General features: G+C 42.3%; 4 protein-coding genes across 5 annotated transcripts; 2 read left to right on the top strand and 2 right to left on the bottom strand.

Moving 5' to 3' along the window:
• Positions 1-1062: 1062 nt before the first annotated feature.
• On the bottom strand, positions 1063-13621 carry LOC134047282 (glycerol-3-phosphate dehydrogenase 1-like protein). The gene is made up of 8 exons (XM_062498328.1): positions 13581-13621; positions 9732-9904; positions 7701-7777; positions 6394-6532; positions 4616-4728; positions 2816-3049; positions 2559-2665; positions 1063-1159 (listed from the first exon to the last, which is right to left on the bottom strand). Exons 1-8 carry the CDS (start codon positions 13619-13621, stop codon positions 1063-1065), a joined length of 981 nt encoding a protein of 326 aa, XP_062354312.1.
• Positions 13622-25296: 11675 nt separating this feature from the next.
• Positions 25297-63561, top strand: OSBPL11 (oxysterol binding protein like 11). The gene is made up of 13 exons (XM_062498073.1): positions 25297-25577; positions 39979-40047; positions 41135-41310; positions 42105-42184; positions 42933-43115; positions 46628-46829; positions 50590-50735; positions 52714-52854; positions 54825-55323; positions 56687-56873; positions 59373-59555; positions 60157-60310; positions 61691-63561. The coding sequence occupies exons 1-13, from the start codon at positions 25426-25428 to the stop codon at positions 61766-61768; spliced, it is 2250 nt and encodes a 749-aa protein (XP_062354057.1). The 5' UTR covers positions 25297-25425; the 3' UTR covers positions 61769-63561.
• A 3359-nt stretch (positions 63562-66920) lies between these two features.
• Positions 66921-84372, bottom strand: LOC134047097 (TGF-beta receptor type-2-like). Its single transcript, XM_062498023.1, has 7 exons — positions 84183-84372; positions 78103-78253; positions 76094-76296; positions 72304-73091; positions 72050-72191; positions 70769-70896; positions 66921-67133 (listed from the first exon to the last, which is right to left on the bottom strand). The coding sequence occupies exons 1-7, from the start codon at positions 84370-84372 to the stop codon at positions 66921-66923; spliced, it is 1815 nt and encodes a 604-aa protein (XP_062354007.1).
• A 21474-nt stretch (positions 84373-105846) lies between these two features.
• SNX4 (sorting nexin 4) lies at positions 105847-138427 on the top strand. 2 transcript variants are annotated; one of them, XM_062498170.1, is made up of 14 exons: positions 105847-106005; positions 106995-107110; positions 115501-115639; positions 115717-115866; positions 116926-116973; positions 121003-121058; positions 125551-125623; positions 126967-127028; positions 128496-128561; positions 132428-132517; positions 133752-133851; positions 134635-134780; positions 136144-136258; positions 136624-138427. In XM_062498170.1, the coding sequence occupies exons 1-14, from the start codon at positions 105883-105885 to the stop codon at positions 136669-136671; spliced, it is 1332 nt and encodes a 443-aa protein (XP_062354154.1). In that variant the 5' UTR covers positions 105847-105882; the 3' UTR covers positions 136672-138427. The 2 variants fall into 2 exon arrangements, with proteins under 2 accessions (XP_062354154.1, XP_062354153.1); XM_062498169.1 differs by having other exon boundaries at positions 105933-106011.
• The last annotated feature ends 3980 nt before the right edge of the window (positions 138428-142407 follow it).

Here is a 142407-nt window from a genome sequence, read left to right as displayed (position 1 = left end):
GCACTGGTGTCAGACCAGTGGAGTTTCCCAGTGCAGCTGAAAAGCAGCCTGGTGTGAAGTGCCAGTTTACAGGAGTTCTGTGCGTCTACAGCAGTCGTTTCCACACAAGTATAAAACATCAAGTATCACAGAGGGTTTGTCACTGTTCTGGTTGCCCCCTCAAAATAGCAAGTGCACAAGCTGCAAGCTGAGCCCTGGGTACATCTCCCTGTCAACCTCCACTTCTCCCCTATTAGCTGGTACCAATTAATGATGAGGACTTGCTGAGTAAATGTGATGCTAACAAAATAGTCTTTGGTAATTCTGGATTCCCCCCCCCCCCGATATTTTAAAAGAATAGAGTAAATTTAATCACGGTCAGATTACTACTGAGGATTCCTAGTGTCCCAGATTTGAAACAAGCAATACAGCCATGCCAAACTCCTTCTCCTTTCCCCCATCCCTTAAACTGTTTTATTTATACATCTGAATGTATGAAGAACATTAATGTGTGTCTGAGCATAGTATCTATTTTTCCAAAGATGCTTATGCTGGAAAATGAAATCAAAGAAGGCCTAAATGTCCCAAAATACAAAATGTTATTTGTGTTTGAGGAGAACTATGGAAATCCAGCATTCACCCATGCAATTGCATCTAACTGCTGTTGGATTTATTTTTTAACTGTAATTTATGTGTTTGAATGAGTTCTTTGATTTTTCCTTGTTTTGTGCCATTCTGTAAGTAACTGTAGGCAAAACGTTGAGTTTCTTGTGAGCTACTTAGTTCTGTTGCAGAAATTACAAGGGAAACTGTTTTCAGTCAACAAGAAAATAATTATAGGGGAATACCCACATTAGTAACCCAAATGAAATACTGTTAAGTTTTACATTTGTTTCCTATTCCTTAGGTATAATGTTGAAATTAAAGGCAGATTTTTTTTACCTCCAGGACAAGGGGAATGAAATACATTCTTTGCTGCTTTTACAGCAAGTGTCACACAACCTGTTTCTCTACTTCAATTGCCATGGAGTGAACAGAAGTCCCAGGAAGGTGAGAATTCAGCCAGGTGAGGAGAAGGGATCTCTACATGTGCTCTGGGTGGTTCTGCAGGCACATGATGAAATCCTGGATAGATCGACCCTCGTAGCAGATCTTGTAGATGGTTGTAAATAATGGAAACCTGAAAGAAGCATGTAGGATTTAAAAGAGTTTTTAAAGTTTATGTGAACGTTTCTATTCCATTTTAATGGGAAGAATTTTTTTGTTCTGTTGAAAGTGGAAAGAATTTGTCTCTCTTTACAATATAATTTTAGCTTGGGGCTGCCTTTACTGGAAGACTACCAGGTGAAGAAGAGGAGCTAAAGAGGGGCAAATCATGGGAGTGACAGCAGAGAAAAGCTAGTTTGGAAACAAATACCTATCCAGTATTTTTTATTTAAAAACAATTTTGAAATGCATATCCTCTTTTCCTGCTGTGTGCAAAATGGATATATTATTTGTAGTCATTACTGCTATCCAAAGGACTAAAACAAATGAATGTCTAATGTTTTTCTTTTCTTGGATTAAAGGATTCTTTTCCTTTTACAAGCTTAGTCATTATGTGGTAAAAAATTAGTCCACTGAATGACTTGGAGCTGAGCATGTAACAAAGTGCAATTATAGGATAATTATTAGATCAGACTGTGATTTAAAGCTGCTGTCAAAATGAGCTTTCCTTTTCTCTCTCATTTTTGAAAGATAATGCCACTTGAATCTTCTGTAACTGTTGCAATTCTAATAAGTTTTTAAGGATTCACTTAGCAGTGTTTGACTTCTCAGTACTGCTGATACATGAGAGGAAATGGGATGGAGGGAAGTTTAGCTTTTCGGTTGTGTAAATTGAGGCAAAGGAGGTTTCAAATTTATTTATAATCTTACATCATCCCAAGGAACTAGAGGTACTTTTTACCTCAGCAGTATTTGTGGCACTAAAGCACTGATATCAGCACACATTACCTGTTCAGTGCATGTAAAAATCTTTGATTAGGAATATGATTCTGGCATATTTACTGAGATAACAAGCTCAGGTTTGCACTGAGAGCAGGACTGCTGCAAGCTGCAATGGCCCATAAATCATGTCTGCAAGATGATTCTGTGTACAGCCTTAAGTCTTATTTGAGGGATGGGGATGTCTGGGAGGCTTCTTTACATTATAACTTCTTTTGGTTCCTGTGTATGGGCCATTCACTTAAGAGTCAGTGATGACCTCTGTGGGCCCCTTTCCACTCAGAATATTCTGTGATTGTTTTCACTGCTGTTCCAATACATGATCTCACATTATTCTGTATTCTATTAGGCACTAAGAACCCTGAACCCACTCTCTCTCTGTGATTTGTTTCTTCTAACACTGCTCAGCTCTTATCCCATTCAACTGACCCTGGCAATGAGGAGTCAAGCCAGGCTCTAGCAGTGGCCCAAGATGTAGAAAGCTGTTGTTACAGAAATAAACAAGATAATTAAACACAAGTACAGTTAAGGAGGTTATGAATCACTCATAATTTGTTGCTGATTTTGTTCTTTTTTAAAATCAAAGCACTTACTTATGGAGCATATTTTTCTGTTTCAGAATTTTGTAGACTTCAGCTGAGGTCTGAGGACCTTGCAGCTTTTGTCCATTCAGCATCTCATTTTCCAGCTCCTCAATGGACTAGAAGAGAGAAGACTGATTACTTGGGTCAGAGGAGATACTGCTGTAATACCAGCAGTTATCAAGAAGGTAAACAATGAATGATGCCTTAGTAAAACACAGAAGGACTTCTCCATGCATTAGTGTGAAATATTTCAAAATCCTTCTTACTTTTCCTGTGCGAGCGAAGGCTTCCGCTACTTTTCTGTTGCGTCCCCCGTAGCAGGTGGTGATGAGATCAGCAACCCCACAGCTTTCCAAAAAGGTGGCCGTTGATACTGGTCCCTTGCAGAACATCTTGGCAAAGGCCACCATCTCCATGAGGCCCAGGCGTATCACTGCTGCCTTGGTGTTGTCCCCGAAACTCAGTCCATCGCAGAACCCTGCGCCCACCGCCACGATGTTCTAAAAATGGGCCAGTGCAAAACACAGGGAGGGAAGGAAAGTCAGCCAAGGTGTGCAGCTCATCCTGAGCTCCAAGGAAACCCCGCAAATCTGTCTTCATCACAACAAAGGTCAATTCCAATGGCCATGAGTTTATTTTATGGTGAAACAGGTCAGATAATGTTGAACAAAAGTTGTTGGACTTTAAGATTTTTATTAAGTATCTACCGTTACTCCCATAGACAAAAACCAAAGCAGTGTTTTATACACTAATATTGCAATCACATACCATGTATGCAACTAGTGTTTTGTTTTTCTGTTCCAAGTTGGAACTCACTGACCTTTCTGTTCAGCTCTTTAAAATACCCCACACAGTCATACCTTTCTAGGTTTTCTTTGTGGGTCTCTGATTTGAGCAGGCATAGATTCTAGGAAAATACTGCAGTAGATCAAATTTTGGGCTTACCTACAAATATCAGTAGAACTGCCCTTGTCTACAGCTCTAAAGAAATCTCTCAGGATCCTAAACATCTTCACAATTCTTCACCATTGTTCAGCCCGCTTCCCTTCCCACCTTCCAGTTCCCAGCTCCTAACTAAGTCCCTAAATAAATGTAGATCAGTGTATATGAGTAATATGCCACCTAGTGCTACCTTTGGCATGTTTGCTTCAGACATGTATGTACCCCAGTGCACATGTTTAATTTTTTTAGGTTTTTTTAGCAGAGGCAAAACCAAACCAATGATTTCAAGAAGTGCAATGATTTATGACAAAACAGAAAAAAACCTCTCCCATCTGGTTCCTGCCCGCAGTTCTGCTCTGTGGCCAAAAGAAAAATCTGTAGTGTTTAGTTTTGTATGTCAAGAAATTTTATTTTTGTATGTGAAGTTAAACAGGACCAATTCCTTCCTCATCAGTCATCCACCTCCTCCATGGAAAGGTGAATTGTTGAGTGTAAATAACTAGATGTGTAAAGAAGTAAAAAGGATCACAGGCTGAAGTCACTTTAAATTCATATAAAATGAATTGAATCTCACACAATTGTCCCCTCACTGGAAATTTGGTGACTGGTGTAATTTCTGATCCTACCTGGGATCTCCATGGGGGCACTGCTAAATGCCACACAGACGTGCTGCCAACACAGTGTCACTTCTCATGTGAATTTTCCAGCAGGTTAGTACTTAAACCATAGACATAATTATTAGTGGGGCTACTCTGTGTAGTGAGAGTCTGTTTCGTGTGCTCACAACATGCACACAAGAAAACACAGTGAACTAAACTCTGCTCTCAAAAACAGATGTGCCTCTGGTAAAATAAAGATAAAAATACAAGTACTTTGAAATGCTTTGCCTGGGGCTACATTTTAAGTAAATTTCCCGTGTTTGGGGAAATTTATTTCCCAGGTTGGAAAATTGATTTCCCAGGCTTATTTTCCAGGTTGGAAAACTGGTTTGTGAATAATACATCTTGTCTGCACTCATTCACTCACGTGGTGGCAGGACTCAAATTAGACCCCGTGGCTTACAGAAGACTCAGGTGAGATTAGAATTTGGCCCTAATAAAACATATTGGCTTGAAAATACTCACTTTTAAGGCTCCACAAAGCTCCACTGTATCGGAGTCAAGCACCACAGTAATCCTGAAATTGGGGGTCTGCATTAATTCTTTAAAGATTTCACCTTGTGTTTCGTTTTTGCAACCTGTGGGAAGAAAGGATAAAAGAGCACTTTTACAGTGTTTCAGAGTGCAAACAATTAACCAAAAATAAGGTTCTAGGGATTACTTCAGCTTTTGTGATCCTAGTCCCAAAGTGTTACTAAACCAGAGATTTTTGCAACAGCAGTTTCTGCTGCTGGAAGCCAGTGTTAAGTGTAGGCAACTCCAGGGCATTGATCAACATTGCTTAATGACACTTTAAAGAGCTTAAAAGTGATACCCCTTAATGAGTCTTTTTGCCTGAGAAAGGCCTGTGGTTGTACAAGCTTACAAAATACATTATTTACAAAGTGTTTCCTGCAAGACAGTAGTATAATTTCTGCTTTGAAAATGCAAACCTGTGTCACTGCTAAGAATATGATGGGGCACAAATGACGATTACCCAGTTACAGGGGAAATAGTCCCAGTTACAGGGGGATCCATCCAGATGATAAAATTGAAGGTTGGCACTGCTAAAACCTTTTTTCTACCAATTATACAGAGGTCATGTATCATGTTCTTACAGTGCTCAGCCAAGGAGAGCCCTTGGTGCTAATGGAACTGAGGTTTGCCTTGACTCAGAGAGCCCATGGCCAGCTGAGCAGAGACCTTTGAATAGAGTTTCACTAGAGTTTTGTACAAGGTAGCTTGGTTTCCTTCAGGGGAGCTCAGCTGTGAGTTTTTCTAGCCTGGGGCTAGTAGACACTAGCCCACTGTGCTAGTATGCACACTCTGGTAGCTGGGAGGTTTCTCACCATCTCATGAGAAACTTTAGATTTGCTTCTTGTTCTTCACAATACTAGTTCTCCTTGAGGTGGCTGTTTCTGGCCTGCATGGCTTTCCATGAGGACAAAAGTAAGGGGCAAAGCTCTTTGCACAGTCATCATCACATTATGGCTTCAAACCAGGCCAGCAGAAGTTAAATTCCCCCAGGAGAATTAATATAGCTCAACTCCCCTAATCATGTCTAGTCCTATTGTGCCTAGTTGCTCTTTCAGTAACAAATGCCCAACTGGTACAGTTTGCACCACGGCTGTAATATTTGCAAGGCAAAGGAACATCATTGCAACACAGTTTATTTTTCTTCTGCCTTTCCTAGCTATGGAATGATATAACTTTAATTTTGACTGACTTTAAAAATATCTGAGTTTTAAAAACTACTGGATGAACTTTCCAAATCAGTCCTAGGAGGATCTGAGGCTGTGTCTTGGCAAGTAGTCCAAATGGGAGAGAGGAACAGAATGTTACTGGTGGTTTTTTATTTTTTCAAACAAGAAATTTTAAGATTAAGAAATACACCTCTGGGAGTGTGAGCACATAGGAGTTTCTGATTACATTTCTTTATCTAGACTGCATTGTGTATCAACTGCTGATGTACTCTGTGTTAAGCTCTACAGGCACAAAAGGTGGCTCTTGCCAACTCCTACAGAAACAGGATTAAGATGTGATATTTTCAGTGGATTAAATTAGCTCTCAGCACTGAAAACCACTGTTAGTTTGAATGTGATTCTTTCAGCACCGAACTCTCTGGAAATAATCCTGGCTCCCTGAAGGAGCTGAGCAGGCACTGGTCCAGTTGGGACCAGTCACATCCTCCTGCTTCTTCCAGAGGTTATGCTGCCACAGGTGACTTTAAACCCCAGCTCTAATTGGGTCTTTGCAATAATTACCAATGGTGGTTTCACAGAACTTCTCATCAGCCACTTCTTTGGCTATATTGGCCCCCATCAGCACACTGATCTCTATTTTCAGTTGCTCTCGAATGAGGTCAGAGATGAGCTTCAGGCCATCAGGACCCTCATCAATCCCCTGAAAAGAAGATAGTTAAAGCCAGGGTATTGGAATAGGAAAATTACAGCAGCACAGCACTGGCAAAGAAGAAGGTGTTCTACTGCCTGCAGTTTTCTAGTTTTAATTGAAAAAAAAAAAAGGGTCTTACAATCACTAGGGTTAGCCAGTAATACGAATGTTCTGGGTTTGTACTTTGGTGACTGCAAATTCAAGGGAAGCTCAGGGAGAAGGGATGACAGTCAAAGTAATCCTGCAAGAGGCCTCACATCAAGTGCTGCTGTCCTGAGGCTTGCTTTCTTTGATGTTGTATTTTTCCTTTCAGTTAAATTTCTGTAGTACAGGATCAGATGTTTGAAATTAAGTATATAAGAAATGGCTTTCTTTTTTTTGCAAGATCTAAGTATTAATTAGAGTGCTTTTTGGGTGTTAAGGAGTAAACTGAACTGTCTTGGGTTTCTTAAAGCTAAATTTGCAGAAATATCCTTCCTCTCCCACCTTCTTCTCTTCTCTTCTCCTTACTGCTGCTTATGAGATAATTTCTATAGAGGGGAAGAGCTGATATTGAATTCCAAAAACTTCCATTACATTGCTTTCATTACATTTCTAAGTGGGATATTTCCTGTAATGCAATCAAAAGAAGAAATGGTAAGACTAGATTCCTATGCTTTGCCTCTGACTTTTCTTTTGACATTCTCTTAAAATATTAATTCCTTTTAAGATTAAGTTAATCTGGTACCTCTTGAACGTTAAAAAGAGATTCCTCAGTTCATGCCAGATTGAAATTGCTTCAGTTTTACAAAATCATTAGTGTTATTATGCCATTTCAATGCTGCCAAGAACAGCTTTAGCATGTACTTGGAAGAGGCACTTTGACTCAGAGTTCTCAGTTAGGAGTTAACTGAGGCTGCAGTCTCAGAGTATTTTTTCTGGCAGCAGTGCCATCTTTATGCATCCCTTCCTCTGCCCATTTTCACCTCCATGCTGGTCCAAGTGAGAACTGATCCAGGCTAAACATGACTGGCAAAGCCTGGATAGGTTGCCCCATCCTTCCCTCTCCACAGCCACGAGAGCAGCAGAAGGGATGGCAGAGCTGGGCAAGTTTTAACACTTGCAGGAAGAAAAGCTTGTGTTTATGCAGAGCATAAACAATACTCCATATTGACTGGGTACTGTGGAGACAACTTACCTTGATCAGGGAAATCCCAAATGTCCCAGGTTTTATCTGTCCTGCAATCTGCTCACAGATTCGTCCAATAAATTGATGTGGCAGAACAAACACTAAAATATCTGCCCCGTTTGCTGCCTCAGCCACGTCTGGTACAGCCACCTGGGACAAGAGTGACAAACAAAATGAGCCTCAGGTAAGAATCCTCAGTCCTTGCAAGACACCATCATGCCAAAGCCATGGTAGATGCAGTACAAATGTCCTTAATTTTAACTGGCCCTGTAGCATAGCTGCCAGCTCTCCACACAAGCAGCTGCAGATCTCTTCCGAAATATCTGAAGCAGATGAACTGTTTTGAGGAAGGATTTTTTTTTTTATAATTTAATTTATAATTTATCCCCATGTGGATATTCTCGGGAAGATGATATGCTTCATAAATTTGTGGTGTGCTGGGAAGCCCCTTTGCTAGTTCAGCTTCTTGATCTGGTTTCTGAAGATAGCTGACCAACCCTACATGATTCCTCTGGAATGAGTGGTAGCACTGGGGAGCACAGGAGAAAAATGGGGTGGTGGGAGAGAGGCTCTTCTGAAAGTCTTCAGTTTCCATAGGTCACCAGCTGAATTACTGAGGAGTAAACTGTATCAAAAGGCAGAGATTATCATAATCTTTGTGTGGGTATGTGTCTTTGTTTTAAGTATACAGTAATTTTCCCAGGAGTTACGAAAACTATACAACATGCTTAAAAACTACCTAGTATCTTCCTCCAAATTCTGGCATTTCTCAGAACAACAATTCAAGCCAGGCTACAGAGGCAACAGCAGGTGAATTTGAGCCTGCTAGAAGCAGTTTACAGTAGGAGAAAACATCACTCTTGGATGCAGCTTTGGAGCATGCAGTCTTAAGCAAATGGGATTCCCAGCAAGAAAACTGGAGCTGCTACCAGCCAGGCAGCTTCTCTGGGAAAACAGTGAAGTGGGAGCAGGGCAGAGGCTGGCAGTGCTGCACAGCCTGTGCTCCTGTCTCTTCAAAATGCTGCAAAGCAATGCAAGGAAAAGCTCAGCTTGTTTGGTTTTCTTTTTTTCTTTTTCCTCAGTTGGAGATGATCTGAGGATCCCTCTAGTGCAACCAGCTGATTTTTGCTGGTGAAGTCTCAGGCTTTGCTCTAAATAGGGTGAGGCTGGCCTCAAGGGATGATGACAAGCCTGTTGAACTGCTAGAGGGTTGTAAAAAAAACAGTGACAAGTCAGTTGTAACCCAGGAGAACTGTGTGCCAAGTTCAAACACCAGGAGTGCAAATATGCAATCACAGCACAAAATGGAATACTAAATATAACCACTCCCCAAGCAAGGAAACTCGTCACATGCAGCATTTTAACTTCCCTTTACAACTGTAACTGTTCCAAAAATGTGGCACTACTCACAAAGCAGTAGCATTTGGCAAAACCTTGAACAGCCAAACCCCCTCACCTCACTTGCTGTGGTAGCAGTAAATTATTGAAGGTGATTAATTTAAGTAGAGATGTGTATTGGTATTTTAAATGTCTATGAAAATAAATACCTTATATTTTTGATGTAATTTAGAGCTTTGTTAACTACAGCTGTTTTGAAGTCACCCATGAGCTGATAGCTCATTATTCACCTTCTTGTAGGCTACAGCCTCTGCTTTTGATTTGTTTTTCTGAAGAAAGGAGAGCAGTGGCTTTGCCTGTTTTTTCCAAAAGATGTTGTGGGTTTGAAATAGCTCTGTGTAGACAGATCTCTGCCATTTCTAGAGTTGTGCTGATTTCTGCCAGGGAGGAGGATGGTGTGGTACCAGCAGACACAGTTGGTGTTTGAAGTTGAGCGTGACATACAAGACAAGCAGAAATCACACAACTGAATTATATTCCAGGGACTTAAAATGGAGTGAGTTAGGTGGCAAACCAGAAAAAGCAGTGAATTGCTTCTTAATTTTTTTTCAGAGGGTGCCTCCCTTATTTAAAAAAGGAAGAAAAAAACAAAACAAAAACAAGCAAATTCAGTGATTTAATTTTTTTTTCAACTTACCACATTGTGGGGTATCTTGTATCCAGGCAGATATTTAACATTTTCATGTTCCTGGTTGATGATTTCTGAGAGTTTTCTTCCATTGATGATCTCTTCAAACACCCACATCTTGACAGTGGGATAAAATCTGTTGGAATTCTGGACATTTTTGCCAATGATTCTTGCTATGGCTGATCCCCTTTAAAATAAAATAAAAATAACTAAAAGGGGAATATTGTGAATTGGAAGCAGGAGTTACTTTAAACATCATAACTAATAAAAAGCCTGTGCTATAAAGCTGTCTAGGTGCTTGCAACAATTATCAGAAAGCTTTAACCACTACCCTCCATCAAGAGCCCCTCAAGTTTAAAAACAGAGAAAGTAGAACGGGGAAAAATATAACTGCAATGATGGAACTGAAGTAGTATCAAAGGTTATAGAGCAGGAGTGTGATATACCATCAAACAGCACTAAAAATACATTATCTGAGATTAAAATCTCTTATGATCATCAGATAATTCTGTTTTTTTGTCAAGATCAATAGATGTAAAGTAAGCCAGGAGATAAATAAGCACCGAGCAGTTGTGCTGTGACAGTCTTTGTGCATCTCATGTAAAATAGATGCATCCCACTTTCCTATCCATAACCAAACAGTTACAAGAAGGATTTTACGTAAGAATTAAATGCTCAGGAAAAAACAAAACAACCCTTCAACCTGGTAGTTTCTCCTTACTTACTGTTTTCTAATTATTACTGTAACAGGACCTGTAATACTTGCAGCCTGAGGATATTTGAACTATTCAGTTTACTCATCTTGAGTCATACTGAGCACTTTAAATTTCAGGTCAGACAATAATTTATTTCCCTATCATCACTGCAACCTTGGAAACACTCACATGGCAAGGAAGAATTAGAAACCTTGTAGAAAATATTTGAAGTATTGTTTAAAGAACTTTAAATTATTTGGGGAAGAGGGGTGATTATTTTTACTCCTCCCTTCATTCTCTCCATTTTAATGCTACTTTAATCTCCCAAGTATTGGCCACTTTATTAACACAAGTAAAAGAGAAACTCCAATTGCAGCACACTTGTCCTCTGACCCATTTGTAACAAGGAGCATGAACAGGATTTAGCTGTGGTGTGTTTTCTGGAACTGATAAAGTTCTTGGGGATATCAAAGTCCAGGTAGGTCTGTGCTGTCAATGATTCAAAGGGGACCCGCATTGTAACTGACTCTCCCTGGTTCACCCATATTTTTCATGTAACAGGTTGGCATAAGGTTAAATTGCTCAATAACTAATGAGGTCTTAATAGGTAATCAAGGTCTTAATCTTTAGTGATAAAGAAATCCTACTGAAATCAGGTTTCACTTTGTTCAATGTTGATTATAAGCTATATCCTGAGCTGCTGTAGTGCTTTTTAAATTTAGTTATTTAGTTTGAGGGTTTTTTTTGGTTGGTTTGTGGTTCTTGTTTTAGGGGTTTGTTTTATTTTGTAAGGAATGATTTGGTTTGGTCCTTTACAATATTTAGGGAAGCGTTTTAAGGGTGAACCTTTGCTGTAAGAGTTCTGTTTCAAAAGAAAGGCATGCATGTATATCATACATTCATATTATTCATAAAATTGCTTATATTCTGGTTCTCTTGCCCTGCTATCAACAGAGGGCACATTCAGAGCTTGAGCTGAGGATGAATTCTGGCTCCACAAAAGACACGTGTGTTAAGAAGGAGAAGGTCTGGGTTTTTTCCATAAATTCGAGATATAAAGTCATTGTCTGGGTGTGCTAGTTTTGTCAGTTTTCTCCAGCACAATCTAGATGATGATCTTACACATCAAGCCTACCTATGAAAATAACTTTTTTTTTTTTAGCTAAGTACCAAGAACATATGCTTTTCTGTTGAAAGATGCAGACTCTAGCTCTAATCCCACAAGTCCTGAATGGGACTTGCAACTCTCAGTAGATAAACACAAACCCTCCTGCACCTAGTGGCAGCCACAAAATGCAGTGCAGCACTTGCTTCGCTCACCCATATCACTCATGAGCCTCCTGGCAGTGTTGACTTAGCAAGTCCCTGTGACCTGCTGAACTTCTGCAGCTGACATGAGCTTTTGCAACATTGCTGTGTCACGTGTCAGCCACGATTCTGAGCTGCAGGAAAGCCTCAAGAGCACGGATCTGAACTGCCGTCCAAATATTTATGAGGAACATAAGAAAGAAAAAATGTTTGCCAAAGGTAAATATTGTATTTCTCTGTAGACCTAAAACAACCTGTTCTGCCACCAAGGCTATGAATAGATATTGTTCATACATCAGAGCACAATATTTATGTCCTCCCTGAGGATTTTAGAGTTGATATACATGGCAGGAAGTCAAGAGAGGGGCCCAGGCAGGCAGTATGGGTAAGCAGATGGTATTGAATGGGCTGGGGTCTCAGTATCTCTGTAGTATCTTTTCAGGTTTGTAGGTACAGGTGGAAAACCAGAGAACTTCCTCGAGTATAGGTCTGAATACAAATAAGTGACTTTAAATGATGTCTCGTGGGAAGGGGGACAGCCTGGGAAAAGCAGGAGGTCCCTGCTTGAGTATGCAGCAAGAAAATGATGAAGTTTGTGAATGTGGGCTGACCAAAGATTAAAAAAAAAGAAAAAAAGCCTTCCAAACAAGCAGTCATAGCTGTTGAGGGCTTGGAAGAGACAATGAGCTGCCTGCACAGGCAGGTGCGGGAAGAGAAAGTGGCAGGGAGAGGGATGCCTTCTCTGAAAAAACATGTGAAATCAGCAGTTGAAGAAACAAGTAATGGGCCTAGAGAAAGCCAGAAATGGGACAATGAGGTCCAGAAGAGTTGGCTGTGCAGTTCCATGTGAAAGGCTGTATCTGTGAGATGTCACACACAAAGAGAATGCATTGAGGGCAGTGCACTGTTTTTACAAGGCAGGAAGGCAGAGAGCTATGCTTTAACTCTGCTGTGTTCTCAGCAGCTCAAAAGCAACCACTCCCTCACTTACTGAGTCTTCTGGCATTACTTCCACCTAGCTGTCAGATATTTTAAAAATCTTAAGGAGCTTGCTGTCCTTGTACAAAAACAATCACCAGAACTACCTGGAGGCTGGGCTTGCTAATCCCGAATGCATGCACATGCATGTTGGTCTGTTTGTTTGTGCTCAGTGTAAGATGTTAAATCCTGTGAGATGGATTTACTGATTTTACTGGGGTCTGTCAGACTCAAGGAGTGCTGGAGACCCATGCTTTTGTCCAGGCTGGAAAGGACTGAGCAGTAGCAAGCATATTCTTAAGAATGAGGATAAATGGGAAACCTGAACACCATGCTGTGTCCACACCAAGATTCAAAAGGACATGCTGAGGAGGATGGAAGTGAAAGGTGCCAATACATTGTGGCTTTAAATAAAGCCAGTGCCCCGGTTTCTTCAGAGGAAGGCAAATAGCCTCACCCCCCTTCTCGCTGCCGAACGCTTCAATCTGAACTGCCGGGGCCCTGCCGCAGGCACACACAGCCATAGCTGCAACTCCGGGCCTCCCTGGATTCTGTCGCCAGGCTTTAGGCGGCTCACACACCTGGGGTGATGCGGGAGCCTCATGCTTCTCCAGTTCCCATTGACTGGCGCATCTCTCGGGGCCGATGGTCCCTGCCCAGGAGCCCAGGACCGCGGCAGGACGGGGTCAGGGTCGCGGTTTCAGGACCACGGAGACGCTCCGCGCCCCGGCCCCGCCGTTCCCCGCACCGCACCTGTTGCGAAGCCCCCGCCCGCCGCGGAGGGAGGAAAAACCGAGGAAGGAACAGGGGGAAGAGAAAGACACGAGGGAAAAAAAAGGGAGGAGGGCAAAGGGAGGCTCCCCGCCGCGCTGCGGCACTCACCAGTTCCCCGAGCCGACGATGCAGACGCGGAGCGGCGACATCCTGCGGGCTGCGTCCCGCCCGAGGGGCTCGGCTCGGCGGGCTCGGCTCGGCGGGCTCGGTCCCTCCCGCCGCCAGCACCGCCCCTGCCGCCCGGCCCGGCCCACGGCGATGCGGGAGGGACGGGCGTGAGCGGGCGGCGGCCCCGAGGCAGCGCCGGGTCCTCCCCGGCCCCGCCTGCGGCCCCGGAGGATGCTCTGCCCGGGTCCGTCCTTGCGCCGAGGGCTGCCCTGCGAGAGTCAGCTGGGACGGGGGGGGGATTCAGTGCCCCGGGAGGGGGAATGGGGAAAATGGTGCCTTCTTCGAAATGTATGGCTAAGGACGTGCGTGGGGAAAGCGGGAAGCGCTGCACTTCTCGTGGGGCGGGAGCTTCTGCCCACCGGCAGCACCGAGAGGTCCGGTAGGGTGGGTAAAGTGGCAGAATTTGTGGCGAAGGGATACAAGCTGGGCTCTTCGGGACAGCGAGAGATATCTCAAGGTCCCAACTGCCCTGCCCCACGAAGAGGAATAGTTTAAATCCTTCAGTCACATTAGGAACGCACCAAGAAAAGGCTATGAGTGTATTAGCAGACTAAATTCAGCTGATAAATCCTGAACTGTATCACAGCTCTTAATACGGGACATCAAATATGTGTCGTTTGCAAGGAAGAGCAATAAAGAGTATTGGCCCTTTTCTCCTACATCGTTTAATCATGCCTAACACCCTACAAATGACCGCATTTTACCTCTCTGCTCTCTAGTACACCCTGTCTACTCTTCAAAGCATTTTCTCTCATTTTTTGAGCCAAAGGACTGCATTTGTCACCTTTCCTGCTCTTTTCAGTCCTGCTTCCCCTCATCCTGCTGTGTCCAGGCTCTTGTCTCTGCTGGGGGGCTGTGGGCTCAGCAGTGACCACATCTGCTGCCCTCACCCCAGAGTTTGGCTCAGCAGGTTCCTGGCTCTGTGGGATGTGGACACCTGACCCTGTGATTCATAGAGGGAGGCTGGCTGCCAGCACTGGAGGAGCCTGTGGGTGTTTCTGGAGGTACACATATGTTCATCTCGCCTGCTGTCAGCTCCATTGGCTCAATTATTTGGTGCATCCTGATAGTGATGACTGATTGTGGACTTAACAAAAAGACTAGGGAAAAATCCTGCAAAATAATACTTTGAGAAAATAACCAGGACAGGTTGATGAAAAAGAAGGTGTAGCTGGGACCCATGTCATATGTGAAGGCTCATGAGGATTCTGCAAGAAGATGAATTACTTGCAAGCAAAGCTTGAACACAGACACAAGAGCCTTTCGATGGTTCCAGGCACATTTGCAGCATCCTACTTGTTCACCACGATTTTCTTCTTCCTCTGCGTCCCTTCATTCTCTTTCGCCTTTAACTCACCTTCCCCTTGAGAAGAAGATCTAAAGTGGGAGTGAAGAGTAGCCATCATCCTTCTTGCCCTGTTCCTCTGTTTGTTGCAAGCTCTTCTGTCCTGGTGAGTCCCCAGGCCCTAAGGAGGCAACATACTCACTGAAGCACAGGCTTCTGCAACTAATGCATGCCACAGAATACATCCCTGGTCTATATAATACATTAATATTTCAAACGGTCTAGTTTTTTTTTTTTCTAAATTAATGTGGAAGCTTTTAATTACAAAGGAAAACTGTAGCAGTTTGGTGGCCTCTGGACTTTATTTATGTGGCCTCTACATCGTGATTACAATGACCATTTGGTGGGTGCAAATAAACTGGCAGGGGACGAGCAAGCAGATGGATACAGCAGCACTTGTGATGAGCTGGGGACATAGCCTGGGATCATGAGTGCACACATTAGCTTATCCATCTGTGACACTAATTGGCTGTGGAAGTGTATAACTTGTGCTGCTGCTGAACTCTCTTCTGGATTTGTGTGCTTACTGCTCCGTGGAGATGGATAGGGAAGCATTCACTCCCCGAGGATGGTTTCAGGTGGTCTGCAGGCAGTTTTAGATGCCAGCTTCAGATGTCAAGGTTATCTCAGTGGTAGTGTTGTGTGAGGCCCCGAGAAATGGCTCCTTTGTTAGATTTCAGAGCCCCAGAGCATACAGTGGCGGGTGCTGACGACTGTTGTTTTATCCGGCAGTAGGAAGGATCTGCTCTTTCCCATGCAGGCTCCATGTTTGTTTTTCACATAAGCCCAGGAGAGCTAGCTGGGATGTGTGAGTCATCCGGACGTAATAGACATAAAAGCTCAGTTGCCATAAAGAGAGGCTAAAGACAACTCTCTCAGGGCCACCCCCACCCAATCTCACCTGAACTTCCATACCTATGGGTCATGCACATGGCCCAGAGATTACACAGCTGAACCATTTCCCCCTGCAAACAGAAAAAACCTCCCCATCAGTGTAGCAAAGCCACGGCAGCAACAGGAGATTTTGCTAAGCCAGATGTGACTCTTCCTATGGTGACAATGCAGTCTTTGAACATCCCCAAAAAAGTGACTGAGAATTGTCAAACTCAGTATCCCTCTTAAGACTGGTTAGAGGTTTTGCCCCTTCTCCTACTGAGAAGCTGAGACCATTACTCCTCTCACAGTGAGAGCCTTCCTGTTTCATATCCAGCTTATGCCCATCTGCTCTAGCATGAGTGCTGTCTATAAATGTGAAAGATTCTTCCCCCCTGATGCTTACCTGATGCTTATTCTCCCTGTCCGCCTGACTAAAACCTCAATTTATTTACAGAAAGGAATCAGGTCCCATCTCACCATTCATTTTGCCAAGCTCAGCAAGACATGCTGTCTTAGCTATTCCTCTGATTGTCTGGATGTCACTTCTTTGTATTTGTTCCAGGATTAATTCAGGCTTGCTGAACACCGATAATCTGAATGATGCCCAAAAATTTCAGTTGAATTTTATGCAGTGTTTTGTATCTATTTGCTTATTGTTCCTGAAAATATAGGGCTTGCTACATGTAAAACTCCATTTATCTTTCTAAAAATTATACCACACACATGATTCTTCCTCTTCTGTTGTTCATAGTGGACAAATTCTAATTTACAACAGAAGTGTTACCAATCTCTCAGTACATGTCCCTGCATTATATGCTGTTACATTTCTTCCCACATCTGTTATTAGGGCATGATAATTATATAATTCTTCCTTTAGTATTTCATCTCTGTTGAAAATATCGCCTAGATATGTTAGCACATTTCATTTACCTTGCTCATATTTTTTTGCATCAAGCTAACTAATGAAATTACTTAGACTTACTGACTACTCCAGTCATATTATTTTGCTCTCAGCCCCATCAACAGTTTTTACTCCCAATTCTGTTCCTTCATAATTTTATAGTGTTTATGCTAATCCTCATCTCCTCAAGTTTAACTAATAATTATCTAGGTAATACCAAATCAAATGCTTTACCAAAGTTCAGGTTGATAAGATTTATGATTTTTCCTTTGTTCTGATATGCCATTATCTTATCAAAGAAAGACATTGAGCTGGTCTACATGTAATGTGCCTAATCTACACTTTAACCCCTTTTCTGCTTAAATTAATGTATTTTATTACTCATGGCTAATATTGGCTCTAAGAAGCCTGAAGATGTCATTGATGAAGATTATTCAGCATTCAGAAGCGAAGGGTAAAGAACCCTCAAGTTTTGTGGCTCTGTTACACAATAATTTCCATATCTGTGCCCTTTAGCCTTTTAAGTGTGCTGTCTCTGCTCTCTGGGGTTAGTTACATTTTTTTCCTTATGGAGTCTGAAGCAATATCTTCCTTTAGCTTTTAGGTATCTGCCCTACTGCTATTGTGGTCAGTGCTCTCCTCCATTTCCTTTGCAATCATGCAGTAAACCCTTTATGTCCTCGTTTTCCTTCCCTGTGCAGGTCTGGTTTGTTTTGATTTTGAGGAGTACCTTTAATTTTGGATGTTTGAGTGACAGTTCTCTCTGCATATCACTCCCTTCTCCTTTTTTTCACTACTCTTTGTGCATATTCCTGAGATGCCCTGCACTGTTTGCATCACAATTCACATCCTATGCAGGCATCTTGAGCTACTGGTAACACTGTCTTATTTTGTCTGATCTCTTCTGAGAGAAGTAAGATTCAAGGACCTCTTCCATCTTGTGACTACTTGAAAGCAAAGCAGAACATGAATTTTGCATTCCCTGGGGTGATGATCAGATAGTGATGCTCCTCTGTATCTTAAGGAATGCAGGCTTTGGAGCTTTGGAGTTTAGGGAAAGAGGAGCTGAAAATTGAGGTACATTTTTATATTTTTCTAGACCTTGTGGGCTGATATGAGTAGGACTCACACATTCAGCTTGCTCACCCGTGAATCTATAGTAGAGTTGAGTTTGGGGTAGGTCTGGAGTTCAGAACAAGGGTTCCCAATGTCAGCCTTGGTATGTGAGAGGACCCCACCTATTGTGAGTGTCCAGAGAAACCTCCCCCTGGTTGAGGTCTGCAGGCCATTAAAAACCTACCACTTCAGCTCTACCCAAAATGCAAGTGTAGTGCCTGACCTTCACCTTACACTAGACAGCCTGGTGGACTGCACTGGCTTTGGAATTACTCAGATATCATGGGCCTCTTCATTTTCCTCTGGAAAATTTTTGCACATAAGCTCTCCCTGAATTACATCCTAAACAGAAGATATGCATGGTTTTAAATGCATGTATAAACACTAAAGTATTATGCCTAATTACTTTTAATTATATGTAGTAAATAATAGCCATTAATACTGAGGTAGCATATAATATCTCAAAAAGACTCTTAAAGGATATTAGGTGCAAATAAACAATGTCAGCTTGCATGCCTAAAAGCTGACAGCCCAAACTGCTTACAGTTCTACATTTTCCACATGGACTTCTTACAGCTTATTTTTACTCACTTATGGGAACTAGAAAACAAATCAACAGTGAAGTTTTGACTCCACTCATTTAATTTAGTTGAATATTCTGCTGCAGGTTCTGATCAGATTACATAGGAAGAACTTTTTTTTCACACTTAAGTTAGTTCTCCAATAAGGTACTTAACAGAAAATGAAACTAGATTTTAGCTGTATAGAAATCTACATAATTCCAAGCAATTTAAGGAATTCAAGCAGAACAGACTGAGAGGCCAATTGTAAACCATCTATACTCTTCAGGGCTTTCTGTAATCCAACAGAGAAAGTTTTCAGGACAAGAAATAGAACTATAGCAGAACTGAAAAATGCATTTGATGGAAGAGAAGCAGTAATGATAACTTAACTTTCTATAAAACACATATCAAACCCCAGGCAACAGACCAACAAAGACTTTCCAGAATCCAAATATATCCACTCTGTAGGCAGAACAGGCTGCAACAAAAAGGAAGGATATAATTTGGAAATTAAGAAGTAAATCAGAATCAGCTAGAGTGTGCAGGTAGGAGATCTGGTGATGAGAACAGCTCAGTATCAGTATCCCTGAAACAGAACTTAAATGGAAACACAGCAGTCAAATTATTGACTATGTAAGTTTACCTACAAAAATTGCCAAGTGCTTTGGCTTGGTTTCCAAACTGAACCTACACCTGAACTTATGATACACCTGGAAATGGCACTTGAGACTGGGAAAGCAAGCATCTAAACATATTAATGGAGATCTACAGCAGGGAGAGATACACATGTTGTCATAGAAACCATGTAGGAAAAGTGTGTAGGAGTAAAGCATGGCACATGAAAAGCATCTGGGAGAAAGGGCTGAAGAGCTGAACTTATTCAGCAACTCTTAAGGTTAGATGACACATTAATAAAAACACAGTTGTTTTTCAGCATACGGAGAACCACAGAGGGAAGGAATCCTAACAGTGAGCTGCAGAATGACTGATTGCAGCAGTGCCATGTTGTGCCATAGTGTGGGGCAGAAAAAGTCTCTAGAGAAAGGTTGGAGATAGCCATGAGATGGATGAAAAAACTGGGAAGCCCCCCCAACCCTAGCATGTGCCCCCCTGTGCCTGCTGAGCACACTGGGACCCAGGGGGATGATCAGGTCACATGCATTCCTTGGACTCCTCTCCCAGCAGCAAGTCCATGGAGGGTGACCCAGCCCAGCTCATTCAGAGCCTGCAAACTCTCTCCCCTGCACAGAACCTCTTGGGTGGACCCACAGTGCTGCAGGGCTGACTCCTCTGTGATGGTCTCACATGTGGCTACATTTTGTGAAGAGACCAGGCCGTAAACAGAGAAATGTGTATTTTTGAATTCCAGAATTCCCCACACAAAGAGCTCAAGCAGGGGAATATCTGGAGGAAGCTCCAACTTTACTCTGCTGGGGTGAGTGATGCAGCAGTAAAGATCTCCTTGAGCTCAGGGAGCAGAGTCACCCAGGGATTGTTGAGGCAAGGCAGAATGCAAATCCTCCCATGGTGCAGAAGGACCAGACAGAGGTGACAGGGTCCAGCTGCTGCACTTTGTGCTAGAACAGCTCGCACTCAGCCACAGTGGCCTGTGAGGCAACACCCCAAGCTCCCTTCCTGCTCACAAGTTAGAGAGAAAAGGGCAGGGAGGCATTCCTGTGTGGCTTGAGCAAGAAGAGGGTTGGCACTTGGAAAAGACCCAAGACACACATCCAGCTGTCAGCAGCAGTTCCATCACATGGGCAGATTAAAGCCATGCATGCTGAGAAGTGATGCAAGGGCAGAAAAAGGGATTGAAACATGGGGCTCATCAATGGTGTGGCTGTGGAAATGTCTTAAACTCTGATTGTAACATGGTTATCTCCTTCTGCTGCTGCTGAGTTGCACCTCTAGGACAAGCTTTAGTGTGTGTGGGGAGTTAGAAGTCCTCCAGGACAGTGTAAATGCTTTGAGGGTTCCAGGTGGTGGGGCTGGGTGGTGGGCAGAACCAGCAGCTGTTGGGATCTAAAAGATAAAAGGCAATGTGAGCGTGCTGATTGCAGTTTGCTGGTGTGGAGTGGGATGGGGTGGCGTGGGCTTTGCTCTTGTGTGGTGACTGCAGAGCAGAGTTGCTTCTGACACTTTTGCAGCTCCATGGTTGCATGATGAGGATGACAGCTCCAAGCTGTGGCAAGATGCTCTGCATAAGGAAGTATTAAATAAAAATTACACAGGCAGATTCCCAAGAAGCCTCTCTGGAGGCAGATGCAAGGTCCTTCAGTCCTGTTCTTCATTGACTTCTCAGGGCACAGTCCTTTCCTTAGAGGGTATCTGTCAGAGAGGAGGCTACTGGGATTACACTCCCAGCTTCCAGCCGGAGTGAGCCTTTGCTGCTGACCCAGTTTCCATTTCCATGCCAGGATTGTGTAGGGTTGAGGTAATTCTGGACCCTGGAGCATGACTCAGTGCAAAGTCACACTACACTGCACGCTGCTCAAAATGGAGCCAAATGTGAGTGTGAAGAATGTGAGTGAGTCCTGGGCAGGGATGGAAACTTTGTAAGCAAGGTCAGCTGCTGTCATGTGTGAGTGTGCTGCTTTCAGTTGGACTTTAATTACAGCATGATATGACACATAGGGACTGATAGAGAAGAGCAAGGAAATGAGGGGATGACTGACAGTGACTGAAAAAAGATTTTGACTCCTTAAGACTACAGAAGATCTGATGAGTAACTGTTCACAGGAGAAAACAGTGCTTCATAGATATTAAGTAGCAAAACCAGAGACCCGGGGCCTCAGTCATGCCCCTAAATTTCCAAAATTAAGACATTCTGTCAAAATATATTCACAGTGTGAAGTACTCTGGTGGGTGAAATAGTTTATGTTACATTTACCTGACCCTACCGGTCATTTTCACCTATGAGAATACAGCCATGTGTGTTGAAGGAGAAAGGCTGTTTATTTTAACCAAATTTCCTTTCTTGTTCTTGTGCCATGGAATCCGCAGTTTTAGTATGTAGGTATCGTTTATACTTAGTGAAAATTGGAGGTTCTTTCGTATTTATTATCCAGAAACATTTTTCCCAGGCTATTAATACAGTATCAGTTGCCTTGAGGAAGAATTTAACCTCAAGAACAATTGTAGGATTAAGAAGTGCAGATATGAAGTTCTATCAGTGATGTTGCTTTTCTGTCATTTTCTTATTGCCTGGCAGCTCCCCCAGTTCAGCAACGATTATGAAAAGTTCTCATGCAATAAAAGGCAGGCTGCACTTTCCTTTCCCAGGACAGATGCCATTCCCCCGTATGCCTGTAGAGGATGTAGTTCCCTTAGCAGACAGGAGCAGTACTAGTTTAGTTTTATGTGGCCCAGCTACCACAGGAGGGTCCAGATTTAAGACTGATAAACTTGGTCTCATCCTAAGATACTAAGCCAGTGATAAAAATCTTGTATAATTATATATATTTAAATCTGCACTTTTATTTTAAGCATGCAGGTGATGAAAACTATGGTGAATTTCAGAGCTTTTACCCTTTGAACTTTGCTGCTCTGAAGACACAACACTCATCTGAAGAAATGCTAATCATGTTAAGTGGTTTTAAACCGAAAGAGAATATGTTTAGATTAGTTATAAGAAAGAAATTCTTTCTGAGAAAGAATTCTGACTAAGAGAGTAGTGAGGCACTGGCACAGGTTGCCCAGAGAAGCTGTAGGTGCCCCATCCCTGAAAGTGCTCAAGGCCAGTTTGGATGGAGCTCTGAGCAACCTGATCTAAAGGAAAGTGTCCCTGCCCATGGCAGTGGGGTGGAATAAGATTTCTTTAAGGTTGCTTCTATGGCCATTCTATGATTCTACACATAGCCAGACTATAAACTTTGAAAGAAATAAACAAGAGTTGTTTTAGGGTTGATTAGATCCTGGGCAGTTTCCTGAAATTAACAGAATGATTAGTTGTGGGAAATTTACTTGAGCTATGATAAAATACAACCTACTCCAGCTAGTAGCCATATTTGGGCCTACAAGGATTTGATTTGACAAATGTCAATAAACATTTGTTGTCCTATTCATGTGTTCCCCCTCCAGATCTGCAGCTCTTCCTCAACTCCTCCTCCAAAGCCAGGAATCCCAGGCAGTGGTGAGGCTGGGGCTGGCTGCAGGCAGGACACAGCTGTGGGGACTCACCCTCTGCTGTTCTCCCAAGGACCAGGGTGAGATCCAGGTCATTTTGAGTTACTCAATTTCAGCTGGGGAAGGAGACTGAGGGCAATGAACTGAGCACAAGTTATAATTAGCAACATCCTAAACTAGAGAGAAAAGGCAGACCAAGCTGTGTAAGCTCTTAGCAAACGTGGTTTAGCTGTCAGCCTTTCTGTGCTATTCTGCATTTTGTCAATGCCATCTTACGAGAGCCTCTGGTACTGCACATGCAGCACCTTTTTTTAAGATAAAAAAGCAACTACATAGGGGAAGCAAACCTGAGTTTACCATGCTCAGGGACCAAATACTGAGGGGCTGCAGAAATATGCACTAAGGATTGCTGGCCTGTTTGGGGTGCTGGAAATGTTCTGGGTGGAGGAACATCATACTGACCACCTGTGATGGCTACCAAGGTCAGGCACGGGTGAAGCTGTGTCTCTGCTGGGACTTGTTGTCCTTGAGCAGAGGGGAAATAAAACACACAAGTGGAACTCTTGCCTGAATTGCTTTTGCTTCACATTTTCCCAGGAAAATTTCAGGGTTATTGGCATACGTTATGATACCATGCAATTATATATTTTCAATTGAAGTTTCAAGGCATTGGGAGAGCCGGAAGCAGTGTGTTTGGAGGGCAAGAGGAGTGCAGTTCTGGCCAAAATTTTCTTTGATAGACAATGTTACTCTGCTGGTTTGCTCACCTGTAGGTTCCCAGGAAAAAAAATGCAGGGGAAAAACCCTTTTCTTTTGCCCACAGTGACAAAATACGCTCCTAAAAAGGTAGAAGTGGTGAATTTTATGTCTGTGCACTGGTAGTATTTCCTATCCATCTAAGGGAGATTCTAGGGATAGATGGAATAGGCAGCCCACATTGGTCTGCTGGAGGAGACTGTGTGTGTGCTTGGCAGGGAGAGAGGGATATGTGGTAATTAAGAACCGGATTACAGTTTATAAATATATTTTAAAGACACAATGCTCATAATGTGCCATCATCATTTGCTGACCAAAAGAAAAGCCATTTTGAATGTCACTGGGAAAGTTGAAATATGCTGGTAGGAGGTAGGAAGGCCAGGACAACTTTCATGGTATAAAAAGCTGCTACCAGGGGGTGCTGTAAGTAAATAAAATATTTGTCTGAAATATGTTCTCCTTTAAATTTTTGCTTCTGTGTATGATTCTCACATAGGGAATTTTTAGCATCTTTTGCAACATGGTTGTTTACAGTATTGTAAATGTTTTATAAGAGCTGGAGAGCGGAGGAGGGAGTTTGGGTGAGATGAGGATTGGCCTCACCAACCACAGTCATGTCTGGTTCCACCTTCATCTTCTTCATGTGCAGAGTCAATAAAGTCAGAATGAGGATCCTCTGCTCCTGATTTTAAGAAATAATGCAGCTGCAGTCAGTGAAGCTGCGGTTGGCCAAAAGCCATGACTGGCCTGAAAGATTTCACAGAGTCAGACCAATCTCTCCCAGTTAGATATGCTGGCATCCCATGAAAGAAAAATGCAGTAACTGGAGGAAGAACAGGAGGGAAAAAATATGTTTCCTCTCAAGGCCATGTCGTGGCCTGGAGTGCTGGGTTTGACCCTGCTCTGTGGGTCTCAAGCTGTCATAGCCCTTCTTGTGTATGGAACAGCTGGATCCCTTACTCCTTTCTGCCCACTCTTATTTTGCAGGGAGAATTCCTGTAGCTCTTACGTGGGAAGATGACTGGAAGTAAGAAGAGAGCCGCATGGAAATTATAGTGGAAAATATGGTTGCTACTCCCTGGATGGAATGTGGTGAGCATTCCCGACCTTCCACTCACAATCTAATGAAGAGTAAACGGAGGGTGGAGGGGAGACATTGCGGCCAGGCTCTGGCAAAACCCTTGCAGAGGAGGGAACTCTGTGGTGCTTTCTAGCTGATAATCCCCACAGTATTTGAACACCAAGGGAGATAAAGGAGGATATCTGTTGAATCAGCATCAGTGGCAAAATCACTCTCCTTGGACTGAAACGTATCTCCACCAAAAGGTCATCGCCGGTGCTATTCTGATACCCACCCAAAGGTATGAGCACCCCTCACTGAGATGTGTGACTAAAGTCACTCAAGCTCCACCTGAATGTGAAAAAGTAGCGTACAAGTTATATAAGGTAGGAATTGTGGAAGCATGTAAGTTAAGAAACGGAGAGAAGTTTGGGAAGGTTCCCTTGTAACTTCTGCGATCAGCTGGTGGAAACCTGCCTTCTCCACCTTAAGGACACCGCTAGAATAAGAACCGTACTCCGTGAACGCCGAACGGTTATCTCGACCTAACTTTTGTTAAGGATTAGCGCTTGTTAGTATGTTGCTCTGAATCCGTGTACTGCTTTAAACATGTTTTTGCTGTCAGATACCATCACCGCCAATCCTCGACCTGCCACAGTTTTATTGCTATTCCGTAACCTGTTGCCGCGAGTCCTCCCCGAGCGCTGACAGCCTGCCCAACGATTAACGCTTTGAGGAAATCTCCCCTTTCCGCCTGACTTTCGCCGCGCTCCCACCGTGCGCGAGCGCTGCCCGCACTAAAGATGGCGGCGGCGCTGACCCGGAAGGGGCGGCGGGCCCGGGCCGGGTGAGGGAGCGGGAGGGCGGGATCGCCCATCCCGGCGCGGCCGTGCAGGAGCCCGGCCAGCCCAGCGCGGCCAGCCCGGCCCAGCCGAGCGGGGCGCGGGGGTGCCGGCGGCCGCCGCCATCGCAGCCCGCATGGGGCGGGCTCGCTCCGCGCGCCGGGGCCGGGGGCGCCGCTGAGGGGCGGGAGCCGCGGCGCCATGCAGGGCGCGGACCCGGCGGCGGCCATGAAGGGGCCGGAGGGCGAGGGCAAGACGGAGCCGCTGCCGGCGGCGGCGGGGCAGAGCAGCAGCAGCAGCGGCGGCGGCAGGAGCGGCGGCGGCCGCGGCGGCAACAAGAGCTGGCAGTACAGGTGGGCGTGAGGCGCGGTGAGGGGCGGCGGGCCCGGAGCTGCCCCAGCGCGGGTGGGCGGCGTGGCTGCCCCGGCTGCGGCAGCGCTGGAACCCCCCCGGCACCGCCGGGGTGCGGCGCGGGGGACGCGGCTCCCTCCGTCCCTGTGCCCGCCATCCCCGCCGTGCCCGCGGGCGGCTCCCGTTCTCCATCAGCACAAAGCTGCTGGGGGATGATGATGTGTCTATGCTCCTGCCTTTCGGCTCCTCTTTTCCCCTAGCAGAATGTCGAGACCTGTTTAAAGTTGTTGGAGGCGCTTCACCGCTTTCCAGCCTTTCAAAAAAAAAAAAAAAAAGACGAACTTTTTGCCGAGTTTTAGATCTTTTTAAAGAACCTAATGGCAATCATTATTTTTTTTTTTAATCGATGCTTTCTGTTAGTTGCTGGTAGCAAAACTGAGTGTGCACGGAGTCACGGAGTTTGTCTTATCTAACTTGCTTTAAGAACGGCTGTGCTTAGCATAAATCGCGGTTGATTACTCAGGTTCAGCAAGTCAGCAGAAGGGAGCAGAGAAAGCCGGAGAAGCTGAGCACACGGCATTAGTTTGAATTATTTGCCTGTGTGTTCAGGAGACTTGAGGTTTCCATATGCTTTTTTTCTGCTGTGCCTTCTGTTTGAACGCATTCCCACTCACACGCTGGTAGCGGGCTCTACAGCATCACTTGAGAGGTTTCCGAAACCCCGCGCCCGGGTCTGTCCTTAGCTGGAGTTCTGCCATGTTGCTGTTGAAAATGCCGCTGTTCTGTGAAGTTTGCACACTTCTCCTTCAACTGGAGACTCTCCGAAGCCGTCATCTGCCAGCCCAGATGGACTGGCTAGCTGTTTGCTTCGCGTGGAGACGGCGGAGCCCGAGCGTGCTACAGACGGACGGAGGAACAGGGGATGGCTCCGGGACGTGAGCACCCAGGCCCGGGATGTGCAGGCACCGAGCGCCCTGGTGCTTTTAATAAGGAGTGAACAGCGCGGTCATCGCTGAGAATCTGGGTCATGAGTGTTTTACTTTTCGGGTGACTAGTGCCCGAAAGAGAAGTGGTAATTTCAGGGTGAATGTTTCAAGCTGTTAAGTCGGGAAAGCTTCTTGTCATATGAAGCTGTTGGCTGTTTTAACCACTGTTTCCAGTTGCTTTTTAAACTCTGGATTCAAGTGGAACAGAATTTTCTGATGAAAATTGCTATTACTGTAACCAAGCACGTGCTTACTCTCCGTGTTTCACTGTGAAGCACAGGAGTTAGTTTATGCAATCAAAATGGAAATATTTTATATTTTTTATGTGAAATTGGAGGCAGTGGAAAGGATGAGATGCCTGATTTGCCTGGGTGTCTTTTGAGCTATACTGTGTTTGTGATGGTCATCACTGGTCAGTTCTGTACAGTGAAGTTCCACTTTCTAAAATTATCCATCCAGTTGTTTTGTTTCTTCTTTCAGTGCTATGGCTTGTATGACAAAAATTGAACTGACCCCGAGTGTTAGCCATTTTTGTGGCTGTCCTTCTTTTTCCTTGTAGCTATCAATATCTTGTTTAATTTGCTCTAAAACTTTAGTGCATTTTTTTTTTCATTCTAGATCATTTGGAGAAATTTAGTGTACTAATTATATTATTGTGGGCACTTGAGATACCTCATTGTTAATCTCTGCTCTGTTTAGAATCAATTATTTATGCCTATATTTGTCTCTAATTACCCTCAAAATATCATCTTTCCCCCCTGTCTCCCTAGAAAGCCCTCCTGAGTGAGATGCTGTAGCTTAGTTTTCACTTTGTGAATTACTTCTGTGCTAAAATGTATTTGACCAAAGAAACTCCCCAATGATAACTCAGTGTCTAACATATGGGTCTTTGAAGCAGATTTTCTGGGAACTTTTGGTGGAAGTTTGGTCTTTAACTTTTATAGCATAGAGTTTGAACAATGTGTGGTCTCACAGATTGGTAGGAGTAGGATCCTGAAGTACTTTCTCTCCACAGACCACATCTGATGCAGAAGTTTAGCTCACTGCTCAGCGAAGCATGTGGTCACAACAGCTATAGCAGAGTTGTCAGACAGTGGGACAACAGGTACTTGATACTTGAATGTTCCAAGTGGGGAATTAAGACTATGAATAAAAAATAAATGTCCAAGACTGCTGAAACCTAAAATAATGAAAATTGAATCTCTCAAAGAGGTGCAAGGTCACACATACTTGGCATAAATTGAGTATCTAGAAAATAAAAAATGAAGCAGGAAGTCTGACTTTATATTTCTGTAGGGCAATAATAGGGAGATTTTTAAATAACTGTGATAGATCAGATATTTATCATAGTGGAGAAGAGACAACCAGAGACTGCCAGACACTTCAGATGATGTGGAGATATAAGCTGAATCTCCTGTCAAACTTCCTGCCTGTAGCCTGTAAATTGGTGAGTTTAGGCAGCCAGTATAGCCGTGCCTCTGCTGAAATTTGTAAGAGATTGGTTTCTTCTGTCTGAGGGAAGGAAGATTTATTTATTTTTTTAAAATTTACTTAGTAGCAGAGTTGTTGAGAAACTGCTCTTCTAGCTATCTGACAGGAAATGATCTTGTTTTCTTGTGTATATATGATCAAATCAGAGTGTGTCTGAGAACAGTTTTCCTCACTGGGGTCAGGAACAGCCTGAGTGTTAACTTGCATTTAAGTAGGTAAAGAGAGCCTCAGAGACTGCACTGCACACTAAATTCTTTCACCCTGTCTTCATTTAGAGAAACAATTACCAGGAGGTAAAACTTCTTAATAACTTTGGATTATCAAAAGACTACTTGATAAAATAGTTTAAGATTATAATATTTTCTTTTTTTTCAGCAGCAACCAAACTGTGAAGTAAGTACAGCCTCACCCATAGAAAGAATTACTTGTGCTCAGCAATTCTGCTTTACCGTATGACCATCTTCCTTTGGTTTTTGCCTTGCTCTGGATTAAATGAACAAGAGTGCTTTCAAAGCAGTGAGAAAAAGGATACAGGTTGGGCTGGTACTTCAGTGACATGTAATTTGTAGTCATTCAAATAACATAAAAGTTTCACAACCAGACAGCAGAATCTCTGTCTACGAGCTGTATGGAGAGCTGATCAGACTATGTGCCAGAGAAGTGTAACAAGTCATGTCAGCCTGGCTTGAGGGGCTTTCAGATAATTTTGAGAGAAGTGAGGGGCAATCACTCCTTCTTATTTATCTACAAAATGAAATGTTCAAAGCACTGTGGTTGACTAGAGAAACAAGATTGTCTTTCCCAGCTGGAGACATCTAATGTGCTGTCCTTTTTCTTAGTTGTTCTGTTCTCAAATACCTAGATCAATTCTGCTCTTAAAAGTATTCTCAGCATTTCTTCCCCTGCCATTAGCAATACAGGTAAAATGCTCATGAATGTCCCAAATGATTACTGATTTTGAAGCTTACAAGTTCTATTTCAAAAACTATTTGCTTTTTTCCCTTGTATTTTTGCAGATAGCTGCCTTTGTTCCTTGTTTCTCAAACGGTTTTAGTATCTGCTCACTATGGATTTACCCGTGTATAGTTGTAAAATGCTTCAGGTTGTGTCTTTTGCTCTTTGTTTAAGGAAGTGAGTTACCTTTTGTTAGTTGTTCTTGAGAGTTCACCTGAGTGCTGCAGGGTTATTCAGCTGTCAGTTAGTATAGAAAACCATTTGGATGAAAGTAGCTTCAAGGAGTAAAGTTCCTAGACTGCTTGGTATTTTTTTTTTACTTTTTTTTTTTTTCTTCTAGGTGTGACAATGGCCAGAAAGAGGGTTTCTCATGCTGGGTGATTTCTGCTGGTCATTAATTAGTTTATTAAGACAAGACAGTCTCTTGCAGAATTACTCCATGTGGCTTTGGGCTGGAGTAGGAGGCTGGGAAGAAGAGCAGAGAAAGAGTTTTGCCAAAGGGTAGCACAAAAATGTTTTTTGTTATCAGATGCAAATAGATAACAAATTTTGAACAAGTGAAATGGTTGCCAGTCTTTTTTTGTGGGTGTTAGAGCTTTTTCAGTTGATACTATGCAAGCATCTTCATAAATACTAAAAAAGGGGAGGAGTAAACAGTTACTGACCTTAATTCAGTCTTCTGTGTTTGAACAGGCCAGCATGTGACAATGTAGCAGAACTGGTAGCTGGAGGAACTGAGTATATTTTAATTCTGCATTTTGAGATGATCATGAACACTTTTTCATAAAATGATGTAGTAGGAAATGTGTTTTAAAGGCTCATTTCTAAGTTTGATCCCAGTTGCCATTTTGGATGACTAACAATGCTTTGCACTTCAAACATATAGAAGCAAAGCATGTGGAACTGAGCTAGGCTGTGGAAGTGTTTGATTTTCATTCGTGCTATCTTGCAAAAATGATCTTAGTAGTAGTAGTAAAGAGAAATGTCTTGAAACTGATACAATACTTGTCCTGGGGTTGTCCCAATGTCAGTCTTAGTTGCAGGAAGATGTACTGAGTGTTCCTAGTTTCTCTCTGTTTCTGATCACATTCCAAGAAGTGTTTGATCTTGGGAGCATAAATTTCATCTCTTTGGTCTTTAATGCTGGAACCAGCTGATAGAAATAGATACAGGAGGTGGTGGCAGTTCAGTGTTCAACAACTGGAAACCTCTCCCTTGCTGGTCCTCTGTCTGGGCATCAAATCCTTGCTAAGGTTGCAGTAGGGTTGTGTGAGCTGACCTAATCAACTGGCTTCTGACAGCAGGTCAGAATTTAAGCTATGCTCCCTGTTGCTTACTAAGTAGAAGAAATCTCCCAAACCTTCATGTAAATGTTAGTGTCATCCTAGGACAGTTCTCTCTAACACTAGTATCCCTAGTGGTTCCTTTTTCTTACCCATTTCCTTTGTTCTGGATTTTCTTCTTGCATTGCTTGAAACAAAATTCTTTGGGGTTCCAGGTGGAATTGTGTATATTTGCTGGAATCAATAGAATCAATAACTGCAACTCCCTTCTTTGTGGTGCACAGCTGCAGAGAGAGAGAGAGAAGCTGTAATTTCATGGTGTCACTCCTGGGTGGGAGGTCTGGCAAGGACTGCTCCTGTTTTGATTTTCCCTTGCTCTTGCAGCTCACTTCCTCAGTATCCCACTGCTGTAAGAACCTGCTGACCTGTTGGCACTGTCACACTGAGGTGCCAGCTCCCAAGGGAGATGATGTTTGTACTAGCATCTTCTGGGTTGGCTGGTGGCTCTGATGACAAAGTGAGTCCTGGCCTTTGCTTTTGTTTCTGGTGATGCGTGGTGGGACCTTTAGAAAGCCCATGCTGCTCACTTTCTGACTTGTTTCTGGCTGAAAAACCTGGTGCCTGAATTTCTTTATCCTCATTTGACTCTCTGCTTAAAGAATATATCATGCTCCTTGAACTAGTTTAGAAATCCTGCACTTCACATAGTTTGCTCATTAGAATAGGCAAGAAGCTCTTATTTAAAATGATCAGCCAGTTACATCAATCTCAGGATACATTCTATGTTATTAAAATATTAAGGTCATCTTCTACCAGACTGATTTTACAGTTGCTAAAGCCCCAGGTACTTCTCAAAAGGCAGGTGAGCCCTTCATGTTAACACATGTATTTAAACTTGGAAAATTGATGTTGGAGCAGATGTGTCATAAATTAAGAGAAATAAATCTTGGTGTGAGGGTTAGTAAGTGGATACAGTTGAGGAAACAGGTTTGTGTAGTTCAAACAGGAGCTTCATGTTGACTGATGTTCTAGTAGGAATGTGAGCCCAGTTCCTGAGCCCAGTGACAAGGTCTTAGTTTCCTTCTCCAGCCCTGTGGCTCCTCAGTGAGTGACAATCAAGAGCACTGTCCCTCTCTTGCTTTTCAGAGCCTCTCCATGTTGGACAGACAGGGGTGTCACACATGTGGGAGTTGGTTCTGGCATCCAGTGTACTTATGTTCATAGTGGGATGTTCCCTTAGAGTCAAATTAAGCTGAGATGAAGAAGCGCCTATTTTTGGGTAGTGTCTAAATATCAAATAATTTGTGCTGTCCATGGAATAGGTTTCTGCAGCAGTTAATGGCTGTTACAAATGTCTACCCTTCACTAAGAGCAAAGAGTATTTTTCTTCACTTCACCTTTTCTAATGTAATTATGTAGCAGAGTTAATTAACTGCAGTACAACATTAACATCCTTGTGTGCCACACACATTCTCTCCCCAGAGAGAAGATGAAAAACAAACTGCATGTGCCTGACCTAATCACATTGCCTAATGCAGAAGCAGAAAGCACCAGCTGCTGCTGTTATGTTATCCTGGGAAGGTTCCTGTGCTGTACTCACCGTACTGTGAAAATTAAGGCACAAGTCCAGTGACCCCTGTTTACTTACAGACCTTGCCTTGACATGCCCTCTGATCCCCTGCCAGCACAGATGAGTTTTTGGAGGGGATTGCTGCCTGATGGCAGTGCTGCCAGACAACTTTCTTCTTGGGGTGCTTTCAAAGCCTGTACCTTTTCAGATTTTCTCTTCTGTGTGTTTAATGCTGAAACGGGAGGGGAGGGCAGGCTGAAGTTGGGTAGGAGAAATGCTGTTCCTACATGCGTGTTAAGCTGCCAATCTTGTATTTGACAGCCTGCTTTGGAGCTTTTTGCTGTGGGTAAGCATTTCTTCTTTTTTACTTTCAGTTGTGAATTCTAGAGTTTTCGAGGAGGCTAGAAATCTTTAAAATCTTGGTTAATGTTTAGATATTGTCAAATTGGTTTCCCCAAGAGCCTGTTTAGCACTGAAAAAGTTGGTTACTTTCATTGCATGGTGATGTTTCAGAAAGCAAGAGGTCTGCTGGGCAGAACTGCAGGATAAAGGAGCTGGTTTCTGACTCTGGCTCTGACTTCCTTTCTGATAATAGTCATACATTATTCAAACTGCTTTTCCCTGGTGATCACTAACTGTTCCTCTTTTTCTTGGAGGACTGTTTCTGGAACAGTTGGCTCTGATTTTGCAAAACTTTTGCAGGGTCTCGGTTGCAGCTGAAATCAGCAGAAGCCATGATTTGAATGTATGACTAAAATAAAATAAAAATTGGACTGCATCGGTCTCAAAATTAGAGAGGCAGAAAATTCAATGTGCCTTAGTTCCCTGTATGCAAATGGAATTATAATATTTTTGTCCTCTTACTTTTCAGTACACAACTCCTTCATAAGTGTCCATAGCAAGCACAAGGAAACCACGAGGGAACTCATTATTAGAGCATGAGTGCCAAATGAATAATACCACATACTCATTGCACAATGAAGAGGAGCACTTTTGAATAATTCCTTGTCTGGGAATCACTGTTCCCTTAAAGCACCTAACAGGAAAGTAGCCCTGCTCTCTTTATATGTGGTCATAGTCATAGGTGGTTAATGTGTGCGCTTTCTTATTTAGCGTTTAAATCTTCCTGGTGTCTTACACCTCAATTTTAATGTACGAGTATTTTTGCTTAATTTCTCTGTATTCAAGATTTATAGAAGTATTTGGGTTGAGATGGGCCTCTGGGAAATTTCTAATCCTCCTGCCCAGCTTCTTGCTCAAAGCTTCAAAGTTAGAAAATGTCGTTCAGGGCTGCTGAATTGCACCACTTTTAATTGTTTGCCAGCTAGACTTTAAACCATTGCTTTAAGCCATTGCTTCTTGAGTCTGGTGATCCATACAGATTTTGCTTGTATTTATGAATATTTAGATAACATCAATTGACAATAGCCTATTTAAGCGTGCTCTTACTTACTTGAAAGGTGATAATAATTATCATCCTTAGTTTTTACCCTGAAATGTTGTAAGTAATATTTCAAAAATAATTACCAAGAAGAGGCTCATCTGAGGTAGCTGATCAGTGTGTTTACCTTCCATTTCAGTATTTTATTGCTGCAGAGTCCAGAATGGCAATGTGTAATTGTTAACAGAATCTTTTAAATTTACATAATCACAAAACTCAAATCTCAGAATTGCAGGGGCATATCTGCATATTTCTGGTAGGGTAAGAGCTACTAGACTAGAAGAAGAGCAGAATGCCTTGGGGTGGAATGTGTAGTAAGCTTAATCATGTTGTGATCCCTGTGCCAAAGAATAACTGAACAATACAAAGGTTTGCTCCGCCAGTCTCTGTGGATAGTGCTTACCAGGATCCACTGCTTTCCCGGGTATCATAGGCTGCAGATTGTCCAAAATTGCAGAGATGCTCATCCATTAGGGTCTGCATTGTATCTGTTATATCAGTACTGTTCATTGGGCAGAGCAGCTTTAATTTGACTGCTTTTCTGAAACTAGATTTTGAGAGAGTTTTGGGTTTTGTTAACAGTAATGTGTGAAACTGTGCATTATGGTGTGCTGATGTAAACTGGCAACATAAATGGTAGCAAAGCTGCAGACAGCCTCTCCAGAAGCATTAAGGGGAGAGTTCAGACCTTTTATGCTCCAGCTCTAAAATGATGTTGGCTAAATCTACAGTTTGTTTTCTACTGATATAATTGCAGCAAAATCTTCTGGGTCAGCTACTGACTCTTGGGTGCAGATTCAGTTTTGTTCCACTGACGCAAATCCACAAATAAATTGTCCATGAGTGGAGTCCTTGCTGACTTGAGGTGTTTACCTTTGTGTGAGACAAATTGCTGAACTGAATGTCACTGCAATTTTTTTCTAGGCAGATGTACTGTGAGAGCTAGAAAGCTCTGTAAATTATAAAGTAGTTAAATAATCAGTTTTGTAATCACCATGTGAGAACAGTGTTTTGCTACCTATTAATTAAATATTGTCTCTTTCCTATTTGCTACACTGCAAAAGTGTTACAGTAGTTTCATTTGTATGTAATTGACCTGTTCCATTAATGCTGAAAAGAGGAGAATGGAATATAAATTCAGTTATGATGGTTTAAAAAAAACCAAACCTGTTAGCTTGATTTATCATTCTCCTTGAACTAGTATTGATAGAACTTGAGGTGCCAGCATGACTGTTGTGTTGAGAGCAGTGGTTGGATGAGGGATGGCTGTGAGAGAGCCCCTTACTCCAGGGCTAGGTAGGCTGGGCTGCATTATGCTGGGATCGTGGACAGCTGGTTGCTCATTTTGGCTCTGCCATACCTTTACTTTGTGGCAACCCCATGCTGCTCTTTCAATGATTCTCCCAAGGATTTACAGAAGTGCTAGTGAAGAGAAGTTTTTATATCTAACAGGGGGGTGTGTGTTGCTGGCATACTTGGAGCCAAGTGGTGTTCCAAAGTATCCTCGGGGTCTACGGTTGATGTTCTTGTCATGGTGTTGGACCTCTTTCTCTTGCACTTGTTTTTGGTTTCTAAATTTATGATTGAGTAGTCAAACACATGAGCTGAAGAGCAGGAACTTTGCTGCCACTTCACAGCTGACTGTAGAGCACTGCTGGTGAGTTGCACAGCAAGGATAGTTTTCTTCCTTTCTTCCAAAAGCTGTTCAGAAAAGCAGATGTAATTGATTGATGCTTTTGCCTTACCTTGTTGGGTTTACTGGGGAATCCACAGAGCTGTGGATTTGGAGTGTGCTTAACTTGGTGGTGGTTTCTTGCAGTTGCAGAAGATATGCCCAAAGTGTTCAATGCTGACATAGCTGTTTAGATTTTTTTTTTCCCCCTTTCTCTTCCCCACTGCCTACTCTTCTGTGTAAGGGAAAGGGGAATCAGTGCTCTGTAGATAAGCACTTTTGCTTTTTCCTCACTGGGCACTGCAGTCATTGCCCACAGTCAGCCTGTGGGCAAATCACTGCTGCAATCCTCATTTCTTTTTTTTTTTTTTTTTTTTTTTTTTGCTTTGCTAGCTTTTAATATGAAGACAGTCTCTTTGAGTAGGCTTCTTATACATCTTGCTGTGAGCTCAGTAGAAAGGTGCATCTTCCCTTGGCCAGGATTCAAATGCAGTGTTGTAACAGTGGTCGTGGCAGCTCTGGAGGCTGGATCCCCTTTCAGGAGCCCTCCCTGACATCTTCATGAGCTCCAGACTCCTGGTCATCCTTCTTTCTGGCATCAAATCCACACATACTCAGCTGCTGCCTGAAGTCAGGCCTTACGCAAGTCAGTGGGGAAGCCTTTGGCAGCTGCGTTTGCTCTTCAAGCAGCTGGTTTGAAGTGGGTCTTCAGAGACCTGGCTGCTCAAAGCATCCCACGTGGTGCTGTCTGGGTCCCAGTAAAATTAAAATCATCTAAAGGGCAGTGTTGGAACTGTTCTGTAACTGTTTTCCATATGGGTGTAATTTTGTGCCACTGCTATTTTTTTTTTTTCTGTGGGGCTTTCATGGAAACGTACAAGTGAGGGGTATGAAAAAAGGTTGGTGAAGCCTTCTGCATTGCTGCTGTTTCTCAGAGAAAATGTTGGCCCAGTATTTGTCAGGTGTGAGCCTGGGAGTCTTGGCAGAAGCTCCTGAAAGATGTCATTATGGGACTGCTGTTCCTCAGTATCTGTGTCCAGTGCCTGGGTGCTGCACGTAAACAGGATACAGGGGAATTTGGCCTGATTGTCACTGTCTTCTCTCTTCCCTGGAACAGGAGACCACCCTGCAAGGCACTGCAACAGCTGCTACAATTTAGGAAAGGATGAGTAAAACTAGAGAAGGATAAATAAGCTAACAGTGATCCTTTGTGAATCTTTTATCCCTGTTGTTTCTCAGTAGCATGTAGATTTATAGAAATCTGGCTTGGGGTAAATGACTTTGATGCAAGGGAGGGATAATTTTGCAGGAAGAATATGAACTGATGTGTAATTGTCTGTCATTTGCTTACATGGACAGTTTCAGTCCATCTCACAGTATTTATAAACTAATTTAAAAATTTGGTTAATAAAGAATTTGTGATGAATGGGTAGTCAAGTTCAGCCTTTGGAAAAAACAGCCGAGGTTTTGGGACGTGGTAGATTTGCTGGAATAAAATTCACATGTCATATTGTGTTCTGCATATTTTTTTTCTGGATTGTGATTTTTATGGTATCCTCACTTAAAGTAGTCCAGTGAAAGTTAAAATCAGTTTTTTTAAAATGTCCTTAAGACTGTGGTGTGTCTGTTGCAACATTTCCTTTCTTTGACAGGACGTGCGAATTTCGACAGAAATAGAGCCTTTAGGGATTGTTGACTCATGGTTGCTGAGCTGTTGCTATTCCTCTGACAATCTGAGACTGTGGTGAGCATTTTAAATAGCAACAACAGCATCTTGGCTATGGAAGGACACACGTACCTATAGGTACATGTACGTGCATGTAGGCAGCAGTGTGAATGCAAAGGGATTCTGAAAATCAGGAAAGATCCCAAGGCAGCCAGCCCTCACTGTCAGTGTTAAGTTGTTCAGTGTTTTGTGTCAAGTTCACTTCTGAAATCTGTTTTCCAGAAGTCAAAACCCCCATTGACAGGAGTTTTGGAGGCTTTTGAAGTGACTTTGGTGACTTTGAGACAGGTTTTGCCAGCACTGTTTCCAATGAAACAACAGTAGGGACTTACTCATATTTTATGGACTGTAGTTATCTGCAAGCAGAGACCAGTGTTTGAACCTCAACCTCTTGTTCTCAAAGTCTACCATTTTACAAGCTTTTTGTAGTGCTCTGTAGAGCTTGGCTGTCAGTTCCATACTAGTGAAATGTTACTGGATTTTCTTTGGGTTGGATATGTTGTTTTGTTTTTTTTTTTTTTTAATATTAACTGTCTTGCATCACTGCTTTATTAACAACAACTGTCTTGGTTTAACTCTTGCTGTGGAGGCACTAATCTTGAAATTATTGAAGAAATGCTCTAGTTACAGTCCCTGGCCTTGTTAATAAATAATACTGAGAATATTTTTCTGTATCTGTATATGCAGAAGAGGATTAGGAGATTAACTGTAGTTCTGTCATGGGTTTATGTACAGTTATAGAATTTACTTTTTTAAAATTGCAATTTGCGGAGTGGGTTTAGATTTCTTTAGTGTGTATAATTTTCATTTATTAAAATAAAAATGTTAAAATAAAGATAAGGTTAAAAATAAACCTTTATTCAAATGTTGAAATTCTCAGTCACTTTTTCAGACTTCCATGGGGTGCTTCAAAAGCCTTTCAGCTGAACCCTCCAAATTTTGGGACTGATGAAGCTAGGTATATAAGTTATTGAAGAGGAGGCATTTGAAGAAATTTAGGTCTAGACAAAGTGAAAATCCAAGTGGAAAGGAATATGCACATGGTGGCAAAATGTGATGATTATTGGATGTGGAACTACATCACCAGAAGAGCTGCACTCCCTTCTACAGTGCCTTTTTCTGCATGATAAAATCAGCTATTTTATCTGTCACACCCAAAAAAATCCCCAGAGGTCAAATTATTTAAATCAAAATCCATTTAATTTACCCTTGTCAGACGAATGGGTCATACACATAGGTCCTGCTGCATTCACTACAGTCTGAACTTACCTTTCTGATTTTTCTTGTGTTCTGTTAAAAGTACCCGTGGTTTAGGCTCATTAGTTAGTGGGGGTGCAGTGGCTGTAGCCTGAATGTGCAGGTCTATGTACAGTGTCTCACTGAAAAGCAAGGGTGTAGCTCACATTCACTAGAGCCTGAAAAATAATTAGCTGTGACTAGGGACAATTTTCAGATGATTAAAACCCAAGCTCATGCATTTTTATGACTATGCAATCTTATAATTTTCAGCTAAATTAATACACTGAGCAAGTCTAAACTGCACTTCCCTTGTATGCCAATAATAACAAATGAGAGGTGTCTGCAGAGGATGAGTTTGATTATGTCTCCTTTAGCTTCTCTATACATTTCAAATGTATGACACCCTCTGTTCTGCTTGATTTTTTTTTTTTATCTGTAGTACCACTTAATGAGCTATTAGAAATTAAATTCCTAGATAGTCCTGCTGGCTGCTGTCCATTGCAGGATATTACTGCAATACTGATTGCTGCTGTAATAGCTAGGACACATATTTTTGCTTTTAAAAGTAGCATTAAAAATCAGCAGCTTTTTTTTTTTTCCTTCAAAAAATGTACATTCTTATATCTCTTGGCTTGTGTTGCATCACTGAACGGCAGTGATTTACTCTGTGGTTGTTTTTATTTGTGTCACCCTAAATGGCTTCCTTTAAGATTAAACAGTGCAACATGTTATATTTATCAAACCATCAGATTCTAATTAGTTTGGTGGTAACTGTCTGTAAGTGAGGTGTAGACAGCAGCTTCAGCTGTTATTTAGAATTTATCCCAGTATTTAGCCCAATTATGTTTGCAAGCAAAACCCACTAATGGAGCTGATTCCTTGGCTCTCATAGTCCTGTTTTTCCCACTTTTTTCCCCTTTTGCTGACATGGGCCTACTTGTCCATTTAACAACCAAGACAGGTTGCTACTGCTCCAATGGACTCTGAATAATTTAAATTAATCTTCAACATACTACTTAATTTAAAATTTAAATAAGATTAGAGACAAATTTCTTTTGAAGAAGCAAACAGTGTCTGATATTTGGGTCATTGTTTCAATTCTTCTATGTAATAATAGGAACTTTTTTTTTTTCTCATGTTGGACCTGAATTTTCTGTCAAGAGTGTGTTCTTTAGTGTAGGATTATGTCCTATGGTGAGGTGAGGGCATTGAGGTGGCATTTCTGGGTTTATAGGAACATACAACATAAAATGGATCTTTAAACTGTGGTCTTAAAATGAGTAATTTGTAGCCATGGTAATTGTAACCCTTATTTAGGGCAATTGATTTTCAGAAATGGTAATGTATTTTGCCTATAGTGATATTAAGTCTCTATGCCAAGCGCCTTTGATGGATTCACATTTTTGGTAGATGTTGCAAGTCAACTCTTCAAAGGAGAAACTACTGGATTTTTCCTGTCAGGCCAGAGGAGGAGATGTTTTGGTTTCAGAATATGTTGATGTGACCTGCACTTGCATGTTGTGTTCTGTAGAACATCTGTTCAGGAGCATGACTGTGTGGAGGACTGTGTGCTGGACATGGGGGATTAATAACACCCCACTGATGTAGGAGCAGCTACAGCCTGTTTAGGTTGGTAACTGTGTTCCAGGGGTCTGTTAATAAGCTAGTGAAAGTTAATTTTGTTCAGGAGTCCAAAAGTACAAAGTTTGTTTTGAAGGGAGAGCAGGAATCAGAAGCAGTATGGATACACAGTCTTCAATTACTTGAAGCTTGTAAAAATGTATCTAGAAGTGCTTGTTGAATTTGTGCAGCTAATTATAGTTTCCAATTATTTGGAATTCAGTAAGACTGGTTAAATTACTGTAAGAAACTATTTAGAAACAAGGCTGGAATATCTTTAGAGTGTGGCTTTATTAAATTGATAGTGCCATTCTAAAAATTAATATAAAATTAAACTCCTGAGATTAAAGATGGTCAGAAGCTGGGAGGATATAAAATGCATTTGCTATTGTCTGATTGCTTTTTCTCTCTCTTTTGATAGTGATCACATGGAAAATATTTGTGGCTACTTAATGAAATACACCAATCTTGTCACTGGTTGGCAATATCGGTAAGTCTTTGATGGTGCTTTTCAGTAATGTTGGTCTCTGCAGAGGTTGGTCTCTCTAAATGAACACATTTCAGATTTTTTAATAATACGTAGGTTTCCCTTTTTCTACTAGGCAAACTTTATGCAAGAATCTTATGCTTTTGTCGATATAGATTAGACTAATAATGTGCAGATGAATAATATTTGTATTAAGACATGAATATATAAAAGGCATAGGCAATATAAAGCAGTTAACTCATTTAGTAGCTTAGAACTATGTTTGTATGTGCAAAAAACATTAGGGGTTTTTTCGTTTTTTCCTTTTCCATAAAAAATATTCTCTTTGTGTTTTCTGCTGAGTCTTCACCTTTGTGCCAAATAATGCTATCACTGTAAGCAATTAAGACTTCATTACTGTAAATTCAAACTCAAGCAGGCTTTTCCCCAGGATGTTGTCTCCCCTGGAATAACTTGATTTTCTGTGTTAGGTGAAATTCTCTGGTGAGGTTTTTGTTTAATGCTGATCCTAGAGCAGCACAGTGCAACCAAATTAATGTTGGAGAGACAAGTCCTTAGTGTACCACACTGTGCCACCTGTGCTGCCCCTGGCATGGAGTGACTCATGTCAATATACTCAGCATTAAACTCAAGTTGTAGCATAATGTCCACTTCCATTAAAAAAAAATAAATCTGGAATTGCTTCAGTTTCACAGTTTTGCATTTCAACTCCCTTTGTATCTGGGGCCGTTCTACTCTTAATGTAAGTAGTTAAACGATTTATTAAGCCCTAATAATTCAGGATATAATTTTTGATTCCCAGAATCTTGCAGTGGTGTTCTTCTGTGTGCATGTTGTTCTGTTGTGCAATCCCTGTGCTCTGAGGAAAAAAAAAAATGCAAAGAAATTATTTTTTGTGCCATCTTGGGGACATAATTCATGTATTTAGGATTTTCCTGACACAAGCATTTTAGTCTCAATCCCATCTATGTGAAATTATGAGAGTATTGATTTCTTCTAGTATCACCAGCTGCCCAAAAAAAATAAAAAAAAAAGAAAAAAGGAAAAGGATCTGGTTTTATTTAGTGTATTTGCTTTGTTATCCTTGCAGGTATTTTGTGTTAAACAATGATGCTGGCCTGCTGGAGTACTTTGTGAATGAGCAGTCTAGGCATCTGAAGCCCAGAGGTACCCTGCAGCTGGCTGGAGCTGTCATTTCACCCAGTGATGAAGACTCTCACACCTTCACAGTCAATGCTGCCAGTGGGGAGCAGTATAAACTAAGAGGTAGGACCTGGATTCTTGGGCAGGGGATCCTTCCACTAGAGGACAATCCTGGCTCTCACCTGGAGCTGCTTGGCTGGGCTTGGCTGCAGGACCAGAGCCTGGTTGGCAAAGTGCTGAAAGTCCTGGCAAAATACCATGAAAATTACGTGCAAAACTTCCATCCTACTGTTCTGCTAGAAATGGTCTGTATTTATGGGTAGTTCCATAACACTTGGGTTTGATGACCTTCAGAAGACTTCATATATGTAGAATGGGGTTTAAATCTTCATGTAGAGTGTCCTTAAATTGTACTGTTTCGAGGTTCTCTAAATCATTGTAGGTAGCAATACTGTGGTGATGCTCACAGAGAATTGAATTATTCAGTTTGTTAGCCACCTTATGGTGGTTATAAAAGCCCATTCTCTGATTTTGTAGGATGCAGAAATCTAGGCTAATAACTTTGAGTATTTCTTCCTTTGAAGACTTGCTGTAATTTTCTAATTTCAAGTACCTTACTTTTATTCCAGGAAAATGTTTCATGTTATTAGATTACAGTATTTTGAGGGCAGTTATGGTTTGTTGATGTTTTTAAATTAATTTCTTAACTCTAAAAATAACATCAAGAAAGAAGAAAATATATACTATTTATGTTGAACTTGACTTAATGTTATAGTTATTACAGACAAATGAGTTTTAGATTAAAAATAATTTACTTTGCACTGCTAGTCTTGTGATTTTTAAGAATTAAGCATTGCTTTTGCCCATACTTTAAAATGTCTTCATTTAACAGAATCCTTTTGGTTTGCTTTTATTAGCTACTGATGCTAAAGAGCGGCAGCACTGGGTTAGCAGGCTACAGATATGCACACAGCATCACACAGAAGCTATTGGAAAGGTATGACTGATGCTCTCATGGCCAAAAATCAGGCTGGTGGTAGAAGTAGTTGCAAATACAACTTCAGTGTTATTGAAGTCCTTCCATTTTGGGAATGTGGCTTCTTTTTTTCCCCCCCTTTTTTTTAACCCCTTACTTTTTTTTTTTCTAAAAATCACTCAGCAGCCCACAGATAAATTTAGTGTGAATTCCCATGTTTGAGGAAAAAGTCCTCAACGCTGTATCTGAGCACTGTTGTTTCCATTTGCTAACCATATGGTGGGTATGCATATAGTGTATTTCATAGAACCTCCTGATTGACATAACACCTGTTCTGATACCTGAATAAAATCTTGCTTTTAAGATGCAATCAGAATCTTGTCACTGGTTTTGTTGTAAGAGATAAGTTGAATTAATAGTTCTAAATGAAATTCCATTCTTTTAAATATCAGCTCTATCCCTGCAGGATCTGTTAGGAGTCAATTTCTGGTGCTGCTGCAGATCAAGGACTGATTGTCAAGTCAGAGAAGTGATACTTACTGATCAGTCTCATTTCACAGATTGTTCTTAATTAGACTATAAAAGAGGGCAGCCAGAAGCAGACAGTGGAAAATATTTTGCAGTTGCTACTAATGCATTATTAGGGCTTTGCCATCTTTCCTTCCTCTATTAAAAATTAAACTGTTCTGCTGTATCTTTCACATTAGAACAATTGCTGATTATTAGAATTAACTGTAAATGTTTCTCAATATGCTTATTTATTCACTAGAACAACCCTCCTCTGAAATCTCGCAGCTTCTCTCTTGCATCCCAAGGAAGTGCCAACTCTCCTGGTGTGCAGAGAAGACCCAGTCAAAATGCAGTTTCCTTCTTCAGTGTTGGACATCACAGATTGCCAATGGGAAAAAGAGTTCCAATTATGCAGCCAGATCATCTTGTAGATGTTAGAGAGGTTTGTATGCTTTAAATTCCCTTACAGTTTTTTGAGAGAGCTGTGGTGTTATTTGTAAGGCTGTGGAGAAACCTGCACTTCTTACCTGGATATATTGTCAATAGCAGGTTCTAAGCTATTATTGCACAGCTGTGGGAGAATAAGTAACTTTCCCTGGCTAATTGGAAGTACATGGTGTGTATTCTGTGATTTTTGTACTCTGCAGTAGTATCCTGATGCTGAAGTTAGAACCACTTTCTCATCCTTGCAAATTGTAGCACTACAAGTGACAAGGGAATATCCTTAAGGGATATAGCATCACATACTATGATACAATTAAACACTTTTCTTCCCATGTCAAGCTATAGAAGAACTGACTAAGCTGTTCTTGTGTCTCATATGACTAAGGAGGAGTTGGTCATGATTGTATTTTGGAATGCTAATACCATTTGCTGGTAAGCTGATTCATTTAGACAAATCATCTAGGAATGGATGTGACTGAACAGAGAGCAATTCAAACACCTGCCCTTTCTTTCGCTGTATGTTCAGGTGTAGCGTATTTTGGGAGAAAAATCCAGAAATAATTACCTCTCCATCTTGACTGATAGAACAGACCAACTACTGATTGATTTTAACTTGTGAATATATCCAGGGTGGATCTTGCCTATCTAAAGATACTGCATTGCAAACTTGTGTTACTTAGGGGTAGTACTGATGTTACTGATGTTATTAAGTATTTTAGTGTTAACTGTAATTAGTGTGGTGTGATACATTTCTTGGCGGAGATAAGTTTCTAATGGAGGGCTTTTAAATTTAGAAAATAAAGATACAGGAAGCGTGAACAGCTAGAAATTGAACTTAGACAAACTGGAATAGAAGAGTGCTGTATATTGTGAGCCTCATTAACCTTAAAATATGTGGGTGAGCACTGTGGTAAGTTCTCCAGTAAATGAGTGTTGCAGATACTTTCATTAGTATGGCATGCTGTCATTGTGCCCTGATTTCTATCAGGTACTAAGGTGTAATTATTCAGTAGTTTACACAAGGTTGACGGCCTCTTTAAACTTTGGAGTCTGTGAATCTCTCTCCGGCAAACTGTTCTTGCAGATGTCTTGAAAAAGGGTAATTGCTGCCATCCTGTTTTTATCCTCTTAAAGCAGTAAAGTCTCCTATAGTGCTAGTGCAGAGACATGTGAAGTGCTGCCAGGTACTCAGGAAAATAAAAATGTTTGAGAAATGGCTTTTTCACTTTTTGAATTTTCAAACACTGTTATGGCATTCAAAATTTTAGGGAGGAGAGAGGAGTATATGTGAGCTGAAGCACTGCAGCATTGGCTTGCATCCTGTAATTGGGATAAAGTGGAATGACTTTTCTTGGCACTACAAAGAGGACAGGAAACTATTAATGCTCTTTTGATTGCTACTGAGTTTGGTGGCACGGCATGATTATTTATCAACTTAAAAACTATATAGACTTGTACAGATGAAGAATCCTCAGTAGTGTTGGCTCTTCTGAATGTTAAAGTTAGTTTGCTTGCCTTTTTTAAGCTGGAATGCTGTTGGATATCATGCCTACTTTTTTTGTAGATACTAAAGGCAGGTATGTGCCTCTTACCCCTGAGCAAGCTTGAAGGCCTAAAAATGAATTTCGAAAAGCTGTGGGAAGAGCACCTTCTTTCTAAGAATTTGCTACATTGTGCTCTTCTTTGATTTTCCCATGAATTGCACTATGCCTGGGTTTCCTTGTCAGTCCCTTTCCCTTTAACTGTCCTTTGTTCTTGGCTGAGCATGTCATGCTGCTGACGGGTTTGTTGTGCAGAGCAGGAGGTTTAAGATCTTTTTGCTAACTTGCACTAAATGCAGGTGTCTGTGTGTTTGCAAACTGAGAGCAATAACCTGTGTATTTTTCCAAGATTTTTGATTTTTAGTCACTCTGCTTTTCTTTTCCTGGCTCTATGTTTTGTTTTTTTTTCCCTTAAGCTGAATGCACAATTAGAAAAAACCTTTGGGCTGTTCCAAATGTCTTCTTTGAAAGGGAAATGTGCCTATTTGAACTTCATAGCTAAGCATAGCATGGCTTGTCCTGTTGTCTGGCCTGTTCCTGGAATGAGGTGCTCGGGTCCTACCAGGTGGTGAATTACTAACAGTAAAGGTCACCAGAAGGATTGTGGTGATTTGTCAACTAATTGTGGTGTTTCTGTGAGGGGTTTCTTTTTAAGCTAACACACTTTCAAAGTTGGGGAAAAAACTGCACACAAAGGCTTTTATGATGTTTGTGACTGGAGAAAAATGAGACACATGTTGTGATTGCAGCTGATATGTTTGCATAGGTAAGGCTATCTGTAACTAAGTGTTTTAGTAGCTTTCTGCCCTGTTGCCCTTGGGATATGCTAAGGCTGACTCTGCACAGTTAATACCACTTTTAAAGAGCCAATGCTCTGTAAATTCACACCTTTGCATACTATGAAGCCAAGCCCTTAAAAGTTCCAAAGATCACATACTTGGATGAATACATGTTCCTGAAGTATTGCATAAAATCTTAAAAGCAGTTCCTGGAAGGGGTTGGAGGTAGTAGTTCTGACAAAAAAAAAAAAAAGTCAGATACTGCTAGGATTAGGAATTAACTGGAGTGAAAAAGCTACCTAGTGCCACAGCAGTTAAACGCATGTTTCTGTAAAGGTTTTTTAAAAGATATTCTGCTGCTGCTCTGCTAAATCAATCTGTCCTTACATTTACCTTCACTACCAGAACACATAATAATTGCAGATTAGTGTTGTCCACTTACATGGATGCTGTTTTTTGTTCCTCCCCAGAAAGGGGACTAGCAAGTGTAGGAGTTTGCTTTCATCCCTGTGATTCAAAATCAGGTAATATTTTGTTTCTGTGAGTATAAAGAGGAAAGTGCTGCTTGATGGCTTGTGTGCTTTGCCCCTGTACCTCATATGGGCAGATGTGCTATTGCAGATTCTGTGATTTAGGGGTGTGGAGCTCTGTGTGAAGGAGGAAAAGAGCTTGGGGGACAGCAAGGGGGGCAACGACAACAGGACAGGACAGCTGCAATTTGAACACAGAATGAAGGTGGAAACCCTGCTGGCTTTTCTTCCCTCTCTGCAAAGTAAATGCTGAGATAGTGATAATCAGTGTGGTGTCAGTGCAAACAATAAATGAAGATCCTTTATAGTTTGAATCAAAATGAGAAATACAGATCTTTTCCGTTTAAGTACCGTACCTCTGATTGTAGGGAGGGAAAAAATATTGATACCCACAGACAGCAGATCCTATTCCAGGGTGTGCAGAGCACAGAGCTTAATTACTTCTCGCACAGAGTGCATGTGGCTGATGTCTTGTGGCTGACTCTGTAGTAGTAATAGTTCTCATAGTAAAGAAAAAAAAAGTACAGTTAATTTTACATGTATCTGTTACCTTGCAGTTTTATTATTGTCCTGAAACCATTTGGGATCCTCTGTGTGCACAGCTGAACAGGTATCACACAACACTTCTAGCAGCTGATAAATGACTGTTGTGTTTGACAGATGATGTCTCAGGCTGAGGGCCAGCAGAGAGACTTGATCAGGAGCATAGAATGCCTTCCTGCCTCTGGTCACCTTTCATCCTTGGATCAAGACCTATTGATGCTCAAAGCAACTTCCATGGCAACCATGAACTGCTTAAATGACTGTTTCCATATTCTCCAGTTACAACATGCTTCTCAGCAAAAGGGATCCTTACCAGCAGGTGGGTATAGGTGCTCACAGAGAGCAGAACTCTGTGACAAATCCCTTCCTTTCAGAAATGTCCATTCAACTAACACGTTGGCAAAGGAAACTGCTGACTGTCTGGTTTCTTGTGAATTTTTCCAGACCCAAGCTTGTTTTTGTTGGGTGGAACTCTGTGCCTGTTGAATATGTATTTTTTAATTTTTTTTTTCTTTTGGGAAATCTGCGGCAGCAGCTTCATAAATGTAACATCTAATTGTTGTACGACATCTTACAACAGAATAAATTACATAAGGCACCCCCATATGAAGGCTGCTTTTGGGATGCAGCTGTAATACTGGAGGGGGAATTTTATGGAATTGCAGATTCTAGGACATTGTAGTGTCCACTACAACTCTTCCAAATGTTATGCTTTTTCCATTCTTTTTTTGCATACTGAAAACCTATTATAAGTATTTACGTGTGTGTAACTTTCATTTCCAGTTAAGCATTAAAATAGAGAATTCTGAATTTATGCTGGTTGTTACTAACACTGTCTAAATATCAGTATTCTTGTTTTTAGTTACTAAACCGTGGTCTAAACACAAGTGTTGTATTCTATTCTGAGGCCAGAATGGACTTGTAAGTCAATGAAAATTACTTAAAGTTTGAGAAAAATAGAAAATCTCTTTTAATAAACAACTGACCACCCCAACAAACAAAAGCCAAACCCTACTGCTCTTGGGTGTGGAATATGTGTATTCACAGGCAGCAGACAACTTTGTTGCCACATCTGCACAATTGATCACTTATATGCAAGCAAGAGCTTAGTGGAATTGTTCTACCTGATTCAGTGCAGTGTATGAAACTGAACATGGTCGTGGTTGTTTGTAAATTCTTCTGCATCTTACTGTGCCTTTTTTCATGTGTTTACTTTGTGGCATTTTGTGAGGTTTATAGGATTTTCAAATGCTCTTGCACAACAGATAAGTAGATATAGTAAGTATTTAACAAAGTACACACGTAAGTTGTCTGTCCCATATTCCTATCTGTTCTATATTCCTCTCCTATTTCTGGTGCCTGCTTTGTCAGGCATATTATTTCAGAGCTGTAATTAATTTAGCTTCCAAGATGAAAAAAAATGTTATATAAAAATATTAAAACTATATAATTTTTTTTGTGATTCTGAAATCACCAGACATATTAAAAGAGAATATGTGAATAGATTGAATTCAATTTTTGCTCTGTTTCAGTTCAAAATTTCATTTTAAACAAAAACCTGGATGGCAACTCTTGAGATATTTGTCTGAACTCTGAAGTTGTGCTGAAAGAGCTCTTCCTGTTGTCTGTTGATGCCTAACTGTGGGAGATGCACATCAGAAGTATTTTTGTTTTGGCATTTTCACATATGCCCTACTAAGATGATTTTTTGACTTGTATCTGGGTATATAAGTAGGGTCCAATGAGCACCACTGTAATAACTAAAGAAGATAGTTTTGGTTTTGGGTTTTTTTGACAAGTGGTGTAGGTTTTTAATTTTTTAAAACATGCAGGGAGAAGTTTAATTCACTGACTGCTATTCAGTTGGTATCTGCCTGTTCTGTCCAAATCTAAAAATACTGCTTCAACATGTCCAAATCTTGAAGATATCCAGTGATATCCTGGGGAGATAGATAGAGAAGAAAGGATCAGCAGATTGGAGGATGCATTACTGGGGCCAGAGTTAAAAAGAGACCATTAACAGAATGCATGTGTCTTTCTTCAGCCTTCCATCTCTTCCCTGCTGTGGCCTCGAGACACTGTAATACATTTGTTCCTTTCAAAGATTTCCAAGAACTTCTTTAAATAATTTTTTTAAAAAATCCATTTAGCTTAGATTTTTCCTCTTGACTAAGGAGGGATACTTCTGGTTCAACTGGTGGAGCAGGCTTAAAAACCAAGGATTAGAAATAATGTAAGAGTGCCAGTTAGATGACAAAAAATCCCCAATGAACAAAAAAAAGGCAAACGAAAAAAAAAGGTCAGGAGACTGAAAATACTGCCCCAAGTAAAAGTGTATTCTGATTCACAGACCTAAAGATGAACAAGAAAATTCCACCTATTAACTTTTCCTAAATTCCAGTCCTAAGTGGTATGCAACAGTTGCAGCTCTTGAAGAAAAATGTAGGAAGTGAAAACTCAAGAGGTCTGCTCTGTACCAAGGAGGAAGTGCTGACAACTGTTTAAAATGAAATTGGTGAAGACTCCAGGGGAGGAGGATGTCACAAATAAGGAGAATGGCTTTGTGCCTATGCAAAATAACTTGAGAGCAGATTTGTATATGCTTTTCCAGTGAAGGAGAAGTCTTAAGGTGATATCTTGTCCATTCACAAATACTGAAACACAGCTGGTAGCTCAAATCTTCCAAAAACACCCTCTTAACAGCAGAAATTAAACAGAAAATGTAATAAATAAGATCATTTTTGTGTAGCTGCTAGAAAATATGAATGGGAGGTAAATTCAAGCTAATACAGAGGCAGTGAGTATGGATTAAATGCAGCCTAGAATATGCAGTTAGAGATTAGTGTATTGAAAGTTATAGCTTAGAAAGCAGATGTCATGGAGAGGTTTTTAAGACAAGTAAAACCTTTATAAAAAGGTGTGAGGGCAACATTCTGAGCAACTTAGTTTTTTACTTTGAAACTTCGGTTTAAATAGCTTTAATTTAGTGTGGTCAGGAATTCTTGTTTCTTATGATGTAGTGGATTAATGAGTAATTGATGATGAAAATAAGCTACCTAGCTGTGGAAAAGTTGTCTCAATAGCAAAGCTGGACTTTTTTCCTGCCCCAGTATTTTCCTGTTGGATATGCTGCTGTTCATCTGAATTAAGCTTACTCTGCCAGTTTTGGTTGAGGATGTGACCTAGTTGCAGTTGGTAACAGGGGTCTGGAAATAAAGTATTGTGTATCATATGGGAAGAGACAACAGACACCATAGTATAGGTGTCTTAATATAGGACAGGGAAATGCTATCTGGTGGTAGAAATTCAGGTTTCCTAATAATTTCTGTGTTTGCAACCCAGTCAAGATGGTTTGTCAGTTTGTGTATTCTTCAGTAAAAACTGATTGGAGTCACCTGTACATTTATTGCCCTTTGAAAAAGAATGGAACATTTGTATTATTAATGAGGAACCTGACCGTTCTGATAAATTAACTGGGAGTAACTAGAGATGCTGGAATCATCAGGTGGGTAATAGCTTTCCAAACCCTGTAGGCTTGGTTTTGTTGTTTTGGTTTTTTTTCACAGCTATAATTTATTCAACAGTGTGTGCCTGTCTTCTCTGCAGCTGAGAAAAGACAAGCACCCTCTCCAGAGAGAACAGTGGCAACAAAACTTCTGCTTTAGGTCTTTTTAGTCTACAGAGCTGGGTTTTAGAAGCTGATAAATGGAAAGCTGTTTTGTTTTGTTTTGTTTTTTAATTTTTGTACCACTTAAAGGAAAGTGTAAGGGCTGTTTAATATTCCCATGATAATGGGCTCCTCCTGTAGTGTCTGATTACACCTTTCATGACACCAACTAGTTTCTCCAGTCCAAGTTGCATGTATTACAGCTCGCCAATCCCGGTGTTTGTGCTAATGATCACTGAAGGTGGTGTCTCATTGCACCACCTTTGTTTAGTGGCTGCTGGAGGCATTGGCTGCAGGAGGAATTGGCTGCTTACAGCTTATTCCATAAAAAATAGTTTTTTTGTTGGAAACTGCTTTTTACTGACCTTGCAGAGGATGAGCAAGCTTCAGCGCAAACTTTCCTTTGCTTCAGGAACGACAATCAGTTGGTTGGAACCGAAGGTCTCCCTTGCAAACCACTTCAAAAATGGAGCAGCTCAGAATTTCCCAGCAGAGATAAACAAGCCAGCATCTGTCAGAGAAGAGCAGTCCATTGCAGAGCCCTGCCAGCTAACAAGGGTAAGGTAATGTGACATCCCGTTTCTGTGGGGAATTCTTCAGAGGAATACCTGTAAATGTTTCAATCATATTGTGTGAAAATTATTTAATTATAGTTATTCTTATACTTTTGGTTAGCTGTGTGGGAAGAGGAGTGAGGACAGTTGCAGTAAATGAAACTCTCTACCTTGTTTATTCAACACATTTTTGCTGCTTTATGTAACTTGCTGTCAAGTGGAGGGAACTAGTTGGGGTGGTAATGCAAGGCATTGAAATAGGTTTTTTGCACTTCATTATTTACTTCTTTTAGATAAAATGTGAGGGAATACTGCATAACTGAAATTTGTGACTTTCTCAAAATAGGCCCAAGAAGAACTGCTTAAGCAGACAAAAGACAAAATTGTAGGTCTTCAGCTATTACATTTCCCTTTATTTTCTAGGTCTTATTGCATCTGTTTTTCTTAATCTGAGCAACTTTCATCATTTGACTAAAGGGTGGCTTAATGCATTTGAAATACAGTTACAGTCTGTATCCTTTTCAGCTACAGTCTGTATCATTATAACTGACAAAATGGATTTGAATTGCAAAACACTGAAGTAAAAAACCTGCAGGGATTATGATGAAGAGCATGTTTTCCTAACTAAGCTAGAAAATCATAATTACATCCTCTTTATGCTAGTTTGTTTCACACAGTTGTTTGGCTGAGACTGCGTTACTGTGAAAAGATAATGTGCTGTTCTATGTCTCTGCAATAGCACTGGGCTGTCTTAGAGCAAAATTGAAATGGAAAGGATTTTTTTCAATTGCTATAGTTTATAGATTTTTAAATGGGTCAGAGTAGTTACGACTAAATTATAAAAAGATGAAACAGAACTAGGAGCTTTCAACTAAATCACTTAATTCCTTCCGTTCAGTAATTAAGCTAGTCACAGTTTGAGTACTTAATGTATTTGAGCTATGACTGGTGTTATCACTCCCCATAGGTATTTTCAGCGCCCTTATTTCTGAGAGCAGAACAGCATAGCATCCTTGGAAAGGAGTCACCTCTGTGATACTGCACTTACCAGGATTTGAGCTCTGTGTCAGGGCCTGGCCCCCTGGTTTTGGTGGTTGAGTGTTTATAAATCTGCCTTGAGCCAGGGCAGCTGCTCCAGGACAAAGGACTTGGCACAGGCATATTGCTGCCTTCCCCTGGCATTCAGTGCCTCTCTCCTCTGCATCTGCCTCCCTCCAGCTGTTTGCCCCAGGAGGATGCTGCTCAGAGCCCTAGGAATGCCACCATCCCTCCTGCCTGAAGTGTTTGACTTTCTACTTGGGCTGCTGTGGTTGTTAAAACGGTGCAGACATAATTTCTAGTCTGTCTGCTTTAGTTACACAGACACCAGCACCTGCAGTGTGTCTATGCCTGGGGCTTTGTTATTTTATTGAAACTACTCCAAGTTACTTTATTTCTTTTGCTGTTACATATTTGCACTCGCAGCAACGTGATAATGCTTGTGAAGCACAGCTTGTAGATACCAGGCGTGATGGTAGTGGAGGAACTCATGAACAGAACTAGTCTGATACAGCCTTTGGATTCGTGACGGCAGCGCTGGAAAGGCTGAAGTGGTCTGGAGGTGGAGGGGGTTACTGAGGTGGTTGGAATTGCTGCTAGCTTTTGGTTTGCTGTTTCTGTGTATGTGTTAGGTGCTTGACATTCTGTGAACTCACAAAACTTACAGGAATTTCTTTTAAGCTTTTTTCTTTTTTTTCCATAACCCGAATGAGACAGGGTGAGAAATCTGAGCCTGAATTATCCAGATGGAATCTGCACTGAGTTATCTTAATATCCATTCAAATTCTTCAGCTGTTGTTTATCTTGGGAGTAGATTCCATTGTGTACCTCTCTGCAGGGGTTTATTTAGTCCTTTTTTCATACATAGGCAGTTAAATACCATATGAAGTCCTTTTTGAATACTAAGTTACATTCTTGAGCAAAGTTTATGGCTCTTATTCCAGGAACCTGAAGAAATAAATCCAGATGAGGAGCTGGAGGATATCTGTGATGATAAAGAAGATGACCTAGGAGCAGTGGAAGAGCAGCGCAGTGTTATCTTACATCTTTTGTCCCAGCTGAAACTTGGCATGGACTTAACAAGAGTAAGTAACTGAAGTGTGAAGACTGGCTGCAGTAAAAATGAAGAATCATTTAAAATTCAATTAATTGAACAGCATTGAGTTTAGTATGAAATTGTTGCCAGTAGCAACATCAGGTCCCAAGATTTGATGTCCCAGATTGAGACAGGTTTAGGTGAAATGTGCTGGCTCTGTCTTTTCTATTACCTTCCCTTTGTGTTTTCTACTGTGTTTTTGTTACCTTTCCTGTAATGGCCTGTCTTCTTTCCAGTGTTTGAACGTTAGTCTTTTTATGCTGTTTCCTTCAGCCTTCTCATATTTTATTTTCTGCTTTCTTTCCATGATCTCTTTTTTGTCTTGATAATGCTTTTTCACACAACTCGTATAACCCTCCACCTATGTCCATAATGCTTCTGAAAAGAAGTTGTCTTTTGGTTCCCCCTTATCTATCTTTAGATGCCTGTTTAAGCCTCTCTCCTATTCTCATTTTCTGTGTTTGCTCACAAGCAAGCAAGACTGAAGTTGCACTGGAGAGAATTTGATTTAACACTTAAGTGCAGATCTCAAAAGCAAGCAGCTTGGAAAAATTAACACTCAGGTGCTATTAGACAAACTGGGCAGCAAATCTGGGAAAATCAGGCTGCTACCAGCTTATGTTCAATTCATTCCTGTAAAGGCTTCTTGCCATAAGTACTAGGCACTTTGAAATCAAGAAATGGATTTTACAGTAGCATGCAGTGAGAAAAACACTATCTTTTGGAATTGTGGATTATTATTTTTTTAAACCTATGTTTTTTGAGCACTAGCTACGTAGCCCCTAGAAACACTTGTATTGTGCAGCTTATGTTTCACAGCTTGAGAGGGAAAATGAAAAGGTGGTGTGAACAGGCCCTGCTGGCTGTGGATCAGATGTAACCCCTGCTGCTTAATGAGGAACTGATTAAGTCACTCTATCACTTACAGTGAAGATTGGATTTAGGATATCTTCTTCTCTTAGTTGAAACAAATTGTTGAGCCTGTGTCCAAGTTGTGACTTTTGGCTGTGTGGGGAGAGGTTGTGCTTATTTCAGAGGAGGCAAAGCACTGAAGTGGACAAACCTGACTTCAAAACAGGTAATGAAGTTGTTGGAATTGTACTTAACTCAGTATCAGGATACTGATCTGAAAAGCCACTTAATACTCAAGGTTGATGTTGCAACAACATGGCAAGTGTGTTCAGTCTAGCTTGAATGTCTATTAAGTGTTATGTCTGTGCTTTTTGTCTTTGAATGCAGCTGATTTAAGTGGGTTGTCTTTATCCCATGGTTAAGATACTCTGTGTTGCTGTGTACAATAGGTATGTCAGTTATGTGAGTTTAGCTATGTGAGGCTTGTTCCCACTGCAGAGAAGGAAAACACTGATGATATATCCACAGCCTTTCACTATAGGGGATTTCCCTTGGTTCAGGATTGCTGGTTTTTATAGTTTTGAATGTAACTGTGAAAATATAAGGTACCTTTGCTCAGAGGCACGGGATCAACCCATCCTGTGCTGCTTCTCATGGATGCTTGTCCTAGTGGCTGTGTGGAGAGATTCTGCAAGCTCTCCGGAGCTGACATAGCTTCCTAGCTTTCCTCTCCATTAGATCATACCTTTCCTAACTTCTGCTCTGAACCTTCTGAGTTCCTTCATGCTAATTTTCTCTCTCACAGGTATATGGAACATATTGTTTCTCTGTAGCTCTTTCATGGTTTTTGGGGATTACCTCATACACAGTCCCTTTCAATCTCTTTAGACCTACTAGTACTCACTGGGCTTTTTTCTCCTTGTAAATTGCTTTTCTGGAAGTTCCAATCACTCTATTTTTCTTGCATTTTACAAGAGGAACAAGAAAATGCACTCTGAAAGTGTGGTGTCCCAAACAGGACAGACTCCTCCTCCCAAGGATTTCTCTTACAAAACACCCGTCTCTGTTGTCCTTACTAGATCCTTATGGCTTTTCTTTTATTTTCAGGTGGTTCTTCCCACGTTCATTCTGGAGAAGCGGTCGTTGCTGGAGATGTACGCGGACTTCATGTCGCACCCCGATCTCTTTGTCGCCATCACGAACGGCAGCAGTCCCGAGGAGAGGATGATCCGCTTTGTGGAGTATTACCTCACCTCCTTCCACGAGGGCCGCAAGGGAGCCATTGCCAAGAAGCCCTACAACCCCATCATTGGGGAGACCTTCCACTGCTCCTGGAGGATGCCCAAGAGCAACGTGGCCACCGATGCTGGTACCGACTCCTCTGCTCACACCCTCTCGGAGCAAGGAACTCTGCCTAAAGATCTGGAAGGCCAAGCAGAGCCGGACTATTACACAGTGAAATTCGTAGCTGAGCAAGTGTCCCACCATCCTCCTGTCTCAGGGTTTTATGCTGAGTGTGTAGAGAGGAACATGTGTGTCAATGCCCACGTCTGGACAAAAAGTAAATTCTTAGGAATGTCAATAGGAGTGACGATGGTTGGTGAGGGTAAGTGTAAATTCTGTCCTTTGTTCATTTCAGAAATTTGTTAAAATACTGTTAATTTGATAGCAAATTTGATGTTATAGTTAAAAGCTACAAGTTGTCATTGTAAACAGCAAATTTTCATGTGGGAGGAAAAAATAAAGGTTTATGCTTTGCCAAAAATCAGGATTATATTTGGAAATAAAATATTGACTTCTAAGCCGAAGGTCAGTTACCGTGATGTAAACTGATGTTTATTAATTAATTTGCATCAGACATTTATTAAGTAGAAGTGTTGTTGCATTTCTCTGTATTGCACTTGATCTTCCTATGCACATTTTGATTTTCTTTAACTTGAAAAATTGGGTCCTTTAGGGACAGAGAAGGGTAACTGCCCTCAACCTGTAATTTTCCTTGAGCTATTAGTATTTACTGTGCAAGATGAGACAGCCTCTCCCACTCTGTGTCTCCTGTGTACTTTGTCCAGTACCTGGGGATTCCAGGCACTTTCATATAAACTACACTCTGGGGAAGGGAATGACCAAGGGAATGCCAGGGTATGTGAAAGGCACATCTTTGTCTGTATAGGTAATTTGTGAAGTTGATATCCCTTGTGGGATCTTTCTCAACTCATTTTTTTTTCAAAATTTCCCATGTTATTTGTGCTGATGTCAGACACCCAGGGGTACTGTGCTCCAGAGGCATGGGCTGGGGCAGGTAGCAGTTAGATGTTGTGATGTGTTCTTGTAAGGACGAGAGGGAGTTCTTGTGCTTTTGGTTTCTTTATAGGAATCAAACCCACTAATCTTAAAGCCCAATGAAAAAATCTAATATTTAATAAGATTCTTGGCATGTACTGCAAAAGCTGCTGTTAGGAAGGAGTTGGGTTTATCTTGGCAGGGAGGTGCAGTGAGGAGAATTCTCTGCTACCTGCCTTCAGATTGGATAAGGTGTATCATAGAATGGGAAAGCAGGAGTATTATACTTCCTCAGGATCTGCAGTTCAAGGAATTCATTTGTGACTTCCTTTTTTCAGAGTAAGTCTTGTCTTGCCGTGCTCCAGAGCCATCAGTAGGAGTGACCAGCCCTTCTATGCACTACTGAGAAGTATGTGCATAGCATGGGATTGTACTTCATGGAACAGTATTATTGAGATAAATGTCTTTTCCCAAAAGAGATTTAAATGCACATTACTCAAGTTAGTACTTCCAGGAAAATATTTGTATCTAGAATCTAATAAATGTTGTTCTTGTGTGGGTTTTTAAATTTTCTTTCTTTGTTTGAGGGGCTATGCGGAAGAGTAACCAGATGTAGTATTGACTCTGTTTCAACAACTTGTTTGGCTTTTAGAAAAATGGTTTACAGATTCTTGTGTTTCTTTACACAGGTGTCTTACATCTCTTGGAACATGGGGAAGAATACACTTTCTCTCTGCCCTGCGCGTATGCCCGCTCAATTTTAACTGTTCCTTGGGTAGAGCTGGGAGGAAAAGTCAACATTAACTGTGCAAAAACTGGGTATTCTGCAAGTATTAACTTTCACACCAAGCCCTTCTACGGTGGCAAATTGCATCGGTGAGAACATTTTGTATGCTTGAAATGTGATTGGTCTCACTTTTGGAGAACTGAAGCTTACATGTAGTTCTGTTTCACTTGGTGCAATTTGAAAGTGACTCATCATTTGGGGTTTTTTTCCATGGCTCACAGTGTATCTTCCACTGTGCAATAGCTGCTCTTGTGTCATAAGAGATAAGTTAGAGGAAGTAGTTTTACTTCAGTGATTTAATTTGGAAACTGTTTTGTTATTTTTCTCTCTGAAGTTAGTCACAGATGTAGAGGCTTTTTAAAGAGAGATCTGTTCAAGGTACTGTAGCAATTGAAAATTTGACATGGTGATGATTGGACATTGCCAAAAGAATCTCTTGATGGGAAGCAGGAGTGTTGTCATGGTTACTCAGAGCACACAGGAGTTGCTATGGCAATGGTATGGATTTTTTTGTAGAGTGACCCTTGTTGTTAGACCTCAGCTGGATGTTGGCTCCTTGGTCCTGTACCTCTTTATCTAGATGAAATAGAGGATAATGATAACAGACAGCAAGACATGTATCAGTCATGCCAAGATTACAAATAAGTGCCAGCAGTTTTTTATCACTAGTGCAGGTTCAAGCAGATACTATGGTCTGCAGTGCTGGCAGTGGTTGTGTGTCAGAGCAATGCAACCTGGAGAAATACAGGTGATGAGTGTTTAATGGAGTTCAGTACTGTGCCTCAGTAGTGCATGATACAACTTTGTTTACTTACAGCTGAGCAGAGGCAGTAATTTTGAGATAGATATTAAAATCCTGGATGTCAGTATCATCATGGAAAAAATCAAGCTGTTAAAGTTGTCAAGAAGTAACTGCAGAGTCTGACCAGGCTGATCTCTGGCATCCTGTGGATTCAGGCTGTTCAGAGATCTCTTGGGAGGAGGACGGGGACTCCTCTATGTGTAATAGCTTTGTTGAGGTGTGGAAGTCACAGGATGAGAAACAGCCCAAACTCAAGGCTGCTTGCTTGTCAACTGCTCTGTCTGCTAATTTTTGTAATGGAAAACTGTGTGAGCAGCACATACTTATCAGTCTGGCTTTTTAAAGATATTTCTCATAAGGTTAGTTTAGGTTTGAGCTGCTGGACCATTATATGACAGAAATCCTGGCAGCTGCCTCCTGCTGTGAGCTGGCTGTGAGCCTTCCCCCTTGCCCTGGAGATTCCCTGCAGGTCTGCTTTGGCTGGCATCCAGTATCTCTGTGCTGTAAGGTCTGACCTGTGATACTCATTTCATTGCTTGAGATAAATTTCTCTATTTTGATGCTAGGATTGGGGAGAATAGGTAGGTGCAGGCATAGTGGGAAGTGAACCCACACACCAGTGTGTGGAAGAAGGGAAGTGGCACTTGTGTCCTGTGCTCCCTTTTACTCTGAGTGTAGCACTACACAAGGTGGGTGCACAGAAGTGCTGCTTTCCACTCTCCAGGATGCAGTTCAAAGGACATCAGAGCAAGCTGGTGGTGTGCAAGTTAGCTGTCCTCAGCTGCACACAATGGAAATGTGGAAGGAGATGTAACCTATGCTTTGTGTAAGCACTGATGAAATGCAGGAGGGCTGGAAAGTGGTGAGTTTTAGGGAGGTTGTGTACAGGTAACTGTAGTTGATTGGAGCTAGAGATAGTATCCTTTGTGAATCCTGCAGCACCTTACAGTTGGAAATGTCTCAAGTCTGGTTTGCATAGTGTGCAGACCCTTTTATTTCTTTGTATCTAGGAGAGAAGTTCTGTTTGGGACTGGCAATTTGCTTGCCAAGCATACTCAAAAACTGTGTCAGGATGAAGTGGGTGTCAGGAGGTCTTTGTACAGGTCTTGGAGCTGAGAAGAAAAATATGCATCAGTGTGTATAATTATGGTGATACTTGAGCATTATGCAACACTTTGAATGAAATACTGCCTGTCAGAAAGGCATTTTCCTAGTCTTGTTATTGGCAGAGGTTTCTGTGGAAGAGACAGGGAACAAAAGCAGTTTACCTGATTCCTAGTTTCCTACCTTGCTTTCTGCCTTGGCATGTCTGCTCCTTATGTGAGCAACATGAAAATGAGACCACCTACGTAAGAAGGTTGAAATGTAAAGATGCGAGATGAAGCACCAGCAGGTGTGATATATATTGTTGATAAAAAGTTTAGTTTTTATTTTTTAAGTCGGAACTGTATATCTGATGTGATACTTCAATTGGAAATGGTCAACTGCTTGTTCTATGTGAATCAGCTTGTTGTGTAAGTTTCTTTTTTATTTTTGTTTTCCTTAAGAGGCTTGAAACAAGCTGAAGACAAAAATGGAGTTTCCTGGGTAACATGAAGAGAACTAGAGCAGCGAGTGAAAGTCACTTTGCACTTTGAGCTTTTCCACACAAATGGAATTCAAATAACTAACATTTTCCAAAGCAGTGTGACAAGTTTGCAAACTCATTCAGAATTGAGTGATTATGCAAGGAACAGTCCTCAGGTTTCTTCAGCCATGGCTTTTTAAAAATAAATTTCTTTCCTAGAGTCACAGGTGAAGTGAAGCAGAACATGATGAACACGGTGGTGTGCAGAGTGCAGGGAGAGTGGAACAGTGTGCTTGAGTTCACCTACAACAACGGGGAGACCAAATATGTGGACTTGACAAAGCTCTCCGTGACAAGAAAACGAGTCCGGCCACTGGAGAAGCAAGGCCCCTTTGAATCTAGGTAGAGTATGTGTTTGCTCTTGCCTTTTGTCCTAAGCAGTCTGATCAGTGCCTTAGGGATACCTGCAAATGTAGATGGTATTTGTGGATTGTGCTTAGCAGCAGTGATCCTAATTTTTTTATGTTTTCTAAAAATAAAAATCAAGAGGAAAAAAAAAGTGCAAAACCCCAGTGCAGGCACATGGTTGGTTGTTCATAAATAGGAGGCAAAATAGAGGGGATTTTTGAGTTCACAAAGTGCTTACCAGAGAACAGAATATCCCTGTTAGTTTTGTTTTTACCAGTCAGCTGCACAGCAGGGCAGCTCCTGACATCTTCACAAGAAGCTGTTTCTTGAATAACACTTCCAATAGCAGCTTTAAAGGGTTTGCAAACAGACATTAGATTAGCACTGCCAGAACCTCAGAGCCCTTCCTACCTGCTCCCAGTTGCTGGTGTAGGTCTAAGACTTGTCCATGAGCCTTCCCTGCACTGCAACTCTGACCTGGGCTGGTTTGTCATGTCTAAATGGAGAGAGTGCTCCTGTTCCACAGTGACCCTGCAGTTTGAGGTGGCTGGCTGGGAAGCCTTTGGAACAGTGAAGTTACCAGTTTATTTTGTAGGAGGCTGTGGCAGCACGTGACAGAGTCTCTGCGGGATGGAGACATCGATAAGGCTACAGAGCACAAGCGTGCCCTGGAAGAACGGCAGAGGAATGAAGAGAGGCTTCGTGCTGAAACAGAAACACCTTGGTGTACTAAATACTTCCTCAAAGATGTAAGTTTCCAAGCAGTTATCTGCTACTGGTGAAGGTAGAAGCAGAGCTGTTATGCAAGCAGGAGCACATATGGGTCTGAGTTCTATCAGAATATTTATTTAGCCTTAGATTCTACAGTTTAGCTTTGTGGGATCCATAGGAATAAGGTGACTTAGGAATTCCTTAGCATGTAAAGGTGGGACTTTGTTCTCCACTTTGTAAATGCATGGATTTTGCATCAAAATGTTTTCCAGTTTTCTGGTCTTATTTTTTTTACCAGGCACTTCCTCAGTGGCACATGAAAATAGTTTTGCATATACACATGTAAGCAGACTGTAACGCTAAGTACCCGAAGAAAATAATCAGTAGTACTAATTTTGCTGAGGTTGTGTGTTTCTGTACCCAACATATTATTGTTAGCAAATAGGAATTTTTTTAGCAAAAAATTGAGTTCATTCTCAATTTACCACTTTTTTTGTTCTTCTACATTATGTTTTGGATAGAGCTTATTTGTTTAGCATCTTAACCTGTACTTCAGTAATAGTAGTAGTAATAATATAGTAAGACTTTTAACAAGGGGAAGTGTAGCCTGCCCAGGAGGATTGGGGAATGCTAGTATGATAACTTTCAAATATGCTTTTCCTGTGATCCATGTGATGAGACCTTGCTTGTGTAGAGACCTTTGCTAAGCCCTTTGCAATAGGAGAGTTCTTAAGTAAAATTATTGCTGTTGTAGTTTAGATTCTCCTTACAGTGAAAGCTTTATCTGTTGCCCTGCAGTGATGTAATTCCCCCTCTTCTTCCTATAACTGTGATCTAGAAGGGGTATAGAACACAGGCTAAAAGGTTTCTTTTTCTTGAACATATTCCAGGTTTGTTTCATCAAGTTTAGGACTAGCTCCCATGAAGGTTTTTGTTCTCTGAAGCTGTGTTAGTATTATTAGCTCGAAGGTAGATAGTTGTATTGTTAGTATTGTTAGATTTGCTAAAGATGAAATTCTGTTGCTAGTCCAGAATACAGATGTACTCAGGAAACATTTAAACATAATCACGAGCACGGCATTTCTGGGTAAACAGCTGGGCTGAGGTAGAGCTGATCGTCCTGGGTAGCTGCCTCTCTGCTGGCTGCTTATTTGGCTTCTGAAAGTAATTTGGATCACACATTTGAGAAGAGTGGGTTAATTACAAGTGCAGTCTGCTCCCAGAGAGCGTGGGGGCTCGGCAGGAGCCTGCACATGGTCTGAAGCAGTGTCAGCAGCCTGCAGTGCTGATCTGTGGGAGTTAGAGATACCAGCTCTGTCCCTCTGCTGTTCACAGCCATCAGTCTAATAGTTATGTGAAGGCAGTTCTCCCATGGTGGTGCCTTTATGATAACCATACTTTCTCTTTTTAAACTGCAGGGAGATGGCTGGGTTTACCATAAACCGCTCTGGAAAACAGTCTCTGCTGCACAAACTCAGCAAACGGACAGTAACTAGAAAAAAAGCTGCTTTAAGATGAGTTTTCTGATTTTCCTCTCCTTTTCCTCTGTCTCTCAGACCACGGTAATCACACTGAGTGTCCCCTTTTTATGTAATTGTGCAAGTTTAAATGAGCATAAAGAAATAACTATACTAGGGCACTTTAAAGCTATTTAAAGAAAGAAATGTAAAAATCCAAGTTGTAGAGACAAACCTGCCAGGTACATTCAACCAACTTGTTTTTTTGTACGATCCAAGAGATTTTATCTGCATTGTGTAAGATTCTTCTAAGTAGATCTGATTGCAAAAGCTGCCTGAGAGAAGAAGGAACCTGTGGGATTTTAGAGTGACATAGGAACTCTTTTGGAATCTGTGTCAAGCTCTTTAATCACTGAAACCTCCTCAGTACACATGTAGACAACAGCAACAGAAAATTGCTGCTTTTATGCCCAGTAATTAACCTTCTTGGCAAAAACTGGAAGGGTGTTTGGAAGATGTGCCTGAAATCAGTATTAAGAAACAACTGGATCATGACGACCTTTTCTTCGGAGAGACCGTGTGCATGCATTGGAGGCATATGGGATGTATGTAGAGACTACTTTTCTTTTTTATGGATTTATAAAAGCAATTAGAAGTATAACCATGGAGAAATTTTTCCTCTGAAACGTTTTAATATACTTGAAATAATTGACTTGAATTGGAAAAGTAATTTGAACACTTTTCAACTCTAATTTTATTAAATCTCTTTGAGTGACTGGTTTTTCTCAAGTTATAATATAATGAGATCTGGCCTGTTTTTTCTCCTCCAACTTCTCTTCCTGAGGACTAAGGCTTTCAAAATGAACAGAAAACATACAGTTTTGTATTTAAATTTCTCTGCCCATCTAATCGTTTCAGAGATGAAGTATCAGTGTTACAAACTATCCTTTGGGTTGTTTTGTTTTTTCTCCTGTGGTGTTGTTCAGAACAAAGCAGTGAAATGTGACCTTGAATACATGGACTGTAGGTCCTGGTTTTTCATCTTACCATAAAAAAAAACAAAACTCAAACAAACATCTGATTATGCCGAGGACTGAGTATTGATTCGAAACACAATCAGATATCAGGAAACTGTATTCAGGTACAAGCATCCTTTTTTTTTTCCTCCTTTTTATAACTATTTTATTGAAGTCTAAGAATTGCTGGCAATTAAGAATAGTACTTACTATGGCTTTCGTTATTGTTGTAACTACAAGCTACCTTAATTTTTCCAACAGTGGTGCCTTAATCTGTTTTATCTTCTGATGTAGTCTTCCAATCAGTGTATATAACATTATCTACCACTTCCCAGCCATGGCAATGGCTGCACCTGATCCAACATCATGAGAACTCACAACCGTGTGATCTGGTAAGATGTTTTCCATAGAGAAGATGCAATTGTAAGAATGCATCAGAAGGTTCAAATAACGATATTAACTTTCAACACAAACTGTAAATCATGCAAAAAAAAGAAAGAGTTGGGTTTATGCACAACTGTTTTGATCCTCTTGTACATTTTTTTTTTTTTGCTGTGAAATGCACTGAGATCTCAATGCAAGTCATAGTCTGTTTGTGAGAAGTGGGGGGGGATAATAAAGCTACAAAATGATTCATTTGTTCCGTCTGCTTTCCTAGAGATCAGGTGACCAGGAAAAGAGTGGGTGGTTGTTTTCTTTTATGCTGGAGATCTGTCTGGGCTTTCCTTGGTCCCAAAAGTGGGATATTTTGGCACTATGTGCTTGAGTGGTAACTATTCTCCAGCAGAAGAATGTTTTAGGCCCTACTTGTCTTGTTCATGATATTCTCTACAACCATCCTGTTGTGATAGTTTTGGATATCCATTGGGCATTTTCATGTTTAACTGGGAATAAAAATTAAAATTAAAACAGTGCGATTAGTTCCTCCTTGTTTCTTGGTCTGCAGCACATTTGACTCCTTGGCCAATTCCAGGATTTGGGGTAGGAATCGTGGTGGCAATGTGTGAAATTCTTCCATGGTTTATCAGTGCCTGCTCCAAAATGGGGCTGGTAGAGAAACAGATTAACACTGTATAAGTTTAATAGTTGTTTTATCCATGTCACACGGCACATGTGCTTTAAATGAGCAGCAAGGCCTATGATGCAAGGCCCAGCTTTTAATATTGCAGTGATCATAGCAAAACCCAACTTTTCAGCTGAGTACACTCCAGGGATCAAACTTAAGCTAACTAAAATACAGACTTACTGCTCAGTCACTAAACTAATCTTAAAATTTTGATTTGGGATTTGTCTAGGTGATGGCTGTAAATGAGACTGAAAAGCTCCCATGTTGACCATAAACCCATTTGTGTTCCTTGCATAATGTTATTAGGCAAGTTATTTCTCTTCCTCCCTCATCTGGTATGCTTGTGATTTCACACTAAGAAAGCTGTTACTAATTTTGTTGTGTAAAAATAGACCTAATGCTGAAGAAATACTTTGATACAATACATGAAGTGATTTCTTTTAACATGGGGATGTTTCTAGGAAAAAGAAGGTAAAGCCTTCCTGTGCTCCAGTGATCACCACAACTGGTTTCTGATATGGATTTAGTTATGATGCAAATTTCTGCTGCTAGAAACAGAGGACATAGTTGAAAAACATTTAAAAAGAAAAAATCTAACCACTTAATATCCATCTTAAATTGTAAATGTGATACTTCTGAGAGTGGCAAACACCCTGCAGAGTAATGGATGTATTTTTAACTCTGACCAGATTTGATTCTCTTACATAACTGATGTTGTTTCCATCCTGTACCTTCTGGAGCAAAGGGAAGGGCTCAGGGCTGCTTCCTGTGTAGATACTTGCTAGAACCATAGTGTGTTCCAACAGGGAACATGGCAAAATAGGACATTGGCTTATGCTACTGTCTGTCTGCTTGGCTTGATTGGGCCCCACTGAAGTTAAGAGCAGAATTTTCATTGATCTCAGTGGTTTTAGGCTCCCTGAATCATAAACACATCTCAGATCTTAAATAAGTGACTGTCCTTAGTTAGAGGTGCTGTGCAGCCTGCTGCTGCTTGTAGAAAACAAAGTGTGACAAGTCAGCCCTGTTTAACACAGGCATTGAGGTGTGTAATCCTGATGGATTTGTGTTTTATGGAAAAAAATGCACTATGCAAATCAGATTGTACAAGATTTTAGGCAGGGGTAGGGGAAAAGGAAGTTTTCCAGCAGATTTATAGTATGAACTGTTGAGCCTAAGATGAAGTCTGTCTCCCCAGGAGAATTTGGATTTCAGTCATCAGAATCAGAGATGCAGCTTTCAGTGTCTGGTTTGTACAGGCTGATCCCCCCTCTGTCACTGTCACCTGTGGGAAGAGCAAGTAAGAGTGTCTTTTAAATACTTTTGAGCTTGGAAGAACAAGTGAACACATTCATCAGTGTGTCCAAACAACTTGGTGCAGAACTTGGTATGAAAATTCTGCACAAAATACTATGGGAAGGAATGATTGGACAGCCTGGGGAGGAGTTTGGTGTGTTCCTGCAGTTTTTTTATCTCCATGACAGAAAAGCTGCCCCAAGCTCTGTTTCTCTTGTGCTAGGGCAGTGGTTAATATATTAAAGAAAAGAGGCTGAAGTCAAGTGGGCTGGAAAAGGTGTATTTGTGGGCAACTGTGGAGGGTGTGCTTCAAGAGAAAAGGGTTAATTTGAAAAATTGTGACGTGTCAGGAAGTAGCAGCCAGATGAAGATTAGTGAGAATGACAGATGTGGTCACAGTTGCAGATGTCATAAGTGGTAGCTAAGCAAATTTTTTGTTATTTAGATTTGGTGCAACCTAATTCATTCGCCTTCTGTCCTTCTTTGAAATGTTTAGAGACTATTTATTTCTTGGCTTTTAATTTAGCAGCTGTAAAAACAGTCCAGGGAGGTGGAAATTATAGCTAGAGAAGAAAAGGATTTTATATGGGTTGGTCCTGTCATAACTGAGCACTTAAGAGAAACCAGCCCTGCAGATCTGCTTCCCTGCTCCACATTGAGGAGCCTTGGCTGCAGAAAACTTGTGGCTGATGCGTGGTTTTCTCCCTTCCTTGCTTTCTGGACTGATCCATGAAGCTTGTGGTGACAAGCAATGTCTTCCTCTTGGATGCTATCCTGAAAAATACACCTCTGTGTAGGTGTCAGGTATGGGCTTGCAGGACTAAGGGGCACCTGAGGTCTTTGCTCCAAAGGGTGGAGGGATTTGCACAGTACCAGGGTTCAGAGAAAGGTGTGACTTACCTTTCCTTAATTGCTTTCCAGAGTAGAGGCAGCCTGGGTTGATCTGGTGATTGTGGGAATAAAGGTCTCAGTTCAGTCTGATCCTGCTTCCCCGGGTGGGGTGACCCAGCAGGGGGGTGTGAGAATTTCTAGAAGAATTGGCCAGCACCCTTGTGTTGAGGCTGTTACTGTGGCACAGATCTGGCTAGAGGTAGCTGGAAACTGGTCTGATAGGGGAAAGGATTGTTTAGGTATCCTGCATGCAGAGTTTTTAGGGTAAAGCAGCCATGTTTACACTGTTGACTTCTTTTTTGTCTCTGAAAAAAAACCCACCTGAAATATCAATTAACCCAGGAATTCCCCAGTGAGGAAAGGTATGTTGGAGTTGCATTGTATCGGGCTTTTACAAGCTGGATTATTGTGGATCTTTGCACAATGCTGCATGAGTGATTTCCTTGGATGTCAGCATTTCTTCCATGGAGGGTGTGGTACATCTCATGATGTCTTTTTTCCTGCTACAACAGATTCTGTGTTTGTTTGTGTAGGCCATTAAAAAGAGGAAAATTGGTTTAATCACCACAGAATAAGTTAGAAAAGAAACTCATGATGGAAGGACTTAAAAAAGATAGACATGGAATTCAGGTGCTTATTAATAAAAGATTAAACGTTATTATTTTAAAAAATAAGAAAAGGAATGCTTTGCATCATTATGCATTTTAAGTAAGTACAAAGTCAGTTCATATAATAACATTTCACTTTAACCACAATATTGATTCCACAGTTCACTGTATCTGTGGGAGGAAACAGGTCTTATAAATAATTTATGTACTAGATCTTAGTTCCATTTTGAAAAACTGAGGTTCTTTTCCCCCATGAGCTAAATGCTTCTCCCTTATCCTCTTGTTCCTTGTGATGGGGACTTTTGCCTGCTGCATCACTGAATGTTTCTGCTCCCATCGCTGTCCTGGTGCTCCCCAGCTGGGGCAGCTGTTTTGCTGGCCTCGTTGTCCATGTTGTTGTTGAGGATGTCATCACAATCCATCTGTGCCATCAGGTTGAAGCGCTCAGCCACGCAGTGGGCGGTGAGCCGAGCCTCGGGGTCGTGGTCCCAGCACTCGGTGATGGTGTCGCACAGGAAGCGCATTCCCTGCAGTCAGAAGGGCTGACATTAGGATCAGAAGGCAAGAAGAAGAGGATCTAACACAGTCTCAGTGGTTTACAACACATCTGACAGCCTCCTGCATAAAGGCTGTTTTTGGCCAAGTTTAAGCACAAGGGGGATCAGCCTCGGTGAGTTGTGGAAGTGCTGCTGCTTCCACTGGCACTGTTTGTGTTAGAGCAGCAGCCTCAGCTCTCACAGCATCTGTTCCCAAACGTTCCCCATGCTCCCTGGAAACTGGCTTGTGTTGGCTGTGAGACTTAGAGCCTGTTTCCTTTTAGCCCCTATTTATTTCCTGTCTCAGCCTTGCCCATTTAGAGCAGAGAATCCTAAAATCAGGAGGGACAGGAGAGGTGTAAACAGTGACCTGTAGTTTGCTGGCTGAGCCCAGGCCTCTGGGTTTGAGTTGCACCCTGCCTGCTATACCTGGAGGGAGGGGATGGGGGGAAAGTGGTTTGCAAAGGTGGATTTGGAAATAATTTCTTAGATCTGACGACTTGTTTTAGTGGCATTCTGAAAGGGTACCAAACACTCATTGCAATGTGCAGCTGAACCTCGTTCTCTTAACACAAGACAGCATTTTATTTGAGATGTGGTGAGGTGCTTCCCAGTTTACTCCAGAGCACATGGGATACCTCTCAGGTACAATGCTTACATCTCCCAAACAGCTGTTTTTGGTTTTTTTTTTTCCTGGTCCATTTGTGTAGGGCTCTGAAAGGAGTCACAATATTTTAGACTTGGGAACAAAATAAATTATAGTATTCAGCTGGTGCTTTTCCCATTCTTTAGCTAGTGACAGAGCTAGCATCTGAAGCTGTGTTGAACCTTCCCTTGCCCATGTAATTCCATCATGTGCTATTGCTTTTGGCATCATTGTCAACTAAAGTTGGAACACAGTGGAAAAATCATTATTCTAAATAAAGCTTCATGCTTTTCAGTGGGTTTTATGTATTTCTTAATCTGCAATTAAGAGAACCCTAAAGTTTCATATGGACCCACACAGGAGGAAAATCCAAGTCCTGCAGAGATACAGGGTCAGTTCCATCTGCCCTTCTGCACCCTACTCAGAACTCACTGCTCTCTGCTAAGGTTCATTGTGCTAAATCTTCCATAATAGACACAGATTGGAGAGAACAGGATTGTACAGCAAAACTGACAGATGGTGTGTTTCAGCACCTCTGATGTCACTCATTTATTAGCTTAGTTGAAAGGATTTGAGGGTAATTGATTACATGCAAAAATGAGCTAGCTTAGGTGAAGCTTTTAAAGTCATCCTGTTCTTAAATAGGACATCCAAGATTTCTGTGCTTATTTTCCCCTGAAATCATAACGTTTGCAGTTTGCCTTATAGTGATGATGCTATTTTGAACGGTATAACTGAAACATCTTGTTTGGCTTACAAAATGAACGTAGTTTGGCTTTTATATTTGATACCTGTTTTTCTAAGATTCCAAAGGATGCTGAGTTGTACAAGTGTATTTTTAGTGGCAATACTGACTTAAGCTTCCACTGCTCCTTCCTTTCCTGCACCAGCCTCTTGTTGTGCCAGTGCATCAGTCTGTTCAGCTGCTTCATGATCCAGATTCAGGAATTTACCTGGCCAAAAAAACCCCTTTTTTCCCCCCCCTTTTTTTAATGTGCTGGGGTGTGAAACAAAGTAGGGGCACAGACCTAAGGGGTCTATAAGTTACCTGGGAAACTGGGGATGAATTTCTTCATCTGACTTTGTTGTGGGACCTTACAAGCAGTTGCCCTGAAGCAGTTATTGGGTGAGTCAGCCCTATTAGGGAAATTAGTGCTGACACTTGCTGAAAATCAAACCATGGTCTTTACTTGACTGAGAGCAAACCTGACAGTTGAAACGTGGAAGTAGTATTTAGAGCTTTGCAACAAACTTATTTTGATTAGTGAGAACATCTATGGGTGCCTCCCGTCCAGGTGAATGACTTGTCACCCGTTCTCAATGTCACCCAATGCTTTCTCCCACAGGAAGCAGCCTGGACCCCCGGAGTGGCACAAGCCGGTGGTTTTCTGCTGCTTCCCAGCAGATGGTGCTGCCCAATTCCTCATCCTAGGGAGAATGGTTGCAAAATGCCCAGAAAATGCTGTAAAGCCAAGCTTGTAAGGAGATGTTTAATAGACCAGCAGAGATTAGTCAGAGGAAAACTTTCAGCAACATGATGTGGCTTTGCTATTCCTCTTCCCCAGTGACCAATAAAAGTGGTCCAATTAAAGTTCCCACCTTATAAACCTTGCTCTGCTTGCCTGCTACACCAACCCAACTGCAGCAACATTATTTCTGGGAGGTGACTGCAGTCAGCCTCCCTTCAGCCCTGGGAGCAGTGCAGTTCAGCTGACACTCTATCAAAGCGTGAGTTTTGACAACCCAAGCTTCTGTGTATTTTTTCTGTGATTTCAAAGTTTATCAGAGACCCTGGGAGGTGAATGTCTGACATGAGTACTCAAAGGCTTCAAGTATGTGGCACTGCTGACTGAAATTCCTGTATTTGCCTTTGTCAATGAAAAGGGCTGGGTGAGCTTCAGAAATTGACTCACTGACTGATAAACTCCCTGGGGGTCCTGCAGAAGCCATGGATTCATTTGATGCTGTTTGCAGTTTTGGGCAGTCAGATCAGCTGTGAGTCTTTAGACAAACATGGTCCTGAGAGGAGACATTGTGGGGAACATGTGGCCCCCTAAGCTTGAGAAATTCTCTCTCTTTTATTTTTTCTTTTTTCTTTCTTTTTTTTTTTTTTTTGCAAAGCCTGTCTCTGTGGGCCAGAAGAGCAGAGTGTCCTTAGTGTGTGGCAGAAAGCACTGGCCTGGGGCAGAGGACCCTGTCAGGGCCAGGAGGGAGCTCTGTTTTTGTAGCAGGTTGCTCTGGGTGTGCTTGTGGGTGGTTTTAACAGAGCACATTTTGTCCCTGCTGAAATGTTCCTGTTCTAGAACACTGGGTTATACCCTCTGTGCTGACACACTTTGCTTTCAGACCTTCTGAAGGCTGGTGAAAGACTTCCCTTGACAAGCCCTGAGTCTTGCAGAGTCGCTGCTCTCAGCTTCACTCACTTTTTTCCCTAGTGTTTCACATTAAGGAGATACTTCCTGGTTTGCTCTTCCTTGTAGAAACAGAAATCTTTCTCTCATGTTGAAGGTAATTTTGAGCTTGAAACCTTCCCAGCCAAGTGGACAGATGGCTGGAGGTGCCTCTCTTCCCCTCTGTCCCTGTTGTGAATGGCTGTGTGTTTCCTGAGCCTTCCAGACAAGGTGCTAAGGGGAGAAGTGGGGTGAAATCCAATGATGTACTGTTTCATGAGAGCAGCTGTACTGAAGTGCTCCATTTTGCTGTTATCCTCACTGTATCTGAAACCCATCACCTGCCATTCACAACTTCCTGATCAAGGCTACTGATCAACACATTCTGCTGTGCTCATGGCTGGTGGCCTTCGTGCAATGAGGAAATGAGTCCAGTGGGAATGGTGAGGGCCCAGCCATCCACAATGGAGCTAAAAGTGGATCCCAGGAGTTCTGCCCACTTTTTCTTTGACTATAAATGTAACTTTTCAGCCTGGTTTAGTGAGGACAATGAATGTTGCTCTTTTCTGAGCCAGTTGCTCCCAGCTTACCTGGTGTACCAGCCAGCTGCTTGGGATCTCAGGCCGGCCTCTCCCATGCAGCACGATGTCCCTCATGGTGTCCACACAAGGCTGCTCCTGGACTTTCGACCCAAAAGGCAGCTCATAATTCTTTACCTCTGCAAGGGAGCAATACCAGCATTACAAGATGTTTCTAATGCATTCTCTGCTTTGTTTTGGTATGGCCCACCAGATGAGAATGGATTTAACAGTCTGCAAAAAAATAAGCAGATCTGGAAATAACTGATTTGAACACAGAAATGTGCTGGGTTTTCATGTAGAGGTTCTTTCCAGAGACCAAGGAACCATTTGACCTCCTCCCCGAACCCAAAAGATGCAGTACAAAGGACCTGGTTTGTCTTCAGGTGAGACAATTTGAGCAGGCAGAAAGTACTGTGCTGGTGAAGGATGGGGGAGGGGTGGCTGATATGAAAATTTCCAGATTTCTGCTACAGGCAGGGAATGGATTAGAGGAGAAATGGCCCTCCTGGAAGAGCAACTCCATGTCATGGAAGACCAGGGAGAAAACTGGCTATTGGCAGAGGTGAGAGGCCACCCTGGTTTCTGCCAGCTCCTGCCTGGATGTGAATGCAGGTGAGAGATGGGAATGCTGGCTTGGGAACAAAGGATGCATGGGGCATCGAGCCAGGCAAAGGCCTCTGACTGCTGACCATGGGGCTTGCAGGGCAGTTGGAGCAGCTTTCTGGCCAAAGGTTGGGGGTTCCTGCAGTTCAATGGACTTGTGAGTGGGTGGGAGAGGGAAGGAAGGTAAATGGGAGCAGGCAGAAAGCAGGCAGGCCGTAGCTCCAGGGCAGTTAAAGAAGTGTTTTGCTACACACAATTGTACACGCCAGGATGTGGCTCTGGGAAGTGACAGGGTGTGTCACACTGTCAGAGGCTGGGGCTTGTGAGTCCCCATTGCAGCACAAGCTTTCTGGTGTTGTCTGAAGGAAAAAATGGTTGAAGAGTGGGAGGCACCTTTGGCTCTTCCTGCTTGGTTTGCTTTGCATCACCAGCACAGGCTCCATGGGACTTGGTAGCTCATCAGCTTTGAGCAGGGGCTAGACCAAATTTCCCTATGGGGACCTGTTCTGCTCCTTGACCACTGAGCCACCCCTTAAGCCGTGGCACACACAGCAGGGGAACCTGTCACCAACTCCTGGCAGCCCTGCAGAGAGCTGGGCCGCCCCAAGTCGTGTCTGGTGCCATCAGCTAGTATGTGGAAGTGAGGGAGGAAAAAGGCACACAGCAACCGGGGTGCAATGCTCCTACCTCCTACCACTTCACATCTGGAGGCCATTTCCCACAAAACCAGGGCCATGGAGTAGACATCCATCTGCTTGAAAGACTCCAGGTCTTCCAGGTTCACTCTGGACTCCAGGACCTCTGGGGCCATGTACCTGGCAGTGCCCACCTGGGCACAGAGAGGAGAGAGGCATTAGCAGGGGTGGGTGAGGACTTTGGCCCCGGGACAGGGGTGTGGCTGGCAAAGGCTCCTCCAGAGAGGGTTGGCGGGTCATACTTGCCTGCCCGCTGTTGGCAAAGTCATCCACTGTGAGGGAGGGGTCGAGGCGTATGGCGATGCCGAAGTCGCAGAGCACGCACTCCTGCTCGTTCTTCACCAGGACGTTTGTGCTCTTGATGTCGCGGTGGGCGATGGGGATTTTGGGGTGGCCGCAGGCGGTGTAGTCGCTGTGAAGGTGGGCCACCCCGCTCACCAGGGAGCCAGCCATCTTCTGCAGCTCCATCCAGCTCAGCACGTGGCAGGAGAGGTAGTCCTTGAGGTTGCCCCGGCTGTGGTAGGCGGTGATGAGCCAGTACTCCCGGCGGGGCCCCGTGCCCCGGTCCTCGGCAGTGAGGAACTGCAGGACGCTGTCGTGCCTGAGGCTGGTGTCAGTGAAGATCTGGCTCTCGTTCTTCCAGGAGGAATATTCCTCGCAGGGGAAGATCTTCACGGCCACCGTCTCGTACTGCCCCGAGCGGCTGTGGCTGAGCTTGGCCCTCCACACCTCGGCGAACTGCCCCTTGCCCACCATCTCGTCCAGCTCGATGGGCAGCAGCTCCGCGGGGCGGCTGCTGGCCGGGCTCTCATCCATCAGCACGGACAACTTCTCCTCCCGCTCGCTTGCCTTCCCTGGCTCCGGCAGCGCCGGGGGCTGTCCCTGTTTCCCACCCCACGCCTTGGCTCTCTTGCGTCGCTTCTGTGTGCGGCAGAGGTAAAATATCACCGTGATCATCACCGCCACCAGCAGCGGGGGCAGGAGGCTGATGGCAGCCACTGGGATCACCTCTTTGCTCTGCAGCATGGAGTAGCCTGAGGGGAGGAAAGCAAAGGCGAGGTGCTGCTGCTGCGGGTCTGCCACAGCTCGTTTTCATCACGCGGAGGAGGAAAGTATGCAAAGCTGTTAACGGAGCGCAGCCCTTTGCGGGGCCGCACAAAGGCTCATCCCGGCACAGAACCCAGATGTAGGCACTTAGCAAGGGGAATGATCTGTTTTGGTCTCAAATTTAGCTCCAGTTACCAACAGAAGATACAGGCCAGCATCACTTGGAAGGGACAGTGTGGCACAAGAGACTGCAAAGGGCCTTTTGGAGGTCCCAAGTGCTGCTTATACTCGTGGCAAAGGGAGCTTGGCTGGAAATAACAATGATAAATCCGAGGCAAGGCTCGAACATAGCAACTCTCTGAGGGAATTTAGGGCTGAAGCTTTTCTGGACCCCTGTGGTACACAGAGAGCCAGGAGGGATGTTGAGGGTGGGCAGTGTGCAGGACCACCCAGCGCAGGGAAGTGCCGGGATGCTTTGCAGGATAATTAGCACACAGGAGCGTCATTTCAGCACTTGTCTGCCAATGCTGGCATCTCCTTCCTCAGCCCATTACAACAGCAACCCCAACAATCACCAGGGCATGGCTGCATTTGTTTTATTTCTCTTAAACCCTCTGTTGGCCTTCAGATTGTTGGAGGAGGACACGCACACAAAGCCATAACCCTCACACAACGTATAATTGCCTGATCCTTTGATGTTCGTGATTCCTGGAATAAACATGCTGACTTCACTAGAGATACTCAAGTAAAATCTTACTCAGAGGTTTTTCTGCCAAGTATAATAACCCAGGGGAAGAGGGATAAGAATCATTCCATAAGCAAAACTCTCGCTGCTTGACCTCAGTGTGTGCAGATCATAATTCAGGTTCTGGAAAAACAGAGCATTTAGCTATTTTCCTTGGCAAATTTCAAAAAAATGTGCTGCAGCTAATTTCTGCAAGGCTGTGAAAGCGTTTCTAAAATGGGCATCAGGTTTAAACCACAAGATCAACCTAAACTGATATAAATCAATAACTAACTCAGGAATATGTTTATTTTGGAAAGCATTGGGCTTGGATATCACCTACTGCTTTAATGGATTTACCCGATGCTTTGGATCCCATCTTTGAAACTCTGAAGAAAGAGAAGATATTTTTAAGGGAGTTATGTGCACAAGTCCTGAAGAGGGGAAGTTAACACAGCTTCAGGAAATTCCTTTGTGAGGATGCCCCCTTCCTGATGGAAGTCCTTTGATGCACAGGGGTTGCAGCTTAGAGCCCTTCTACGGAGAGCAAATGTAGTTGCTCTGGCAATAGCCATAGGTCTGTAAACCCAGATGTTGTCGAGCATTGCTGCATGGATCTATCCTTCCCTGCTGAGGGGATGTAGACCTCCAGGGCCAGGCTCAGCTGGAGCACAGGTGGAAAGGACTTGCCATGCTCCATCCTACCCAGCATCTTCCCAAGGTCTCACCTGGGCTTCTGGGTGCACAGCTTTAGGAAATGATGGCTCTGTGTGTTCATTAGTGTGGTCTCTGAACTCTGATGGAGTCCCCTGCACCCTAGGGTGAGGGCAATGCCACCCAGCAGCCCGGACCTGAAAGCAGAGCTTAAGGAATCAAGAAACATGAAAAAAAATCTGCCTGCTTCAACTGCCAGATAAGTGCTTGTCTCCGTTAGATATTTTTCTGCTCAGGAGTTGTCTATACCATTGAATATGACCATAAGTTAATATTTAGAATGCAAACTATCCCTTAAAGCAGAAGAAAAGGATGTAAAGAATGGGGTCTGTGAGCCTGGGGTTTGTCTAAGCTGGCCCCACGGCTCATACCTAAGAGGAGAGAGTTGGTAAAGACCCGCACTGCTCTTGCTCTGGTGGCAGGAGGAGGCTGGTTATGGAGCCTTTGCTGGGGGCGGCATTTCCAATGAGCCAGTTGTCATTTTTGTGTGAAATTACATATCCCAGCATCAGCTTGGGGATTTGACTATCTCTCCCTAGAAGTGTGTGTACCTGTTATGTTTGGCTGGGGAAGCAGCTAAGAACTGCCAAATATAGCATCATTTGCCTCCATTAAAGTGGCTTGTTTGTTCAGAGAATTTACATTTTGTGTGATGTTTTTCTTTTTCCATTATGTTTCAGGAGAAGCTATGCCACTGGCTTGCAGGTTCTGCTTAGGCTCATTTTCAGCATCTCCTTGTTCTATGATTATGGAAAATTGGAGGCGTTTCACTTTGCTTTGGTTACAGGTTGAATTCTTGATGGACACTTGGATAAACCTGGTTCACTTGGAGTTGGGCAGGTTTAGACAAGCCCCCAAAGGCTCTGTTTGGAAATATTTCCAAAGCATATGACCCTCCTGAGATACAGAAACGAGCTGCCTCAGCTTTCCCTCCTGTGGATTTACAGCTCCCATTGGATCTCCAGCCATGTGCAGCAGTGTGCCAAGCCACGTTCACGTGTGTGCTCAGCACCCGGGTGGCTCCAGCTGTCCCTTCCTGACGGAAACACTGCTGCAGGAATTCCCAGGAAAGCAGCAGGGGAGGCATTGCTGTGTGCCCAGCATCTCCACATCTTCAGGTTGCAGCCGTGGGGGACACCGGCAGTTCCCAAGGGTGTGTTCTGGGGCAGGATTTGCTCTGACACAATTTATTTAAAGCTTTCAGAGCTTTTGACTCACACTAGGTTACATCAGCTCCTGGGTTCCCCTTCACCTGAAGAATGCTGAAGGTGCTGAAGGCACAGCCCACTGAGATATGGTGGATTTTCCATCACCTGGTGTTTCCAGACAGGGGATGGAGGTATTGCTGTGAGGAATGCTTTGGCCACAGGAAAAATGTTGGGCTCAGTAACAGGGTAGAGATTTTAACTGGCTTGTATATAGGGAGGTGAAAGAAGACGACAAAAGAGCCTCTACTGCTATCGCATCTCCTACTCTGCAGGAAATACAAGGGATTTGTCATTGGTGCTGGGTGCTGCTCCCCCCATAAATGACATTAACAAAAACACTCACCATTGGTGTGGTTCTCAAAGATGAGTTTGTCGTTGCACTCCTGCTCATCCACACAGCCACAGACGTAGATGATCCCATCCTCGCTGGGCTGGTGGCTCATGATGCAGCGTGAGGTGTTGTAGTTGGGGACCATGAAGTTTTCGATGGGGCGCTGGGGGTTGTGGCAGAGCGTGCTGATCCTGATGCTCTCGTTGTCCTGCCTCCTGCATGTGACAAATGAACCGACACAGTGTTAGCCTGGCAGCTTGGGCCTTGTGTCACCTCTGCATCACCTTAAACCCAGCTCTAAGATCGTTTCTTTCAGGCTGTGTTAGGAATGGGTTGTTTGCAGTGGCTCTGGTGCAATTCTACTTCCATGTACTTATAGAACCAGTGATGGGGATGACTGGCCCTGCACAGGTTACAGCATTGCAGCTGCTCCTGGGTGCATTCAAAGAAATGACAACCATTCATTACTTTTCCAGAGACAGCCTCTGCCTCCTGACCTGGTGATGCAGAGCGGGGGGGATGAAGGTATGGAGAGATTTCATAATGTCTTTGAGGTCAGCTGAGTAGTCAGACACAAAAGCTGAGGAAAGAACCTAAATTTATTACTCTCTCCCTGATGAAGTCCCCCAGTTTCAGCACTCCCTACATTTTCTTAAGGCCACCAGGTAGCTCCCAGATGAAGAGTCCAAGGAGGGTGAGATCCCTTCTGCCAAGGCTGGAGCCCTGGAGGAAATGAGCATGAGGCCAAAGCTGCTGCTGTGACTGAGGTACCCACTCAGGACAAGCTTGGATGATCCACATATGCCTCTGCAAGTGAGCAGCAAGCAGCAAGGCTGGTCTGGAGGTGAGCCCTTCCTGCAGGGATCTTATTCTGTGGATGAATCTTAGAATGGGATGGGAGATGCTGGAGGGGTTGGCAGATTATTTGTGACTGCATAGCTGCCTCACTCCATCCAATACACGATGCAGGGTGCAGCTCCATCCTGTGCCATGGGATTTCTTCCCTGGCATGGGGATTCCTGCTGCAGGGGCCTTGATTCTTCCAGTACATGTGGGCTGAAATTGGGAAAAACCCAATGACACACTGATTGACTACCCAGGATTTAAGGTAGCTTCACCATATGTGCATGTGTGCATAGGGGAATTTGGGGCAGGGGGTGGATTTTGTTGTTTGTTTGTTTGTTTGGGTTTCTTGTTGTGTTTTGCTTTTTAAAAGTTCATAATACAACAATTAGATTGAGGCAAACTCCTACTGAAAGCTGGCATCCAGCATTCACGCTAATTAGCAGGTTGAGATAAAGCCTAGCGATAAGTGCTTGGCTGGCTTTCACTTTGGCAGTCAAATTAAAAGGGAAAGTGGAGGAAAATCACTCTGGGCAGACCCAAAATGGATGGTTTTTTTAGTTTTGCTCATGGGGAGCAAAAAGCTGGGGGAGGAACTCTTCTGAGCCAAACCATGCGCTGTGAGCTTGGCCGGAAATGCAAGATTGTGTTCCCTGTCCAGGCACCTCTCGCAGGAGCAGAAAAGGACTTTTTCCAGGGGATGGGAAAGAAGTGGGTTAAACCCAGTGGGTTAACCCTAGTGTGGTGCCAGCTCAGATGTCCATGTGCTGGATGGGGACTGACCCTGGCTGCACCCCTGCATGTGAACTGAGGTTTCACCCGCCTGATGCAAGAGGACCTCATAGGTTTGGAGGTCAGGGTTGCTGGTTTGCCTTGGGGTTCAGCTTGTAAAGCTAAATTCAGAGGTTTGTGGGATTTTCTAGGTCCAGCAGCAAACTTGCCATGCTTTGCGTCAGGCACTCAAAAGCTTAATTTATTTAGAAAATAAACTGGTATTAATTACAGGGCAGACCAAGTGACTTTTTTACAGCGCATTGTAATTTTCATTATAATGGAGTCAAGGAAAGAGGAAGAGAAAGTCCCGAACTACTGCAATAGGCAATAACACTAGCACAGGAGTACACACATGAACCCCTTCTTCCCCTCCATCTCCCCTTGGGGAGGGAATTTCCTCTTACCATATTGCCACGCAGATCTCGTAGGGGTCCTCGCAGTAGGAGTTGAGGTTGCAGTTGCTGTAACACACCTTGTCCTCGCAGGCTGGAGCTGTGGAGTCGCACCACTTGCACAGGTTGGTCTTGAGGCTGCGGCGGGCGCCGGCGCTGCAGGCTGCGGGACAGAGCGGGGCTGCGGGTGAGCGACCACAACCACCATCCCCAGCGACTCACACGGCCGGGCGACAAGGAGCCTCAGCTGACCCCGTTTCTCTATGCATTTTATTTTTTAAAGCTCTTGTCTTTTACTCCATTGCGCAGCCAATTGTGCTTTGTCTTATCCCAAAGCCTCGAGGAGGTGGGAGAACGCTGCCGGCAGGTGCCGCCGGACAAAAGCCTGGGAAACTGCAGAGAATCGCGTTTTATCCCTGCTTTTCCCGTACCATTTATCATCAAGGGGACATTTACTTCTTCCTCTACAACCCAGGCTCAAATTGGCATCCCGAGTACGTTCGGTGTTCGAAAAGGGACATCTCTGAGTCTCTGTATCCCTTCATTTGAAGGCATCATAAAGACTTCCTTTATTCTCCTCTCATCAGGAAGAGCGGTGCTGGGGAGGGATGTACAGCCAGCTGGGACAGCTCCCTCCTCTCCTGCTGTCTCCTCATCCTCTCCCTACCTATTCAATGAGGCCAAGCTGGGAAATGTGTTGGTACCCACTCCCCGAGTGTCTGTGGCTAAGATTTTCCAAGCTCTGGGGCAACACGGGCTGCTCCCTCCAGTGCTCCCACTGTCCCAGCACAAGATGCTCTCCCGCCCTTGGAGCCTCAGATGTGCCACAGCAGCAGGAACAGCTGCTGCCTGTGGGGAGCTGCTCTGCCTCTATCTCACAGGCATAACATTATCTCTATTTTTATAGAAAGGGTACATGAACCATGCTTGGTTAAAGGATAAATCCGAGCTAAATTTAAACTTCCTGTCTTAAGGCTGCTGAATGTCTTTAAAAAAATGCTACTGAGTGGCTTATGTAGAAATATATATTTATATTTTTTTAAAAACTTAAATGTATGCACTCTAAAGTGTTCAGGTATGAACCTGAACTATAGCAGCTAATTTTTTTAAGGTTTGGGCCGTCCATGGCTCTCTGGCTGCCTTGTCCCTGAACCACCCAGTAGTGCTGGGTGCTCCCAGCTCCTATGGAAAGGGCAATCATAGCTCACTGTGCTGCCACAGCCCTCACGGCGTTTTCTATCACCACCTGTAAGTCTGAAGAAGAAAAACTGCAAAATCCCTGACTATGGCTTGGGGAGCCTTAGCCCCTGCAAGCAGGGCCCTGCTGGTCCAGCACAGCCATGGGCACCCTAGGTCTTTCAGCAACTTGCACGAGCTTTTGTGTTCTTGGTGGTCACATCTGTGACCTGCCTGCATTCCACAGCTGAGCCCATGGACCCTTTTTAATTCATATTCTGTCCCAACAGCATAAAGGGGTTTTTAGCTTCTCTGCTCCCCAAATCCAGGGCATGCAGCCTGGTCTGACAGCATCCCACATGCCTACTCTGCTTCCCTCACCAGCCCAGACCCCCCTCCCTGTGACAGTTGTAAAGAACTGCTGGAAGGCTCCCACACAGAAATAAACCATTTACAAGCTCCCATGACCTTGTATGTAGGGCCAAGGCTAATGGTGGGGGTAAAACCTGGGGGCAGAGGAAAAGCCTATTGCATCTGAAGGCTGGAAAGTGGAAAATTTGTTTTAAATGACCCATACCAGGCTTAAAATGCAGCTCAGCAGGGATTGTGTTGTGCCAGGCTTTGGGGGAGCAGGGTAGGTGAAGATGTTGCCCACAATCTCTTGCTCAGCATTCCCCCTCCCCGCACCGTCCATGAGGCTGCTCTGGCCCCACTGGGGCACCCTGATATTTTGTGGGTGACCTCAAGACATCCAGTTACCCACATCCATTCAAGGGTTAGCTACTGAAACTATGGCTTCAGCTGGGATTTGTAGCACCTGCAGCCAGCATGAGCTACCCTCACCTCCCTGCCTTGCTCTGAAGAGTAGAGCTTGCAGAATCTTTTGCAAAACTCCACTGGAGGATGAGTTTTGAGCATGGAACAGAAATCAAGCCCGGATGTTGTGTGCAGCCTTCAATCTACAGTGGCAGCCACCGCACACCTACAAACTCTATTTGCATAATTCAATGGGAACAGAGAATTGAAGGTAAACTGGTTTCTCACCCCAAACCCAAGTCCTACCACACCCAGGCCTGTGCTCTGGTAGTGTCACTGCCATAATTCCTCTTTCACCCCTTCAGCTGAACCCATCCACAGCTCGTGCTGTGCTTGCAGCAGGCTGGTGTGGGATTGGCTCAGCACCATCACCACAGGGATACCTGGAGGCTCTGCAGAGGAGGAACAAAAGGACAAATCCAAGTTGTGGATGTTGCTGGTGCAGAATGAGGTTGGCTATTTTTATGTTTATACCTACCAGGTGTGTTATTTACTTATTTATATCTAGGGATTGCTTGAGATAGAGAAGAAGGTCAGACTTGCCAGTAATGCATTGATGCATGTGGTGGGGATCTTGGCTTGGCTGTGCTGTGCAGAGGGGAAGCCAGGACAGATGAAGGAGTTAAATATGGAAACAAGATCCAGAAATACAGTGGTAACTGGACAAAATTCTTTGGAGACAAATTGTTCTAAACTAACTCAGGCTGTGATTCTGTTATCTGCTCTGCAAGAAAGGTCAGAGCAGGAATATCTCTTTTTTTTCACCCCCTCCCCTTCTTGTCCTAGGAAGCTAAAAAGAAGTGCACAAATCCCACTGCAAGGTTCTTCAGGACTGTGTGTCCTTGAACCATTAGCTCGTAGGTACAATTTAACTGCCACATCACTCATCTTGGCCCTGATTAGACCCAGATGAACACTTTCAATATTAATAGTCGGATGATTTAATAAAGCTGCACAAGCAGTAAAAGTAACAATACACTTCCATAAACGGGTTCCAGATGTTGCCAAGGCAAATGCTAAACATCAAAATACAAACTTCAAAAAAAAAAAAGTCAGGGGAAAAAAAAAGCTGGATAAGCAAAACTTGGAACAAACTATAAACTAATTAAATGTGGGTTGAGTTTTCCAAAAATAAATTGAAGCCATAAGGATGTGATGTGAGCCAATAAATAGTACAGTTAGTCAAAGTTATTGTGGAACGACAGTTGGAGAGGTGGTTTGAAGTCACTGATAGGTGGGCTCACAGCAAGCTTGGCTTCCCATCAATAGGAAGGCTTGTTCTCCTGTGCACGAGAGCAGGATCAAATCTTCTGGTATCTGTAACTGGGACCCCAGAGAGGTTACTGAGAGAATATGAGATGATTTTCAAGTCAGGGAATAAAGGAAAAAGGATGCTAGAAGGGCTTGTGTCTCTCCTGCAATAGCAGCAGGGGTGATACCACCACCCAAGGACACCAGGATATTTTTTCCTGTGTGTCAGGATAGCCCTCCAACCTTCCATTGTCCACAGGGCACCCCCAGCCTCTGGCCACCTTTAAAGCCCATAGAAACACTTCTGCTGTAGTCAATAACCCACCCTCTTCCCTGTAGAGGAGTCATTGAAAACAGCTTTCCAAGAGAATTTCACCCCAGTCCCATCTCTGCAGATACAGAAGGAGCCACCCGCAGCAGATGAGCTTTCTGCCAGCAGGGACTGCACCTGTAAGAGCATGGAGGGGGATTTTGTGAGCCCCTCTCTACCACTGCAGCTCCAGAGAACAGGTGGGTCATCCAGCACCTAGCTCTGACTCCAGTTTTCCCCACAGTGTGGTCCCCAAGGAGGAGGAACCACTAAAGGAGCAATTTGGGGGTGCAGGAACAGCGCGTTTGTTACAGGCAAGGAGAAAGCACCTCGTAGCCCAAGCAAGGGCAGGAAATGCATTTCCACCGAGGGGCAGAATGAACACTTCCAGTTCTCAAGTATTCTCCCTGCCATGCTGCTTTGGGACAGCTAAACACCAAGATAGGCTTAAGGGAATATGTTTGGAGTGAGATGCTAGGACACTTATTCCTGTTTCCAGCTCTCCCCTTCCCAAGGTGGAAGGGGACCAAGGCCTTTGTTACACAGGACCTTCAGATCACACTCTGTCTTGCAGTGGTAACTGTCCTTACATTGCTTGTATTTCCCAAGGACGAAGAAAAATTGATAATTTTTAGATCACAAATGTTCTGCAGTGAGGTCTATCTGCTCTTTTCTGTGTATCTGCAAGCACCCTGGGATGGGGCTGACACTATTTCAGCAGTCACAGAGGGCTGCCCACCTTGCTGTTACTGTAGTGACTCTGGGAGCCCCTGCATCATCTTTTCCATGCAAGTCAGTCAACCTGTAATCCCCAGGCTTTGCTGGGAGAGACTAAGGCTAGGGGGATTAGTTAAGGTGCTCTTTTCTTTTTCTAATCAGCAGTGAACTTAAGCACAGAACTGGAGAGCAGCTCTAACTAAACCCTGCAGCCCTGTTATTCCTGGAAACCCCCAGACAGATGCCCTGATGGAAACACAACCTGAACTGGGACCTGCTTTCCCACCTGGGTGAGCCGTGTTCATGGTGTGTCCTGTGTCGGCCACCAAGTTTAGGATTAGGTTTTACTTTGGGCTTTTATCCATGGTTAACGACACAAACACACAATAACAGAGCCTCTCATACAATTATTACAAGAACAAACAAATTCTTTCCCTTTTATACGCAGTACTTTGTTTTTAAGATTAATCCAACAGCAGAGCTGATGGGCTCGGCTCTCTGCTGACCCATGTGAGAGCACCAGGTGTTCCCCATCACCAGGCTGCTTCTGAGCTGCCTCCTCCATGAGGCAACAACCAGTGCCACAGATGGGCATCAGGGTAATTCCTATGCCCTGATTTCCAGGAAATTCTGTGCAAGGTCAGAAATTCCCATGAAAGTTGTTCAGTGTGACCTGTGTAACAGTGATCCCAGATTTCTTGCAGTCAGTTTGATCTGGCTCTGACCTATCGGAAAATGCCTGATCTAGTTGCAGCATCCTGCTGTGCTGCAGAATCTCCCCAGAGCCAGACCTCAAAGTGTTGTACTTCTATTTTAGGTGCAGCTCAGTTTCCTCCAGCAAACTCCTGTTCTCCAGTGGTGGGGTCTGGTGCTGCTTTCAGCTGCTGAACCAAAGAGGTTTTTAGTGTCAGACTGTTCCTCTCTGTCTGTGTGTTTTACACTGTATCTTTATCTTCCTAGGAGATGTAGAGCAGACCAAATGGAGCTGGAAAAACTTAATATCCCAGTTTTTGCCTCTGCAAGGCAGAAGCTACCAGCTCTCCCAGGAAATCCATCCGTTCTGCATTCAGATCAGGGGACCAACCCAGGCTCCACCCTCAGGTATGTGGTCCCATATCATCCTACATAATAAATACTGTATTTGGCAGAGTACAGTATGGGCAAGGAACGAGCCAGAAGTGTTTCCTGGTGCATAAAAAAGGACTGATTTTGATTGTGTTAGACACCAGTTCTTCCAGTGCCAGGAAGACATGCAGTATACATTTCTGGTTTGCTTGGACCTTCTTCAAACAGGCTGGTAACTGACTTACTCTGCCACTTGTTTTCCCTTTGTGAAAATATCCCTTTAAATTCAGTGTTTAGCAAATACTGCTTAGTCCCATTACAAAGTAAATTGGGTATGGATCATAACAGCAGGCTTCTCCAGTCTCTTTCAGATGCTTAAATTACATCATGATCTAACTTCACCCAGGGGAGGGACAAGCTCTGCAGATTGCTGTCCGTCCTTCTGCTTTGGTAATCTCCGGTATTTCTCGGGTGCCTTTCACAGTACATCAGTGCAATGGCTCTGCTTTTGGGGCATGGGGATGTTTAGTACTGATGTACCCCAGGGCTGTGCCCCAACAAAACCAGCAGCATCCAGGCAAGCTGGAATGCCAGGGGCCCGTGAGGAGATGCCTGGCACTTAGCAGGGAGAATTTGGCCAGAGCAGTTTCTCTTTGTTTTTGGTCAGTTGATGTCTGGGTGAGGACAGTGGAGTGCACCTGGCCCTGAGCTCCTCCATCTGCCGTCGGAACTACTTGTCTCCTCCATCCACTCTGACCTGATCTCAAGTTTCTTTCACAGATTTCAGTTTCCGGCCCCCAAAATTGGTCCTGCTGGGACAGCCCCTGCTCCAGCCCTTTGTGTCCCTGGGGGTAGGGATGCTGGGTCCGGTCTGTGTCCAGCACCGGGGGCTGGCAGGGCAGCCCGTGCCTGTGGTGGGGGTGCTGCAGGGGGCAATTATTTGCCATATTGTGCTCTCATTTGTGTTTAAAAACAACAACAGCTTAACTGACTCATAGGTCCTACGGCCTCTGAGTCATTTTTTATTTCTGGATTTCTCTGCTCTGCCCTTTGCAATGAAGGCAATTGCATGCTCACACACACACACACACACACACACACACATCAAGTTCACATTTGTTTTTCCCCTATAAAAACAAAACGATTTCCATACCATTAATGAAACAGAAATGGTTTGACTTCGCGTACCCTGGCTTTTATTTTCCATTGTATAAACTCTGCAGATGAAATAATGATGGTTGTAAAGTAAACCTCTTTTTTTTTTTTTTCCTTTCCCTTTCCAGGCAGCCTCTTTTCGAAATAGCAATAGGGAGTCACTTACAGGCTTGGCTTGTGCTGCGCCTGTAGTAATTAACCCCTTCATCCCCAGGTTTTCCTCTGTTGGAAGTTAGCCATGGCATGGGTGAAGGCATCAGCAGGTCTCCTCTGGGACATAGAAGCAAAGCTGGGGAGCAGAGCAGGCAGGGAAATGTGGGAAAGGAGGCCAAGAGCTGCTTCAGGCAGAGCAGTGGGGTGTGCCTGGAGCAATACACATGCGGGCTGGACAATTTTCCTGGGAGAGCCAGAGTGCCGGCACTGCAGGGCCAGAGCTACCTTCAGTCTTCCTACACCCACCCTTTTTTTGGATTTAAATCAGCACCACCGTTTTGTGCTTAGCCTGGCAGCCCCATTCTGGCTCATCTCCCTTCCTTCCCACTCCCTGGGGACCACCGGTGAAACATTCTCTCTCCTCCACACACCGATGCAGAAATAATCTGTGGTAAATAATTAATCACCTAATCTTGCTCTTTCTGTTTACAGGGCTGTTATGATTTTATGAAGTACTCGGAGGAACATTATTGGGGTGAGGTAATTCCTTACCCAGCAGCAGATCCAGCTGGAGCTGGGTGTGTGAGCACGTGCCTGCCTTGCCCTGCAGGATGGGGTGAGCTGTCCTCTCCAGGAGGGTGTGAGCTCTGCTTCTTGATAGACCCTTACCATCACACACAGTCTGTCTGTCTTCAAGGCCTCCACATGTGCCACAAGCATTTTTCCTAATCACATTTATCGTGCAACAGCACAACCCTGCATCCCCCCAGCGCTGGATCAGCTTCACTGATGCCTGGCCCGGGGGGGTTGGTGACACTGACTGAGATACTGTTCCTCTTCCCAGACTGGGTGATGTGTTTTATATTATTTCTCTTGGATTTATTAAGCATTATGTAACTGGCTAACCGATCCCGCATGCGATGCAGTCGTGGCTGATTTCATGTCAGTGGAAAATAAACAAAAAAATTGTTCTGAAGTGGCTAAACTGAAATTCATTTCCACATGCAGAGCAATTCCTGGAGGATCTTTCCCATCTCCTCGTGGTTAATTTGCATCCAAGCTCTCATGCAACCCGTTAGAAAAGAGTTATGGAAAAATTGCACATAGAACATGACAGTGTGTTATGAGGAAAAATTAAGATGAAGTTTATTTTACTTAAATATTTTTAAGCAAGTTTGTTGATTTCTCCTGTGCCTTGAAATGTGTGACATTTGCCCTTTTTTTTGTCTTTCAGCTGGGGAACTCAAAATGTGAAAATTACTCATCAAAGAATGTTCGGCACTAAAGTTTGAAAAATCAGACAAGACAACCCTGCAGTCCTGAGGTCCTGAAGCCCAGCAGGACCCAGCCCAACATGACTAGGAATATGTTCTGCCGTTGCTGATCTTTGGAAGGACTGTAAATATCAGGTCAGGCAGAAACTATACCCCCATTAGACTCTGAACTCAAGGTCTTTCAGGAGCACTTGCTTTCTGGTGTCATGGACAGCATGACATTAATGCCAGTTTTCATTCAGAGACAAGCTGAGGGCTGGGAGCATGGAATGGATAAAACAGTGGTGGCTTTGCAATATTTCTATTGTTTTTCTCAGTGCCTTTGAAACTTTCAGCAATGTCTGAAAATGATGTGTGTATTTCTGGATCCACTTCACTGACACACTTCACTGAAATATCAGTGGAGTTGGTGGTTTGGGGTTACCTACTTGCATGTTATTTGCATTATTTTTCAGAAAGTTCCTGAGGCAACCAAGCACTTGCTTCACCTGGGCAAGAAGCTAAGTCCAATTAAGATGAAATGCTGTATTAGACCTGGCTGGGCTCATGGACCATGTAACATCATTTGCCAACTGCTGGGCTGGAATTTGAACATAAAGGTGACACCAAGCTGTGATCCAGGGACAGATGAGTGTGGTGAAGGGGCAGGATGGGGCAGCACTGAGGGCAGTGCTGGTGGGCAAGGTCACAGCTCTGTATGTGTGTCACCACTGCAGCTATCCTTGCGCTGACTTGACAGATGAGGAACGTCCTAAAACAAGGAGAAAACTAAAAAGTTAGGGGTTGTCCCCTCTTCTGGAGGCTAGTTTATTCCTTTATGAGATGAGCAGGGATGCTCTGCATCCTTCCTTGAAAAGATGGTTTGAAGGAGGGTTGAGGATTAGAACAGAAGGTTAGCACAGGAATCCCTCATATTGCCCAGACAGCAGCTTAAGAGTGGGTTTTGGTTTTTTTTTCACTCCCTACCTGCTGGATGTTGTGGGTTGCTGTTTAATTATAGCCAGTACCTCCAGAGCCATGACCAGGCCAGGCAAAAACTTCCCTGGCAGACAAAAGCAGGTGTGAGTTTGCCTGGTAATACCTGTACTTAACCCTTTAGGCATTTGTCAGTCACTGGGCTACGAATGTCAGATGAGGGGAGCTACGACACAAACCAAGTTTTGCAGTCACCCTGTATCTGAAGGTGCAACCTTGTTTGGCAACAAGTCCCTTTCACTGCTCCTATGTCCCCATTTCTTTCTTGTTCCTATATTCTGCTGTCCTTTCCACCCTGTCTTGTATTGGACAAGTCTAAAGAGAGCAAGCCAAGGCAGCAGCACATCCTGGAATGCCTGGGAGGGAAAAAACCCCACAGCCAGGGGTCAGCCCAAGAGAAAACCCTAGATACAGTTTGGTGACCTTCACCAGCATCACAGCATGGCCCCACTGCCACAGCAACTCCCACCAGTCCAGACAGCACGCCCGGGGAAGAACGTGCCATTCCTCTTTGTTAGATGGAAAGGAAAGCCACTTATTCAGTGTCTGAGGAGGTGGGGAAATGCTGAGTTTCAGCAGTTCATAAGTAATTTTAGCAGCTCTGCCAGCATCTCTGCTTATCTGGGGCCTTGCAGGGTGAGGCAATGCATTATCAGCACATCACGGTCTGGGGCACGTGGGCTGCCAGTGGGGTTTGCAGACGGCTAAGCTGGCACATCCCCAGTGGAAGTTGCCTTCTGATGATTGGGGATTTGCATGCCATATTTTCAGCAGGCTCTGAGATTTCAGCCCTTTGAAGAGCACTTTGCAGTGATCTGTTTTTGACTAAATTCTTGTCTTAAAAATAAGTCCATTCTCCCATCTCCCACACTGCCTGGGAGCAGGAGTCACTGCCTGGCCATGCACGGGTGGTTTGAACTAATTCCGTTGCAAAGTTGCTGCAGAAATTGCTGAGGATTTTAGAGCACTTTTAGGACTGAGAGCTGAATGACAGAATGCAACAGTCAACCAAATCCACTCTGCTGTTGCCATCATATTTGTTGCTCTTGTTTCTTCAGAGGCATCAATAGTCTATCCTATATCCCAATTAACTGCAGCTTCTGCAGCTCATGCTCAGATGCAGGAGTCATGAGTCCTCCCTTTTACACAGAATAAGCAGCAGCAATGAACCAAGTAGCAAAAACATGTGAGCTGCAAGTTGGTAGCAGATATTGTTCTGCCTAAACTACTCTACTGCTGTTCAAGTAAAACTACTGTGCAGCAGTCAGGTCTGGTTTTTGTTGTTTGGGTTTGTTTTTGTTTTTGTTTTGTTTTTTTTTTTACTATTATCATCACATTGTGCTCTGGAATTCAATTTTCTGTATATTTTTCAGGCTCTGCATGAAGCCTGGATCTCCATGAATAGATGGAATTGAAATTGAAGGATACCATCCAAATAGGTAAACACGCCAGAAACATTATCTGGGTCACATTTGGGCAACAGGGCTCGCTCTGTTTTAAGTGCAAATGGGTTACTGATGATTTAGATGAACTTCCTGAAGAGTGTTTGAAATTCCTGGCACACGTTTGATTTCCCATCTGCTAGAAGGTCTTTGATGAGCCCACAAAGAGACATTGGACTGGAGCTGCTGCTCTTCATCTCTGGTTGGGCTTCTTAAGATTGACCAGTTTGCATTTTTTTGCATTTGTATAACTTTGATTTCCAAGGAGAAAAAGGGCTTACAAGGGACTGTGTGACAAGCTGCTGGGGCAGAGATGTTCTGTAAACTCTCCATGTGCTGTCGTCAACTTGTTCCAACACTGCCAGTTCTTTATGTCTGCTAAAATTATTATGTAGAGTCTAATTTTGACCTCATTTAGGCCAGATCTAACAGTAATTAAGTAATTTGTTCTGTCAGAGGGAACTTGAGGCTAGCCTGGGTTACAGGTGCTAAAAACTTTATGCCTTCTCCTGAAATGTCCCTTGTTTAGTGTGTAAATAGATGGTGTGTTCTTCTCTTTCATGCCCTTCCTCACCTGTTAAAAAATATCTTTTCTGGAGCTTGTGTTGTAACTTACCAAAACGCAGTGCCTGGTAGGGTTGAATTCAAATTGAATATTTTCCATTTTTTAAAGCAGAAGAGAGCTATGGCAGGAAGGCAAGGGGACCAGGGTTTTGGAAGTGAATTTTTTTTCGGGAATGGAACCAAGAGTCCTGTTGACAGGGCCTGAAGTTCTTATTCTTTGCACATAGAAGTAACAGGGGCTCCTGTGTCTTTGCAGTGCCTCTCAGGAGATTCCCCTTTCAGGAGAAGGATAAGGTGCCCACAGGTCCCAGCCTCTGGGCAGAAGTGCAGCACAGCTCCAGGGAGACTCAACAGCTGGAGACGAGGTTCAGGGGACAAAGTTGCTCTTCCAGAATGGAAGAAATGACAAAGCAGGGAATGTTCTCTATTCACCTTCTCCTGCTCCACGATCTCATAATTTTGCGGTAGTGCCTTGGTTTTTTTAATTCAGCATCTTGCCTCTGGACACCTCCTGAGAGGTGCCACAATCTGAATATGCTGAGCAGTACTTGTGCCCAAGAGCTGTCTCCCAAGCCACAGCCTGTTGCAGAGCTGATAGCCCTGGCAAGGGTGCAAGGAAGGATGATGCTGTTCTACAAACAGGTGAGCACATGGCACACATACAGAACCACAGTAAATGTTTGCTGAGATCTCACCCTCAAGCTTTTAGCTTCTGCCTCTGGTGGGAATGTCTGCATTTTCTTCCACTGAGTGCCTTTTGACATATTAAAGGCATGTCAGGAACTGAGATCCCAGGGGATCCATTGGTCTTATTTCTGTGGATGCTTGTACCCTGGGTCTATTTGAAGAAGGATGATTCATTCAACTGCTTGAGCTTATGGGTCTGTGTGTCACTTCCCATTGTAAGGAGAAGGGTCTTGTTTGCTATCATGGATTGGTTGGGGCTAATTTTGGGGTAGATCTAGGATGGAAAAAATGCTTTACGCAGCAAGACAGCGGCTGATTCAGTTTCTTCCATGTTGGATGCTGGTGTTTAGAGTCTCCAAGGCAGGAAGTTTTATCAAGCAACATCAAACAGATGTTCCTCATCGTGTTCCAGCTGCATTGACTGGCAACCTGCTCAGTCAAACACTTGAGGTGGATACAGGCATTCATTCTGCATGGACAGTAGTTTATTAAACAATGCACCTGGAAACAGCAAAGCATTTTTAAAAAGAATTATCTGTACCAGTGTTCATGGTAAATGCACCAGAAGCACTTGTAGTCATGGCACTCACAGGAACTGGAAGGGGCCTGAATTATTGATTTTGCAGGAAAAGTGAAGAAATTGTTCTCTGGATTTTCACACCTGCTGGTCATGGTAGGAATCCACATTGGCAACATCTTTCTGATGGAGTGCACGGTGAACTGTGGCACTGCAGGATACAGCTAAGCATTCTGTTTTGGAATGGCTGAAGGGAGAAAAGATCAGTATCAAAATCCCAGGGTTTTCCATTGTTGATCTAAGGAAAAGGCCTCTCTTAGTGGCCAGGAACTCCAGCAGATGTTTCTGGCCTTTCCAGATGCAAAGATGTAAGTGTGTTGCTCCCAGAGGGAACATCTTCACAGGGATGTTGCAGGAGCTGAAGAGATTAGGAGAGATTTGGATAGTGGGGCAATATCAGGCATCAGTGGGTGTCAGCTCAGGTGATTGCTTCAGGGCTCTGCCCCACCTGGATCCCAAAGCAGGGCAATAAACCAGTCCTGTTTGCTGGTTGCCATGGCTGTGCTGGTTCCCATTTCTGGCACAGGCACATCTGTGCTTCATTGCATGCAGGGCATGCATTTGGGGGTGTGTGATGGTCCTGGAGGCCAGAAGACTTGCCATCATATGCTGCATGGGCAGGACAACAGCTCTTTGCAGGCTGAGTGAAGGCAGTCTGGAATTTCCTTCAGAAACTTTCATGCCTCACCAGCACTGAGTCTGGAGCTGTGGTGGAAGCTGCTGGGGTCAGCTTTCTTTGGACATCTACTTATCTGGAAAGTCTGGAGTTTTGGGTCCAGTGGGGAGTAACTAACACGGTGCTAAAGGAAACATCTCCATCCACTGTGTGGGAGGGTGAGACCTCTTCCCACAGGCAGAATGTGTCCAGTATGATGCTGCTTCAACTGCTTTGAGAGTTGTGGCCCACTTTGAGAGAGGCACAGGTAGAAATGGAGCACAGGACCCTGCAAAGTGACACTGCAGCTGCTACTGCTGGAACCACACCTCAGCCCCCACTGCAGCTGGAACTGCACATCAGCCCCCCCCCCCCCCCCCACCCCCCCCAACTACAGCAAGCTCAGGCTGATTGCTTCAAATCACTCAGCTCAAATAGTCATAAGGTCCTTAAAAAAAATAATCTTGAATCCAAATAATCCTGTGCAGTCCAGGGTAGCACTTGGGTTTAGGCATGTCCCTGGGGTGCTAGAGCCCACACAGGCCATAGCCCTATGTCCAGCACGCAGGCTGTGGCCACAACTGGACACATTAATGATCCACATGCCATGAAGAATTTGCTGTAGTATAAATCAGCAGTCATTTGTTCCTGGCTTATCAATGGGAAGGAAAACACTGCAGTGCAACAGCTCCATGAAAAGTTAAGTCTTGGAGCCTCATAATTGGTAGGAGCATAGGCTGCAGAGGGGATTGCATGATAAGCAGGCTTTCCCACCTCTCCTAAAATGTTGACAGTTACCAGAAGCCGGCAGCAGAGTTTCAACCCTACACAGGATGTAACAATCAGATGAACCAACTGAAGAAGAAGAAATATGACTCTGATGGACACTACAGATCATTTCCAGAGGCAGGATCACAAGAGCTGACACTGAATTCAGGGATGCACATGCAAGCAGGGCCAAGGCAGCTTTCAGCCACCCCTTCACTTCCCCCTGAAGATCCCTAAGGAAATGTTATCCCACAGTTGGGGTCCTGCATGGACATAATGTAGGTTTGATAGGGCAGGCAGCCATCAGTGGTGTTATCTCCCTTCTGCATGGAGGCCCCTTCCAGCACGAGGCTTTCACTTGGCACACAGTGCTGAACTCAGGATGAGAAAAGAGCAGAGTGTGTGGGAGCTGCTGATTTTGTCTCCTTGGTGGGACTGTTTTTTTTAATAAAAGGATCAGATGTCGTGCTTCCTTGAAAACATGACAGTCTATGGGAGAGTTCATTAGTTTATGGCAAGTTGCAACACTGTGGAGCCTGGCTGAAAGCAAATGTTATTGCAAAGAGTTATCACTAAGGGGAGAAGAAAACAATGTCCTGAGGAAATAAACTCGACAGAGCAAATCACAGAGCAATATAAAGCTGTGGAGTACAGGCAATAGAGCAGAATTCTTTCTCAGAATAAAGGGCCCCAGTCACCTGTTTTTAATGCCAATGTTTGCTTTCTGCATATTCACTGAATACGAGGGATACATCTGTCCAGAACTCTGTCTCTAATGGGAGTAACAAGTATCATGATTTCAGCTGGCTGAACTTATTAACCACTAGTACAAAATATGTCTTTGTGGCCATCATTAAATAATGATAACACAAGTAAAATGCCAGTGAACACCAGTTTTGTGTTGGTTGTTTGGGGATTTTTTTGTTTGAAAATTATGTGGTTTGATTTCAAGTTGTATGGAATATTTCAAAAAGTACTTCTTTCCACAAAGCCCCCTATTAAAATACAGAGTGAAGACTTCCTGACGGTCAGCTTCATTGATGAATAGCGTGTCTCAGTTCTGAGCAAAGCTGGAGGTGCAAGGGAAGAGGAAATACTGGTTTTCATTCATCTCACATAGCTGTACACTGCCACTCCTCTTTCAGTTAATCTAATTCACACCAAGGGCTGAAACCATAGCATCAGATTTGGAGATGTGCAAAGGTGGATTGAAAATAAGCCATTGCTTTCCTTGCTGAGCCTCATGGCACTTGCAACATTGCAGAGCGCTCCAGTTCTGCATTGTCAGGGCTTTTCTTGTGTTTTCCATTTTTATTTCCTAACTAGAGAATTTGTACAGCTTTGTTTTTCTTTAGCCTCATGGATGCATAAGTTTCTCCTTCAGGCAATGGGATCCTGTGTCTGCTCCCAGCCCAGCTACCTACACCAAGCCATTGTGGGGCTCTGATAGCCCCTTGGAGCTTTTTGAGGATGGTAATTTCTTCCTTGGTGTTTTGGCTGTCTTAAAAAAATATGAGAGCAAAGCATGGTGTGACTTGACATGGCTTGTCATAACTATCCCTGCAGCCCTTTGTCCTGGGGTGGACAGTGCCCACCTCCACATGCTGCGTAGCCTTGGAGGAGAGGTTTGCTCTGCTGCTCTGGCTGCTCCTTGCACCCACAAAGCTCCTTTTTCCAAATGCCTGTGAAATGGAGGGTGACTCTTCCTTTGTATTTCTCCTTCCCTAGTCCTCTCACCAGCTCAGGTTTGGCCCGGTGTTCCTAAATTTTGCATGCATTAGTGTTGGGGTGCAGTCCCAGTAGATCCTCTGCCTGAGGAGCTGACTGGCATTTTGGTGGCACTACAACCTCTGGTTTTAGCTCTGGTGACCTCAGAAATAAGAGGCCAACGTCTTGAACAAGCTGCCTGAGGAGCCTGGGATAGGTCAGAGATTTCTTGAGCAGATCAAAAGCCAGAGATGCTTTTCTGACAGCCCTGGAGCTCCCTGTCCTGATTTATGAATTTTATACGCTCTATATATTTAGCTGAAGAGGCTCACTGGGGGAACAGTTTTTGCAAGCAGGAAAGAGAATGTGACTTCAGAAAGTCACCATCTACCAGGAGATAACCCCTCAAAAGCACTTTCTGTAGAGCCATCAACCATGGCAAAAGGAGCCCAGGAGACTTGGCAAAAAATGTCAGGATATTTTAGCAGACCAGCATTTTTAACAGGGAAAATGGGGAAACAGACTCAAACCCCAGGAACCAGGAGCTCTGGACTAGGGGTAGCAGACCTGCAACCTCACCTCATTTCAAAAGTCTTCTTTCTCCTTCTTTGGAACCTCACCAGAGCCCAAGGGGTATAGCTTGCTCTCCCTCTCAGTAAGTGCTACATGCCTTGGCAGGTTTGAAGTTTCATATTCTCTTTTGGAGGTTGGATGCACAAACACTGCCAGGCTCTTGGGGCTGTTCACTGCCCAGAGAGCTGTTGTCATAGCAGTGACATTTAGCTCATGTTCTTGAGGCTGTCTCCACAGGTTAAAGGGTTGTGGTGCTTTGCTGTCCCCTCTGTGAGATGCGACTGAACTCAGCCCCATGTCTGCTTGTCCAGATGTGAGCCCTGTTCTTGACAGATGGAGCACAAGGGATAATTTCCCGACATTCATAGAAAACAGGGCAGGAAATCTCTTAATTCCTACTTTTAAGGCCAGAGTATTTCCATGTGCACAGTACAGTAATCCTGATATCAAGTTTGTAGTTTCTGCACAGGTTATAGAGTTCCAAGCAGTCTTCAAGTCTTGCAGTCTTGAAGGCTTTGAACAATAAATATCCACCACATCCAAAGCCTGAATAGTTATCTGCTGGACCAACTTCAGTATGTTGTGCTCTAACACAAAAGTGCCCCATTTAACTTCCAGTGTGTACATCTTGTTTTGTCTCTGTTCCATAGAAGAGGAAGGCCTCTGCCAGAAAATGCTTTCCCAGGACCTAGCTGTAGATGCCAGCTCACCTCCCAGCTCTCTCCTGGCCAGTCTAAATACACTGAAAGCCTCCAGCTCTTTCTCTGTAAGACAGTTTTCCAATTCTGAATGATCCTCATATTTTTTGTCCTGGTCCAGGCAAGTAAAGGACTGTACCAGCTCTTGGTCCTGGAAGGATTCTCTGCTCACCTGTGTGAGAATTTGTGGTGAAACTAAAGCTCCTGTCTTCACCTTCTGCTGAGAAAGCATGTAAAAATGCTGCCCTCGAGCAGGCACTGCCACTGAGGAGAAGTTTAAGGGTGAGTATTTTGAAGCCCTGTTAGGGCTGGCCATGGAGAATTAGGGAATCCAGTAGCTGAATTTCAGTGTTCTGTCAGACTGGAGTCCTTTTTTTCCACTGCACATGAACTGAAATGATCAGATATGCTGTGTGATGGCCATTCAGACATGTTGGGGATTAAAGGCATAGACAGGCAGCCTGGAGCATAGGCTGGGTCTCTGCTGCCCTGAGGTAAAGTCTTAGGGACAGCAGCAAGGTCCTTACAAATGCTCAGCTGGAGTTATTCTGGGATAACAGAGAGACATGGCAAGTGTGGAAAGTCTTAAACTTCTGCGCTAAGAGGAGCAACTTTGCTGCTGCCACCAAGCCAGCACTGTCGCTCTTCAAAGAGAGGCTGGGTGAGTGGTACAATTTGTTGCTTGAAGAACATCTGAATGTGCATATTCTGTCAATTTTGGGAATTTGGGGAACCAGTTCTTCCCTTCTCTTTTAATGTCAGTGTAAAGCAGGCTCCTTGGGTACTTTCACTTTCTCAGAATGACTGTAGGGTCAATCTTGACACTAAATGCAAAGGAAGTGGAGGTAGTCCCAGAAAACATCTATCATGAGTGAGCTGAATCACAGAGAGCAAGCCCTGGCTTATTTTTTTTTTACCCTGTGCAGAGGCAAATTTTGTCATCATATCACTCACATAACCTTTCAGATGAACTTAGTAATCATAATATGTTTTGGTTTGGCTTCTTTCAGATTAAAACCTTGCCTTTCAGAAAAAGGAAACCATAAGTTAAATAACTCCAAAATTAGGTATTTCTGAAGGATAATTAGTGGTCTTCTTTCTTACCAAAAACAACCCAAGACTGTGCTTTAAAAAATAACTTGTAGTAATTCCTACTTCAAATGTGATTAAGTTAGCAGGATGTTATCAGTTATTCAAACCGCACTTTAGGGTATTATCTACAAAAAATTATTACTACAGATCTCTGTAACTTTTTGAAAAATAAACCAGATTCTATGTCCTAAATCTCACCATCTGGTTCTCTCTGCTTCAACAGTTGCACCCATGGTTTTGTTTGCCTACACACAAATTACTGACCGATCATTCTTTTATTCCCTGGTCTTGTAGATAGGGGGACCTATGTAAAGTGAATGCAGGTACAGATCCCTGCCCCCAGTGATTTCATATGGATGCAAAAATACCGGAGTTATAATCCTCCTCTTTCATAATTTTGAACGAAAAGGGATTTTAATTGCATAGCACGGGCATCAGATCTGTGTTTGTAAGAGTTCACTTTAAAAAGCAGTGACCATGCAAATATATAAATATATGCTTTGTAGGGATATATGCCTGTATACGCATGCACAGGCTCTGTATACACAGAAAGACACACACACATACTTAGGAGATGTGTATATAACACTCACTTATATACAAATCCATTGCCTGTTATGAAACAATCATCAAGATATAAACAAGAAAAAGTTAAACCACGGATGGGCACATTTTCAAGTGCTGCTGGAGGGTTTTATCTACAGTATTGAAGAAGTGCTATCAAAACTGAAATAGGGCACTCATTACAAAGAAATCTTTACGTAACTGCTGGAAAGGTTTGCGGAATAACCAGATGTTGTTGCAAAGACACTTCTCCTCCCCCTCTCCCCACTTCTTTCCTTCTTTAATAGTTCGATTAATTCTGCACATAAACCAGGCTGATAAAAGTTCTAAGCTGCAAACTTCCCCACATCTGGACACTGTCGAAGCCAGATTGTTCAGCGGTGCACTTCAGTTGCTTTTAATCTCCCTCAATAAAATAAAAAACTTCCAACAAGTAATGCTGACCTATATATATTTTTACACTGTAAACACTGACATCTGCAAGCTGCTCCAAGCGAGCACACAGCACTTTCCACCCAGCAATCGCTTGCCCCTCGCCATAAGAGAAATACGCAGCTCATGCAGTCGTAGCAGAGTATTCACCTAAACTCTCTGCTATTTCCAATCCTCTGGCTAATTACTGTCAGGGGAGAAATCAAAGATTAGCTGTTTTGCTGGAGGAAGGAAAAATAAACGACCTCTCTGAGTATGTTGCTTAACATTGCCTGACCAGAAACATTTTTCTACTCACACAAGGAGAGCAGCAGTAAGGAAAGCAGTCCCGGTCTCCTCCAGTACCCCATTTCTGGATCCCACTGGCAACCAGAAGCCCAACTTCACGGCGTTGAGCAGCTCATCCTCCCTCTCTGGAGCCAGTCTCCTGCGTTTGTGCTGTCAAGCCCGGAGCCCCTCTTCGCGAGGCTCCCGGCTCAGGCTCGCCGGGAAGGCGGATCCAGCCGCTAAAGCCCAGCTGTGCGTGGGGTCCGCCCAGGAACTGCAGCTTGTGAACGAACTAAGCCTGACTCTCCTCTCGAAATATGTATCAGTATGAGAGGGGGATGCTGAGGGAAGAAGTCAGGCTCTGAGAAAAAGAGTTTGATTTTTTTTTTTAAATTTTTTTTTCCCGGTGTCAATGCGGAGCTGCTCCTGGCTCCATACGGCCCAAGGATCTTTGAAGGGGACCTAAAGCCTGCTGCATGCATCTAATCAAAAAGGCATGGGTACCCCTGCATGAGGCTTTCATCTGAATAAAGCACGGAAGGTAATGCCTGAATAAGCTGAGCTGCCATTAGTTCACTACCTTACCCCTCTATTTTAGAAATTATCTTTTAAATAAGTTTCAACAGGCTATATGTATAATAGGGATAATTAAAAGTTTTAGGGCAGCTTTTTCAGAAAGATCACATTAATGTGAGCTTAGCCTAAAATAGATGCTTGCGAACCATTAAAGCAGTGGGATTTAAACATATATGTTTTCCTGAATCAGGGCCTAAAATAATAACATAAAGCATTTAAATATCAGCTTTCTCCCCAAGATCTTGAACTGCTCTGCAAAAGCTTGTAAGAAATATTATCCCACTTGCAAAAGGGAAACTGTGAAATGTAGCAGAATTCTGACTTGCCTTGGTTGTTAACACAATCAATCAGTGGCAAAAGGAGGAGTAAAATCCTCAAACTCTTGCCCTATGATCTACCCCAGTCCTTCAGATCAACGTGCTTGAGTGTGGCAGAGAAAGAGATGTTGTAATTAAAGCTTTTTGCAACAGCAAAAAAAAGATAATATTTAATAGTTACTGAAAATATTGACTAATTTTAATGCATATACTGTGTTCTAATTCAGTGAACATCCAGCTGCTTATTTACCCATTTTACAATTCATTTTTTGGTTCATTAATCAGTTTGAGGTGGATATGTGGTGTACCTATGTATGCTTGTGTGTGTATTTGTTCATTATGTGTGTGTATTCACAGTGAAGGTTTTCCTCCACTGAACTTGAAGGCCCTTTCTTTGTATCCATCTTGCTAATGATTTGCACCCACTTCTTTTGTAAACTATTTATAGAAATTATTCTGTTAGGGTGTTAAATAATGGTATCTCTTTTCCCTTTTTCTGTGTTTCTAAAGAGAAAAGAGGAGATGTTAGACGTGGTTCTGGCACTGTTGATAAACCGTGTCTCCTGTGCCATGGTGACACACACATTCATTCCTCTGCAGAGGGTTGCTTGGTCTGCTCTGACTTGCTTCAGGGTGCCCAGATGCAAGTCAGCTCAGCCTGGCCTGCATAGGAAAGTGCCTGCATGTCCCTGGCCCAAGCTACCACAGATCAAACACGACCTCTGAAGACTAAGAATGAACAAATGCTCAGCAAACTTTCAGAAAGAGGTTATTTTCCAACAAACATATTGGAACTGCTCATGTTGGAGCTGCTGTGTGCATGTCGGTTTCTCGGGGTGACCTGCCAGCTCTCCTCTCTTGGATTCAGTGCATTTCAAAATGCTCATGGATTTCTCAGACTGCCAGTTGGATTTTCAGATGTGAACTCTTGTGCGTGTAACAAGACAACTGGATAAGGCTTGTGTTAGCAACATCACAGGTTATTCAAGATCCATGGGAGCCCCCTTTAAAACCAGGAAGAAACCCCTGCTGTCTATGAGACTTGGAGAGAAATAATGTCCCCAGCAGGCGTCCAGAAGGGCTTTAAACAATGGTGGACATTGACAAAATATGCTGTGTGATTTGGAAATGCAAGAGAAGCATGGGGTATTATTTTTTTTAGCAGGAGAACCTGGGAAGGCAGCAGGATGCCTGCACAATGTCACTGCAGCCAGGGACCCTGAGCTGCAGGATGTGCATTTTCCAAAATTCCAGGCAATCCCAATCAACTTCTGAGCCAAACTGAACCCTATAAAATGCTTTGTCCTGTCTGCAGAATAATCTTATTAAGAGATTTGGGGCCAGATCTCACTGAAATGAGAGCAAAGGCAGTAGCTGTCCCATGCAATGGCATTTTCACAAGGCAGTTTACAGGAAGCTCTGCAAGAGGAAACTTTTGGGGACCAATGCCTGTCCTGCTCTTCCTCAACAGTTATATATATTTTTAGATGGTGTTAGATCTTCTGCTTGGCAAAACAAGCTGCCACGATGACATGGGCAGAGGTTTGCTTTCCTAAACTGGCTACTGGGCACTGCCAGCTGCTTTCTGTGCAGAGGAAACCTGCCTGTCTTTTCAGCCCATGTGTAAGATTGCACAGAGCTAGATGTACCCTCCTGCAACCTGCATTTTCAGTCCACTGAGCTGAGGCTATTGCAAGCAAACCTCATCTGAAGAAGAGGAGGGAAGTGAGGCTGGCACTATGCCATGAGTCACTCTCAGCATGTGCCTCACTGACCTGACTACCAGCTCTGTTCTGGAGAGCCTGCTTATTTCTTAGAGCTTATCCAAGGAAAAAATTCAAACTAAAAATCCACCAAATTTACTTGGGCTAAAGTGAATACTCTGGGGTTTAACCTAAAGTGCCTAAACTCGCATTATAGAGCTTTGCTTCCATGAAGGAGCGCAGTGACCTTTTGAGTAAGACACTGGGGAGGAAGAAGAGATAAATGGTTATTTTTATTGTTGGCTTGTTTATTCCTTTTGGTGTAAATTCCCCTGCTCCTCTATTAGTGGTCTGGACAGCCTCATAACTCAAGACACGCTGAAGGCTGGATTTAAGCTGAGGAACATAAGGTCTCTGCAGGGTGATTTTTTAAGTTGCATTGTGGGAGCAGTTTTCCCAAAGTTCTCATTTAGGAGCTGGAAGATATTTACTAGAGAAGTAAAATAAAACTTTAGACACCTGAAACAATACAGCATATGTTTAAATCAGGGTTTCAAACAGCCTGGGTTTCCACTGTGGGAGGCAAGGCTCAGCAATCAAGCAATAGATTTGAAACTCCCAACATGGGCACTAAATACCCCTGCACAGGGTAACCTCACAGTGGACATGTGCCACACCCAGGTGAGTCAAATCTGTTATTCCCAGGGGTGAAGATCACCTTCATGTGATGGGGAATGTGAAGGGAGAGAGAGAAGGGGACCACACAACCATGCTCCAGACAGTGGTAATGTAAGGACTGATGCTCCTGAGCTTCTCTGGACCTCCTCCATGCTTCCTAGGCCCCAGAGATCTAGCAGAGTACTGGGTTTAAAATGACTGGCTACAGCAAAAGGTGCTAGGTTTACTTGTGCAATCAGGATATATCCTTCTGCCCCTCTTGATTGCCTACACATTTCATGACTGGACTAATACCTGATGCATCTGTGTTGCTCTTTTTAAATCTGTTTATATAAATAATGATGTCTGGCTTCAGATGAGGTCTGTGAGTGTCTTTGTTGTTAGCAGAATTTGTTTTATACCTTGAAGTATTAAAAGACAGGTCTAAGGAAAACATCTAAGGTGATGGGATCGGGACTTAGCTTCTACTAATGGGCACAAATCCATGAGTATGGATTTGTTTGTATGTTGTGTGCTCATGTTGTACTACCCCCAAGATGCCCTGGCAGTTAATTAAATCCCAGAAATGTCATCACTTCTGCATCTTATAAGCACAACCTTGCTTTCACTGTGTCACCAGCAACAGTTGCCCGAGAAGGATGTGCATCCTTCGGTGTGGATCCAATCCAGCCACTGTCTCCACCCTGCATTCACAAGGACACTGGCTCCAGTCCTGGGACAGGTGACTAAATTCAAATGTCATTGCCTGCTGGCACTAAGGGTGCCCATCACTCTCTGGGAAAAGTTCTCATTACCTTGCATTGCCTGAGTTTCACAGGGTTTTGATGTTTGAGATCTTGGTCCTATGTGGTCCTATGGCTTGGGATCCCAAATGCCACAATGACCTCTGGCATTTTCCATTCCCTTGCTACAGCTTGTCCCAGCAGTGGTGTGGTAACCTTTGATGTTCCGATGGCATGAGGAGTCCATCAAAGCCAGCACTGCATCCTGAGGGACAAAGCCATACCTCCTTTGGGCACAGGTGGCCTTGTCTGCTTTGCCACAACCCCTTCTCCTTAGCCCTGCCAACTTCCCTGTGCTCCAGCCTCTCAGCTAATGCTTGTTTTGTTAGCCACACAGGATAATTGCATTTTCTAAATGATGTCTGACTTTTACTGGAGTCTATGCATAGTCCAGAAACACTGGCCTATGTTCTAACTTCTCAGACTGTGTAACAGGTTCCTTGACCAAAGCTGCATCAAGATTACATAAAGGTCTATCCATCTCTACCATTTAGAATGCTATTGAGTTGGCTCGTTGCTTTTCTTTCTCTTCAATTCTGTCACAAATAATCTGCCTTTCTTCTTTTGAAGTTTTCTTATGGCTTACTTTGAGCTGCTTTTGAAGCCACTTTCAATATATTTGCATTCATATTGTTCATGTGTTTGTACAGATTGTTTCAAAAATGTGGATTCATTTTGGTTTTCTTGCTTTTATTTGTGGACTGAGATATGCCATTGCTGAAAGGGATGGAAGCCACTGCTACCAGTTTCAGACTGAGTGAAACTGAATGATTCTCCCCACCCCAAACCCATATCTCTTTTCCACCCTTTCTCTGAAAGATTAACAAAATGCTGTTTTTTCTACACCTTAGTACTCATTACACTCAGATATTTTGATGATAGAAATATGTCTCTGAGGAATCTATTTTTCCACCTGCATTCTGCCATGCTGAAGCAGATACTCATGCATTTTACTGACAGTTTTTTGACATTAATTCCTCTTCTGTATTTTCTTAGGGATCCTAAGCAAGCACTGTTTCCTGCTGTATCCATCATACACCAAGGACATCGCACACAGACGGATGCCAGGGTCTTCAGTGAGGATCAGCCTTTGGGGTGCAACAGCACAACCTGGCATCACTTTGGCTGCTGGATGCCTTTGGAGAGGAAATACCTTCAGTTCTGGAGGAATTAGTCTGTAGAGGAAAGTAGGAGCTGTTTGACAGCCTGACTCATGATCTTTTGTATTATTATTACTGGTAGTGAAACTATGATAGGATCCAGGAGCCTGAACCATGGATCAGGAATGTGCTTTTGAAGAGAAACTCCTGGCCTTCCTGCTTTGGCTTGTTTACAAGGCAGTCTTAAGGCAGGCACACGTGGAGTTTTTTCAATAGCAGCTGAACTCAAAGTTGTGAAGGGAGGTCAGTCCCTGGGAGTGGGCTAGAAGCACCCTAACAATTATCAGCTAAAATACATGTGGTATGGATGGTGGGCTCTCAGTTCCAGGATGTCCCTCCATGAATTTACTCTGTCCTGAACTTCCCTGCTTCTGAGCACCAGCACAGCCAGATCCTGCACAGCATACGCAGTCAGCAGGAATATTGGTTGGTTTACTCTCTCCTCCTGCGGTTACTGAAAGGCTGTGGGTGTTGCAGGACAGATGCAAAGCAGAGACACTGCTTTAGGTGTTTTCATTCTGGTTCTCAGCAGGATGATGGTTGTTGGTGGTGATTTTATTATATTTTAAATCTATCTACTTCTAAGAAGTTGAAGGGTGAGGAACTTGAAATTAAGATACTGATAATAATGTTGTGACAAAGGGGAAAATATCTGAAATATTTAAATATTTCCCATTAATGTGGGGGGGGGGGGGGGGGGTTAAGTGTGTTGTTTGCTAGAGCAACTCAGGCTGTTGAAAGATCCAATAAGAACACGTTGCATTACAAAAAACACCAGGAAGCCAGTTTATAAGGTAATATTCCTTGCTTAGCTTTCTTCCATTAAAAAGCAGTTTATTTGATGTAACAGTAGGGTTAAAACAAATAGACTTACAGAATAGAAAAATATGGAGCTCCTTGTTTCCCAGAGACTGTAATGCGAGTCAGGGCAGCTTCAGAGACTGAAGGGACTTGCAGGTAGGAAGTTGAGTAGTTTGCCTTCTTAAAGTTGAAGAACAAGGGACATGCTGCCTAGTGAAGATGCTGAAGAGCAGGAGAGCGTCCTGATCAGACTGACTTGCAGGAGATTGGACTCACATCCTGACAAGAGGGGGTCCAGGGAGACCCTGGGTGCATGAGTGGTTGTGCCTAATTTGGGGGAAAGCACTACAGCTTATTTTGACCAAAGTAGCACAAGTCCTGGAAGTTCTCCTGAGATCAGCATTGTATACTGTGAGAAAATACTGTTATCCCACTTTGCAGGCTCATTTAGGGAAATGTGGCTCAGGAAGAGGACTTTGCTGGAGACTTTGGTGCTTAACAAAGATATCTCAATTTCACACTGTTTTTTTCAAGACCTCTCACTCTCCTCTGAACTCTCCAGGCTGTAATGTACACGAGGGCTATCCAGGCTCCCAGTCATCTTGATTTAGGCACTTCTATCACTACCCTCATCCTGTATATGTAATGTTTTAATTCTTCTCCACATCTTTTAATAGTATGAAGAAAATTCAAAGGTGAAAATAGTTTTCAAAATCATAGAATGTCAGACCTACAATATATTTCTGTATTTTATTGATAATGTTATTTCCATAATAAAAAATATTTAGTACAAAATATGATATCCCACATGATTTTCACATAAATATTTCCATTATATAACTGATAGGGATCAGAAAAAATTCAGTATGCACATGCTGCAAATGCAAGTGTAATTGATACAAGGTATGTATCTTGATGTACATCTTGAGTAAACATAAGAAAACCATAGCTTAATGAAAAACAGACTGTGTCTTACAACGTGCAATCATGCTTTTACATCTAAACTGGACCTTGGGTTTAGAAAACAAATCTTAAATCAGTCCTATTCAGAGGACAAATCACAGTTCACATACTTGTAAAAAACTTGTGTTTTAAGAAAGCCTTTTGTGGAAAAGCTTGGGAAACTCCATACAGCTACAGTGGTGGAGGGGTGGGAAAGGATAGATTGAGGTATCAGTTCAAACAATCTGAGGAAAAAGTTGAATAAACATTGAAGACAACAGAATAGAAACCAGACGCCAAATATTAATTCATGGGGTCTTCAAAGGGGATTTTGAGATTTATTTTAATTGTTGTTGAAAGAAAAAGATTAATTTTTGGATGAAAAATGTATGCAAATTCATCCCTGGTCAACACTACAAACCCCCCATTTCCTACACAAAGTAGAAAAAAGCAAAGCAGAGAAACCCATAATATCAACTCTGTAATCCCCCAAAATGGTCTTTAACCTGGGTTTGAAAAGAGTAGGAAAAGAAAAAAGCTACATAAGAATAATAAAGAATGTAGTGTCTGAATCAAAGGATGAATCTGGTGCAAGAATGGAAATCTCAAGGGCTGATGTGATATGTAAACCATGGAACAATGACACTGTTCCTGAGAGTCCAAAATGCTATTTGGAGAATGAGGAATAAATAGGAACAACCTCTTCACCCAGTTTGCCAGTCCCACAGGGACTCTGGAGGCACCATGGGATCATGAGGGAATAAACCCAGTAGTGAAGATGTGAGTGTATATATATATATATATATATATATATATATATATATATATATATATGTAAATCTACAGTGTGTAATGTTCCTGAATGTCTCTCCAAAAAAACAGACGGAGAATGAGAGAAATGCACAGGGGAGTTTGTTCCTGTTCAATGAGAAGAGATGGGACAGCTGGGGCTTTTATTAAATAGTGTCAGAGGCTTCCCCAGAGCTGAACTTGGGGGATTTTACCTACTCCAATCTCTCCTGAGGAACCTGGCAGGATGGGACATCCTAGAGTGCTGCCCAGCAGAGATGGTGGGCAGGAGAACACACCTCTGGCTGCCCAGCCACTGGAAAAGGCTGGCAGCCAGAGGGGTGAGGCAAAGGGAACACAGCAGCACCGAGTCCTTCACTACTGCTAAAGGACTGAGTGAGGAAATTACAGGCTGGTGGGCTTTAAAAAAATAACCCTGCTGTCTAACACTAACAAACATCCTGTGGGAAAGTTAATGGCTGCTGAAAGAGACTCAATAAAGGAAAGTGACAAATCTTGCTAGAGACGAAAGATGAGAAAGCATCTGAAATATTTCCCATTAATATAGAATTTAATTTTTGTTTAAGAAGCGTTATTTGCTATAACAACACAGGGTGTCAAAAAAACGCCGACCAACCAACCAACCAACCAACCAACCAAAAAAGAAGGAAAGGTGTGCAAAGCATGGCACGAGAAACTCTTGGGTGACCTGAGAACTATGAGGGGAACAACGACACAAACAAATTTTAGAAATAAACATTTGTAGCCGTAAGAGTGCGGGCGAGGGGCCGGAGGAAGCTTTGTCCCAGACAGGGACAGGAGGCTCGAGGCTGCCAGTGGGCGAGCGGAGCAGAGTCGCAGCGAGGGGTGTCCGTGCCCAGGGGCACGAACGAGCCCCTTTTGGGCACCAGGGAGGGCAGGACGCCCTCAGCACCCCCGGATCGAGCCCCCCCATGGGCACGGGCGGCGGCTGAGGGTGGCGAGGGCCGGGGCCGGGGCCAGCTCGGTTCGCCCCGCGGACACACCCCGGCCCGGCCCGGCCCGGCCCGGCTCTAGGACCGGCCGCGGTTTGCCCGGAGCCCGCTCAGCGCCTGCGCGGAGCGCCGCGGCCGAGCCCCCGAGCCCCATGGAGAGCACCGAGCCCGAGCCGAGCGACAGCCGCCCGGAGGAGGAGGAAGAGGAGGAGGAAGAAGACGAGGAGGAAGAAAACGACGGCGCCCTCCTGCCCCCGATGCAGCGCTTGGCCGCGGTGAGGGTGAGGAGGGCGGTGGCGGAGGGGCAGCGTCCCCCTCCCCGGGCTCACGGCCTGCTCCGCCGGGAGAGCACCGGGCTTTCCTGAGCGCGCTGCCCGGGCCGGCCGGGGAGGGCGGCGGGGCTCGGGGGGGCCGGGGCCGGGCGCTCGCCTGGCGCTGCCCGTCGCGGCGGGAAGGGGCTACAGGTGGGACGAGCCCTTCCTCCGCTGCCTGGGGCCGAGCTCTGCTCGGTGGAGCAGGGGGCAGAGCCGTGCATCATGACCCTCGGAGCTGCGAGGTTCTCTTTGCAGCCCCGTCCTGGCCGCTGTTAAAAAGCTTTGTGCGTCCTCTGTCCTAGTCCCTAATGTCAGATTATTGTTTATTATTATCAATTATGTTTTTGTCTCCCCCTCCCCCCTTAATTTCACAAGTGACACCCCCTCCCTGCTCAGTGCAGCTCTTCCTTTCCATGATGGGTGTGTAGTCCTTACTGATTTCTGGCGCCCAGTGTGTAAAAGATAACGATCCTCCTCTGAGAGATTAAAACAAAAACGTCTTGGTCCTGATATATTGTGTTTCCTGTGAAAGGGAAGAGGTGGCTACATGTGTCCCCGGTGTCCTGAGGAGGAATTCACTGGTAGCTGGGAAGTGTTTGTATAGAAAGTACTGGGGTTAGTGTGTTTTGTTTTTTAAGAAAAGGTTACTTTGTTATCTGTAAGGAAAAATATTTCTCGTTTCTGTATCCTCCTGGCTCAGGGTGGGTTGTGGTACCTGAAGTTGTCAGTTTGTTGACTTTTCTGTTTTCCCCCCTAAAGCAGGTTTCCAGTTTTCACTTGCAAATATGATCCAGAACATAGGTATAAAGCAAAGCCCTGTCAAAGCCTTTATCCCACAGAGACCTGTCTTATTTGAACAAATGTGGTGTGGGAGAAAGGGATGCAAGGTTAGTAGCCTTTGCCTTGTGTGGTTAATGTTACATGAATCTTTATTTTCTTCTTCTTAAAAGATGGAAGACTGTTTGGCAAAGAAAATGGAAATCACGGTTTCAGAAGCTGAAAAACGGACTGGGAGGAATGCCATGAACATACAAGAAACATACACTGCTTACCTCATTGAGACTAGGTGGGTGATGAGAGCTCAGTCTCTAGAGTACATGGATGCGCCATTCTAAACAGATTTTCCCTCCTTCCACCCCTCAAAATAATCGGGGACAGTTGATGAGAGGATTTAGCTGTTTTGTGCTTTGTTATGTGGTTATCAACCTACTCTGGAGGGTCTTTCCCTGTGAAAATTTGGCAGCTGATCTCCAGTTCCGTACTAGTGCTGGTATTGTATAACTATGTACTGTAAATCTTCATTTGGAGCTAGGTGGAAAGATGTGTGTTTGAAGGTTGTTGCATTAAAATGGTGTCAGCACCTGCCTGGTTATTTCTTGGGCGTAAGTTGGACAAATGTATACATGTATTTGTGAGATTTTATGTGAGAGAGGTCTAAAGTAACTGTTCGGCTTGCTAGAGATGGCAAGAAAGTGAAGTCTCGTGACTTATGTCATGTGGTCAAAATTTATTGCTCAGCTTATATTTGGAGTGTTTTGCTTGATCTGATTACCACATACTCCTTGTAGATGGTTTAAGGGTTAGAGTTAGTTAACTATTTCCTTTCTTCGTACTAGCTTGAACTTTCACTGGGGAACTTGCTGCTCTCAGTCTTCTTGTGTTAACAAGATTAGTACTACTGGTATGGTAAACATTCTCAGTACAACAAAAACAAAATTTCAAGTATTGAGTGACTTTAAAATCTCTTATAACTTATCCTTGCTTCCCAAACAATAACAGATGACTCCTATTATGTGGGATCATGTTACTCAGCTGAAGAAAGAATTTCAAAATGAGACTTTTGTTATGAGTTTTGTTTAGCTCTTCTTTTTATTACTAGTTTTCACCTTTGGGCCCTGCCTTTGGAATTATCTGCTCTACAACAAAAAGCTTCTGAGAGAATGCAGTTGCATTTTGCAAAGGCTCTGAAGAGTTCAAATTGTAATACTGTCACATAAGCCTTCTATCTGCTAGTTAAAAGGCTTCTTAGCTTGTTTTGCTGATGGACACACCAGTCACACTGACTGCAGGCCTGCTGGGATAAGTCTACTATATTTTTGCCAAACTTAAAGAACAAAATCCAAAATAGACATATATTTTTCAAATATTGTAACTCTTTGACAGTTGCTCAGATGCTTAAAAATACTTTTACAGTGTATTGATATTAAAGATCACACCTTCTCATGTGAGTAGTGTTATTTTTATTGTAATGATATTTCTGAAGGAAAAGAGAAGAAAATTTGAGTCATTGGGGCCTAACTGTGATATGAAGTATACTCTGGGGGCAGATTTATGCAGCCCTAAAACATGCTGACTGTATCTCCTTTTCCAGTCATCCTTGCATTACTTTAGAGTTATTCCCACTAGTCTTTCCCACTTGTTCTTTCATAGTGGCAAAAGTCTACTTTGCTGGCCAGATTGTGTTCTTTCATTAAGATTGATTTTGCTCTGTGGTCAGCAAATACCAAGACCAATTACATGTTTGTCACAGAGCAATTGAAAATGTGGGTTTGTCACATATCTAATAAAATAGGTTCTCTATTCCTTTTGCTGAGAAGGCAAAATTTCTTGCATAAATGTAATTGGTGGCTATTAAATGTGCTTCCTCCTGAGCCTGTAGCTGTAGGTGGTCTTCACAGTAATTTGTGAGTAATAAGATATTTTGTAGCTGGAAGAATAAAATTGTTTATAGTAATATAAAGGGAAGACCACTTAATAATAGTTGCACTATATTTATGGGAACTGGGGTTCTGCCATTACTACTATCTAGGTTTTAATTTCAGTTTGAATTGAGGAATTCTATCTGGGTGAATAAGAGACACAAGATGGATACAATTACAACCATGGTATATTTATTATAGAGCAGAAGCTGAGTGCTTAAACCTTTAACACATAAGTTTCACTGGTGCTGGTGAAAATGTTTTCAAAATGCAAGTGATGGTGTTACTTACTTTTTCTTTTTAAATGAAAAGATTTATTACAATGCTCATATTTTTGTCTTTTGTTGATTCTTTTATTCATATGATCTTATGCTTTGATATAGATATATTTTTTGAGACAAAAACTCCATTGCTGTATACTGCAGAGCATTGGCAAATTCCAAGGGTTGTGTTTCCTGAAAGCATCTTCTTCCTTTAGACCTTTCTGCATTAGCTAGTTCAATTTTTTTATGATGAGCTATTTCCATTCAATTAGTCATGATATCAATTTGTTTCACAGCTTCTGTTAAACTACACAGTTATTTAAAAATAAATCCATTTTTGTATTCTCCCTGTGAGAACAGAGGTCACTTCTACCTGTTTGTGGGAAATGGCATTAAAGCAAGTAAAAATTCTTTAAGATGTGTAGCTAAATATTCCTTCTTGAGATGTGCTCAGCATTCTATACAGGAACTAGAAAACATCCAGGATCTTACTTAAATCCAGACTAGTTTGTTAGAATTTTAGGCAGCTGTGACTTGTATCAGAGTCTGCATGAAATTACAAGAACTCAGGTAGAGTAAACCCGAGTCTGACACCTGACTTTGTACCTGTTATTTTTCATGACAGAGTGAAAGTTAATCAGAAGCAGAGCACCTCTAAAGTGCTCTGTGGTATTGCACTTTTAATTGCAGGACATACAGGGAATGCCTTTTTGTTTTCTTGGTCTCCTTTAACGTAGACAATTATTTCTGTAGTAGTAGGACACTTCCATTTAGTTAATTTTTCTTTCATCCCTGCTGACTACAAGATTTCTATCCTGGCCTTCCTGGTTAAACAGTATGATGACTAGCATGTATTTTTTTTTTTTTGTTCTCTTTTAAATGTGGCTTTAGGAAAAAGCCCCACAAGTTTGTGCAGCCTGGTATCTGACCACTTAATAGCAGGATCCCTGGTTTCCAGCCCCACTACTCTTCACTTCCTCTTGCAGTAATTTGACAAGGGGACTCATTTTATTTCCTTTTTACTCTTGCAGTATGCCTGGGAAGTTACTAGTCTTATTTCTGTTTTCAGTATTTGGAAAGTTTTCCACTAGTTAAATTGTGATACGAGTGTTACCTGCTTCTCTGTTAAGACCTTGGATTGCCCACCCAAAGTGTGAGAACTTGTAAAGGAAATTTCTGTGAGAGAAATGAACTTGGAAATCAGTAGCTTGCCAGGCCACAGTTCAGTGATAGCAGTGCTGCATTGTGGAATTTCAGGAGTTTTTCCTTTGTTACCTTTTATTTAGTACCCTTCTCAACGTTTCCTGTTTCAGACTGGGCTAGGTGAAAAGCCTAGGTGTGGGTTTCCTGAGAAGAGGCACAGGATGAATGCCCACAGAGGGATGTTGTCTCCTGATAGAGCAGTAAAGAACAATGGGAATCAGAACTTGTCCAAAGTACTCTAAAGGAGGTGTGAGGGGAAAAGTCTAAATTCAGCTTGAGCTTTAAGCAGGGGAGAACTGGGAGGTGAAAGAAGACAGGATTTGAGAACTTAGTTTTCTGTTTTTACTTGATTGATACTATGAATCATTCATCTTCCTGACAAATGTATGTTTTAGTTAACTACAGTAAACTGGGTGGCAGTATAAAAAAACCCAAAGAATCACCTGGCTGTGAAGAATCTTCTGGCAAGAGAAATGCCTCCTTGTCATACAGCTTGCCAGGTAGAAGAGCAATTATTAGACATCATCTGTCTGAGAGGCCTGAACACAGATTATTTCTAAATAGCTGTTGGAAAATGTTGCCTATCCCTCTGAAATGGTGTTCCTGTGCACAGGGAGTGAACCTTGCCCACTACAGGGAGTGGAAGTGTCACTTCTTGTACACTGGCAGGTGAAAGGTTGAAAGCAAAGTTATTGTTTCTGCCATTGAAGAGGTGATTGCTTTTACAAGGAAATAAACCTGTGTCTTTCCTTCTTGTCTGATTTAGTAGTTCACAGCCATTTGTCTTTTTATTGCATTCAGAATTATTTAATGGCTCATTTAAGATAATTACTTTTAAATGGGAAGTGAGAAGAGGTTAATTAGATGGACTAAAGTTTTCACATTGACACTTTGAATTAAAGCAAATAAATGAGACATGGAGTAATGTAATCTTTAAATTGGTTATGATAACATCAGTTATAAATGTAAAAGCTGAAGGTTTCAATTTTGTCTTTTTAATTTTCTCAGGCAGGTTGGTTCGTTCGATGAATAACTTGCATTGTTAAAAGTGTACTTAAAGGGGAAACATATGGTTTTCCTGCCTGAAGACTGTACAAGTATTATATTGTGTTTTTAGAACCAAAACAAATTGAGAAGTTCGACTGAATGTCAACAAGCAATTATAATCCTAATTGAAACTGGTCTGCAATGTTTGCATTTAATGGGGGAGTTCATAACGTGGTCTAAAAAATTAGATGGTAGTGAATGTATTAAGTGTAATGAGTACCTTTGTGGATTTCTACTTCCTTTCTGAAATGGTATTCCTGGGGAGGAAATGCTCTTGTAATTGGTGATATTTTATGACCTCATATGTAACCAGGTGGAGACATTTTTGGTGTGATTAAAAAAAAAATCTCTCATCTTGGTTGCCTGTCCTAAATCCATCCATGCAGTTTCAAACTCTTATTACCTCATTTAAAAGGTCGTGGTAGTGACACAGGCTCCTAACTGAGGGCTGTGCAGTGCTTTCCCACCACAGCTTTGCAAAGAGCTTTGCTGCTCCCCTCCTTTACCCAACTCTGCAGCATTGTGTGCCCTGGAGAGAGCAGCCTGGGGGTTTATTTTAAGCCTGGGTGTAAGGGGAAATCTGCAATTGATACGAATAATTTCAAAACGTCTTCAGTGTATTCAAATCAATTAAATAAAGAAGCATGGCTTCTTTGTTAGGTGTTACATAGGTGCTCTCCTGATGAAGATAAAAGCAGCTGTAAAAGACATTGTTTGCAGTTCAGAGACACTGAGAATAAATGTGTGTTAGAATAAAGGAAACAAGTATGATCTGAGATGAGAATAATGTCAGCCTGCTTAACACACTACAGTCAAGTGGTTGTATCAGATGCTGTCTAGTTAAGAAAGACTAAACTACACAGGCAGGTTTGACCTTCAAGATTCTCTGGTAGTAATTTAATCTTTTTCTTCAGGGTATAGTGTGAGGTTTTTGTATCCCTCACAAAGGTTGTAAAGCTTGATCAACTGAAACTGGGGGAAGTCTATCTGTTGTCCACAGATCTGCTTTGTCAGAATAAATTGACAGTAGGCTTTAGATGTAGTAAACTTCCTTAGTGTCTTCATTGTGGGCATGGTAGATGCAATGAGTGGTATGAACTGGTCTGGCAGTCTGCTTCCTTCCTTCCTTCCTCCTGGAGTTCTTGAGGCCCTGTGTAGGCATAAAAGTTAGAGTAACACGGTAGTGGATTGTGCTGATGTAGGACTAGTCTTCTGTATAAAGCTGTTGTCTTTTCCTGCTGAAGTATTATGCTCCCAAATGACCTTTTATAATTTATGATTAATATTTAGTTTTCTGCTTAATGTGTGTGGACTGCGACGTTACTACTATTTTTCTTTTAATTACTGTTGGGTTCTTACTAATTGTAGCAAATACAAAGCTGATAAGCAGACATGTCCAGAAAAGGTTTTTTGTTTGGTTTTTTTGTTTTTTTCCCCACAGTTAAGGCTCAGCATGGCCTTTGCTGCTCCTTATTTCTAATTAACTCTGTAAAACAATTACAGAGCATTATAAGCATGATTTAAAGTGGATCATTCTCCTGTCAGAAGGCTGGCACAGCAGCATCTGTATCTGCAGCACAGATGTGTCCTCCTGGGATGTGGCTGGGTTCTCAGGGCAATCCTGACCTGTGTTTTTGTTGTCTCCCTATCCATGTTTGTGCAGCCTGTTCTCAGGCAGGGTCCCCATAACACTATAATGTATTGATGGTAGCAGACTTCCTTAAGGGTTGACAGTAACCCATGTGGAAGTTTTGAATCCCATGGTTGTAAGTCCGTGCAGCTGTTTGGTAGGCTGCTGAAGCTGAAGATAAAAAGGATCTGTAACTCTGAAGTATTTTTATGTGAGTGTCTTGAATGGCCAGATTGTTTACCAAACCCCGCTGGGAGTTCCTCCTCTAGGAAAGTAATGTTTGTGCCTTCAGCTTTTGACTAAACAATTAATCATTTGAGGCATATCAGCTCAATTTCTTATCTATTCAAATTTACCTCTTACTCATCAATAGTCCAATGACTAGATACCTGCTTTGAGCTGAAGTCTTCTTGTGAGAATTAGATGGTGCAGCAGTTAGTGTGGGGAGGAATGCTGAACAGCCTGTTGGCCCAGGCTAGGCTGAGTTTACCCTCTTCAGAAGTCAGTATTTACAAGTGCAGCTTCCTTGAATTAAAATATTCTAATAGAGAAGAATTCTGTGGGATGCTGGCAGTGTGAATAGTGGCTGTCAGCAGTGTGCTTCCCTTTTTCTCGAGGCACTCTCAAATAATTTTAATCTGCAGCAGTTTGTGTTAAATGCTATGAATTTATCTTTTTTTTTTACTTCTTAATTGTGAAGTTTCTTTTCTCCTACAAATTCAGTCACCTGTAATAAATATCCTTTTCCCAAGAAACGGGTAGCAACATAAAAGTTGTTCCACCTTACTAAGTTAAAAAAAAATCTTTTGCTTTCTTCTGTATGAAATTGTTCCACCTTAAGATGTAACTAAACCAAAGCATATAGCAAGACTGTTCCTCTCTAATGAGAGTTCACAAATAGAGGCACCTTGTATTTTGTTTAAATGTATCAAATAATTTGGGCTGCTTTGGAGTGAGATTGTTTCATTTCCGTAAAATCGTTAGAAATCTGACCTTGTAGATTAAGAGTAACTTAAAAAATTATCAATAATCTGTGTACTACTTAGATGTTTTAAAACTTCAGAAAGTTCTTATGAATTCAAGAACTGTAAAGCCTGACTTTTGCTGGAAAAAAATAATGTAACACTCTCTTCTATGAAGTATTACATAAGTAACTATTTGTAGTTCATAATTTATTGTTCCCAGTTCTGAGTTCTCCAGCACCAGAAGGATGTGAACTTACTGAAGCAAGTCCAGTGAAGGGCTGTGAGGATGATTATGGGCTTGGATTTCTGACCCACAGGGAGAGGCTGGGAGAGATGGGATTGTTCAGCCTGTGTATGAGACAGCTGATTTTAGCAGTTGTGGATGAGTACCTAGTGGGGAGGGAAAAATGATGCAATCAGGCTCCTCCTGTGATGCTGAGAGAGGGCAAAAGGCAGTGCCCATAAATTCAGACATGGGAAATTCCATTTACAAGTAAGAAAATCTCTTTATTATGAGGTTTGTCAAACATGGGAGTGGGTTGCTCAGTGTAGCGGTAGAGTCTCAGTCCTTGCAGTTACTCAAAACCCAGGTGGATGTTGCTCAGAACATCCTGCTTTGAGCAGGGGAGTTGGATCACAGACATGCAGAGGTCCCTTCCAAACTTAAGTCAGTACTGTTCCATGTAGGTTTATGCCAGTGCTTTATGTGCTAATTAGTCACTTAAATGAAGACTAAAGAGGATATAGACATCACTGTTTTCTGTTAAGTGCATTGTGTGAATTCTCTCTCTGTGTTTTTTCTGGCATATGCTAACTGCTGGAAGTGTTACTACCTAATGCTTATTTTATGATATTGCAAAGTATTTCTGTTGCTTTGAATGTCTTGTATGAAAAATTATTTTTCTTGTAAAGTTTTTGTATTACTTTCCAATCCTACAATATTAAATGATTTCTCCATTTATAGTAACATAAAATCTTTTAGTATCTTACTAGGTCATGTTGGTTTTAAGTCTTCAATGAATTTTTCAGTCACATCAATTTTGTACCTGCTTGCTCTAGCTACTTTTTAGTCCTTAAATATAAAAATGTGTCACTTTGAACAAAAAAAGAAAATTTGAAGTACTTGGAAATTTACTCTTTTTTCTGAAAATATCCTTTAAAATGTCTTAATATTTTTAAAGTTTTATTTTTAACTGTATCAACTCTTATATGCAGGACAGATTTTATCCTCTGAAGACTTTCCCCCTGAATAGTAAATTTCTTACAATATTCTGTATCCTTCAGGTACTCATGAAATTTTACTGACTTTGAACCTAACACTGTTCCAAGAGAAATAGGGCTATTTCTGTAATGGTGTGCATGAAGTCACATGTCTCTTCACTTGATTGTGACCTACCTATTTGTTTTTGATGTGTAAGTGCATTGACTTTTCCTGTGTTCCTACCAAATTTGAGTGCTATCGGGCAGAAATTATAAATATTTTTAAATCAAGTATATAGACATGAAATTAATTAAGGTTGCTTTAGGTTATGGGCAAGTCATGCAGTAATCACTACTATTATTGGAGCCTTCCGTGTAATTGCTCTGATGGCTTTTGAGGGAGTAGGTGATAGCTCACTAATGTTCAAATTTGCTGCTTTATCTTTCAGAGCTGTTGAGTCCCAGAGTGAAGGACAATGTGCCCCAGTGGAGTCCCTGTGGCGACGTTACAGTGAATTTGAGTTGTTGAGAAATTACTTGTCAGTTACCTACCCACATATTGTTGTTCCACCTTTGCCAGAAAAAAGGGTAAGGAAACTGCAACTGTTGCCTGCTTTGTTTTGTTTGTTTTTTAATGTACTGTTGACACTCTTCTGTTTAACTAGGCTGACTTTGTTTGGCATAAGCTATCAGCAGATAATATGGATCCAGATTTTGTGGAAAGAAGAAGAATTGGTCTGGAAAACTTCTTGTTACGTGTGGCTTCACATCCTGTTCTTTGCCAAGACAAGATCTTTTATGCATTTTTAATGCAGGTATAGTAAAGTTATTTCTAAATTCATGATTTAGTTATTATTTAATTAAAATAATGTCCTTTTGATCTTTTCTATTGACCCATAACTTGTTCTGTGTCAGGAGGAAAGATAGTGTTGATAAACTTGAGGTGTAAAAGGCTTGTCCAGCTAAAAGCTGCTTGAAAGCAGCCTGCAGTTGTACAGTTGAGCTTCTAATCTACTTTATGACTTTTTTCCATTCAAGTTGTAAGGCTCCTAAGAGAGAATTTCCATCTCTTTGGAACTGCCTATTGGGAACTTAATGCATTTTGGTTGGGAGCTCTTCCATAGGACTAAAGCTGAACCAGTTACTGTGCTATACTGCTGACTGCAGGGACAGCACTGGCTTCCAATTTGCCTTTTGGATATTCATGGTTTCTTTAGCCTTATGGTTTGGATCATGATCCATTCATGTGTTGTGGTCCAAAACTGCTACAATATATTGTCACAAAAGTTGTGGTCCAATTGTCAGCTTAAGCATTGCATTCTGTGCTTTCAACTTCAAGAGATGGTGGATAGTTCTTTTTTCTGTGCTTTGATGAGAGATTCCCAAGTACTGGACTGAGCAGCTATGTTTGCCACAGTACAGTATGTGGGTGAACCAATGTATGGGAGCTAAAAACAGTGGAAAACTGGCCAGTACACCTGAGCCAGGTGATGGCATGTGCCCTGCAAACTGTTGTCACCTGTCTGCTCTCTGCCTTGAGCTGCAAAGGTCCTCGGAGATGCTGGTAATCTCAGAGGCAAAATATGTTAGCTATTCTTTAGACAAAGCAGTGTGGCTCCTGCTCCCAGCTGATAGATTGAGGTAATGGTGAGAAGAGGAGGAGAGAAGAGGGGTTTTATGGGGAGATTAGTATGTAAACACAAGATAATGATTGTTTTTTTCTTAACCCAGATTCTTGAAAAGACATGGGGAGGGTAACTGAGGCAGAAGCCAGGCATACTGGAGAAGCCCTTTTGATATAGGGTCTCACAGGGACTTGCAAAAGCTGCAGCATTCTTAAATCACTCTAACTGAACATTCTTCTGTATTTTTAGGAAGGTGGATGGAAAGAAATGGTGAATGAGACTGGATTTCAGTTGAAGGTAATTACTGCAGTTGTTTGTCTCATGATTGCTGTGACACAGGCGTATTCCAGCAAACATGTTTTAGGCTATTTATGAAAGGATGCTTGCTGTAAGAATGAGTTAAATGCATTGCTTTATCAATACTTTTTATTACAATAAACAGTGATGTTCTTGGCATGTGATAGGTAGGATTACAGTTAAGTTCACTAGCAGGCTTGTTGCATGCCTATGTAATTCTGCTGGTAACGTAGAAGTATGATCCTTATAAATTTAAAAGTAATGAACTTGAGGCCAGAGTAGTGGGGTTTTTTTTTGTTTTCTCTTTAGTTTAGCATTTTTAAAGGTGAGTGTCAGATTTAGTCTGGTAAGAGGTGCAAGATGTCAAAAAAAGGTAAGCAAAGAGGTCTGAATTGTAGGACTTCTTTGCAAGGAGCAGTTGGTGAAAGGGACTGAGGCAGACTGATTTGGTGCCCTTAAGTGTTTAACAGAATGTGTCTCGAAGTAATACTATCTTCATTGACATCAGCGAGTTCATGGCTGGGTAAACTGGTGGAAGACTTGCAGGAATAAATGATCCGAGGTCATGTGTCTGTACAGGTCAAGAATCTGAGAAGCTGATAGATTGCTGGGCTGTGTTTGGAAGAATTACTGCATGGGGACAAATACTGAGCTTTTTGTTTCATTGTAATGTGATCTGCTCTCATGAAATCACAACTGAAAGCTAGGTGGATTATGAAGAATTATTCTAAATAGTGAGAGCTAAAGAAAATCCCTGGTGCTCTTATCCTCAGTGTCCAAGGGGCTTTGATACTGACACTTACTGTTGGTAACTTAAGTTGACAATAATTCTCTTCCATCACGGTTGAGTTTGCATACTACTTGTATTCATAATGCAAACAATGTAAAGCTCTGAAGCTGCATACACTCATACACTCATAGGAGTTCAGAAAGTTTGTACTGGCAGGGTGTGTTCAAGTGAGCACACAGTGGTGTGTTTATGGAAGAAAACTCATAGCAGAATGCTGAGAATATTTGCCTCCCTGAAACCACATTTTAGATTAAATGAGAGTAAATGAGAGATGAGCAAGTCTTGTTTTCCCTCTAGATTTGTGTATGTTTTCCCTTTCACAGTTACAGTTTCCTTAGGAAAGAAAAATAACTTTTTCAAAAGCCCAGTAAAAAGAATCTTCCTTTTATTGTGCATCTGAAGTGTAAACTCTCAATATTTAGCACTACACTGGAAGGAAAACCTCTATTCAGTGCATGTTTTAGACTGGAATTAGACCATTTGTTTGTTTCTGCTGCCTCTGCTGCATTTAAGCAGGATGTGTTTTTTTTGTCTGAGAGGGTTTGAACTGTCTAACTAAACTTTAAATTGGGTGTTAATGCAGTGTAGCACGCTATAGCTGAATGTTGATGTTGGAGACTTTATTTATTCTGTCAGCTGTATCATTAATTCATACCTTTACTCCTTCCCAACCCCAGCACTTAATTTTAAAGGGATTTTTAATTTAACGGATTTGTCATTTGGGATTTTTAACCCTTCCTGTAGGAAAGAGAAAATTCCCATCTTTCCTTAGTTTACATAAATGATTATGGGATCATAGTAGATGTTAACTCTCTGAAAACTCCTCAGCTGTACCTCATTTGATGGGTGGTTCATCTCTAAAATACTTGTGCATGTTACTCTTAAATCACTTTTAAGACTGGACAGATGTTCCTCTAGAAGCCTAAATCTGGTGTAAATGCTCAAAAGTGGTGTGTGAGTGTTACTGTGCTGCAAATGGCAAAAAGGAAATAGCCCTACTGAGATGGTTGAGCATTTTCAGGATCGTGCTTCCTGCCTGACAGTGCTCATATGAACCTACTGAACTCTTCCTTCAGAGCACTACGCGTGCCTGGGACAAAACCTGCCCTGTAACTGTAGGGTAGAAAGTTGTCCTTCCCAAGTGTAAAGCTGTTGGATGTGCCTGCTGCCCCAACAGACTCAAATGGCTTTGGTGCTTGCTGTTTCAACTTAAATACAGGGTTTTGGGAAATAAGTGCTCAGAGGGAAGGACTCTGATAATACCAGTGTATGTAGATGGTGTTTGTACTGTGAGAGGATGTGTGAGGAGTACCTGCAGGTGTGTGTGAGCAACCCAAAACGTAACTGGCTTGTGTATTGATTTGTTGGGGTATGGCAGTGGAGATCCAAGACTATACAAGCCTCAGAAGTGCTCTGAATAAGCATATAGGCTGGGGACTTGAAGCTCCTGCAGTTTTGTGTTCCTTGTGCTATCTGGGACATGCTTCCCCATGCTGCCTTTTCTTCCCTTTACAAGGTTTTCTTAGAGAAGTGTCACATGCCGTGGTGACAATGAACCTGCTTTTTCTCAGTGTCACTCAGTCTTAGTCTGGAGGATTTTGTTCCCTTACCTTTTGGTTTGTGGATATTACTTTGTTTTGGTGGTATGGTCATTGGAAAAACAGCTACATTTAACCTGACTCTGCCACCACTAAGCCATGTCCCTGAGTGCCACATCAACATATCTTTTAAACACATCGAGGGATGGTGACTTCATCACTTCCGTGGGCAGTCTGTTCCTGTGTTTGACAATCCTTTTGGTAAAGAAATTTTTCCTAGCATCCAATCTGAACTTCCCCTGAAGCAACTTGAGGCTGGTTCATCTTGTCCTACTGCTTGTTATGTGGGAGAAGAGACCAACCTCTACCTCACTACAGCCTTATTTCAGGTAATTGTGAAGAGCAGTAAGGTTTGCCCTGAGTCTCCTTTACTCTAGGCTATGTATGGGGTATCTTCTGCTCAGCCTAAATGTAGTGGGAGGTAAAAGTCTCAGACTGTTCCTGTTTTATCTGTAGAGGTTATTGCAAGGCCCCTAAAGGACAGACTCTGTTCTTGTTTTGGGAAGACACTGTGTTCCTTTCACTGACAAATTCAAAATAACTCTTCAGGCTCTGAGTTTTCTGTAACAGGACACAAAATATTTTGTCATATACCAGCACTAACAAATACTGCTGAAGTAACTTACTGCTTGCAGCTGTGGCCCAGCCTGTTAGCTGAAGGAGTACACTATAGGAAATCTATACACCTTGCAAGGTGTGCTGTTTTATTTTCCTTTTACTGAAGAGAAGGATGTTTTGATCAGAAGTAAACTCCAGCCATTTACCCACAATTGGCATTTTTCTTTAGTATAGATGAGCCCTGAGTGAGCTGTGTGTAAAATGCATTTGTAGGAATGAAGAGTTGTAGTGATGTGGACCTTATGGATGAGGCTGGGATCTCTCATCTGTGTCTTAGTAGGAGTAAATTCTCATTGCACAGTTTAATATTCAATAAACTGGAATAAACCCCTCCATCTCCTTAGAAATGTTCAATACTTCTGTGGCAGTAATTGGTAAACCAACATCTCAAAAACTAGAGCAGTCAGTTACCTTTTTAATTAGGTATTGAATTTTATTCTGTAGAGATTTATATATGCTCTACTATATAGAAGAACATTGCATTAAAAAGGGCTCTATTCTGATATACAAATTACATATTTTCTGTAAAGCAAGTCATAAAAAGTAAGAGAACAACGTGTATAAGATTTTGATTTCACTGGGGAACTGTTCCTGGTAATAAAGAGCATATAGAGGTCACACTACCACTGATTTTACTTGGTTTGAGAAATATAAAATAGCTTGTCCATATGGTCTTAAGTTACCTAATTGCTTCATCTAAAAAGAATGTGAGGTTGTGTATCTTAACTCCATGATTTGTGCAGCATTTTAAGAGAGGACTATTTCTGTGGGACTTGGATTATACCAGCTTTATTTTAGTGGTTACTGTTTACATCATATTCACAAAAATAGCATAGTTTTTTGACTTTTAAATAAAAATATCTGACATTCAGGGCAGCTGGTGTCAACTTGTTCAATGTTTGAAGATTTAAATATGCCATGAAGGCAGGACATTTTAGTAATGGTGCTGCCAGAAGGCTGAGACTTTTTGTCACTGAAATTTAATTGCATTAAATTAACAAAGCTTTTTTTCCCCTTTTTCAGGCAGATTCCAGATTAAAAGCTCTTAATGCAACATTCAGAGTGAAAAACCCAGACAAGTAAGATTCCACATCCTTCTTCCCTCCCTTTCCCTATTTCAGTTACAACTATAACTTCAGATGACAGAATATTCTATCTCTTTAGTATAAATTCTTGAAAGAAAAATTATCTTTCTGCACTTCAGATCTTAACAGAAGCCCAGTAAAGAACTAGTGTGAAAACATTTGATAAATCCTGCCTCCAGAAGCAGGAAGCATTCAGAAAAATTCCATCACTTTATGTAAAACGAGTATTTCATTTTAGCTAGACTAAAATGAAGGGACTAAAAAAAAAAAGCCGTCAAAACCAGACTTCGAAAAAGAAGCTCTTAATATTTGTTTTCAAGAAACCTTTCCAAGCATGAACAGAATACAGATTGATAGTAGGTCTTTCCAGAAGTCTGCTAGTGTGCAGCTCTGGATGCACACACCCTGGTGTTGCAGTTCATAGTTCTTTCCAAGCTGCCAATTTTCACAGATGCTTTTGGAAGTCCAGAGGTCAGTTCGGCTCTGTTGCAGTTTACAGAGCTCTGGGACAGGCACTGAGCAATCTGCTGGATAGAAAAACTGCTCAGAATTGTTAGTGTATATAGTGGGAGGTTCATCACAGCCTTGGTGATGTGGGAAGGGTAAAATGGGAGTTTCTACTTCTGCAGTGGTTTAGAAGCATCAGTGTGCAGCGATGGGGCTGAGAGATGTTGCTGCTTGCCATCCACTGGCTGTGGATACCGGTGCCAAGTTCCCTTGTGGGTGCACTTACTGTCCAGCAGTGGCACCAGGAGTTGTTCCCTGGGAAGAGCCCCTGTGCCTCACTGCTTTCTGTTGTCCGTTCCATAGAATCTGTGGGTATTGTGTTAAGGATGTTACAGGGTACATATATACCTTTCTGAACCTTTTCATAGACTAAACCTGTGAATTGGTCCAGTCCCTCCTTTTTTATTGTGCTTGTTTTTAGGGCCTTCTGTGGCAGCCAGGAAACTTTTAGCCAGGGTTTAATATAAAGGATAACATTTATGAATGAGATCAGAAGACAGCAATTCTCTGTATCTGCAGGTGAAAATGGTCCCTTGTTTGAATGCTTCATCCTCAGTCATCTTCCTCTGTGGCCAGCAGGAGTTACCTTTTCCTGCTCTCACAGCAGGTAAACTGCCAGAAGTCTGACTGTAGGCACAGGTGGGCAAGATTGTTTAAGGAGCATCTTTGTTATCTTTTGAGGTAACAATGTTTCAGAAAGCAAAGATGTTGTGAGAAGTAGCTTGTTAAAAAGCAGAAAAAGGGTTAATACAAGGAAAACATGAGGAAAGGGCTTGTAACAAAAATCCTCCTCAAGTGTGTGTTCCTTCACAGCGCTTGAGAGATGGCACATGTTTTCTGTTGTATTCTGCCAGCTGCATAACTTCCAAATGGCACTTGGGGATACAAATTGTTTAATAAATAACTGATGAGCAGAAGTTGTTGTTTGTTTGCCTTTTTCTGTGGCATGTGTGTCTCTAACAGGAGGCACAGTGCCTGGCTCTGCCCAGCGCACTGGTGCTTGAGCTGCCTGGAATGTGATGCCTGGCCCCTCTGCTTTACCTTTGGTGCTTTTGTGTGGCTGACTGGTGAAGTCATTTAGCAAGCTCACCTTGCTGAAACAAAAGGTGTGACTGCTGTGTGGAGTGTAGGCTTTCAGGCTGCTGGGCCAGGAGAGGTTCAGGTGAGAAATAGCTGTGGCTCCAGGTTGGGATTGCCATGGAGCTGCACCCGTCAGCTTGGCAATGTGAGGAGTTTCATGCAGCTGAAACAAGGCTGCTCTTCAAGGTCAAATGTAGACTGGAAACTAAACCTTCTTCTGTGGGAAGCAGTTTATAGTTTCAGTGGTGGAAGTGAATGGTGATAAAAATATGGTATTCTGGTACTCAGAGGTAAATCCGTTTCTACTGCAAACTGCTCTGATTTGGCCTCATTCACTTATCCTTTCTCTTTCTGGGTTTAATCAAAACCATAGGTTTTGGGTTTTGGTGGAAGATTTCTTTAGAAAATACTAAAGCCTTTCCTAAGGCAGGCTTTATTTTTTTTTTTTTAAGTAGCTCTCTGTTTTTTTTTTTTTCTGGTTATTTGGACAAGTGCCTTGTTTTTTAGTGAAGTGTTCTGTTCTTGTAGTATCTCTCTTCACAAAGCAGGACAATGGCACTGCCTGCCCTGATGCAGGGAGGATTACTGCTGAGTAAAATGCAAAAAGTAAATAACTTGCACTGAAATGCTGTCTGTTGTAAAGGACTTTTTTTTTGCCAATATCATAAAAGGTATTTTTGAGAGACCTGGTGTTCCCACACCAATGTGACCCAATCAGTTCTTCATTTGTGTCTCAAATTCTCTTTAATAGCTCAGTTAAGTATCTATACTGTTGCTAATGTTGCCGGACCAGTAAAACTAAGAGAAAAGTTCTAGTTAAAAAAGCCTCGGTTACTGTGTGCCAAAACTATATCTTGTTTCATACTTCTACTGTTAGGATACACTGGAAAGTAAACATCCTTTTGTGTGCTTCACTGAGCTCTGTTTGGAAATTACTTGATAATTATGTAACTTTTTTTTTTTACATGAGCAATGAGTAGGACTTAAGGAAATACTTGAGAAATAAACTTTTGATCTGCAACACCACCAGTCTCTTAAAAACAGTTTTAGAAAATTATATTAATAAGAATTTTAACCTTCTCAGAAGACTGGGAAAAAAATATCAGCACTTTGGGTTATGCTTTTGTGAGACAAAATAGAAGGCAGCTTGATTCTGAAGTAGTAATTTTTAAAAATTTTTTTAATTGAGGAAGAATTGGTCTGAGAAAAGATGTATTGCTGCTGGAGGCCAGGATACTGAAAGTCTTCCTAGGTTCCTGACTCTTGCCTTCTGGGAGTACATCATTCCTAAAAGATTTCTTGTGGCAAAACAGGATAAATAAAATTTTCCATTATAAATTTCTGGAGTGGAAAGGGGAGTCTTCCTGAGCTGCAGGCATGCTTTTTAATCTTTTGTTTTTAGTTCAATTATTTCAAATATCTTCACTGTACGTGTCTGCAGCTGTCTGACATGCAGCCCTGGTGCATATTTTATAAAGTGTAAACTGAAAAGATTGCTCTCTAAATCCCGCTGTGCAGATCAGTGACTACATTTCTTTTTCCCCATACAGCTTCTCTGCTAACTTTTAAATCTTTTTATGTACTTTAACCCTGTGTGTGTCATAATACTATAAAAAAATGCTTCTTGGAAATCAAAAATATTATAAGTCATAATAAAGCTTTTACTTCCTGAATGTAAGGATGGGAACATTTTAGGGGAAGACTTCCTGGCAGGGGAGAGAGAGGTGTTAAATGAAAAACCCTGGAATTTCATACTTGGTCACCCAAAACAAGTGACCCGACTCATTTCAGTAAAACCTCTTGGGTACAAGCTATTCTGAAATACAAAGCCTGACTGTGTGCCTGGAGTGGGAGGAGGGATGAGGGGTTTTTTTATTCTTGAACATCAACCTGGAACACTAATCTCAGTCTCCCATTCCTTAATTCTAGTTACATTCTTCTATGTTTATTTTCAGATCATTGTTTAGTAATTTAGTTAAAGCTGTTTCTGGCTTCCCATCTGGATTAAATAAATACATTCTTGTGTACCAAAGTAGGTTGTGAGTAGGGAGGGTTTATGTGTACAGAAGAGGCTGTTGCTGTGGTTTAATTGGTTACCTGTCACTAGCAAAGCTGTGGCACACGATTCACCTTTGTTATTTAGCAAGAGCTAAAGTTATCAGCTTAAATTGCCTCTAAAGCCTGACTGGGCTGGCTGATAAAATGCCTGTTCTCCAGAAGTGGCAAGCCAGCAGTGTGCACATGTCATGTGCAATGGCTTCCCTTTCTGGTACCTTGTTGAGATGTAGTGATTTGATGGCTTTCAGCCATACATGGCTCCTGTGCAGGTACAAGTCTCAATAGGATTTCACATGTTACAGTTACTGTACAGATTAGCCTTAGGGGAAATGAAATTGTGAATGCTTCCTTGAGCCCCTGAAAAGCTGTGCCCAAAACTAGATAGAGGCAGCTTGAAAGTGAAGTATCTTTGTCAGGTCAGAAAAGTAAAAATGCTTTTATTGAGAAATATGTTTCAGCAGATTTTGGCTTTGTATTTCTTTGAAGCTTTTGTATTCACTAACCCTTGCTTGTGTAAATCCCATTAAAAAGCCCTAACAACAAAAGAGTGATGTAATAACTTCAGCTAAATACTCTTGTTTCATAAAATTTTATCTCCTAATTTGATCTGAGCCTTCAACATTTGCTTTTAAAAAAACAGCAGTCACGCAAGTGTTGGGATGTTTGTTCACTTTTGGGAAATTAAACTCAGCAGTCACTTCTTTAGGAGTCTTCAGCTAATTCCACTCCAACACAATCCAGGCTCCGTGTTGCTGGCCGCAGGGTTGTGGCTCTATTGTGCATGCTGTGAAAGCTTGCTTTCATGATGGCTAATGATGTACTATCTGTTTCCTGCTCCCAGGAGATTTACTGAGCTAAAACACTACAGCGATGAACTGCAGTCTGTCATATCACACCTTCTGCGAGTCAGAGCTGTAAGTATTTCCCATGTGTGTCGTGACAAATAGTATGATTTATTTATAAGGCAGTATTTCTTGTTTAGTGAAGAGAAGTGGTATATGTGTTCTAGAATAAGGGCAGTTTTGCCTGAGGGAGTGTGTCTCTGGAGTGTGGAGCAGGAGACAGCAAGAGGTGAGGGCACTGAGTTTGTACGGATTTGGGAGGGGGAAGGAGTTCCAGATATGATGGTTGGGTTTGACAATGCACATTGCTAATCTGCCCTGTCCTGTGACAGTCACGTATCACAGGGAGGTGTTTTAAAGGGGATTGAGGCTTCTGCTTCTCTCTACTCAGCAGACAAGTCGCTTTTGCTGGATGTTTGATTTGGGAAGGGCCTCAAAACACAGTTTTCTGGTCAGACATATAATACATTGTTTTCCTGAGCTTGTAGTATAAATCCTTTATGCTTCCCAGTATGTGGGGTTTTTTTTTCCTTTTTTATTTTTTGGGCTTGTTCATTGATCTGCAGTGAATAATAGTCTTTCTAATGATAACAACAATTATGTAATGCAATAAGATACTCTGTGGGTTGAGAGTGGAAGGTTGTTATTTTTTTAAAGGCACAGAAAGGAAATAGGAGATTACAATTCCAATAATGAGAGCATGATACTTCTTTTTAGTATGTTCAACGGGGATTTAATTTTCAATGGACCTGTGCAGCAGAGAGGACATTAATTGATTGTTCTGCTAAATTCAGGTTCTTGAGAGAATTAATCACTCTCACGAGTGGTGTTCTACAGACAGTCCCGTTTTGTCAGGGTTGTGTGTATGTGATCTGGGCAATTTGTTTGTGTTTCCTTTTTTACTACTGTTGTGACAGACATAATAGTAACAGTAGCAACTCTTGCAGAACTTCACTCTCATTCATTGGTACATTACTCTTCCAAGGGCATTATCTGGATTACAGCTCACACTTCAGAGTGTACACATGTCTTTTCTTCTGAGAGTTTGTCAGCATTGTAGTGCTGGCTGCAGCAGGTATTGGCGCTCCGAACAGCTGAAATGACCTCTAGCTCAACCAATGAGTTCTGCAATGGATAGCTCATTTCCTTTCCCTCAGTTCACTCAGCTGGTTGGAAAAATCAAGTCACCTGTTAGAATTTTACTGAAGGTTTCCCTACAGTATTGATGTCAAGATGGACTTCAGACTTTAAACAAGTGTGTGTATAAATTTGACATTATTCAGATAAAGAATGCCTTATATTTGGTTATCAAAAACTGTCTTTAAACTGGCTTTAGCTTGGAGTATGAATGTGAGTTTTCACAAAGCAATTGCACTTAATGTTGATGACTAAAACCTGTCTCTGAAATGTTTTAGAGGGTAGCAGACCGGCTTTATGGTGTCTATAAAGTCCATGGCAACTATGGAAGAGTATTCAGGTGAGAGTTCATCCAGTTTCTAAATACTTACATAGTTATGGGGAAAGAGAAGGGAATTTCTTGGTTGTGTTGTTATGCTTTTTAAAAGCATATCTGAAACACTTCATTGTCTATCTTGAAAAGCTCTGTATTGCAGTGCTAATGAGATTTCTGTGCTGCCTGCCGAGATCTCTGGACCTGCTGAGCTCAGTCTCTAGTGGAAGACTACAGCTTTGCTTTGTGTTCCAGACCTCTGGGCCTTCTGCTGCTGCATTGGCATTTTATTTCTTCAGAAAGTAACTCACTATTCTTCATGCAGTTGTCTCTAAAAAAGTTTCTAGGTTCTTTTAATGGATAAAAATCAACAATTGTATCTATCCAATTTTTTAGTGGCTTTTAGAAGTGAATTTGCCAATTTTTTTTTGATTTATATGAGGGAATTGCATGCTCAAGTTTTCCATCTCACTGGAGAATTCAAGAATCTAAACTTCTGGTTAAGGGAAACCTCCTGCTTCTACACACTATTCAAGTGCTAAATTTAATTCTCTGGGTTAATGGATTGCAGATGTCTTTCTCATTGGGGGTTTTAAAATGAAATTAGGTGTAGTTCTGTAATAACACAAAGACAAACAAATATCAACATCAGCAGAGTAGAATGTTTATGAAATACTGAAAGAATAGATGCATTACACATAAGTTATGTGAAATATAATGAGAACCTCTTTTTCCCTTGTAAAAAGAGTTCTGAGTGTAATTCTTATAACTAAGAACTCTCAGGGTTTCTCCAAAGCCGAGAACACAATTAAAATGGCAGAGTACATGCTAGGATGTCCAGAACAAGTCTCTTGCTATCTTCTTTGTAGCTCTGTTTCTTTCTTTATAGAAATAATATCTCTCATGTAAATAGGTAGTTGAGATAATTGCAAGTTGGAATTTTTATTATGACTAGAACTAAACAGGAGTCTAGTATGAAAACATAAAGCTACATGCATCAAATAGTTTCAGGAGAAGTAAAATGCTTACAAAAGTCAAATCACACCCTTTAGTTTTTGGAATGAGAGGCTTCTATTTTCTATCCTGTAAGTCTGGAAAGCTTAGTATATTCTTGGTGAGCCAAAAATTTATTTGAGAAAGTTCACCATTGTCATTGTCCTGTTTATATTAAGTGCTTGGTGTTTTGGTTTTGTTTGTTTGATTTTGTTTTAAATTGAGTTTCAGCTCTTTAGACAAGATTATGCTCAAAACCCATCCCAAACTAACAATATTTGTGATGATGAGTTTAGAAACAATTGTTTTACAGAGTGCCATAAATGGCCTCATCACACTGTCAGTGCTGTTCCTTAAAGAAGAAAACCAGTTTGACCAAGTCTAATGTTGAGGCAGTTTCCATTCAGGTGTCACCTGGAAGGAAACTATATACAGGATGCAGCTTATTAACTTCCCTTACCCTTCATGTGTGATGTTGTTTCTCATTTGTTTTTGCTACAGTGAGTGGAGTGCAATAGAGAAGGAGATGGGGGATGGGTTGCAGAGTGCTGGCCACCACATGGATGTGTAAGTACTGACTGAATATCTGATAGTTTGATGTAAGCCAGATGTGGAACTCTCCCTCTTTCCTCTCTTTTCCCTCAATCCCAAAGTACATATAAGTACCAACAAAGTTGGGGGTGCATTGTTTTTAGGTATACAGTGTTTCTGTGCCTTGGATGCAGGCACAGTTTTAGCATCCATATACTGTATTAAGTAGCTCAAAAAGCCTCAGGAGAACCAGAGGGGTTTCTTTTTTTATTATTATTTTGAAATCGTAGAAGTGTTTGGAATACTTCCAGTTTTTCTTTTAAGCTATGCCAGAAACTGGTGGAATACAACTTTAATGTACTACAGACCTGATGAGATCCATTTGGTTTTGATAGCAGCATTTTGTACCATGCGGTAGATGGCACACAGATTTGGACTTAATTACAGGGAGTTAAGAAATTTAATTAATCGGCACCAAAACTCCAGTGGATTCTTGAAACAAACACTGACTGGATATAATAAAGAATCCTCTCTCTTTGCATCTTTAGAGTAATTTGGCAGAGTATGTGAAGCACAGCCTTCAAAATAAGAGTCTAGCACTTGGGAGTGCTCTCAGAAGTGGTATTTTAAGCTCATGGCTTCTGCTTTTCAGGTAGCCACATATAGCAAGTGAAACGGCATTTCTTACCACTCTGATTCCTCTTCTGTAATCCCACACAGCAGATAAGTAACAGCTCCAGCAAGAGATGGAAAATGTTTGACACTTCATGCAATATTTTTACCAATAAAGTGTAATTCCTATGGAAATAAAGTTCTCAGGTTTAGTTTATAGGGCAGATTTACTTACATACTACTGCCTGATTGTTATTGATGGTGGCAAGTTAACAGGTTAATTAACCTGTTAATTGTTACTGGCCTTGCCAAGTGGAAGGGTTTGAAGAGCCATGCCCTCAGCTTCTTTAGAGTAATTCTGCTTTTATCAAATCTTTAGGAATTGGACCACTTCTGAATAATTTATTTATTGTTCTGTGTTTTGTCTAATGGGGTGGTTTCCATACAAGAAAAGCTGTAATATTTTCAAGGCAGAGGATTCTGGTGAGAATAAAGCAATGGAGAATGCATTCTACTTTCAGAAGAAAAATAATTGAAGTATGGCTGGAATACAGTGTTAAGCACCTACTGCAGTAGGGAGGAATTGAAGAGCTTGTGAAAACTTGGTATGATACAGTGAAGTTAAGAATCACATATAAGTTTTCAGTGGTTCAGATACACCAAACCAAAATGTTAAACACCTGGAAATGCATAACCAATTAAAAGAAGCTTGTCTCACTTCTCAGTCAGGAGACTGAACCCTCTCACATGTCCATAGTATTTTATATTTCTGTCTGTAAGACAGGGCTAAAGATCCAGAGTAATGGCAGTGGGTAACTGCTATTCTGGATAATTTTACTCACTGCATGAAGTCTGAGGTAGCTTTCACTGTCTGTCACCTCCTCTGTTCTGGCATTTGTGTATAACAATAATCCCTTAGTGATTACAATCAAGTAAAAAGCAGCAGTTGTGAGGTTCAGGAACTCATTCAGTGACCCGTGTGGTCTCCCTATCAGTAAGGTTCATATCTATGATCTCTTTAAAGTATAATTTACCAGTTCAGTTACCATTCCCATAACATAAGGCAGGAGTTTATTGCAACAAAAAGCTACTTCTAGAAGGTTGTCTAATATAGATGTTAAACTTCAAAACTAATTTAATTATTCTCTATCTACCCCATATGCTGTAGACTTTACTAAATGTTTATTTAAGCTTTTGAGTTGTTATTGGTTAGTATGATCTATAACTGCTAAAAGTTAGGGGAAGACATCCCGAAGCTTCTCTGGGTGTGTGCTTTATTACAAGATGAGGCTTGCTAAAGAGACAGTCTGCTGAGCAAGTTGGAGTAAATGCCTATAACTAGCATTTAAAAGATGAAAGAAAAAATGCCAGACCTTTGACTTCTGTTCTTTATTCCATTAATGAGTGACCCTTTATCTCTGTATCAACTAGCCTGTCATTATATATTGAACCAGTCTAAACTAAAACAAGGGTTAAATTGACAGCTTACACAAAGAGTGAGACCATGGCAGGTACCTTTAGAACTTACTGCAATGTTTCTCTTTAATACTTTCTCTAATTTGCGTAAGTTTAGGCAGTCAGAAATGTAGCTTGTGTTATTACAGTTTTTCCCCTCAAATTAAACTCATTATAAAAACCTGTCTAGGTGAGGTAGGATTTTGTTTGGTGAGATTTTTTAGTTGTTTGTTTTTGAGGTTCTTTTCTGAGAGTTGATCTGCCACAGATGATCTCTAGCACTGCTCTAAACTTAGATCTTACTTGAAAATGAAATGTGGTCCATCTGCTGAGAAATCTAACCACTATACTAAAATTATTGCACTGCAGAACTTAAAATAGGGTAAGCCATTTATGACCTGTGTGGCTACAGGATTTTTTCAGAACAAGTGTATTTTTCAACAGTTTTGACTTATTCTTTACTTTGATTAATAATATGAGTTCTTGCTCTCCCTGTTCTTTAATCCCTTCTGATTAAACTGGTCTGCTGTTGCTGACCACTTCATTTGTTATATTTATTCATCACCAAGAGCCTTGGTAGGGCTTTTCCTGGATGTGCCATGTCTTTGATTTCACAGAGCATCAAAACAACTCATCATACTTGCAAACTTCCCAGATTCATATTACTGGTTCCCTTTCAGCTTGAGGCTCTGGTACTTCTTCCACAGAGCTAATTGCTGGATAGGCATAGGGAGAAAAGAAAAAATGCAAAGGTTTTACAAAATCTTGAAAGCCAAGAGGTGCTATAATTAACATTTGGGTCATGTTGTGCTGGTTGCTAGAGAAGAATGGACATATGCTCACTTCAGAGAGCCTGCAGATGTGTGAGAGATTGCCACATTGCTGAGAATCCAAACTGAGTTAGCAGAATAGATGAAGGTATTTGTGTGGGAACTCATTCATCCTGGTTATCTCCAGTGGCATGTGCCCTGAGTGCCAAGCTACAGAGGAATCTGATTTCTGTGGTTGTGCCAAGTGAGATGTGCAGTTTCCTCTTAGCTGTAGGCCTGTCCCTGCAGATCTGTCCAGGGCAGTCACCTTGGTTAGCGAGAACACACTAAATACTGTCAAATAAGCAGTATCAACTAGAAAAATAAAGTACTTTTTGCCATTGGTAGACCTCAGCCTAAATAAGAAAACTCTTACTGAATGCAAAAGCTGCAGATTTGGTCCAAGCCCTTGTAGTTCAGATTTCTCCTTAAAAGGAGGGTTAAACTTCCTGTTGCTGTGAATTAAAATGCCTGACTTACACAGCAGACAAAGCTATAGACTTTGAAGGAGCTGAAGGGACTTAATGTTGTGGTGTTCAGTGGTGTTCACTAACCCTGTGAGTTATCTTGTACTCAGGCTGAATAACAAGCCATGGAAGCAGTCTCTGCTTTTCAGAAGGTGTGGTGTTCACATTCCTGGCCCTTAATGCTTTAAGCTTTGAATAATTTCTTTTGCACTGTGTCTTTTTTTTTTTGTCTTGGTGCTGCCTATTGACTGTCCACTGAAGAAAAGGAATAAATAAGGTTTTCTCCTGTGAGCAAAGCTGTCTCATCTTCACCAGGAGACTTAGGATAGTTTAGTACTTGTCAAAAGATTAATTGTAGTAACAACCAAAAAAAGCAGGCCCACAGGAATGCTGATTCAGAGTTTAATTAAAAAAAAAAGGAAAAACCCTTTTTGGAAGTGCCCTTTACTGTTTGTCACGGGTGTTTTTGTCAAACTGGTGCTCTCCCTTGTTGCTGGATGTGTATCCTTAAAGGTTAAATTAATCAGCTTTACATTTAACTGTAGCTGTTTTTCACTAGATATGCAGCTTCTATTGATGACATACTGGAAGAAGAGGAGCACTATGCAGATCAGCTGAAGGAATATCTCTTCTATGCAGAAGCACTGAGGTATGTACAGAAGTCTAGAGCTCAAAAGAAAGCTGTAGTCCTTTTCTCTAGTGTGATGTTGATGTCTAATTTAGTCTGGTATCCTCTTGTGTTCTCTGAGAAGGGGAAATTCCAGTGTTGTGAAGTCTTCATTCTTGTTTCTTATTCTGCTTACTTGTACTTGATTGCCATGTGAGTGGCAACACAAATTAGAACTGATCTGATCAGTAGTGAAAAGACAAAAATGTTAAAATCTGTGTACTGTGGAAGAAAATCCTGTTTATTCCTCTGGTTCCACTGTTTCCTTGGCTTTTGGTATAATAGTGCCCCAGTATGCTGAAACCTCCAGCTTTCAAATGAGATAGGCCAAACAGAGCTGCTACAGCCATTGTAAATTCTAGCTTTCAAAGTGCCCAGTACAACTCTCATTTGCTGCACAGTGTTGTGTATTTAAATACCAACTCTTCGTTTTGTTTTGCATTAGTCTTTGTCAAACAGTCACCCCTAACAAGCATGGACACAAAAGCAAATTGCTTTATGCTGGAAGGCTGTGCTTAAAGTTGTTGTGCTTTGCAAGGGTTGGCTCTGAACCTCTTGGAGAGGTCCAGTAGAGAATTAGGTTGGCAAGTGCAAGGGCTGCTGAGTGGGAACCTGGAGCACTGGCAGCCTCTCCTGGGAGACAAAGGCGCATCCAGCTGTGGAGTGCGGATGTAGCATCATCAGCCCACACAGGGCTGGGAGTTACTGCAGCTGGTCAGAGGAAACTCCTCTTTTCCAGATGAAAGGCACTGTATGAGTCTAGAAGCAGTTTCTTGTTTCATTGTTTAAGAAAGAAAATGTGATGAATTTTATGATTGATTGATAGATTGCTGCTGTGACAGGTACCACCTCCAGGTATCTTTTGTCAAAGCTGTATTATTTCTGTAATGTATTTTGAATTAAACTGTTTTACAGTGGTGTCCTTAAGGAGGTGGTAGGGCTTGTACTGCTGAGTGTATCTTGAAATGAATCTAAAAAGAGAAGAATGCTGTTGTAGTAAGAACTTTGTTTATACTTTGATCCAAACTTGCTGAACTATGGCATTTGCAGAGTTGTGCACTCTGTGATAGGGCTGTTGAATTTAGGCTAGATGAATAATTAGAAGTGCTTCCTGTCAAAAACAAACAAAACATGATGCTATTTGTTAAGTGTAAATGAAGGGAAATGTAGCAAAACAAAGTATTTTGTGACAGATTTTTCATTACTTACTTTCCAGGGCAGTTTGCAGGAAGCATGAACTGATGCAATATGACTTGGAAATGGCTGCACAGGACTTAACATCTAAGAAACAGCAGTGTGAGGAGCTGGCAACAGGAGTGAGTCTTTTTCCACTTTCTTCTCCAAGATGCCTCTTTCTGAATTTATTTTTTACTTGAGCCAAGTTACTTAAAATGATATTTAAATGGCACCAGCGTGCTGGCTGCTGCTTTTGAGAAGTGGTATCATATGAGCTGGAGACATGTGAGGTTTAAAGTAACTTGGTTCTTGGTGACATAAACTGTTTGTGCCAAACTTCTTTTATTGAATACTGAGCAAGTAAAGGGTTGCAGTAAATATGACTGGAGTGGGATAACACTCCATCTATAGATAACTCAATCCTAAAGATGAAAATGTTGGGAATTCTGAAAGGCTTCTGTTGCCTTTTGAGCAGTGGGTGTTAGTGATATGTTGTGTTTTTACTGTTGTGTTGTGTTTATCCATTTTATATGGGAGATAACATTACCTAAAATATTATCTGAAGATGGTTACTGACAGTTTTGGAATTTTTAATTATACTCTTTAATCTATTGATGTTCTTTATGGAATGTCTTTATGGCTTTTATTTCTGTTAGTTTCTTTCCTACTTCACTAGGAAGGCTGCTCTGGAAGTTTACCCTTGTCAGCCTTAAAGTGTTTGAACATCAAATTGCCTCCTCCCCACTTTGCTTAGTCTAAGCTGAGTTGCCAGAGCTACTTATCAGTTAATGAAATAGAAATAAAAGCAAAAAAAAAAAAAAAAAAACAGTGAAATAGTAACCACAAATGCCAGTAAAAGTCACCTGATATCCTGTGGCTGTGCTCAGGATATGCCAAACCTAGAGTATCCTTGTTTTTTGTAGACTGTGAGAACCTTCTCCCTGAAGGGAATGACCAGCAAGCTCTTTGGGCAAGAAACCCCTGAGCAGAGGGAAGCCAAGATAAAGGTTCTAGAAGAGCAGATACAGGAAGGAGAAGAGCAGCTGAAGTCTAAAAATCTGGAGGGCAGGTAAGTGGGCTTGACTGTTTCAAAGAAAGCATGGGGTTTGTCTTAGCAAAAGTCATTGACTGGATGCTCTTGAAGGTGTTTGCATTTTATAAGTGTTTTTAATATATTCTTGGTGTTTATGAGCTGTCTATAAAAGCTCCTGTCAGCTGCAAGTTGTGAAATAAAGTGCAGTACATGCAGTTAGCTTCTGGTCTGAGTGTATGGCTTATGTAAAAGCTGATTACTTTCCCAGTTACTGAGCCCACTCTAATAGCTGACTTGCATGCTTTTATGTTCCACTAGTAATATATTTGGCAGGTGGGCTTGGAGGTCTGCAGCTGAATAGGCTGAGAGTCAAAGGCTGATTTGCTTCAAATAGAGTATTTAGTTTGGTTTATGTGTAAGGGTGCTGAGCCCATATTCTGCAACTTCTCATATGGTTGATACCTTACTCCTGTTTGAAAGAGATTAGAAGGTCTGGGGAGTTGTGCTTGGGTAGCTGCTTCTTGGTGCTCTAATGAAATTTTCTTCAGGTATGCAAAAATGAAAAATAGGAACTGATGTTCTTAAAGCAATGTGATTTTTGTCAAAGCATGTATGTCATATAGCACAAGGGGTAAACGTGGTATCTCCTGATATGTTAGCATTAGAGCTGGAAAGATAAGAATAGGTCATGAGTAGTTCAAAACAACAAGACACCCAGTAAATGCAATATCTTAATAATTTTGGCAGATGTACTGGAGATGTGCTTTTGTAGCTCTGGAAGCAATTTTCAAGTGAATGCTCGTCCAGCACAAATGAAAGCATGAATTACAGATATATGCCTCCATTTTAGTTAAGGAGACATGACTACACATCACCAAACCAAAAAAAAAAAAAAATTCTGGAGTGAATTGTCCAAGTTAAATTTGCATTGTAAATGGTTTTTGTACTTCATTGTCTCACATTCTGACAAACAAGTGAATTTTCACTGAAGAGATGAAGATTCTGATTTGACAATTGAAAAAGAAACATGCAGTATTGTGTGCTGAATGTTGGCCTAAAGATAATTAGTTACCCCAGCAGAATCTGAAGGAAGAAAGTATATTCTCATTTATGCTGATTGTATGGCAGTGATGCTTTCTGGGGAAAAAAACACCCAACCAAACAAACATCCTAATGTATCCTGTGAAACTCTAGGTTAAGACCCTTATAAAAAAGGTGGAGAATTAGATACTGGTGCTACTTGTAAAATGAGGACGCTGAGGGATGCATAATATTTGCAGGACTTGATTTACTGACTGAAAGATGGAGCACTCTGTTGTACACAGCTTCTCTGCTGAGTGTCCAGAGCTGAGGGTGGAACATGTAAAACACTAACAGAAATCATTGCTTTGAATTCCAGAGACTTTGTGAAAAGTGCCTGGGCTGACATAGAACGGTTTAAAGAGCAGAAGAATCATGATTTGAAGGAGGCACTTATAAGCTATGCTGTTATGCAGATTAGCATGTGCAAAAAGGTAGGTGTGTCTTGGGAAAGGCTGGCCCAAGTGTATTTGTTCTGCCAGCAGGAGGGCAGATGCAGACTGTCAGTAACTGGGAACGTGGCAGTCACACAAGATTGAAAGTCACTACCATAAAATCTCCCACATACTCCATCCTAATTGAACTCAGTGACATGTTAGTGTTGAGATAGATAGATAGATATAGATATAGATATAGATAGATTATAGATATAGACAGTGTGGTCCAATTTCAATGTGGTCTCTGCCTTCTGTGAAGTTCTATGGAACTTCTTTGTAGGGTCTTCGGTTGAAGAAAGTTGTGGATGAGGTTTGCAAATAGAGTATACTCCCACCTATTGATTTTAAACTTCTTTTCAAAGGGAATTCAGGTTTGGACAAATGCAAAGGAGTGCTTCAGCAAGATGTGACTACCTGGAAATGAATTCCTCCTCCAAGTGCCAGAGAACGGAAGCACAGTGTATAACACCAATGTTATATTGCTACATGACTTACATACAAATCATGAAATAAATGTAATTGTTAATAAAGGATGAAAAGGACATGTTGTTAAATGTTTAGCCCTGATTGCCACTTCTGTGGTATGTTTTATATGTGGTAGCAAATAATGCAGGGGTAAAAGAGTTACTGAAAACTACAGCTCTGTATTGGGACAAAGGTATTGGGAAAATTATCCCAGAAAGTATGAACTAAACTGTTCAGAGACTTGTGAAGCACCATGCTCTGTAATGTGTAGATCACTTCCAGATGCCCTTCTTTCCAACCCTTACTGTTAAGAATTTTTAATGCTCAAGGGTGATTTGGTTTTATAATGGGGCACGTAGTTGTGTTCTCAAGGTCTACACCATAAGAGAATAAAAAATGAAATGTTGTAATGCCTACAGTTCATGTTTAAATGCCTTTGCATGTCCATAGAGAAATATGTTTTTCCAGAGTTCAGGTTAAGCAGTCTCAAACTCCTGAGATGTTTGAAACTCTCTACAGTAGAGGTGTTGTACAGTGGTTTGAAAACTATTCTGCATTAACTGGTTCCCACTTCAGTTTTGATATGGGCATTGATTTCTTACTAAACTTCTTCCTGCAAGTAAAGGAGACTGGTGATCCAGCTGAGCAGAAAAACCAAAGTCAAAGCTGGTAAGAAGCAGATGCAACTTCTCTTTGGTTGTTTGGAACTTGTTTACACTTGGTGTGATTCTGGCCTGTGGCACCTGTAACTGAAGTGGTTTGGTTCTTAAACAAATAGTTCTTAATGAAGGTGCTGAAATAATATACCTGGTGCAGCTTCTGTCATACTTCAGAGCAGTGATGTGCAGAACCCACAATGAACCAAGGTGTCTGTTTGGTCCTTGTAATGATGTTTCAGTGTGTGTGAGTGTATGTGTAAGTGTGTATGTATATACACACCTGTGTAACATGATTTGCAGTTACAGGATTTGCATTAAATGTTTCCAATTATGAAAATCTCTTACCACTGTCTAATACTGGGCCTTGTCTACATCCTTACTGAAAGTTCCTGAAGTCTTGTGGAATTTGTCAGACTTGTTTGCTAGTCCTGAAGGAAGCTTTGTAATAATCTGTTGAAAAGTGTATTTAATTATTTTGGATTATAACACTATTCAGATTTTTTTTATAGAGATACTCCATCTTGAATGTTCTTTTGATAACACTATCTAAATGTATTTACTGGTGTGTCCCATGTTACTTTTGCCTCTTCAACCTTTCTTTTCTATAAAACAGTTGTAAAGAATGCATAGGTCTGGTGCACACTACATCTTAAAAACTCTGAAGTAAAGTGCTGGTACTCTGATAACTTGTGTTGGCTTTTTCAAAGTATATGACAGTGACATGCCTGGCTGAGAGATGACGTTGGGCGCAGAGATCTCTTCCTTTAACATCTACAAGGAGAAACACTGTTCCATTCAGAGGTTGCAGTATCTGGTTCTGATACAGGCTGAAGGACTCTTACATTCCAAACCAAGAAGTTGCACACTTGATGTATTCAGTAAACCTTCTAAAAGAGTGGTGCCTTAATACAATACCATGAGGCGCTCAGAGTAGGTATTTTTCATGCACTTTGATTTTTGGTAGATCTTTCTGGTGCCTCCTTCCACATGTCACCTGCTGTACAGCTCATTAAATGTATTACTATGCCTTTTTTTTCCTTGCTAGTTGTACTAAAATTTAAGAAGGGAACAAAACAGTTATTGTAAGTTTTGTGCCAAATAAGATAAATAAAAATGCTCTTTGATATTTTTGTTATGTTGCTTTATTTTTGTAAAAAACCTCTGTCTTTCCTCTTCTGAAAACTGCTGTTTGATTTCTTGGAAGTGGTTCTTGTCCATCTTAGCTCTCAAGTAGTCTCCAAATTGGGGTTTAAAATTTGGTGAATTGTGTGCAGCTTCCCCTTTAGGCAGGAACATAGTGCTAAGGCCAAAATTAGATGCTTGCTGCAATTCAGCTGTCTGAATTTCGTGTATGTCTCCATCTAGTTAAGAGAAGATGCTTTTGAAAACATTTTGCATTATTTGACAGAAGTTACATGAAAGGCAGGCAAATTAAGGATAATTTGCAATAACTTTGTTTCTTTTACTTCTGTCTTTCCAGAAAAGCATTGCATGTGGTCTGTGTAGTTTGGGATCATAGCAAACTGAGAAGGTTTCTCCTCATTTTTTAGCTTTTCAACTTTTTAAGGTGAAACCAGCCAGTTAATGGCTGTTTCCATGTGGGCAACAGAGCCCATGTGACAGATGTACTTATGCAGTGTGCATTTTTCCAGTTACAGTGTGGATTTACCCCCTGTAACTCATTGCACTTTGCCAGTTATCCAGCAAACCCATCAAAAATGGGTGCCTTGAGAATTATAGCAGGTAGGAAGAACATTTTAACCTAATCTCGATAAAATGCTTGTATGTGAGAATGTTTACCTGCCTGGATCATCTGATGTGCTGATCCTGCTGATTCTGTCCCAGGAAGCTTTGCTGGATAGATTATCACTGTTCATGCTATCTCTGACCTTCCCCATTGCTAGCTGGACCTCATCTTGTCAGTGCATTTTAGTTGCTACTGTTGTCTGTTTCTGAAATGTAGCAGAGGTGACAGAGCCAACTGCAATGGAAAGAGAGTTTTATGAAGTCTCTTTTTTTAATGTATTATTTCAGTATCTGGCACATCAGCCTGAGCAGCATTAACCTGGCAGCTGTGTGCAGGGACTACCTTGGCAGGCGCAGAGCAAATCTTGGAGCTCGAGCCACACTGGGGAACTTGCCTTGTGCAGGTGAGCCAGAGGAAAGTGTTGGCTGTGGCCAAACACACAGCAGAGCCAGCAGAGCAGGGCTGCAGTCCCAGAGCACTGCAGCTCAGGATATCTTCCTGTATCACTCTCTCTACCACTGAAATTCCTTTGTTCGTCTTGGTTCAAAAACTGAGAAACGCTTTCTAATGTTGCCTAAAGGGTGACACAGAAGGAAGTTGTCTTAATTCCCTGCGCTTGTCACACAAGGCAGAGCAGGGCTCTAATCCACGTTTCCTTGTGCCTGTCTTGTGTTTGCCTGCAGAGCTCTGTGAGGAGGCACAACCTGTAATGAAAATCCCAATGCAGGGCTGTTCTAATAAGTCGAAGAGGGGAATCAAGTGGAATGGGAGCTGGGAAACTTGGAGCACAGGCCTTGGTGTGAAATCCGAGTACAAGATACTTGTATGTCACCAGTAAAATCAGTTGCCTTTGTAAGCAAGCAGTCCCTTTGCTGCTCCCTTGAGTCCATATCTGCTCCTGCCTGGTGGGCTCCCACCTGCTTCCCCCACAGAGCTGTGTTTCCTAGGACAGGGACATCTCCCTAAGGATGTCACTCTCGATCTGTCTCCTGAGAGACCCTTGGCAGTGCAGGACAGAAAGTGCTGTGAGCTGCTTCCCTCTATGGGTGGCCCCTGGGGCGGGCAGGCTGAGCAGGAGTGTCTCTCTTGAGTGACAGAGGCTTGGTTGTCCACTCAGCTGAAACAGGGGGGGTCACCTGTGTCCCCTCCACAGTAGCACTGCCATGGGCTATGTGCCATGGGAAGTCTGGAGAGCCTCAAGTTCCTGCTTAAGCAAAGGACTGTGACCCTCTGGCTGCTGTGTTCTGGTGCTTCTTGGTGATAAAATGTTATCAAAAGGATTTTTTGATTCTGGATTTCTGAAGGGTCAAATGCAGAAGAGAAACTTGTATGGTTGGTTTTGTGTGTTTGGGTGTTTGTTTGGGGTTTTGGTTGTTTGTATTTTTTTGTTTGTATGTTTTTGGTTTTGTTTGGGTTTTTTTTTGTTTGTTTTTTGCTGGCTGCCTTTTGGTTGCTTTTGACCAGCTTACATAGATTGACATTCCTAATGCTGTGTTTTCTTCAACAAAAATCTTCTGCTCTGATAGGTTGCAGAACAAATCTAAAACATGAAACAAAGACAAATCGGGAAGGATTTTGGGTTGTTTTGGAGAAAAACAGCTTGGACAGTTAAAGTACAGAGTATTTGGAGGTAAGGAGAGATGGGCATTACCGACAGGTAAGGACAGGGTAAAGCTGCACATGAGGGCAGGCAGGTTTTGAGGAGAGATTCACAAGAGAGTGAGGAGGGGAAGAGATGAGGCAGGGAAGAAGGACAGCAGAGATGGGATCAATGCTGGAACTGGAGAGGAGAATAGATGGAAAGCTTCTGCATGTGCAGAAAAAGGGAAAAGCAGCTCTGTGTGGTCCTTGTTTTGGAGAAGACTAGAAAGTGAGGAAGATGCAAGCAGGAAGGTAATGAGGTTTCAAGAGCTGTCAGAGACATCTATATAATACTAATGATAGCATAATGATAATCTGTGACTGAAACTGGTAGTGATGACTGTGGTCTTGAAGCTGAGCTCAGCACTGATAATGGTGTGACAGCTCAGAAGGAGTGATTTAATTTTGTCTAATGTCTTGTATCTATATTTAATATGGTAATTTTCACCTTTCTGAATAAATAAAACAGGAGAAGAAGTTTCAGACATCAAAAACCCAGTATAAACTTTGTTGGCACCCCAATCCCTTTAAACACCAGCATAACCAACCATGGGATATGGGGGCCTGTTGTCTGATGCAGCTCTAAAAGAGGCTGCCCCAATAAGCCCGGGACTAGAATTAATAAATAGCTTCTTCACCTGTAGCAAACATGTTCTGATACCTGTAGATATCTGTGACATGTGATAACACCAATTATATTCTCTTCAGAAGGCAGCTGTAAGTGGCTGTAGAAGATAAAATGTGACGTGGTGAGGCTCCCCGGGACGCAGAGGTGGAAAATGATGGAGTCGGAGGGAAAAGGAAACCCCGACCGCCCTCTGGTGGGTCTCCAGCAGGAGCTCGCAGGGCCCGGGATCCGGGATCCCACTGCGGGAGGGAGGTCAAGGCCACCTTCTCCCTCCTGCCCTGCAGAGGAACGAGAGCAATGCAACAGCCATGGTGCAACTGAAAGCTAAACACAAAGGGATGGGTAATCTGGAGCAGTTTTCCATGCAGGTTTTAGTGCTGGGTTTGCGTCCTGCTGTAGGTTGCTGTTAATAACACCGTGTATTACAAGGTGATTTGCAGTTTGGGTGCCTTTTGCACTGCACAAACACTGCCGTGAGTTGGACTCAGAGGTTTCTGAGCTAGCAGTATTTTTAAAATTTATTTATTTTTAATAACTGCTTGGATGTGGTGCCAGCTGCATAGTCAGAAGGAATGATCTGTGGCTACTTGTTCAAGCTGCAGTCCTGTATAAGAGATGACAAAGGCACCCTGCCCCAGTGCTGCTTTGAATGAGGTTTTTCTGAAGTGTGTGTTCTCCGGTGACAGACAGGCAAAGCCTCATGATGGCTGTTCCTGGGGTCAAAAAGTATAGACTTTATTTCCAGTCTGCTTTGTTTTGATTAGATTCCAAGCACCGTGCTGGTGGTTTCTGCCTGCTCACCTCTGATGGCCTCACAGACACTGGATGCTCAGAGGGCAGCAGGGAAGAGCTGCGGGCTCCTTGTGCTGCAGCAAGATCCTTCCTAGGCCATATGACAGAGCTGATCATCTCCCCCTCATCTGCCATTTGCCAGCCTGGAGTGGGTGTTGCAACAGCCACGGCAGCGTTCCCACTCCTGTATGACATTCCTTGTACTCTGCCATAG

This window comes from Cinclus cinclus, chromosome 9, assembly GCF_963662255.1.
Source record: "Cinclus cinclus chromosome 9, bCinCin1.1, whole genome shotgun sequence".
Lineage (NCBI taxonomy): Eukaryota > Metazoa > Chordata > Aves > Passeriformes > Cinclidae > Cinclus > Cinclus cinclus.
Note: the sequence above shows the minus strand (reverse complement) of the source record. Positions and strands in the feature narration are given on the sequence as shown.

What these genes read in the sequence shown, in the direction of transcription:
- LOC134047282 (XM_062498328.1), bottom strand. Translation starts at nt 13,621, where the DNA reads ATGTCGCCGCTCCGCGTCTGCATCGTCGGCTCGGGGAACTG. An exon ending in TTGGGATTTCCCTGATCAAG is followed by an intron (nt 6,533 to 7,700) that starts GTAAGTTGTCTC and finishes TCTTCTTTTCAG; the next exon opens with GGGATTGATGAGGGTCCTGA. An exon ending in CCTTCGCTCGCACAGGAAAA is followed by an intron (nt 2,666 to 2,815) that starts GTAAGAAGGATT and finishes TCTCTCTTCTAG; the next exon opens with TCCATTGAGGAGCTGGAAAA.
- OSBPL11 (XM_062498073.1), top strand. Translation starts at nt 25,426, where the DNA reads ATGCAGGGCGCGGACCCGGCGGCGGCCATGAAGGGGCCGGAGGGCGAG. An exon ending in AGCCCTGCCAGCTAACAAGG is followed by an intron (nt 50,736 to 52,713) that starts GTAAGGTAATGT and finishes CTCTTATTCCAG; the next exon opens with GAACCTGAAGAAATAAATCC. An exon ending in TACGGTGGCAAATTGCATCG is followed by an intron (nt 56,874 to 59,372) that starts GTGAGAACATTT and finishes TTTCTTTCCTAG; the next exon opens with AGTCACAGGTGAAGTGAAGC.
- LOC134047097 (XM_062498023.1), bottom strand. Translation starts at nt 84,372, where the DNA reads ATGGCAAATAATTGCCCCCTGCAGCACCCCCACCACAGGCACGGGCTG. An exon ending in GAGATCTGCGTGGCAATATG is followed by an intron (nt 76,297 to 78,102) that starts GTAAGAGGAAAT and finishes TGTCACATGCAG; the next exon opens with GAGGCAGGACAACGAGAGCA. An exon ending in CAGATGTGAAGTGGTAGGAG is followed by an intron (nt 70,897 to 72,049) that starts GTAGGAGCATTG and finishes GCTCCCTTGCAG; the next exon opens with AGGTAAAGAATTATGAGCTG.
- SNX4 (XM_062498170.1), top strand. Translation starts at nt 105,883, where the DNA reads ATGGAGAGCACCGAGCCCGAGCCGAGCGACAGCCGCCCGGAGGAGGAG. An exon ending in CACCTTTGCCAGAAAAAAGG is followed by an intron (nt 115,640 to 115,716) that starts GTAAGGAAACTG and finishes CTGTTTAACTAG; the next exon opens with GCTGACTTTGTTTGGCATAA. An exon ending in AGATTAGCATGTGCAAAAAG is followed by an intron (nt 136,259 to 136,623) that starts GTAGGTGTGTCT and finishes TTCTTTTCAAAG; the next exon opens with GGAATTCAGGTTTGGACAAA.